The following is a 125,415-nucleotide window of genomic DNA, read 5'->3' on the forward strand; positions in this document are numbered from 1 at the left end:
TTAGAGTGCCGATGGCAAAACCCTAATGGGTTGGACAGAATACATTACTGAGATAAATTTGACAAGCAACAAGGGGACTACTTAAGCAATAAATTATTGAGGGAAAGTTTACTGAAAAAAAAGGTAATTGATTTGAACCAGTAACATTTCCATTTGAGTTTGGGATATCTTATTTTCTGGCTCTAGCTTTGTTGAACTGCTTGTATCTGTCATCTTGTTCTTTGGTTCGAGTCCCTAACACATGTTCCTGAACTCCATGCAACATGGCTGTTATGTCTCCTCAAATTTGTTAGTCATGTTTATATTATGTCATGTCTTGTTTAGTTTCAGGTGTTGGTCCTGTATGTTTTAGTTTAGTCAAGTCACTCATGTCCAGTCCTGTCATGCACTTCCTGTTTTATTTTGAAATGTTTTCCCTCTGTTGTGTCATGTGTTTTACTTTCTGTCTTTGTGTTATGTCTTGTCAAATCTGTTAGTTATGTTTATTTATTATGTCTGTCATTTCATGTTTAAGCAACTATTTATGTCATACCAAGTGAGGTGTTCATGTATTCCCGTCATGTCATGTCTAGTGAAGCCCCTGTGTTTCATGTTATGTCTCGTTTTCCATTTCCTGTTTTATTTTGTACTTACCTTGTTTCTCATTGCAGGCCCTGTTACTTTCTGTCTTTGTGTGTTTTCCCGCCATTGTCAGCATCTGCCCCGCCCCTGATTGTTGTCACCTGTTGCCCTCATGTTTCTGCCTCCCCTCCCCAGCTGTGGCTTGTGTTGTGATTAGTGTCTCAGTATTTAGTCCTGCTTTCCCTTGTGTTCTCTGTCAGTTTGTTATCGTCTTTCATGTGTTCAAGTCAAGTGTTTTTTCATGTCCTGGATTATCGTCTTTCATGCGTTCAAGTGGTGTTTTTTCATGTCCTGGATTATCGTCTTTCATGTGTTCAAGTGTTCTATTTCCCCAAACCCTGACAATGGCAACATGCCAGGGGAAGCCTTCTCAACAGAGGGATGTTTCAGTCAGTGACTTCCCCAATACACCACCCAGAGATTGGATAAAGGTGTGATACTCCAAACTGCTGTTGAGAACATAACTAGGGGATTGTGTGTACCCAAATCCCAACATACCTCTCACGTTAGGCTTTCCTGGAAAATGAAAGAATATAGCCCCTTACTCATTGTATGGGTCTTCAACTGCTGCTGTGCATTACATTGGGGAAAACTTGTTTGTGTGTCAATCTCCTGCAAGAGCTCCAGCTACTTCTTCACCGAGGAAGTGACATTAAGAATCCAACGGTCAGTCTTGCAAAGGGAACACCTGCCTCACAATTTGCATGGCACGACCCAAAAGTGAGCCAACATGGGGACCTTGCACTGTTTTGAGCATGACCAGGACCAGCAACTAAGGTCTCGCCTGCAAGCTCTTCTTAGAGGTCTGTCTGAAGGAGGGGCCCCAGATAAGGACACTCCTTTCTGTTTAGGCCAATAAGGGTTTTGGAATAGCCTTTTCTGGCCTCTCTTTCCTTCTATAAAAATGAGTCTTTGGGTACCCTGCCAGCTTTCTAGCTGTCCCTCACATCATAGCTCATGGGGTCAAACAAACACCTCCACATGAAAATCGGGTAATTTATAAACCGTGGTTCTGTAAAATTCTCCAAAACTGCAGTCCACCTGTCTGTAAAATGTCATGAATTTAGTATTCTGTATTTGTATGTCAAGCTCTCTAGTATTTGAAACACGGTGGCTGCCTTGGTCTTTTATGTCCAAAAGACCAGAGTGTGAACAGTCTCTGAGGTGACAGAAGGGACAGATAAACAGGCCAGAGTGACACCTAATAGTCTTTACGACCCTGAGTTCAGAGATGAGAAGGAGACCTGCTGCGGCCAGAAGTCCTTCTCTCTCAGGCCTGCAGCCCTGACCTCCACAGGGAGCGTGTCATTAGAGCCCATATAAACTTTTGAAGTTGTGAGTCCAAGGAAAGGCCAGGTATGTAAGGCAATAAATTGTGACTTTAAATACAAACACATAAAGTAAAGGAGTGCATGACCCCTGACACAAAGATGAATACTTCTGAGCAGTTATGTCTTCTGTTCTTTCCTCTTGGATGGATACCTGCCAACCGTAACTTATTGCTTCCCACTATAACACTCAATAACAATGAAAACTAAAGGGCTTCTTTGAAGTTATATTTGACTAGAGTCAATAAATCCATACCAATGATTCAAGGAAGCTCAATACAACCACAAACTAATTGTGACATTTAAAATGATAGGGAAGACATTCTGCAAAGTTTCATCATCAGAGCAGGTATCTCAACCATAGCTTAATGTGAGTCATTATGAGATCTGTAACATGCTCAAACCTATTTGGGTGTGAGTTGTTTCTTGAAAAAGCAGATATGTTGTTGTGATTTCTGCAAGGGTGAGTGTGTATGCAAATTGTCATAAACTATTTGGGAGTGCATACCAAGGAAAGCCTGCTGCTAGTCTAAGAGTTTATAGCTCCCTCTCATGTCGAGTGGGTGACTGACAGCAAGAGGCAGGCAGAGGGTGTTTCTCCATTGCATCTGGGCCAGGGACAGCTGACTGGTTGGGATCTAATTGCTCTCAAGTGAGGTCAGCAGGAGGCATTTATCTAAGCAGAGTGCACAGCGACATGGGAAGATGCACAGAGTCAGCCTGCCAGAATCAGACAGACATCCATGGGAATTGGCAGAAGCACCAAGCTCTTGCTTACCTCTACTTCATCACTTTGCTTGGTTTACAACTGAGACGACAGCTTTAGAACTACAGAGGCTTCAAATTAAAACTCTCTCTGAAAGGGAACACATCTCCGACCATTCGTGTCATCACTCAGAGCACATGTAAGTCATTAAACTAAGCTTTGTTTTTATTTTTTACAGGAAAAGCAGCAGATTTTTTTTGTTTGAATGTATGTATGCTGATACAGAAGAAATTGCAGACCATAGACTTAAAAAGTTATCCAAAAACGTTGATGCAATACGTTTGTTCAGGGTCCATGAAAGGACGAAATTTGCCTTTCAACGTACACCTCAGGAATTTTGAGATATTGATAGGAAATGTAAAAAAACATATTTGTATAAAACACTGAATATTGGATAAGAGAGCGTTTATTTGAACTTTGCTATATATTTCAGTTAATCCCCTATTGAATAGTTGTTTTTTATGATTGCTTTAACTAAAAATATTTTAACATGCAAGTGTACCTCCGGGTCAAATTTTTTCCAACTGCGTTAGCTAGAATCAAACCAGTCTACTTTATTTTCACAGCGGCATCCTGCGTAACATTTGCTGAGCTGGATTATGAAGTCTCTTGTCGGACTATGTTCTCAAGAGGATGGAGCAGTCTATGCAAAGCGTTGCTGAGGACTAAAGACAGATATCATCACATAGTACTGTCACCGGTATTGTTCAGAGCACTCTCCAGCTTCAGTCAACCAGCTTCACAAAGTCTCCTCCACAACCACCTCGTCCCAACGTCCTAATAGGAATCACTGCCACAGGAACAGGGACCCGGAGGTCTCAACACGAGTGTTATAGTCCGGGATCAGGGGGTCACTAGGCTGAGGGATAGCGCATAGATCTCTATCTCACATTTAAGTATGTTGTTCATTGACCCCCACTGCATTGTATTATAATGCGCAAATGGATGCTGACATGGAACCTTCAAAATCTGTTCTCGGGACTGTACCTGCATGCTATCTTCTTGTTTGGCAGTGTGTGTGTGGTCTACAGTGACTGCACTCCAGAGCAACTTGCCTCCATCATGAACTGCTCCAAACACGAGCGCCACACCAGGAACTACGACTACATGGAGGGAGGTGATGTGCGCATCCGACAGCTGTTCAGCCGAACGCAGTGGTTCCTAACAATTGATGACAATGGCAACATCAACGGGACTCAAGACCCCACCAATTGCTACAGTAAGGATGACTCTTTTTGTTCAATTATAATACAATTGGTACACTATGAGTTGCAATTATAAGCAATAAAAAAATTAATCCAATTAGCAAGAATATAGTTTCCAAATATTAATTAACTTGAATGCAGGTATTATTCCTAGAGTATGAAATGTTATGGCAAGAGTTTAGTGGGGAGGCGTTTCCTAAAAAAAAACCTTTGGCTTGTCAAGGTGACAGAAGCACGTGGGAGGTGTTATTGTACAGAGTTCTCCAAAGAGTAATCACAGTGTTAATGGGTCATGAGTCTCTGTTAGAGCAGCCAAAGTGACAGAGGTAAAATGAAGCAGGTGGGGGCTTTGGCTTGTTAAACCATAACACCATCTAAACACAGGCTGTAATTAAGTAAACTGAAGGGCCTTGGAGCCTGTTGGGTGCCAAGACCCTGTGACCTCACACTCACACTGCAGCAGACTCACGTTGGTTCTGCTTGATTCACTTTCCCAGAAACTAACACGGTCAGAATGAGCTCTGGAAAAAGAACTGGCATGGATATTAGAAATGGAAAATGTTTTTATATTAACCTTTTGATGAACGTCTCACACAGAGACAGCAACGGTACTGTGTCCAAAATGTGTCAAATATGGCTTGCTATTTCAACACTGACTGACTCATTTTATTTGATAGTCATTGCATTTTAATTAAACACAAATACTGTTTGAATTAGAGCCAATGTTGACCACTGAAGATCTCTGTCACAGTGAGGATGTTTTCAAGTAGTTATCATTTCCTCCTATCTGACAGTGTGACTGTGGCTGGAATGTTGGCTTGGCGGGGAAATGCCTAAAAGTGGATGAAAAAGCTGCTTGTGTAAGAATTGGCAACAAAAGACAGACAAATTGACACAACCATGGCTGACAGTCGCATGCTAAAAGCACACAAAAAATTAACCAACAAGCATTTAAAAAGACCACATATATGTGTTTTAAATCAGTGAGTAATTCTTGTTTGCCCGCAGTGAACTCTAATTCCTGAAAAGCTTATAGCATGAACTGCTTTTTTTTTTTTTTGTTGACAAAAAGAGAAAGCATCAAAGAAGAAACTTGAGAAATTTGGAGCTGCGTTTTTTTTGGCAGCCACATTCCAAAGTGCCTCTACAAATAAAATATAGACTTACTTCCAGTAAACTCATCCCTTGAACGCCACAAGTTTTTCTTTGTTCTTAATCCTATTGCAAAGGGTTTTTGGATACAAAATCATGATGTCTGCAATGGGGATGTTTAACTCCTAAGCTTTTGAAAGTGTAATATTCTCAAACAAACACATGTTAAAATGAAGTAGCAGATACATTTCCAAACACAAACACTATAGTAAATGGTAACTACCAACGTATGTAATTCTGTGTCCAAGTGAAAGGTAATGTGCAAGTTTTGATTGCAAATATGTGTCAATTATGTCAATAAAAAGTTGTGCTAAGCCACAGCAAAGAGAAGATAAACAACTTTGAAATAGGCCATCAACAACTTCCCACCACACAGAACAGCTGGAAAACAAGGAATTTGAAGACTATATGAGAGAGTAGTTTTAGGTTAGTTTAGTTCTCTACTAAATCACTCAGATTGAAACGTAAATCTTTGGATCTTCAACCTGCTACTTGATTCACAGTATTTTGATTGATGACATTCTGAAATACAGGTCATCTGGTAAAGGTATGGAATATTATGTAGTTTCAGTGAAGATAAGGATGTGCCTATGAAGTATGAAGCAGTTAATATTAATCTTAACATTGCAACATCCTTTCCGGGGGATTTCAAAAACGGATTCAAACACAGTTCAGAGAAAACAGGATTAGGGATTACCCAAAAGTCAGTTTACTTAGCCAGAGGCTGGATCAGCAAGTGATGACAAATCTGTTCAAGCTGAGGTTAGTTTATCTGCGTCAGAGCAAAAATGATAACAATATGTGTGCATGTGTGTGGAAATGTGGGCCATCTTTCACAGTATACCAAACAACCAAAAGTGTCACTTGTAGGATTTTGGTAATAGCACTTTTTAAAACAACCATACAACCATTAAGACAAACTAAGCACAAAATACTTCCAGTGAAATCCCTACTTATTACATTTGAATTTGTCACCTAAACGCCATTATAGGAATGTATAGGTTAACTGACTGTGAATGCTCACAAGGGAAGATATAGATCTAACAGTGTGATTTTAAACTTCACCTTTAATCATGATAAATAAAATCAAACAAGGGGATAGAAAAGCAGGGAACACATTTTAAGGGAAGTAATATTAAGTCAAATATCAAGTACAAGCAGAGCACAAACACTGTTTCAAGATGGGGACTCTGACATCTGTTAGTGATCTAGCAAACACTAAAATGCTGCATGCTTAATGTCAGTCTGAAGTGCCTTAATAGAGGTCTCCCCTTTTCTCTTCCTGCCAAGTGAAATCCTTTCTGCAATATGTAACACCAAGGGCTGATTTTAACCTGAATATATATATCATTAATATCAAATGTTTTATGATTTCCCATATTTGTAACAGCAACATCATAGGTTCAATTTACGACTAAGCAAACAACCTATAATAACCTTTACTTTGTAGTACAAGATCCTCTCCTTTTCAGACTTAAACATATTACTCTCTGGTCTGTTTATTTAGGTTTTGCTAGTGTTAAGACATTACATTCATATTGTTTCATTGTAAAGACTAGTTATATTTGATTCAATTAACAATTTCCTAAATTCCTTTGTGTAAACTGTATCATATTTCGAAGAAGTGTAATGAAACACACCAGAAGTTCTGTATCAAAATAAGAAGATATAACAAACCAAAACAATTCAGTGCAAGTTTACTTTCCCACAGAGTTGAGGAGCAGGCCTAAAACGTAGCGTGCAAAGCTCTTTCAAGGAGGTAGTTTCCTCAATCCCAGGAGAAAGAGGCCTAATCTGTCTCCCATATGTGGCATGGCATAGGTTGTGGTTTGTGTAATAGCTACCCAGGCCATTTTACAACGCTTGAATAAGGCCAGAGAGACCACAGGCTGATTAACCACAGGAACTACCGTCTAGCTTGTTAATGAAGATGGATGTTGGGAACAGCATAGAGCAACAGTGAAGTCTATATGTCGATATGTTTTATCTCTCCTGTAATATGTCTAGTTTTCCTAACTGTGTGACTGTCTGGCAGGTATCCTGGAGATCAGGACCGTTTCTGAGGGGGGCATACTGGCTATCAAAGGTGTGAAGAGTCAGTACTACATCACTATGAACAAGGCTGGACAGCTGCAAGGAAAGGTAATATTTCCTCCTGAGAGAAAGGCCACACATTGTTCAAGATAATCCACAATCAGGCAGAAATGAAGCAATTATTGCAGAACATGCCTTTACCGTAATGACATTAACTAAAATATTGTATTCAAGCTGTTGTGTTTGCCTTATCCTTTACAGAGGAACTACAATGAAAACTGCAACTTCAAGGAAGTTTTCCTAGAAAACTACTTCAACGCTTACTCCTCTGCAAAGTGGACTAAAAATGGCAAAGAAATGTTCATAGCTCTGTCTCAGAAGGGCAGGCCGATGCGAGGGAAGAAGACCAGGAGGGAGCATATAGCGTCTCACTTCATCCCTATGAAGTGCAGGGAGGAGGAGAGGAGAGTGGACTGACAAAGCTGATGACTGATAAGTCGCAGATTGTGTATGATTTCAATCACATATTATATATGTTACCGGACACATGTAAACTCATTACCAACATCACACTCCATTCTCTTCTAGATGTAGGCAGTTATGTAATATTGTATCATATGTTCTCGTTTTTCCTAAGTAAGCCAAGAGATATCAGATGAGCACATTAAGCTATTCCAAACGGTCTCAAATAAAATGTTGAAACAAGAAAATATTTTAAACAGCTTTGAATGAAACACAAACTCTAAAACCACTAAAGGCTACTTGTTGTTGTGTTCTTTTGAGTTAAATACTATATTTCCTTATATAACAGTTGAGAGTTTTCTTATAAAAAAGTACAATGTATGATACACAGTCAAGACTGTATCGTTTTCCAAAAATGATCTTCACCCAGCCAGAGGAGGAGATCTCTATGATCAACAGAAAGGCCCACAATGGAGATTTGGCTTGACCAAGAAGTGCTGAAGCAAGCTGGACTTGTCTTTTTTTTTTTTTTTTTTTACTTGTAGTGCTCAGAGCAAACAATACAGAGGCAGAACAAACTACAATAGCATGTTCAGTAGTTAAGAGTGTGTGTATAGGACATCTGTTGTGGATGATCTGTTTTGATGACCAGACTCTGGTCAAGTGCATGGTTGCTGCTCACTGATTCCCTCTTTGTTATCAAGGTGTGATTTTGAAATGCTAAAGTATTCTGCTGCTGCTGATTAAAATATCTAGATTAAAGTACAAAGTGAACAACATGTTAAATGTGTATGCTATGCAGTCTCTTCAAGTTCAAGTTGATAACCCTATACATGTAAAGATTCATAAGGTACATTTATTTTTACCACACATAATCAAAACATTTCAATCTCAAAATATGACTCACTCACATCATTTATGGTTGTAAGTTATTTGTATAAATCATTAAATGATATGTTAAGAGTGTTCCTTTTCCTTAAAATGTGCATTGTTCTACTTGTATTATTCTACTTGGCTTCTACTTGGTTTGCTAGTTGTTGTTTTTTTACCACTAGGGGGTATAAGAGACTCTAAAGCAAAGAACTAGCTTATCAAGTCATTTTTGTCAACAACGTATAGCCTACTTGCACACCCAGTAGCTTTTTGCAATATCCACAAGCACTTCTTCCTGTTTGGGTTTGACCATTTTGCCGAAAACATCTGCACTCATTAACTTGCTTAATGTTCTATCTTTAGTCAGCACTTCATAATTTCACACCAGACAGTATGCACCAAAAATTCACGTGTTTCAAAGTTAATGTGAAAAATATGACACATGAACCATTACTTTATTCTGCCACTTATTAAACTACAGAATAAAGTGCACTGCAATGAGATTAATGGAGAATTGTTTTTGCTGACACACTGAGATACAAATTGAACACACCCTCAAAAAGTCAATCCATTTCAGAAATAAACCCGTTTTTTTTTTCTTTTAGCCATTTGCATGCCGACCATCAAAATAGAAAATGTACCTTGTTTTTCAGCAACTTTCTAAATATCTGTTATTTGTCCTCATTTGGGGTTTATGATAAAACAGAATAATGATGTACAAGTACAACATGTATGATCTGCTGGATTAGTATTCTAACCTAAGTATTTGAATGAGGCTCTACGTTTCATAAATTAAACAACTTGTTTTTTAAACTTAAACATGATTGCAGTCCTCTGGAGTCAATTTCCAAGATTAGCTGGTTTACTGACAGGATAATCAAATCTGTTGATTTACTTTTAAAAAAGATTAAATCAATTGGGAAGAAACATTACGGGAAATGTTAGTGTCCTTGCACAACGCATAATATCCATTAGATGATCACTCAAACTGATAAGGGAGGTTGAGATGTCGTATTACAAGTCCAGGATACTTTTAAAATATGAGGGAAGATACAAATACATCCACATCGGTTCAAATGTTTCTTTAATTCCCTGGGGCTTAAATTGTAAAAGTGGAGTATTGTCAGTGCAGAAAAAACATTGCAGACATTTTGGCAGGCTGTCTGTACCATATATAAACACGTGTGCAGGCACACACACACACACACACACACACACACACACACACACACACACACACACCGCACCACGCCACACAAGCTTTACCTTTTGACTGAGTTCACATCTGGCTTGGAGAACCCCTGTCAGATAGACAGTCAAATTGAGAGAGCAAACCCCTGAAATACGTTCAACCCAAACAACATCTGAGCAAGGTGAAGGCTTCTGCCAAGTCACGCAAAGTTAGTCTTAGCAGATAATTTGTAACATGCTCAAAATGTAAACACATTTCAGGCTCAAGGCTGTGTATTCCCAGCAGGAGAGGCTGAAGCCAAGGAGAATGAGAGAGACTGTCATAGAGATGGAGAAAGAGACTACCAAGAAAAAAGACGCAACACAGGCATGCCAGACACATAAATTATACTTACAAGGTGTTCCAAGACCCAAAGATTTTTGTTTGATAAATTGCTCCTGAAATCACAAATTCTCTCAGTAACTTTTGTTCAAATACTCTTTTTTTAATTTGTACATAATCTGGGATTCCCGAGCATTTTTCTTCATTTGCTCTGCATTAGAGTTATCAAACATAAAAATGATAAAACAGGCTTTTCACCAATGACGTTACTTTACAGTAAAAAGCATGTTGAAATAGTCTTTCTATATTGTTTTATTATTGGTTATTGTTTAACAGATGCAGTCATAATTTAGGGTCACATAGGTAAATTGTAATCCATAATTACTAATATCACATCAATAGCTGTCCATTTAAGCACAACTAAAGTACAATTTTACAAATTATAATATAAGTTTAGAATAATGTTATATTAACATTTCTTCTTAATTTTGCGCAGTTAGATGGACCTCCTGTGATGAATAATGACTTTATATGACAATGATGTACTTTTTCCTGCAATGTTTTAAAACCGCAGTACTATATTTGCATTTTTGTGGAAGCGTGAACAAAGACAACCATATGTCGCATAAAGCAAACAGCATGTGCAGATGAGGGTAATGTGTACGAGCTTAAAGGAAGTCTGACACTGGCTGAATGGCACTGCAGGGAGGGATAGGGTGAGACAAGCAGAGATTGGAGAAAGTGACGAGAGTGAAGATAAACAGGGAGAGAGGCTGGGGAGTCTCGTGCGATGTGGAGAAGTGGTCTTGGGGCAGCGGGAGACAGGGGAGGCCATGAGAGGGAGTGGGAACACGCAGCTGAACTTGATACATTTCAGGGTCATAAACCTTTGTTTCCCGGAGGAAATCTGTGGTTATGCAATGAGGGGAATTCTGTGTTTGCAACCCTTCATACGGAACCCCCTGAAAAACCAGATTGTTGTGGAAGAGGGTCACCTCCGCAACTCAACGCAATATCACATTTTCCCCTGAGTTAAATTTACACGGAGCGATAAGTATTGATTAAATCAATATGTTCATTATCACCGACAACATTATGTCTTGAAAAACTACTTATTCAGTCACCATCTGAAGTAGGAAAAGACAACTGCTGGTTTTTAAAGGCCATTTGAAATTAGGCACATTAGTAAACTATTGTGGCAACCAACAAATACAACAAATGCCTAATTCTAACACAGTAAAAAATGATCAACAACTTAAATTCTATTGGATTTTTGTTGTGCTGAAGAATCACAGATGTCTTTGTTCCATTACAGGCCAACATTGTGTGTCCACACTGAACAAGGATCTGCTACTGTTATGTATAAGAAACAGCACTAAAAAGTCTCTTGAAAGTGGATCTGTTTGTATAATATTAGCTTTATTATATATAATAAGAATAGTGATAAAAAACTTTAGTACTTGTATTTAAACTGTTTGATTCCTGGCTCAGACTAAATTCATTCACAGAAATGCAATACCAAGAAGTTCGCCAGCAGATGTTTCTGTTTTGACAGCATCAACTGCTTTGAAACAGTGAAACATTTTCAACAGTTTCTTCGTTTGCTACCGAAGGCATAACTAATCACTCATCATAATGAGTCATTGTGTCTTCAAATTGTATCTAGTTGACTTCCAGAAGCCACAACTGACAACCTAACTTGTAGATGAAAATATACTGCATACTAATATGCAAGCTCTAAGGCAGGGGTTCTAAACCTAAGGGGTCGGAACTTCCAAGATCATTTCAGGGGACGCCAGATGGTTGTTAGTAAAAAATATAATAACATATTATTACAAAAATAACATAGTTTGGATTCAGGAGTGGCTTTTATTTTACATTGTCTGTATCAGTAATGTATTTTGGAGAAAAACTGTTCTAATGTTTAGCTGCGTTACAGGTTGTACAGAAGTGATCGTCTACCACAGTGATAAGGATTAAGAATAGATGTTATACCTTTTTTAAATAGACGCTAAATGTGCAATGTGCAATGGTTGAAAAATGTGCTTATCCTTCCAAGAAATATATGCCAACTCTACAAGAGTATTAAAGTTGTTTTCGATGTTTGAGGCCCTCTGTCTTTCAGATGCTTAGACAGTTAACTAAAGTACATGGAGTATTGCGGTAATTTCGGGGCCAGGGAGTTTGCATTATTCTTTAAAAGTCAACATCTGAGGAACTTTCGTATCAAAAGAGGAAAGCTGGCATTAGTTAGCAAAACTTTGTAACCCAGTGATTTATTATGGTTACTTGGAACTATATTCTCTAATAGTCCTAATGATAACTTTTGACAGCGGAGTCTGTGGATTATCCAGAGAAACCTTGACATGTTGTTGAAAATACTTGCTGTTCTGTTATGACTGTGTTTGGTGTTTTGATCACCACAAAGGAACTTCTCTTTTTTATCACTTAAAGTACCCTGCTAAATAAAAATGAAGGATGTTTTGCCTCACAAGGCCACTGTATCATTTATCTTGAAAGGTTTTGATTAAGCCAGGCTGTGTTTTCAGTTTGCTTTCACAATGGATGCTTAGCAGGTTTTCAGCTTGGCTAAATGTTCTTTCAGGAAAAAATTCACTGGGTTTCCTGAACAACGACACTAATGTACAAACAACTGCTTTTAGTATGCAGTATTTCCTACGATGTCAGGGTTCTCCCTTAATCTCTAAGCCAACTAAAGGTTATGTTTGGCTTTAGGTTAAGAAAGTTAAGGAAACCAAAAAAACAGCCAGGTTATCCACGGAATGATCTTTTAAATACCATGTTGCGGTCTGGACAAAGTTAAAAGACCATAACTTCAAATATTTGATTTCATTTTGTAATTTCTCTGATGGTATTTTCAGCAACAAAAGATACAAATGAAAAAATAAATCTACCTTTTTAAAAAAAATGTTATTTGGTCTCTTTGATTTGTATCTGTACTATGGTCAACAGTAAAACAAACATTTCTGAAATGCAGCGGTCAGATGGTTGTTATTTTGACACCTTTGAGTTAGACTAAACAAAAAAAACAAAATGAATTTCAATGATAAGGCATGCCGGGAACCGATGATTCCTTCATATTTGATGAAGGCAGGTGGATCCAAACCATGATGTAAAGTCCTGCTATGTGGCAGTTTAAAAGCAATGGCAATACAGAACATAAAGAACAAAATAAAGTGCAAAGCATAATCAAAACATATTGTCTATAGGAACTAACTCTGTGCATTAAACCTTCTATTAGTTTTAAAGATTAGAAACACGTTCAACATGTGTTTAATGAGCAATTTAATGATTTCTGTAAGCATGGCCCCATATTGTAGAGAGAAGACACAAACAGGCTCATAGATCATAGACAACACAGATTGCAGGGATGACAGGTTAGCATCGTTGGACTATTATGACTGTTATTATCACTGTTCACTGCAATTTCTCTAAAAGTACCCTGGCACACAAAACACATCTGGCAGATTTCTGATTGTTTGGAACTAATATAATATATATGGATGGGAATCTCATTCAATACACATCTGTTTGCCATGTAAGTCTGCATGCAATTGTCTGCTTAATAAAAAGTTTGACAGCTCAGGTATCTTTGAAATCTGACATAAAAAGAAATCTGTTTTACATCCCATCAAGCACATCTGGCATGAGACACTTTAAAATAAAATCCTAAACCAGCGTAGTGTAGTTTGTAGGTATTTCATATACAAAGTTCAGAGCATAAGACTTAAATTATACTTACTTAACAGTAGCTCTTGGTACCCATAATTAATTTCTACTTTCCTCTTTCCTAGCAGGTATTGTTAAGTATTGTATATTATATTGTTCAGAAAACTACACTTCAGACAGTATTTATTTGGATTTCACTCTAAAATATTTAACCTCACATTCTGTTCTAGTATTGTATTATATTTACATAGAATCCTGCATTTAGTTGGTCACTTTCAAAATTCTCTGCATCATTGGGCTTATTGTATTGATTTATTTGTCTGACATGCATACTTAACTTCATCTGCACTTCTTAACATAACGTGCACTATTTTATTCTAATGTAGCCTACTCTGTTTCATTTTGCGCTCATGGTTTTTTATATTGTCTTATGTCCTATATTATGTTGCATTGTTGGAGGAGTTTGGGACCTAAGATTTGTACTGCCATACACTGTAGCTACATGTGCATATGATAATAAAACCCTTGAATCTTCTAACGCTGGTTGTAGCCCTGTGATAAAGAGTGGACTATCATCTGGGAAATTTTAATCAAGTTTATGCAATATGACTTTCCAGAGAACCAGCTTCTATTCTACTATATAAGAACGACTGCATCCCATATAGGCTATTTAATTGTAGTATAGTGACAGCAACTTGACTGTAGACCGCATGCCTGCATACTTTAGATATGTTGTGTTTTGTCTGTTTTATGCACTTTTTTAATGTTTGACAAAGAGGGCCCTAATTTCAGAAATTGTGTTTTGGGAATTGTAAAAAATTAGACTACCATGTTCTTCCGGGTACTTCCCGTTTTGCTTTTATTTACCTTTCGTGCTTTCCGTCAACAGGTGGTTCTGAACAGTCTCCGCAAGTCACACGTTCTAATGTTAAGCGACCGGAAAATAACGAAAGTACAATTTCCTTTATACGGTACAGTATTTCCGGTTAGAAGAAGACGCTTATCTCGTAGAACGAAACAAAGCCATGGATGCCTGAAGCTGATATTGGAATGGCCGTAGTGGCCAAACAGTGGTACTACAACTTCGATGACGTCTTTTTGTCCCAGGAATACTTTTCCCCAGTTACATTTGCAAAAGAGACGTCTGACAATCAGCGTATAATTGATTTTAAGAAAAAAAAAAATACCCAGCACAAACCCTTTCAAAAAACCCTTATCTACATCATAAGGGTCTTCGACTACAGCTGATTCCAGCTTTCCCCCTCTCTATTTATTTGACTGAGTCGAGAACGGGAGTTCGGAGGCGGGGCTTAAGAAAAACTCTAGGGCGCATAAGCACAAGGCCCCGGATGATCCGGGTACTTTATGAATCTACAGTCGCTCTATTTTGGCTTCATGCGCTCCTGAGCAACTCTCATAGGAATGAACGATGCCCCGCCTCCGACGCTGTATCCAGTTCTCCATACATCTATGACCCAGGTTAAGCTTGAACCACATGGATAAAATGTTATGGTTCGTATGGTTCTACATCATGCATACCGGTTGACACGTGTTTGTCGAGATTGACTAGTGAGTGGACAACGTATTGCTTACAACTCAATTTAAAAACACAAACGTATGTTTTTACGGCTTTGGTATTAGTGAACCTAACTAACCGCTGTATGATTTGTTTCTGCCTGTAGCACGGAGCTAAACATGCTGAGCCTGCTAACAGAATATAGCTTCACTTGCGTTAACCAGGTAATAACGTGAGTGTACTGCAACGTTAGCTAACCTACGGTATGTAATCCGGGACAGATATACAATACAGTGGTTAGTCTATTGTGAGATGACATAGCTAAAAGGAAGCGATAGAGGCAGAACGTATTCAATGTTAGCTTGTTGTGCTATCGAACTCTCACATGCTTGACAGAGTTGTATACCATTGTTTAGCTACTTGTGTTTGTGGCTTAATAACTTTACACTATTTACTAGCTTTACGATACCGTTTATGCTCTCCATGCATATAATGTTAGGTTGCAACAATCTTTCCTTACTTTTTTCAAGTTGCAAAATTGTTGTAGTGTGGACTAAAGCTATTCTGGTTAAATGCTATGATGCAGAATTCCCCCGTTTTCTTTGCACGCTCTGAGACAAAATCCCTTATCTAGATATTTTGCCTCAATGACGGCTCATAATGCGCCAGTATTTTGAAGGGTTAATGATTAAATATTTAATATAAAGAATATGTAATGTCAGGAAAGGTAATACTTTGTTATTATGATAATTCAGTCTGATAAACAATCAAACAAGTTCAGTACATTGTGTAACTAATACTACTAATACCAATAGAACAAATAATAATAAAGTCTATACCAAAGTAACATAAAACAGTAAACCTCAAGAAGTCCGCATCACTTTTTTATATCAAGTTAATACAAAAGTATTATGATGATTCCTAAACATTACAATATTATTAATATACAAATGTATACAGTCTGCCAACAAAAAAATCAGACTTTTCTGGAAAAACAACTCCAGTGCAAACATTTTAATAGTAATCCCTAGCTTGTTTAATGGTTTTTCCACATTATTGGGCCCATATCATTTAAAGTTCTGTAAATGTTGATTCATTTCTGTCTTCTAATATTGGCTTCATTTGTTTGTCATTATTTTTCCAGCCGTAGGGCCCACATACTTCAACACCGGTCTGTCAACATTTTACGAGCAAGCATGAGCAGCCTGGATCAACACCAGCATCTCCATCCTAGTTGCCCTGACAAAACAACAGTCTCCAGTGGTTCATCAGACACCCATGAGCTAGCCAAGGAGCCTCTTCAAGGTCTAAAATTGGCATCACATGCAGTTCTGGAGAAGGCGAAGGAGAGGGGCAGGTTATTATGCTCTAAATGTGGAGGATCAAGGATGTTCTTCTGCTACACATGCTGCTCATTACTTGGTGTCAGCCATCAAGAAATCCCTGTGATCAAGGTCAGTTAGAGGTCAGAACTATCTTGATTGTTATTTTGAAAGAGTTGCTGTAATAATTGTGTGGATGAACTGTAACTATGTTCTGGAGGCAACTCTAAATATTGTATTTGTCGCTCAGCTTCCTCTGAAGATAGATATCATCAAGCATCCCAATGAGACGGATGGCAAGAGCACTGCAATCCATGCCAAGATTCTTGCACCCAGCGACGTCAACATATACACCTACCCCTGCATACCTGACTATGAAAAGAACAAGGTTAGTTGTTTTACATCCTGAAAAAATGTTGTTTAACACATACACTCTTCTTTTTGTACACATTTGAGTGTCATTGTGAAGCTGCACATTCTGTGGCTGAAAATAACACAAATTTTCATGATCAATTAATCTGCCCATTATTTTTTCCAGATTGTATGGGTACAAGAAATAAGGAAAACTGCTGCTTAATTTCCTTCTTGTACCCATTTGGGAAAATTCCTCTGTACGTGCACCTTTATTTCTCTTTTTAATTAACATTACATTTTTTATCGCAAGCATAATAAATACCATCATTGAACTGTAAATAAAGAAAAAGTGCACAAGCCTTGTGTGCTTATTCTATTTGATAGCTTTCAACTGACATTTCTCAGGTTTTTCAACTGATTTTGCTTCGTTCAACAAAGTTGTCCTGTGCTTCTTAATATTAGTATGTATAAATTGACAACAAATTGAAGAACGAAAGTATCCAGTCTTGGTTCGTATGACGATGCTAGGCTCTGAATCATTGTTATCACTCTGCCTCTCTAGGTGGTGTTGGTGTTCCCGGGTCCAGGGGCTGTCTCAGTTCTTGACATGATCCAGTGTTTGCACGACATGACCGACAGCAGGTCATACCGCTCCTCTGGTGAACCCTGCCTAAAGAGGCTGAAAAGTGAGGAAATAACAGGGGCCACACATACTGCTGACAGCCTGGGGTCAGGGACCCCAGATGAAGCAAAGGGCTTGGAGTCCAGGGTGTATCCCTTACAGAGGGTGGTTTTCATTGACAGCACATGGAACCAGACCAACAAGATCAGCACAGATGAGAGACTGCAAGGTAATCATGACGGATTGCATCTGTGCAGCTTTTTAAAGAGCTCTGGCTGCTGGTGATTATTAGGGGCAAATGTACTTCACCCACAGCGCTATTTAACATGATCTCACTCCGTGTTCGCGTGTTCTCCTCCAGATATCCTCCGGGTGGAGCTGAAGACGAGGAAAACGTGTTTCTGGCGGAGTCAGAGGGGCAAACCAGACACCTACTTAGCTACTATCGAGGCTATTTATTATTTTCTCAAGGACTTCCACAAGCATTGCCTTGCTCAGGAGTACAACGGAGAATATGATAACCTTCTCTTTTTCTACTCCTACCTACACTCAGTTGTCAACAAATCAAAGCAAGAAAAGAAAGATCTGCTGGAAAATGAGAAAGAAGCTGAAGCAGCTAAAAAAGACTTAGGATCTGTAGCTGAAAGGTAGATTTACTTGCAAGCCCTTTTGTGGTTTATTTTATTTATTACTGAGTTATACATTTTTTTGTAAATACTATTTGCTTAGAAATATGCAATAAAACACAAAAGGATTACAATTGCAAAACATGAATGCTGTGTTTGTTATACGAGTAAAACATAACAAATAGCTCTGTCATGTAGATACTACAGTTGCAATAAACTGGATTATAGCAAGCTATAAAATCAACATCATTTAGGGTATTTTTATAAACCACTTGAATCCATCAAATTTATAGTGAGTATGGTGCCCTACTTACATATATAATGTTTTGTGCAAGGAAATTGACATCAGAAATGTTAGAATACTATTTATTTACAAATCAGTACAATTTCATTTGAGTTATTTATGTCCCTTATTTTCTTAAAAATTATCTTATGAATTTGGCTATCTTTGTAATAAAATCACATTTGTTGCAGACCCAATAAAACCATAAATATATATCCTGAAAGCTTATAGTGAAAATCTGTCAACAGGTCTCTGTACTTCATAGTTTCTGTCAATAATGCTAAGCTAATGGGGGGTCTTTAGTAGTAGGCCTCTCTGATCTTTGCTTGCAGGCTGTCACATGTCTTCTTGGCATCTCCCAATAACATTGATGTGTTGGGCTTGTAGAAGATGGGGTTATCTACTGCGGCATAGCCCACACCCAAGGTACGCTTCATCACTATCACCTGGAGTAAAGTGTGAGAGTGGATAAAGTCACTTTCTCATTCACAGAAAAAAATGATGCAGTGATATTGTCGGAGTGCAATACATATCAAAAGTAATTTTATAAAGTGCTGACCAACCTGTTTGGACTTCCACACCTCCAGAACTGGCATTCCAGCAATTATGGAGTTGGGATCTTCTTGTGCTGCAGAGTTCACTGTGTCATTGGCTCCGATGACAAGTGTCAAGTCCGTCTCTGTGGGCCACAGACGTTTACACATTTATACAAAATATGGAAAAAATGCTTGAGTAATGCTCTGCGTTTTTCCTCACTGATGTCATTGGGTTTCCCAGCACCACACTTATCTCCCGCTGTCATAAACAGAACCATGTGTCTCACACTGCATTCCTGGTTGCTAAGAAAACAAGACTGTTGCCCTGATAACACAATGCAACACAAGGCTGCTCCATGTGCAAATGAAATGAGGATGAGATTTTTTCAAGAAAATGAATATCGTAATTTTGTCTGACACCTTCCTGTCAACCATGTGGAGCTCTCTGTAGGGAAATAACTAAAGTGTACCGGGGAAGTCGTCATTGATCTCATCCATCTCCAGCACCACATCGTAGGGAACACCAGCCTCAGCCAAGAGGACGTTCAGCTGGCCTGGCATACGACCGGCTACGGGATGGATACCAAACCTGTCCGAGATGGAAGTTATTACTTCAACACTAATTGATGGAAATTACATTTTTCTCTTATCAATTTTGCTGCTCCAGTAGTGCCACATCGACACATGGACCTGTGTCTTTCTAAACAAGTTCAGATTGTTCTATTAATTCATTAAGATATTTCACGGAAAAAGGTAGCAACATAACACATATGTATTATAATGATTATACTGATGATCCAGAAAGTAAGTAGATTGTTTATCATCAGGTGAAAGGGAATATACCATTGACTACTTTATATCGTTTTAATGAAAACAGATCTGTAGTTGTAAAATAAAGGAAGTGAAAAGTACAATATCTCTCTGAAATTTGGTGGAATATAATAATAAGGTAAAATAATCAAGTCAAATCTGAACATAGCAATAAAGTAGTTGAATAAAAGTGCTTAAAAGGCCACTTCTGTGTCCTTGTCAGTACTGTGTAGTATACTTTAGAAAGTGATTTTCCACTGCAAACAGGACATTTTGCAAATACACATTTCTGGTGTTTGTAAGACCTCTAAAAAGGCACTAAATGGAAGCTTTTGCAGTCATTTTGTATGTAAAAAATATCATGAGTGCAGATTTTCACCTGACACTCTTGCCCTGTTCCTTCAGCATCTTCACCATGTCTGCAATCGGGTACTGGGCTTTTGCTGCACACAGACCCCAACCTAAGAACAGACAGCAAACACACACAGAGAATAAAGATGCAATAGCATACACAATGTCATTTTAATCTGAACTTCAATTAACCTAGTGTCTTAGAGGTTGTTTAAATCCTTCCTTGTTGATGGAGCCTATTATCCAATAGCATTTCTTATTCTGGATTTGCATTTTGTTTATGGCTCCATTGTAATAAATAACCCCTTTTAAAATAAAGAACAGTAGGGGTTCAATAACAATAAACCCTGTGATTCCTCTACGCTTCATTCTTTCCTTTGTCCCCCCTCTCCCTGTCCTCATCTACCACAAGTCTCCTCTCTGTGTTTAATCATAGTGGTTCAATAGTCTGAGACATTTTCTCCTGAAACCATTCTCATGTGTGGTGTGGCTTTTGGTTCCCTGCGTGCAAAGAACTTCTTTCCCTGGGTCTGCCTAACCTTTGTTTAACCCTGGTGGTCCGGTACCTTGTAGAGTTCAGCATTACCCTTAATCAAGTTTTTTGAAGCCAGTGGCCAGTAACCCGTATCTTATAATTCCCCAGACAACCGGAGCCTTCTGTTTCTTCACTGCCGTGCTTTGTTGTTGACAGCGCATGGAGAAATCTTGAGTCTGGAATCAATAGCTATTATGACTTTTCACTGTTTCTGTAATCGAACCAACATGTTGGACCACACATCTGTCTTTGCATTGGTTTGGAGCCACTTGAAAACAACAGCAATTAAAGTATTCAAGTGTTCTTTTTGTGTTTCTTCTTGATGAGGCCACTTGACAACAACTCAGTTGTCAGACAAGTCTTGCATTTTTCGTTCAATAAATGAGGATGTGGTCCCCATCTCACACTAAAAATCAAATGTATCATACTTTACGCTCTGATGATAAACATACACTGACACTCAGGTCCAGGTGGCTGCAGGATCATATGTGGGCCAACTGCTCCCTCGTGTGGTTTCCCCTGCTTCAATATATATATTCTGAGTTTAATTAATTACTGCTGTATCAATTACACAAGATCCTGGAAATGTTCAATAGCCTTGTGATTTCTTCTAGCTTTTCAAGGGGTGGTGCTGCGAAAACAGTTTTGATCCTCATTTTGGCTCAGCACAGTCTTGTTGTCAGATGAAATTAATCAGAGAGTGATGGTTGATGTAATTTATCCAGACAGTCTGAAAAGCTGCAGCTGGAGCGCACAGGAGGATCCACAAGAGAATCTGGTTTTAAAGTCTTAGTCTTTAATCTCAACCCAAATCTTGTTATAAACCTATCTCTCCTAAAGGGCACTGGTCTTTTTCAGGAGTGTCTCCACTCACAGGAGGAGAAGCTTTTGACTCCGTACATTTGAACATTTAATTAAAGTTTAATTATGGGTAATGTCTGTCTCTCTGAAAGCTCTGGTACATCCCCTTTCTTTTGTTTGCCTTGGAGAGACAGGCAGGGATGCCAATAATGCATAAATATTATTTACATTTTCTCAGTTATATCTGGCTCCTATAAAATGTATCCTTAATTTTGGCACATATATTACGTTTTCTGCCCCCCCTTAGCAGGCGAGCTAATATGTAAATATTAGCCACAAAATTCATTATAATCAGCAGTGAACTCACAGATGGCTTGTGTTGCGTGAACTGTGGGTACCTGGTGTGATGATGATGCTGCTGGCTTCTTTGACTATGTCAATGGTCTGGTCCAAGTTGATCTCAGTGTGAGTGCCAACAATCTCCATTGGCTTACCCCCCGCAGTGGAGGTGGTGCCGTACCCACCCAGGATCACATTGGGCAGGGAGCGGTTCATAGCCTTAGGAGAGAAGAGGACACATACTCAGGTAACTGTGCAGGTTCACACATGTGGCTGGATACATGTGCTGCTACTCACCACACACATGATGTAGGAGAGGATGGCACCGGAGGAGCCAATCAGAGCTCCCACGATGGTCATCAGATTGTTGTCCAGCAGGAAGCCTTCAGCGCATAGCGCCCATCCAGAGTAGCTGTTCAACACAGTGATGACCACGGGCATGTCAGCGCCCCCGATGGCTGCCGTCAGGGTGACACCCTAAGGGGGAGATAGTTGTCCAGAATTAAAACAAGTATGTCAGTAAGTCAAAATAAAGCTAATAAAAAACAACTTGTTTCATATGCAACAATATTCAAAGGGGTTAATTGGAATCTGCAACAACAGATGAGCTTTTTTAAGGATTGGTTTCTCCTCCTATCAAGTATTTTATCATCAGAAAATGTTTACCTACACAGAGTCACTGATCAACTACCAACATCTGCTCTTAATACAAATATTATTTAATCCATGTGTTTAAAAGAGAGATTGGATTACATACCAGCATATAAGAAGAGAGAAAAAACATTACTTCATTGGAATAAATGGATGAATGTCTTATTGAAAGAAACTTTGAATAATAATACCACATTTCATTTCTATAGCACACTTTAAAAACAACATTATCTCAAGATGCTTCCCAATGCTTTTCAATACATTAGTTATTTTAATATATTATGGCTTAGTGTAGTATTGAGACTCACCATAATAGTGGAAAGCCCAGACACGCCAACTAGACAGCCCATGCCAGTACCATAGCTGGTACTGAGCATGAAAGGCACTATGCCTCCCATCGACATTGCCATCAGGCCGGCATTCATCATGTGTCGTCCTGGCAACAGCAGGGGGGAGGAGTCCAGGATTCCTATAACCAAAAAACACTTTTAAAAAAAAGCTGGAGGTAATTGCCAAACTTTCGTGAGGCTAAAGGGGAAGATAAAACATGTAAACACACCTTACTCTAAAGCAGGGTGGCGTGTCTTCGAACTCTTCAAACTCTACATCCATGAACCCACTACCCATAGGAAGTTATCCAAAAAGCTCAAGTGTGCCTCTTGATCAGTTACACTGCAATGTAAATTAGTGACCACCCCCCCTCCCCCGGCTCTGGCCAGGATTTACCAGAGGATCTGGGGCTTTAACTAGATGAAAGAGACAATCAGTGCCAGAGGACGCAAAGCTCAGTGTGTTTATCTAGATATTAGTGTGTCTGTGTCAAATAAAGAACAATGATCAGACCTTAAGGACATACTGTACAGACTATATAACAAATGCACAATAGAAGATGTTACAAATGGTTTTTAAGTTTGAACCATTACCTTGAAGCTTGCCGTAGGCCACCAGTGAGCCACTAAAAGTGACGCCTCCAATATATGTGCCCAGATACGCGACTGTCTTGAGTACGCCGGCAGCAGGGTGGGTGTCTAGGTGGGGAAACTCAATCATGTACTCAGCAACGCAGGTGAATACCGCTGCCAGCCCCACAAGGCTGTGGAAGGCTGCCACGAGCTGTGGCAAGTCTGTGATTTCAATACGCTTGGCAATGGTCAGACCTGAGAAATGAAGACCCAACAAACAACGGATATCAGTAAGTTGCGACAGTTTATCTGGCTAAGTCAACAATTGTCATGCACACTGGCTTCAATTGAATACAAAAGATTAAGAAAATATAAAAAATATTAAGAAAAACAAGACATAGTTAAAAAGGTAAACACCTGCTTTCAGTTACTTTACTCTAACAATCAGGGCCTGATCTTTCAAAGCAGCATAGGGTGACTAATTTAACATTAAGTAAACCCTCATGCTCCTCTGCCTGTGTGTGCATGTTGATTAAATCGTCATTTATCATCCTGCTTTCTCTAATAGCTTCTAATGTTTGTTCACACATGATGACAAAATCCACTCATCTTGGTATCTGGACAGGATGATTAATGTTCTGTTATGAATTAGCGAAAATATTCACACTCCTCAAAGACCGGAGCAGTCGCATGCAAAGTTAATAACATCTTACTCATTCATGGTGGTCTTCCAAACAAACTGTTGAACTTCAAAAAGAGCCATGCCTGAGCCTTATTAATGTTGTTTCTTTTGGAGAATAAAACCCACAGAGGCCTCTTTGGTAGTTAACGCCATTACCAATACTTCTTAGCATGCTTTCCTAAGGGCTTTGGATAGTGAATGACAAAAAGATCTGTTCTATGCTGCAACTGAAACAATCAGTGCCAGATTAGGCTTTTTACAGCGTGTATATCAGCATGCGTATTTCAATTGTAGATCCTCTAAACGCAGGACGCTTCCTACCCAGGGTTCCCCCAGTGGCCATGGCCAGAGACATCTGAGACAGCAGCTCTGGTGAGGGCTTCAGGGCACCGAGGGTGGCAGCGATGCCCCCTGCTACTCCCATCATGCCCAGGGTGTTCCCCAAGCGACTGGTGCCCTGGGCAGAGAGGCCAGCAAGCGCTCCGACACAACACAAGCCTGAGCCCAAGTACATCATCTGAGGGAAAAAAAAACAACACATGTTTTACTTCATTGTAGAGTTCTCAGAGGTAGAGCAACCACCCACTGCAGCTCAAGGGCCAGTTCAGTCTGAACCATAGACTATATATTAGGTATATATACAATCTATGATCTCAACCCCTGACAGTTTTTCTGGGCAAAATAGAAAGACATATTTAACAAGTAGAAACTTACAGTTACATTTGTACATCAATTTGTTAACCTATATTATTTGTTTTAACAAATTATTTGTTTTAATTAATGCAACATTCCTACTGTGAACACAACCATATTCATCTTAAGTAGCACTTACTTATGACAAGCAAGTTGTACTAGCTCTGTTATACTTAAAAACGCTACTGTGGCCTTCAGGTAACCTAGCGCCATAAAAGCATTCTTAGTTTCAGCTGATTATAAACCACTGAAATCATAGTCTTGCACATTATATTATATGTCTGCTAATAGACCCCCTAAATGATAAACAATGGACCTTTAATACTGGTTATTTGTATATTAGTTTTGTTGTATTCTTATTATATTCCTGTGACCTGCTCGATGTTGTATCCAGCAGCCACCGAGGCTCCATATCCCCCAACAAACACAGTCCCAGGGAGCAGGTACAGGTAGTTGTACTCAGGAGGATCAGTAGGACGCTTGAACATGTCCAACATCCTCTGTGTGATCAGGAAACCACCTGCATATACGAAGAAAGAAAATGAATTGTACGTTTTCATTTGATTTGGCAGATAATGATTTTTCAGTTTTTATTTTTGTGATTTAGTGCTGAATGTCAAACCGGCCATGTTGATGGAGGAAACAAAGGCAGCTGCTAGAGCCAGACTCTCAGGCACAGAGGAGGGTGTGAGACCCCCACCCATCAGCACCAGACCTCCAACTGCTGTCAGACCTGCCAGAGAGGACAAACAGATCAAAAAATTAATAAAATAGAAACAGATTTAGATTTATCATCAGATAAACATCAATACATTTGGACAAAATCCCATTATTTTGACTCTGACCTGAGATGGCGTTGGTAACAGACATGAGGGGTGAGTGCAGGGCGGAGGTCACGCCCCAAACAGTGTGGTATCCCACAATCCCAGCCAAGCCGAATGTGGTGACCATCTGACTGAAGGCTGCGTTTGGGGAAACTATGCCCAGAGCCAGACAGGTGGAAACACCTGCAGAGAAACAGAGCAGTGTTGTTGTTATGTTTCCATAACGATGCAGTGGAGAAAAATATGCAGTTGTGTTTTTCGCTCTTTTTTCACTATTAAAGCAATGGAACAAGAACCCACTTTTATTTCCATGATAGTTTATGTAAGTGTGATGATTCATAGTTTCTTTAAAACTTCAAAGAGACAAAAAATGTCTTCCAATTATAAACGTAGGGCCTATTTTCAAATGCCATTAAGACTTGGCAATCTCTGTGCTCTGCATAGTACATTTATTTTGGAGAAAGGCTAAAACTTTTCAAATGTGATATTGTTGATGGAAGTATTGCTGCAACTTACAGATAATAAATGTGCATACCTTTTTTCAACAATCTTTTCTTGGCCTTTCTGTTTTAATGGATAGTAAAAGCTTTGATAGAGACATGAAAGGCATAGAGAGAGAGAGAATGGTCTATTCAGTGCCGTTCGTTTGGAATTTGTTCTTGATCAATCGATTCATCTTTTATTCATAAATCATAAAGTTTTGGAAGTTTTTTTCCCATGGCAGCATTCTCAGGTCCATGGGGATGTCTTAAGATTGCTTTTTTTGTATAAAATGTTTGACCGTTTGCTTGAAAGCTTTATTTGGATCTGTCACATACTGGCTAGCAAAATGTAACATCATGGTAAGAATGATAAATAAAAAACGTTGTACCATTTGAGAATTTAGGACATTCCAAGCTAAGTAATACAATGATGTGGACATTTAGCCTGAATATATCTGCTTGTATCTGAGTGTTTGTGTCTAACCTGCAGTGTAGACGCCAGCAGAGGTCATGGTGCGTTTGAAGGGAGAGATCACCGCTGCTTTCTCAGCTTTCAGCTCTGCGACTGTTTTCTGTTTCACTGGGGCTGGGGGGACTGTTTTAGGGAGTGGGGCCGGGAACATGTCTTTCCCTTCCTGGGTACATTGTAAAACACACAAGAGTATCAGTGTGAGAAAACAGAGGATGTCCACAGAGTTTTGCGTGAGAACCAGACATCAAGACTTGGAGTCTTGCATTGTGGGAGATCTGGCCTGGATGGTGGGAGCACTCAAACCCAAACTCACGAACCACAAAGGAGATTACACTGAACAAACAGCAATCATGAACCAGTTAGCAGTGGTTTTGAAATACAAATTCTCTTTTAAGGGGTCTGAATAATGCTCAGTTTAAAAAGAGGTAAACTGATATGTCCTATTGAGGTTGCATGCCTTCTCTGCCATAAACAATTTGTCAAAAGACAAAATTCCTGGAAAAGTATATTTTGAAACCTTTACAACATTCTTGCTGGGATCCAACACGAGCTGTTCCCATCTGGGAGAGGGTTTTTAGTACCAATTTGGAACAGTAAAATAACATGACATGGTCTGATGCAGAGAGGGAGGGAGGCTGCCATTAGACAGTTATATCAAAGGCAAAACCTACCTTCATAACAAGAGTCCCACGGATGACATGGTCAATTGTTCCATAGTCAAATTCATCTTTGGGAACATAGTGGAAGTATTCCTTGTCTGGGCTAATGGCCTTCAGCAGCTTTAGGACGTTGTTTGAATACAATGTGCTGGCCTGTGTTGCCATGCGGCTGGGCAGGTCTGTGTAGCCAATGTGAGTTACTCCCTAGTAAAGGAAAAAAATACATTATTTGTACATTTTTCATAAAGACAGGCTTCCATCAAAGTCTAATGGCTATGCGGAGATCTCACCTTGTAAACGTACAGCTCTCCAGGCTTGGTGGTCTCAATGTTGCCCCCTGCCTCTGAGGCCATATCCACCACCACAGAGCCATCCTTCATCGACTCCACAAACTCTTTCTTGATCAGAATGGGAGCTCGCTTTCCTGCATGGAAACAGGAAACACAGGGACAGCTGTTCATAATATAATTTAATCTAGGGAAAGCGAAGCGGCATGTATATTTTTTCTTTCCCACAAGGGGGCAGAAAAATATTCAGATCTGCATCAAAAAGGGCTTATTTAGTTGTTATAAAAAGTTAAGCACACCGATAGTTGGGTTGTAGGTATCTGAAGGTTCCTCACACTGGTTCATTGTTACTATGCAGCAAATTATGATTCCTTTGCTTTAAACACTTAAAGGTATATAACCATAGGGTGAATGCGACTGACCTGGAATCAGGGCAGTGCTGACGACGATGTCGACTTCTTTACACTGCTTGGCAAAAAGTGCCATCTCGGCTTCAATGAACTCCTTGGACATCTCTTTGGCGTAACCTCCAACCCCATCACCAGACTCTTTCAGGTCTACCTCCAAAGGCTCTGCCCCAAATGATTTGAACTGCTCCAGGGCTGCTGGCCTGACGGTCGACAAACAGTCCGATTATTATCAAAGTCAGGATCATCCTACCCATCATCACACAGTTCGACAATTATTATTAATAGTTATTTTCTAACTGATACCTGGTGTCAAACCCTCTGACTATGGCTCCCATCGACTTGGCTGCACCTGCTGCTGCCAAACCAGCCACTCCACCTCCAATAACCAGGACCTGTGTACAGCAGAAGAAATATTGTGCAAGGTGGGGATCTTTGCAGTCAATCTAAAAGTAAAGGGCCATGTTGACCTGCATAATGTGTCAATTTTATTTTATAGCCCAAAGTATAGGCCAAAAGATAGCCGACACATTTGCTTCAGGGAGGTTTACAATCTGTAAAGCATCTAACACCCTGTTTACCTTTTCAACCCTTGCTTTGCATAAGAATAAAATAAAATCCAAAAACTATCCTTTCAACAAGAGAAAAACAATTAAAGAAACCTCAGGAAATATAATTACCACTCTGAGAGGACAAACATACACACTGCACATATATGAAGCTACCTTAGCAGGGGGGACTTTTCCTGCAGCGGTGATCTGACCAGTAAAGAACCTGCCAAAGTGGTTGGCAGCCAGAACCACAGCCTTGTACCTTAAAAACATTGAAGTCACATTCACTGTAAACAGACATTTCTGAGAAGCTAAAAGCACATGATTCAGTGTGAGTTTCCTTACCCAGCGATGTTAGCCATGGAGCTGAGTGCGTCATAGCCCTGTGCGATGGTGACTCTGGGCACCTGGTCCATGGCCAGCACGTTGCTCTGCCTCTCTGACAGCTTTTGCATCAGCTCTGGGTTCTGTGCTGGATAGATGAAGCTCACCAAGGTAGAGTTAGGCTTCAGGAGGTCTGCCTCAGTCAAACTGGGGGCTCGGACCTACAGAAATGTGATAATATCCTGACTCAAACAAACTACAAACAGAAAGGTGCTTATAAGTTGACCAACTATCAGATATGTTCAAACCTTGAGAACCAAGTCTGAGCCAAGGGCTCCTTTGACATCAGTGATGGTGGCGCCTGCATCCTTGTAATGCTGATCAGAGAACTTGGATTCCTCTCCAGCTCCAGTCTCCACCTGCACATTAAAGCCCTGTTTCACCAGCGCCTCAACCCCTGCAGGAGACAACGCCACGCGGCGTTCGTTCTGTAGGGTTTCCTTAGGAACCCCAACCACCAGGTCCTTGTAGAGCACACCTGAACACACATACAGCTGAAAGTTCAGTCTGCAGAGCATAAAAAGCTCTTTAAAATAAATGTATTGGAAGGTTTATGTACAGAAATCAATATCATTGTATAAAATGATTTTTAAAAAACAGGGTAGCTTTTGGTTTTTTTAATATTTTTGTGCAACAACACAAGAGAGCATGCGTAGAGCGGAGATTGTGTGGCCTGGAACAGTGTCAGGTTACAAATTTTTCCTCCATACACGGCATGGTGACCTCGCCATCATGGAGACATTATTAGCAGGTGATTGGCTCAGAGCCAATACACGCAGAGAGGCCTGCACTCCCACACTGACACATTCACAATTCAAACTAAAAAGCACTCAGTAATAGCAAAACTCTCACACACTCTCGGTGACATGTGCCTGGCAAACAGACTCCAAAATCAATGGTCTGTGAACATAATGCTGGACAGGAGTAAAAGGTTTACGTGTCACCTTTAAATGACCTCTTCCATGGCCTCACATGTTAGCAGCTCTACTCTCAGAGTACAGTAAGCATAGCCTCAGTATCACTTCACTACAGCTCTCCCTATTTATGGAAGATCTCTAGCAACCTGCTGCAAACAGTTCATGATCTGTGGAGTTTTCCACTGTTCTTGCCAGGTGGAGGATATCCTAAAGTGAACTCTCATTCCTAAACTCAGAAACAGAGGAAATCAAAACCAAAAGACAGCATGCAGACCTGAGCTGTCATCTTGAAAACTATTGAGAAGGTTAAGCATCCAAATGTGCATTTCCTACCTTTAGAAGCATTTTGGTCCCTTAACACAGGGTAGATCCTGAAACGCCTGCTTCCAGGAATCCTCTGACGGACCCCTTGCTGAAGCAAAGCTACTGAAGAGCTGGAGATGCAGCGCAGGAGGGACGACATGGCCACAGAGCGTCGGGCCCGAGACTCCCTCTTGCTCTTGAATATGAACACAAACAAGCAGAGGTCAGTAAACACTACTTCTGCTTTTGCTGTCAAATAAAAAAGCACATTATAATCCCCCCAAAAAAAGTAGTTCCTGAGCCCCCAAGTCACACAGTCAGGCCGTCTGTGCTGCGAGGCCTACTGACAGCAAAGTGACATTTCAGCTCTGCAGGACACGAGACGCAAACACACACCAAGGGCCCAGGGTTGATTACACACCACGGGCTTGTTCGCGAGATCTGGAATTATGACGGCACAGGGGGGGAAACTGTGCCAAGTCTGGCCTGGTTGTTGTAAGCAGAAGCAGAGAGAACAGGGCAGAGAAATCAGATAAAATGCAGTGGGGCTAGAGGGGACAGTTCAGGACTCAGACAAACGCCTTCAACTCATCTCTATATAAGCATACTACTGTGAAAAACAAGAGGGGGATTTTTATTTGTACAAGTGGTCTTCACCATTAAAGTACATGACAATCACCATTACATAAATAAAAGTGTAGAAACGTGTAGTACCCTGATTTGTGTTTTTAATTTGTGGGTAGAATTGTTGTTTTCCTTCATTCAAAGAATTACAGACCTTCATCCTCCATCTTAAAGTATTTCATTCAGAAATGGTAGAGTTTGTTGTTTGCTTTATTTAGACTTGCCTTTCAGATTTCCAGAAAGAGCAGGTTAATGGTTCAACCTCCTTCAGCAGCAGCAGGGTCACCTGTGAGACGTCCTACCCAAAATCCCCCTCTTCTGCTCGCAGGACGACCTTCCGCAGTTTCGATATCAGTGAACTATTTATGTATAAATAGCAAGTCATGTGACTTCACACATGTACCACCCCTGAGCAGATAAACTCCCAACAGGCGCTGCCAGACTACCTGCGAATTAAAGGCTGGATTAACATGTTTATCACAAATAGTCCTGGTGGTAACTGTTCTTTTTAATGGTATGCATACATGCACGATCCTGCGATAGTCCCTTTAACCTTTTAAGCAAAAACCAAATGCTTTTGCGGTTACAGACACACATATTAACCGAGTAATATCAATTTCACAGGTGTTTATTTTGTTTTCCTACATCTGCTGCATTTTTATTTTCTTGACGCAGGGTGACGCCAGAGCGCCAGAGACAGTTGTAAAACTTTATTGTTGGACAACTACAACTATTTCCTGCCTTGTTTGTTTCTTTCAAGTATTATACATCTCTTTAAAATTATGATTAATATTGATAAGATTATTATTATTATTATTGTTGTAGTTTTTAATGACTATTCTAATGCATAGATGTTATTTACAACATGGCACATGTTCAAAAAATACAATACAATACAATACAATACATAAATTGTATTTATATATTTGTGCTATTTGACAGTTTCTGTGGTAATGGTTATTTTATATGGTCAATTCAAAAGTTATTTACAAATATTAAGCTTAATTTACGAAGCTGAAACCAGCTTCCACGGTATCACGCAGGGCAACGTTTTTGTTGGCCATCTAGTTTGAAACGCCACATGGGTTTTGTAAACATTGCTCGGTCTGTTGCATGTATGTTTAAAGACAACTGATGTATCAGCAACACCGTTAACGCTGACATCATTTTAGCCATCTTTTCGTAGTACCAAACATTGTCTGGTATGTAACTACCTCACAGTTTTTGTTAAAGATATTTAATCGCAGCTAGCTTAAGAATGAGGTTGTAGCTAACAGCTAGTAGCATGTAGCCTAGCTAAAGTTTACACTGTTGGTGCTAGCTCCAATCTGGCGTGTCACTGTGATGGATAAGTAACGTTTTCTGCTTGCCTTTCTTTTTTTTCCCTGTCAGTGAGGTAACTGTTGGACACGAATGTCTCTGAGGCTCCTGTCAGTGGATCCATCGGACCGGGGCTCTCAGAGATGCAGGCTGGGTCCAGGCTTGATGTCAGCGCTGGGTCTCGGTCTGGGCTCCCCGCTGCTGCTTTCTGTTCCCGGGGGGAGCTGCCTGTGCACCGCCTGGCCCCGGGCTGACCTGGCAGAGGGCTTCCTGCAGATAGACCTCAAATGTTCCTCTCGAAATCTGATCTTTCACCCACCCTCTCATGTCTGCTTGGACCCTGGCCAGCTCACACCTGTGCCCTGCCCCAAACTGAAACATGTGAAGATAACTGTGGTGGTCCAGAGTGTTGACTTTAAGAAACACACACCTCCCCGCCTTGTGCACGAGCTTGTGAAAGACATGCTGAGAGGTGTGTATGTTCACAACAAGCATGTGATAAACCTAATGGATTTTGACACAGAGATTAGATATGTTGTCATTGAAAACATTGATCTGGAGTCTGCCAGTGCTGGATTGATCACCTCCAAAACTGGTGTGGAGATAACTGGCATCCAGACGATCCGGCATTACTTGAGTCAGCTGCAGGGGCCATCATACTGTCCCACTGGGGGGTCTGGACGAGGTCAGCATACGTTGTCTGTGATGACATCATTGTTGTGTTTTCGCTCCTACATATGTTTCGCTGTATTGTAGGTGAGTGCCTCCCTGAGAGAGATGCTGCAGCTGCCCCTGCTCTATCCGGGCACCCTGAGCTCTCTCGGCGTGTCCTGTCCCAGAGGCGTACTCCTCCAGGGGCCTCCGGGTGTGGGTAAGACTCTGCTGGTCCGCAGAGTGGTGGGGGAAGTGGGAGCAAGCCTAGTGGTGGTTAGAGGACCAGAGGTAAAATATACAATAAATGACATTCTTCCATATGCTCTGTGTTTACATTAAATTATCGAAAGGTCTTTTTCTATGAACCAGAAGTCAGTCCTGTGACTGTGAGCCTGCGTATGTTTCAACTCTTCAGTCAATTAATATAAAGGACATTTTTGAGAAAAGTGTGTCATAAAAACAAATGCAGGTCTCTTTTAATGTAAACAGGAAGGCCAACCCACCTCTCCAGTATACATCCAAGAGCTTAAAGCTAGAAAACATTGATTTTATCCTGTGCATAACTCAACACTGCTGTGTTTCTCTCTCTGAACAAAATAATAGGATGATTGACAAATTTGACAATTTGTCTGTCAAAAACTAAATTCTTCTTTTAAAGCAATCCGCTACAGCATTTTCAAACTATTATAATTATCTTGATCTAAAAATACTTAAACCTGAAGCCAAAAATGGCTTATTACAAAGTAGCATTCCTTTAAAAACAAATGATTAGCATGTTACAAGAAGTTGTTCCAGAGATCTGTCGTTGCTGTACATTTTAAATAACAGATGGAAATGAATTAGTAAAATACTTAAGCCGCTTTAATTATAAGGATTCAGATTTAACCAAACCAAGGCCCCGTGATTTTACACTTAAAAAATAAACGCACTTACCTATTCCTATTCTGTAATGCATAAAGAAGCAATATGTCGCATAAATACATTTTCTTTCTTCTTCTAATGTGTTTATCTCATAATGATTGCAGGTGGTAGGAACACATCCGGGTGAGAGTGAGGAGAAGTTGCGTGCTGTTTTTGAGCAGGCTCGTTCTGCAGCTGAAGAGGGTCCGTGTGTTCTGTTTTTGGATGAGTTGGATTCACTGTGTCCAAAGAGGACTGGCTCGTCGGCTCCGGAGAACCGGCTGGTGGCTCAGCTTCTCACGCTGATGGATGGGATGAACCAGTCGGATCGCTTCCTCATTGTCGGAGCCACTAACCGCCCGGACAGCTTGGACCCAGCACTACGCAGGCCTGGAAGATTTGACAGAGAGGTGCAGATGATAAAATAGTCAACCTGATACATAATTATAAATGTAAATTGAGGCTGTGAATTTGTACATCTTTCCCCCAGGTTATCATTGGAGCTCCCACTCTGCAGCAGAGAAAGGACATCTTGTCCGTTCTGTGTGCGAGGATGCCGGTGGGTCCCAATGTGGACATAGCAGAACTCGCTCAGAGAACTACAGGCTACGTAGGAGCAGACCTCAGCGCCATCTGCAGAGAGGCTGCCATGCATGCTATACGAGAAAACTCAAAGGTAATTCTGTGTTTATCTTATCTTTATTTAGTCAGGCAGTCTCAGTGATAATTGAGTTTGCAAGTAAGACCTGAGATCATTTAACTGTTACAAGAATAAAAAACAATAGAACTCCTTGTTTGCAGTTAATGCCATTTCAAAGATGCATGCTTTAGTTTGTACATGTGGGATATCTACAGTTAAGTAGTTACTGTATAGTAGACTGTAGTTCTTATATTTTAATGACAGAGGAGATTCAAGGTGGTTTGAAAGCTTCAACAATAGAGTGTAATAGATTTAATAACTATGATGGTTATTCCTTATTAAGCCCATACAATCTTTAGATACAGAGAATAATGATGCATACAGTATACAGTCTGAAATGTGTCTTGAATGACTTATGATCATATTTTGCTGTTTCACTCATTAGATTTGATATACAGTGGGGCAAAAAAGTATTTAGTCAGCCACCAATTGTGCAAGTTCTCCCATTTAAAAAGATGAGAGAGGCCTGTCATTTTTATCATAGGTATACTTCAACTATGAGAGACAAAATGAGAAAAAAAAATCCAGGAAATCACATTGTAGGATTTTTAATGAATTAATTGGTAAATTCCTCGGTAAAATAAGTATTTGGTCACCCACAAACAAGCAAGATTTCTGGCTCTCACAGACCTGTAACTTCTTCTTTAAGAGGCTCCTCTGTCCTCCACTCGTTACCTGTATTAATGGCACCTTTTTGAACTCGTTATCAGTATAAAAGACACCTGTCCACAACCTCAAACAGTCATACTCCAAACTCCACTATGGCCAAGACCAAAGAGCTGTCAAAGGAGACCAGAGACAAAATTGTAGACCTGCACCAGGCTGGGAAAACTGAATCTGCAATAGGTAAGCAGCTTGGTGTGAAGAAATCAACTGTGGGAGCAATTATTAGAAAATGGAAGACATACAAGACCCCAGCTAATCTCCCTCGATCTGGGGCTCCACGCAAGATCTCACCCCGAGGGGTCAAAATGATCACAAGAACGGTGAGCAAAAATCCCAGAACCACACGGGGGGACCTAGTGAATGACCTGCAGAGAGCTGGGACCAAAGTAACAGAGGCTACCATCAGTAACACACTACGTCGCCAGGGACTTAAATCCTGCAGTTCCAGACGTGTCCCCCTGCTTAAGCCAGTACATGTCCAGGCCCGTCTGAAGTTTGCTAGAGGGCATTTGGATGATCCAGAAGAGGATTGGGAGAATGTCATATGGTCAGATGAAACCAAACTAGAAATTTTTGGTAAAAACTCAACTCGTCGTGTTTGGAGGAGAAAGAATGCAGAGTTGCATCCAAAGAACACCATACCTACTGTGAAGCATGGGGGTGGAAACATCATGCTTTGGGGCTGTTTTTCTGCAAAGGGACCAGGACGACTGATCCGTGTAAAGGAAAGAATGAATGGGGCCATGTATCGTGAGATTTTGAGTGAAAACCTCCTTCCATCAGCAAGGGCACTGAAGATGAAGCGTGGCTGGGTCTTTCAGCATGACAATGATCCCAAACACACCGCCAGGGCAACGAAGGAGTGGCTTCGTAAGAAGCATTTCAAGGTCCTGGAGTGGCCTAGCCAGTCTCCAGATCTCAACCCCATAGAAAATCTTTGGAGGGAGTTGAAAGTCTGTGTTGCCCAGCGACAGCCCCAAAACATCACTGCTTTAGAGGAGATCTGCATGGAGGAATGGACCAAAATGCCAGCAACAGTGTGTGAAAACCTTGTGAAGACTTACAGAAAACGTTTGACCGCTGTCATTGCCAACAAAGGGTATATAACAAAGTATTGAGATGAACTTTTGTTATTGACCAAATACTTATTTTCCACAATAATGTGAAAATAAATTCTTTAAAAATCCTACAATGTGATTTCCTGGATTTTTTTTTCTCATTCTGTCTCTCATAGTTGAGGTATAACTATGATAAAAATTACAGGCCTCTCTCATCTTTTTAAATGGGAGAACCTGCACAATTGGTGGCTGACTAAATACTTTTTTGCCCCACTGTATAAGACTGAACAGGGGAAAATATTGCACACTACAGTGCAAATTGATAAGTTGATTTTAAAGTTGACTTTGACTGAAATATGGTAATGGTACTTTATAGACCTTAAATAGCTTTTGCACAGTTATCCTATCCTACCCAGGACTCTTCTGAGAGTAGAAAGAGAATAAGAAAATAAAACAGCGTTCTCTTACTCTGTACATGGAACAAACTACAGATCTTGCACCAAATTACCTAAATTAAAAGTAAAGTAGAATTGACACTGAGTATAGTGCTTAGAATGGACCCTCTACTGCGTTGAAGTCATGTATGACCTTTCTGAATTGTTTTGCTTTGTTAATATTGTCTGTAGAGTTCAGGAGAGCAGGTGGTTGGTATGCTGCACTTCCAGGAGGCCCTGAAGGCGGTGCGGCCCTCCTGCCTGCGGGGCAGCCTGGGAAGGACGGAGCTGTGTCCGATGTCATGGGATCAGATTGGAGGCCTGGAAGAGGTCAAACTCAAACTAAAACAGGTAAATAAATGCTTAACTTGTTCAACATAAAACACAAAGCATTTTTTGACTTGTAAAGGAGAATATCTGTCATTGGAATTAAACACCCATATCTTCCCTCACCCTCTATTCTCTTGTGTCTGAACATCAAAGAGTATCGAGTGGCCGATGTTATACCCAGAGGCGTTTGTTCGTCTGGGTCTGTGTCGGCCCCGCGGCCTGCTGCTCTACGGACCTCCAGGATGTGCGAAGACCACGCTGGTGAAGGCTGCAGCGGGCTCCACTAACTGTGCCTTCCTGTCAGTCAGTGGTGCTGACCTCTACTCTCCGTATGTGGGAGACTCAGAGAAGGCTTTGGCGCAGGTACTTTCTTTTTCCAGTCTGTAATATCACCAGCTGTGTTTGTATCCTCATGTTCCACCGATTAACACATGCACCTGGCGGCCCACATACAGCTGTTTCGCCAGGCCCGGGCCTGTGCTCCCTGTATCCTGTTCCTTGATGAGATTGACTCTCTGATTGGCTCGCGATCTAGCAGTCAGACACCGAACAGTGTACAGACACGCCTCCTCTCTGTGCTCCTGAATGAGATGGATGGGATTGGGTTGAAGACGCTGGAGAGGAGAGGGACGGAGAAGATCCTCCAGGCGGAGGGGATGGAGGAGAATAGCACGCAGAAACAGGTCAGATTCAGTTCCTGTCAGGTTCTCCCAGTTAGGATTTCTTTATTGATCATAGCTCATTTTTATTTTCACCAACACTGCTTGCCTGCATTTGCTCAGTTTGTATCTCTGATAACTTCAGGTCGACCCATCCAATGGTTACTATAATTAAAACCACCAAATGTGTCCCACTCAAATGCTTCGAAGTGGATAAAAGGTCAAATTATGACAGCTTCTGGCAGACAACCACCAACCTGGTGATCAAAGGGGATACAAAGACAAATACAGGCAATCAGATGAAACAGCCCTTCTACTTGATTAAAATGAGCAATTTCTCTAGATTAGAAACTATAGTTCTGGTGGTTTGTACATTGTTAAAGCAGAAATGGTTCACATTTGACCTTATATTCAGTATGAGGTAATTTAGTCAACACTTTATTCTAAAAGCTGTTTTTGCTCCTTGACAGTTGGAGTGCCAAGAAGTATGCAACAAAGAGGTGATGGTTGTCGCCGCCACAAACAGACCTGACTGCTTAGACAGCGCCCTCCTCAGACCTGGCAGGCTGGACCAGATCATCTTTGTCCCTCCACCTGACCATCAGGTGAGTTATTTGTCTAAACAGGGAATAACTAGTGTTTGGTACAACAGCATAGGAATGTTTTGAGAAGTGATTTTAAATATGATAAACACAACTTTTAGTATTAGCCTTTAATTATTAATCTTCAACTAACCCCACATTGTCTGTCTCCTAGGCTCGTCTGTGCATCCTGAGGGTGTGCACACAGTCAATGCCTGTGGGTGCTGATGTGTGTTTGGAAGAGCTGGCTGCAAAGACAGAGCTTTACTCTGGAGCTGACTTGGAAAATCTGTGTAAAGAGGTAATGTGAACACCTTATTATTCTAAGATACAAAAAGTAATCATGGTCCAAAGTATTAACCCAGATAAACCGATAGAGGAAGAATGCCTGAAAATGTATTTTGTTTTCCCAGGCTGCTCTATTGGCACTACAAGAGGAGAACATGGAGGCTTCTACCATCAAACACACATACTTCCTGCGGTCCCTCAGCCACATGAGGCCCTCTCTCACTGCACAGCAGATTCAGTCATATCAAACACATCCCAGATGACGAACCACCATTTCCTCTGCATTGATACTATGTATTATTAAGAGATGAATATACATTTGCAATAAAATAAGTAAAACTTGACCTTTGGGTCTCTATTTTTTGTGGTGTTTTTTTTTACTGACCAGCCATTGACTTTCAGTTTTCAAATGTGGCCACTAGGGGGTACTGCACACTCATGATGTATTGATCATCAATTCAATCGGTTGACGGATTGGACTCCACTTGTGCATTTCAGAGCAGGAAGCTCTGTCTGTCTACGTGCCTTTCACCTCGTACTACCTCTCATCCAGCCTACATCAGTCGGGCTCACAGAAAGCTGCGCTATAGACATCAGAGACTTCTACGCAACAACAGGTGAGACATTTCACACTGCTTCCTCTTCAATTTATTGAGTTCAATTTACTGAATGGACTCCAAGCTTTATTGTTGAATGGAAATATTATTAATTTCTCTTTTAGGTAATTGAGAAATCAGAAAAAATGGTTGGATTTTTCCAAATGTTGAGAAAGAAAAAGGAGGTGAGATGGTCTCTACTATCTTAAAAGTGATTTTGTATTGTGGATATTGGATTTAGAGTCTGTGTTGTATACTTTATACATTTTGATATTATTGTGCAAATAAAAAAAAACAATCATTTGTTTCCTGTATTTCAGCTGATTCCTCTGATAGGGTTCATGGCTTTTGCTGGAATAGGAGCAACCTCGGCTGCTACCTACTTTCTCTTTACTAAAACTGATGTTATGTGAGTGTCACTTTGATTTTGCAAAATATTATCCACTCGGTATTTTATATATAAATATAATATTAATGGCTTTAAAATGCACTTAATTTTTACATGTGTTTATTCTTATATCATACTTACATATCAGCCTCATATATTCAATACTTAATAATAATGCAGCATTTTCCTTCATGGGTTTTAGTTTGAATAAGACCAGAAATCCAGAACCATGGGAGAAAATTGACCCATCAAAACCCCAAAAGGTAATCTCTCATATTCAGGATATTAAATAGATTGTATAAGTCATATTATATTTTTTGTATATTATTTAAAAAGGTTTGAATGATTTGAGCCCTTATTTATTCTTACTGGCACGTAAGACTAGCAGGATCTTCCAGCATGCATCTACAAACTGCTGAGTCACAGAGGAAGGAATGTTATCAAATTACTACCAGTCTGCTTTTACATCAGATTAAGGTTTATGTTGCCTCACATGTTGTTACACGTTGAAGCTAGTCATGGTATTTGTGGTAAAACTTGCAGTAGGTAAAGCCTGATTATGGTTTCTGAAATTTTGCTGCAGCTCATCACCATCAATCAGCAGTGGAAACCAGTGAAGGAGCTGGAGTATGTGAAGAGCCTGACTAAGTAGAAAAAGAGAATAAAGCATCTTCTAGAAACATCCACGGTCTGACCAGCTGCCTGCACCCCATCAGTCTAACAGAATCCTTTCTGCACAAACTAGGATACTTTAACACTCAGTGTGCGGAAATGCTTCTGCTCCACTGGTGGGGTTTCACCCGGCTCTGTAGTGACCCAGCCCAAGGACATCCATCCACAACAGTAAACAAATATGATAACAAATACTGATATTGCCATTAAATGATAATGTACAAATGTACTTTGGGTTTCTGTGATTGCAGCTAGAGAGCCAAACTAATATTAAATAAGCTGGGGTGTTCAATTGCTTTCAAAGTTGATGTACTATAGTGTATATTTTTGACCCAAATGGTAACGAAGATTGTAATGTTGTACTAATAAGTAGTGTACTGTGTAGTTTCAAAGAGTGTTGCTTTTGATGTTAAACATTCTATAAAAGTATGTATACAGGATCAACATGTCTTTAGCCTTTTCTTAACTTTTTCATTTAATTGAAAACCCTTCACATGCTTTTCACAAGCATCCAGGTCATGTGACCCCATGATTCCCAATCAAGGCAGCATTGTATTACTGCACTGAACAAGTAGGATACACCTCTTTATTATACGATTTGTTTGATTTATATGAATATTCTTAACTGAGTCATGGGAAATGAAAGTTGTACAAAAATAAAATAAGAAATGTAAATAAAAACATAAAACTTTCCATTAGATGGAGGTGGATTTCCATACATAAATCAACTGAAGGTGGACTAAAATAAAATGTGACAGATCTTCCCAATGTCGTGATACAATGCTGCATTGATTTGGAGTCACATTAAATAAAAGCTGTTTAAAAAAACGTATATGATCTTCTATTAAAAATATTATTTACATTTTTGAAGAAAACATTCATGACCCATCAGTAAAGCTAAAAGGTGTGCCACATAAGGCACAAATACTATGCAAGTTTGAGTCAGAAGACCGCATTAAATGTCTGTTTAATATCAAAAGTAAAACTGACGACACCTCAGTCATAATTTCATTCTTGACAAGAAAGCCTACGTAATAGCGCAAGCATGTTTCCTCAAATATTGTTCTATTAAAAGATTTGATTTAGAAACAAATGTGCGTGTGACAGGCTGGGGGAGTCAGAAGGAATTGAGAAATTGACGCAATGACGTTTTTTTCTCTTTCCATGCAATTTGTTGACAGTGAGAATAGTCAATAGTCATATGGTTAATTCCAGCAAAAGGTCATGGTCAGGTCAAAAGGTCTTGTGGCTTCAAATAGGTAGGTTAAATCTTAATATAATAATTTGTTATTACATGTGTAAATGTCATGAAAAGAGAGCAGACTCCTGAAGCTCATGCTATGGTAGACATCTCCAGAACAGCTTCTAAATGGACCTATAGGTTTTATTTATTTTTTGATTGCGTTTATTTGAAGGTCAATCATCAACCAACTATCATAGTACAACTTAATACAACCTTAAAGCCCTATGTCCTCCAAAAATGTGAGATCTGTTTTGCCATCTGCCGCTTACAACAAAAACCTTTGAAACTCGACCTAGTAAAACTTGTTTAACAGTTTAGAATTTTTGTATTACCATATTTACCAGACGCTGGGAGCATTGAATGCTGTTTGCAGACCAGGAAATGGTGAGATGTTGCCCTCTAGGACAGCTGTAAAGTAATAACTGCCATCCATGCGATAGGAAAAGGCACTCATCTGATTAGTTTATGGCTGCGGGGACATTCAACAGTCTCATTGGGTTTTGTAATAAGAGCCAATCCTCTTAATGTCCATCACCTATTTCAGAAGAGAGCCAAAGCTCTCCTAAACAGTGTCTGACTAGACTGCACTCTCTGGCTGACAAAGCTCACTGGACTGATTTTATAAATTATTAAGCTATAAACAGAGGGTGTGACCAGAGAGCGTGGAAAGCCACTTGTATTGTTTCTTGGGCGGTTTGCCCTGCTCTTCTATCAGGAAACACTTGTTCTGTTTGGTTTCACTTACATGTCTTGGTTACAATGTGAAATGATTATGTCATCGAGGGTGTTCCACATTTTCAGACATTTCCTTCCTCTTCAAAGCTACTGTAAAATTCCCTCCCAGTATGTTTTGAATATGACGTTAAATGCTAATCCATAGTCTTGTTTTGGAGCACAATATCAGTGCCCTTGTATCATGTTGTCAAATATACAATAGGGGAAGAGAGAGAGAGGGGGAGATAATTATTTCAGCTATCAAGCTTTGTGCAACTGACAAATTATTTAGGGAAACAATGACCAAAGAGGAAGGATATATTATGCTTGGCTGGAATTTGTGTACGTGACTCAATCGCAGTCATCATAACACCACAGACCATGTGACCAGCAGTAAAGCAGGTTGTGGCTTCCACATAGCATGTGAAGTGAGAGGTGAAAATCTGCTTTGTTATCTAGTGGTGCACGGCAATGCAATGATGATATTCAGAAGAAGGGAACCATGAGGACCTGCACATTGTTTCTTAAACTGGTTCAGACACTAGTGACTGCAGATGCTCATTAAGGCAGTTTATGGGTTTCTCAGGCAAGGCAGGGCAGTCAGGTGGATGCTGTAAATAATTGGCTCTGCTGCAATACAAACAGAAGATTCCCCCGCCTGTGGTTACCTGGAAACTGAGGCACTCCCTGTTAACTTGAGAAGTCAATAACGAACATTTGATATGTTTAATTTAAAATAAAACATTGTTTGGTGTTTAACTCCATAAGCAGCAGTTGATGTTTAATGTTTAAAATATGTGGGAAATTGACCACATTTTTATATACATTTTGAAAATCTAGAAAGGCTTTATTCCTTACCAAAAGTATGCTTGCAGTGTTACACGAATAAAAAAAAAAAGGTTTCAAAGTGGTTTCATCGTGTGAAGAACAAAAACAATGTGTGTGTGTGTGTGTGTGTCTCTCGCTCTCTCGCTCTCACACACACACACACACACACACACACACACACACACACACACACACACACACACACACACACACACACACACACACACACGGTTAAATAGAGTGTGATGCCAACAATGTGTATGCATGTTATCTTATCAAACTGTCAAGAGTTTCTCAGTGTTGTGGGGTAATGTTAGAAGTACTCCACCTAGTGTTCAAAAGCAACACTTCCTGCACACTGTAGTACGCAGCCCGCTGAATCTCAATTACCAATCTTGAATGTCTTTCCAACTTTTAAATTAAGTGTGTTGCTTAATTCACAATAATATTAATATTAAGTACTTGTTTTATTAAATTGAAAAACAACAAACAAATCTGAAACCATGACAGGAAAATAACGATCAAGATTTGAGTAAAGGAATGTGTGTTGATTGTTAAAGTGGATATTTTATGCAATAAATGCATTTCCATTTTCTTAGATGAAGTTGTTAGGAAAAATAGGTATTGAGAGGCAAGCATAGGATTAAATACTTTATTAGAAACATAAAGAGCGATGCAGTTCTTGATTTCCCGCAATGATTAATTTAAAACTAGGAAAAGATTTACAATAAAACCCCAACAGCCTCTCAACACTTGACAATGGAAACACTACAAACATAACCAACAAGTGAACACTGAAAACACAGCCAATAAGAAATACTGAAGGTTCATACATTTGTCTGTTTTATTATACTGTCAGTAAATGGAATTAAAAAAAACTAGTTTGGAGATTGAGACTGAAACTATAACACTGCAGCATTAACCATTTCACAAAGTCAGTCACTCTTTGATTGTCAGTTGTGTGCTCGCCTAAATGTAGACATGCTAACTAAAATGTCAGTGTTGAAAGTGTGGATCAGACCACTTTGATCCTTTCTATGGTTGTTAACTTGGTGTGATGTCTGCTAAAGGGACAAAAAGCTGGTTTGCCAAAGACTTATTATCAAATGATCAGAGATACCTTTTCATTTGCAGACATCCTCAGTGAAAAATAAAATCAAGTCGTCACAACTAGTGACCAAAAGTAAAATGTACATCTGATGATAAAACATCAGTTGAGACAAATCAAACACTAAAATACAAAAAAGTTGAAATAGGCTTCAATGGTGAATTAAGCAAGTTTTTTTTCAATTTTTCTGTAAGCATCCAAACTCTGAAAGCTGAGCAAGCGTACGAGGTCCCCAGAGGCTCGAGTGATCCAATAGTTGGAAATGTGCGTCTGCTTTCTTTTGGCACCAGTATTTTTCTGAGTGCATGTACGTACTGTTTACTGTGTCTTCTTCACAGCAGTGCAACATCCCAGGCCCTCTGTGCACCGTAATCTGCTCTCCTGTTTCTTGAAATGCACCGTTGGAGTGAATGTTTAGAAGAGTCTCTCTCTTTAGGCACTGGGCTGCAGGCAGTGTGTACAAGTGTGCACCAGCCTCAGCCTGTGCGTCTGCACCTGCACTGTGCACCTGCTGAGGCCGTAGGTGTGGAGCAGCAGGTGGCGCGCCTTGGCCTGGACGTCCTCCCAGTTGCTGGCACTAGAGGGCGCTGTGAACACAAATATCAGAATCAGAATACCTTTATTCGTCCCAGAGGGGAAATGTACATTTGTTACAACAAGTAAAGGGCCAAAGATAGCTTAATTATTAATTAATAATTGGAAAGAAGCATGCACAAAAATATGAAAAATAAAAGTAGAAATTACACAATTTACAAAACACACATCCTGTACCATTAACAGTTTTGAGACATAACAGCCAGGTGGAAAAATTAAAGGTGGAAGTATATGGTATATTGCAGTTATTTACAGTATATATATATAAGAAGTATTGCACAACAGGGGCATTATAGTCTAGTCTTTGTTGTTATATGTGTGTGTGGGTATAACAGTGTTAAACAAGTCACAGCCTGTCCAAACAGAACATTTTCCCCACAGATATTTTACCATGTCATGGCAGGAAAGCACAGGAATAATTAATTGAAAGGAATAATGACTGCACCCCTTCTGAGCCAATGTCAGGGCCCTGATGCGGGCCCACTGGGACTCTGAGCCATTGGTAAAGTCATGAGTAAAACCGTAGCGATCTAAATGTGTACCCACATAATTATTCAATAACTATAATACTTTTCTTGGTACATTAACAATTACAATAACACAACACTAGCGCTGACATGACCCTGCAGCTTGAATGTCACAAGAAATCCATGTTTTTTTGGTTTCCTTGCTGTTCACAAAACAACTGAGTTATTTTTGAGTTACTTTTCAGTATACCCTTATAGTAGTGTTCAAACTCTTTTATGGACTACAGCAGTAACTGTTATCAGACATGCTCTCAGTGTAGGCTCTGCCAGATTAGCTGCATGTGTAGAACTGCTCTGATAAAGGTTAAACAGCTCTCTCCTGCATCAATAAATAACACCTTCTATATTGTCGTTTTCACATGTCCTCTGTCAAGGTTCATCCATCATTTTTTCCCCCCCAGCAGCTTGAATTCAAACTGGAAAGACGGTCTTATATAAACCAACAAGGATATAATCTGAAAGCCAAGGGAAGAACTGGCAGTAAGGTTTCTTGAGAAAAGCAACAACTGAGATGAAATGAGAACTGAAGTCCTGAGAGAAATAGAAAATGCTATCTTTGGCAGAAACAAGTCACAGCGCATCATCTATACTTTGATCATACTTTTACTTTAAATAAATACTGAAGCCAAACACAAGCAAGTCCCAGAGCGGACCTAGCTACAGAGGGATAAAGACTTAAGGCAAATATATCTGATCTTACAGGTCACTGACATTGAACATACTGCCAAAGCAACACCCAAAACAACCTAAATCGATGTGATCAAGCCAAAAGCAGCTATTCATGAACACTGACATGTTTATTCTGAGAATCTGTAAATGGATTGGAAAGTAGTTGATCCTGTAGACTTTTTATCTAACGTGACAGAGTATAGAACATCTTGTAAACAAATGAAGATCCAAAATCAGGACAAACCAAGCCAACAGAAACATATGTAGAGAGATTGCAAGATGCATCACTGCCATAGTATTTCTAGTCTTGACTTGGTTTGTTTAAATATTTATGAGTTATCTGTTCACTTTATTAGAGCTGACATAAGAACAATAATCTGCAAGTATTTTGATGATTTGAGTTTGTTATTTTACAAGAAATAGTATCTGTATTAAGGCTGAAACAAACATATGTAATATGTTCTGAAGCCCCTTGCATATGGACATATGTATATCTGCGATTGCAAAACCTACAAAGTAAGAAATGTTTCATGAAGCTTGTTAATAAATAAGTCATAATAAATCACAAAATAAATTAAAACAACCTTTTTTTGAGTGAAAACTAAGGAAGCAAATGTAAACAAAGGATACAATACTTGACTAACGATCCATATAATAATACTTTGTCCTGAGGATATTATGTTTCTCACCGAGCTGCAGATGGGCTATTGCTGCAGTCTTGTCCCCTGTAAGCGCCCAGACGTTCAGCTCATCCACTGACTGGACGTCCTCCAGCTTCAGGAGGTCTTCTTTGATTCTCAGAGTGTCCAGATGCCTGGGAACACCTGAGGATAAAATAGACTCCTTAATGCACCTAGGCCACTTTAAATAGTCAACATTATCTCAAAGCACTGTGGGACCAAAGCCGGAGACTCACCCTCCAGCAAGATGACTATTGTGTCTCGTATGATGCGGAACGTGGTGAAGAGTACCAGGATGGAGAAGATGTAGGTACAGATGGGGTCTGCCAATTTAAAATCCGGCTGTGAAGTCAGAGAGTTACATCAGATCAATTCAAATCAAAGTTGCAAATGAATGCATGCTTAGCCACCCCTAGATTTTATATACATTTAAATCTTAGGAGCATAAATTAGTTTACAGGTGAATTCATGGAAAATAATGTCTATATTATAGTTTGAGAATAAATGTTTTTATATGGTTAAAACTAACATTTGGTTTTACAACATAACGGCCTATGCTGAATGGTTCATATCTTGGGAGTCTTCTGTTTAATAATTGTCAACACTTATTCACCAGCTTTATATCTAAAAACAAACATAATTGCTTGGTTTGTACAAAACAACATTTTTTGACTGGTTCTACATGGTAAAATGATTCTTTAAGAAGGTTGGGTACCTTAAAGCGGACAATGTAAGCCGCTATGAGCACCCCGACACTCTGGACCAGGTCTCCCAGAGCATGGATGAAGGCAGCTCTTACAGCGAGGCTGCCCTGCTGCCCAGACTGGGAACCTGAGGCGGCCGCAGAGCCGTGAGAGTGGCCATGGCCATGAGAGTGACCATGGCCATGTGAGTGACCATGACCGTGGCCGTGAAGGTGACCACCTTGGTTTAACAGGAAACCCATTCTGTAATACACAGAAAAAAGGAAAGAAAAAGGAAGTTATTTAGGTTATCCAATCAGGGTTGACTCACCCTCTAAATATGGTCAAACATTAAACACTGGGGATCATCAACAGGACAATTGACTTAAAAACAGGACTTTGGACCAATTTTATTTGACACTCATAAGCATGATTACAGTGTTGTCATCTCGTGCACAGTAATTATGTCAAGGGACTTTATATGAAAAGAATTTGTACTTACATGAGGTTGACAGCCACGCCAACAGCTGCAGTGATGAGCATGACATCTCCATCTATGTCGAACTCTTGGTGTATTGTCCTTTGAACGGCCTCATAGAGCAGTATGGCCGTCAGGATGTAGATGAGCACCACACTGAGGACTGCCGATACAACCTCTAGGTATGGAGAATAACGGTCAGTTGTACGTAGAAAGCACCTTCTCTATATAATATGACACAGAAGCTTTGAGAAAACCCAGATAACTAGGGGTGAACAATCACAGCTAAGCAATAGTGGCAAAAATGAGGAAACAGTACCAAAACTATCAATAGCTTTGTGTTATTTGTTAGGCAGAATAATTAATTGAATGTTAACAATTTGAAATGTCCAATCAATTAAAATGTAAGAAATGTAAGAATGTATGTTTAGACTTCAGGATTATAAAGATGCTTCTCTGTCTCCACTGTATTTCACATGCTGTCTCTGATCAAATACATTTTCTATTAATGCCTCCCACGAGGATCCAGCTGGAACCTTGTCCTGTTATTCATTTATATAAATCTTAGTGTCTTTCATCTGTGACTGTCAAAATCAACTGAAGTGGACAATATTGTTTCAAGATCTACAGAGAATTTTTAGTTTTGTATCAATTTAGTCCTTAATAAAACAAAACAATATTCATTTTATTCTACACATCAGAGAGATAAGATTACAACAACTAACAAAGTCCTTTTAAACTCACGCATCACTACAGTTAAATACAGTATCACATTGTAAACACTTTTGGTAAACAACATCAGAAGTTGTGATTTGCAGTACAGGTTTAACCTCCCCTCTGACGTGTAGAGAGAGGATGTGAAGCAGTTTATTTTTCAGTGGTGTTATAGAGACGTGGCCTCTGGACTTAAATCATCCTTCTGTCCCTTTCATCACAAGAGGTAGTTTTTATATGACAACATTAATTATCAAGTATTGAGTCATTGACATTCCCTTGGTGGATAGATGCAATCTAGTACCATATAATGGCTGCTCTGATCACCGAGACCATCCATATCTATTTCTGTCACACAGAGGGAGTGATATGAAAGAGGAAGTGTACAGAGGAAGTGTGAATGCTTCCGTGATCATAAACTCACCGAGGCGATGCAAGCCGAAGGTAAATCTCCTTGTGGGTGGTTTGGTGGACAGCCAGAGGGCCAGCAGAGAAAACAAAATGCCCACCACGTCTGTTAGCATGTGCACAGCGTCAGTCATGATGGCTAAGCTGTTTGACAAGTAGCCACCTGAAAGTAGAAGGCAAACAGATTTTAAAATGATATCTGCAGAGATCTATCGAAAATATTTGTGCATGCACAGATGATAAGATAGAAAAATGTGTGCATATTGCACAGCACAATATGTGGTTACAGTCTTGGTACAACGTGACAGATACTCCTTGGTACAAAAAGAAGATGTTATTACATGATTTACTTGGCAAATAATGATTACATTTATTAAAAGTGACAAAATAGTATGCAATATATTTCCTAGAAAATCTCACGATGACCCTGGTGAACTGTCACTTGCAATCATCAAAATGTATTAAGAATGTTCCACTGTCATAGTTTGAAAATAGAAAATAGATTTATAAAGAAAAGCACAAATGTTGAGAGATAATTATGCAATGGCTTTCGAAATGGCCAGTAACACTCAGTGGTTTGTATGGTTGCTTCATGGCTTTCTTTGTGGCAAAGTTATTTTTTTTGGTATAGTTATAATCAACTATTATATTTATTATTATTATTTATAAGCAGATTTGTTCCTGTCTTTTACAATTTCTTGATTTTCATGATGATGTCTTTAAATGTGTTTTTCGGTATTCCCAAAACCAAATGATATTGAGTTAAATAAACAAAATAAAAAAGAAGAAAAGCAGGAAATCCTTATATGTGAGAGACTGAAAACAGAATCTTTGCATGAAAAACTACTTATTCTTTTTCTGAATATATTATATTAATGATTAACCCATTAGTTGACACAATCATTGCTTCTCTCATATATTTTAACTACACAATGTATAAATAATAATATAAAAATAAGACTAAGACTAAAATAAATCAATAGAAGATAATTCAGCATAGACAAGTCAGCAGAACAAGCTTTCAGAGGCGGAAATTCTGGCTGGACATATCATCAATCTTGGAGGCCTCCAGCCGACTGAGAAAAACTGAGGGGTTAATGTTTTATGAGGTTAGCAAAGGCATTCTGTTTCAGACAAGGTAGCCAACCAAACCTGCTTTACAGGAGACATTAAAGTTCATTTTCTCAACAATGTCTCTCTGTTTGCTCATTGTAAGATATTGCCATTGGTTGTGTTCATCTGAACAGCCATGTCCACACAAACTCAAGGCTAAGCACAGGCGTCATTTGTCCCCAGCTGATTTGAAAAGGTTCAATCGACTAATTTCCTCTCACTTATCTCCTGCAGTCATGGATGTAAAACAACGTTTATTTTGATGTTTTATTGTCTTTCACCAGCCTTAGCAAGACTTCCCTAAATTTCCTAAAAGTGGTCCAAAAACTGCTGCGAGCATTTGACCAAGTGCTCCAGAAGGTCTCATGTGACTCCCATTTCGATTCCTTTCCACTGGCTTCCCATCAAATCTATTTAGTTTAGATCCTTGCCTGCCTACATTAAAGAGCACTGCGGCCCTACATCAGGTCTGAAATTCTCTCATCCTGGTTTGTTGGTTGTCCCTCGCTTCAGGCTCAAGACAAAAGGAGAAGGTGCCTTTAAGGTTGTAGCTCCTGAACTTTGGAACACTTATTCATTTTACTTCAGATCTGTGCAGACTTTTGTAGTGTCACAATGCCAATTTGTTCCAACCTGTTTTTATTCCTTTTTATATATGTTGAGCTTGATGTTGGTAGCTCTTGAGTGTCGTTTTGTCTTTCACTTGTTATTTTGTGGGGGGTTTTAGACACAAAATCACTTTTTAAGGTATGCTGCATGAACACATTTGTCATTATTATTATACACTGCCTGGCCAAAAAAAAAGGTCACAAGCCTGTGGGGGCAGTGCTATGATCTGGGGTTGCTGCAGTTGGTCTGGTCTAGGTTCAGCAATGGTATGTGACCAAATAATGAGGTCAGCTGACTACCATATACTGAATGACCAGGTTATTGCATCAATGGATTTTTTCTTCCCTGATGGCACGGGCATGTTCCAAGATGACAATGCCAGGATCCATCGGGCTCAAATTGTGAAAGAGTGGTTCAGGGAGCATGAGACATCATTTTCACACATGGATTGGCCACCACAGAGTCCAGACCTGAACCCAATTGAGAATCTTTGGGATGTGCTGGAGAAGACTTTGCGCAGTGGTCCGAATCTCCCGTCATCAACACAAGATCTTGGCGAAAAATTAATGCAACTCTGGACCAAAATAAATGTTGTGACATTGCAGAAGCTTGTGGAAACGATGCCACAGCGAATGCGTGCCGTAATCAAAGCTAAAGGCGCTCCAACAAATATTACGAGTGTGACTTTTTTTTGGTCGGGCAGTGTATATTTTAAACTCTATTACTATGATCTCCATAGCCAGTTTGTATTCAACATCTCTTTTGTCATAACTGGAATAACTAGCAGTATTTAAAAATGATACGGCTCTGAAAAAGATTAAGAGACCACTCCAAACGTTTCTTAAATCTCAAACTCTACATGTATGGCAGCCATTTAATTCCAGTGTCTGTTGAATTCCAACACAAAGAAATGTTGTCAGTAGTTTATATAATAAAATAAACACATGTTCATTTTAATGGAACACAGACCTATAAAGAGTAAAACCAGAGAAACTGATAATGCTGGATTTGTCTCTTAATTTTTTCCAGAGCTGTATGAAGTTTGAGGTTCACTCTGCACACCTTACCGACAATTTCCCCTGTCATGAAAAGGAAATAGAGCAAAGCTGCCATGACAAGCCTCTTCATCACTCTCTTCTGTTTGATGCTCTCCCTCTTCTTGGTGCAGTTCTCACAGGGGTCCATGTTGACCCCCGGGCTGCCCAGGCTGGAGGAGGAGTCCAGCAGGGAGTCATCATCATCCGCCGACACCACCAGCGTGTTTACTGCCACCCCGTTGGACGTAGCCCCGGAAGAGTAGTCCGACATCTCCCCGGAGACAACCACCTTAAGCTTGTTGAATTTGGGCGTCTCGTCTTCCCCCAGCTCGTTGGAGAAGTCAAAGGGCTCGGTGTCGCTCAGGCCCCAGTCGCTCCTCTCTCTCCTGAAGGCGGAGCGCACCTTGTTGAAGAGCCTCCCTCCAGACATCTTTACTAACAATCAGGTTTATCCAGGCCTCTCTATGTTATCAGTTCCATCGTTATAGGTTCAAGTCTTGCATATCTACTCCAGTTGAGTTCCTAGAGGATAAAAAGAAATGAAACTTTACTACAACTCAGTAATTCACTCCAGATCCTATCAGATTATCAGTATAGAGTTTGTGACTATGTTCCTGCTCATTCCCCTTGTAGTGCTGGTAAACTTTGAGTCATCTTAAAAAATAGCATAGGCTAAAGAGTAACAAGCTAGCTAGTAAACGCAAGCCTTTTTGTCATGACAGTTCGCCACACACGTACTTTCGATGTAGTATGTTGATAAGAAATATAAGCCAGCTTACCTAATAGATGTCTTTTATGGCTGTAAAGTCCCGATTCTTCTTTAAATTGACAACTGTCATCGTAAGACTGGTGTAAACATTACTCGTTGCACTAACCTCTTCCTCCTCTAGTCTGCACTAGCAAGTTTGGTTTCACCCGCATCACGTGATGACGCAAGTGTCACATGACGTTCTTTCCAGACGCAGCAACATATCCAAACATCTCTGCAGTTGTTTCTCTTTCTTGTAAGCGAAATAACGGAACCCATTACACGAAGTTACTGTTGAATAGACAATCAATCAGGTAACTATGTTGTGAATGTTAAGAGTTAGTGTAGTTAATAATGTGTGACGTTATGAAGCTGCTCAGCATGTTAGCTAAATTACTTCCTCTATGGTCAGATACTCGATGTGCTGATAAGCTAACTGATCATTTACATCCCGAAAAATGCGTCTGATTTATTGATGCCTCTTTTCCAAGTTATAAAGCAGCCTGGGTCAACAGAGTCGTTGCATATGGAGGTAGAGGAGATGGAAGAAGAAGGACCTCCACACATTGAAGGTGTGTGTGTGTGTGTGTGTGTGTGTGTGTGTGTGTGTGTGTGTGTGTGTGTGTGTGTGTGTGTGTGTGTGTGTGTGTGTGTGTGTGTGTGTGTGTTTGATCTGTCCCCTGCTGTCTTCACTTTTCTGAAATGAATTTCTGTATAGATTGGTAGGCTATCAGTTTATGCCTTCCATGGGGAAATTCACGCACCCTTATTACATATCTATATGACTGTGTTGTTCCCCAGCTCAATACATTTTTGACACAAAGGGTTTTACTTTCTCTGCTAAGTTTTCTCCCTAGGTAAAGGTTCAAAGTATGATTTCATTCCTCATTTTTTTCAAACCAGCTGCCAATCATGGCCAACTGATGTTATACTGCTTAAAACCTTTGCCCTTAAGTTTGTGTGTATGACATTTTTGTTACTTACCGATACCTCTTACAAGTTGGACCTTGCGAACATAGTAATAACATCACAGTGGGCATCAAAATATGGTTTAAGTTGAAATGAATATATAAAGTGTTGTACTGTCATTGCACAGTTTTTGTTTAACCCCAACACAACCATCTCTGTTATTACATATTGAGGCGTCAGAGGACATGAACACTCACCAGTCCTGAACATGGGTGTCATTTAATCATCTTTGTGTCAACATTGTCCAATATACTTGCACTGTTTTATTTTGGTGAAAATAAATGAATATAGGATGGACTTAACCATGTCTTCAGTACTAAGACCACCTAGAAGGATTGCTACCTGGTTGGTTTATCAAAGAGACCTGTGTGACACAATACTAAATACATTATTTCCTCAATATTTGACAGAGCTCCAGTTGGCACAGCAGGACTCAGAGTGTATGGAGAGCCCAGCCCCTGTAGAGAACGTGTTTGTGGATAAGAAAGCTGTGGACAAACTCACAGAGGGATTACTCTCTCACTACCTACCAGATCTACAGAACTCTAAACGAGCCATGCAAGAGCTCACGTGAGTATTTACCTTGCATGTTTTTAAATTTCACTTCATAAGTACTGCCATCCCTAATACATACAAATGTCACCAGTATTACCTCACCACAATGGTTTTAATAAGCACAGCCTTATCCAAGCTTCTTGTCGATAAATCTTTAAAAGTAGCTGGAGGTTGACAAGATTAGAAACATGTTAATACATTCCATGGTGGAGAAAGTTTATAATGTTTTTCTTCCAACTAAAGATTACAATCAGTGACTTCAGGGATATGTTGTCCCAAACAGGTTTTGTTGTTGGTTCATTCACTTGATTAGTAAGCACCTCAATAAATAAAGATAGTGTGGATAATTTATTTTCAATGTGTCTTTGCTTGCTTCTCTGAAAAAGCACCATGAGATCAAGGAATTATGTAAATAATAAATAATTAAAAATGTGTTTGTCAATTTTCCTTCAATGTTTAGGATGGTCCCATCCAACTCAGAGTTAAAGATTTCAGAAAGGTTGAAATTACTAGTACAGAAAAGCAAAACAGAGTCAGTCAGTATGTGATTCATATAATGAAAGACACCAGTATACAACTCTGTGGCCAAGTTAAACAGAACTGGATGGATGGGTCGTCCTTTTGCAGTAATGCTGGTAGTGCTGAGTTTACCATCAATGCTATCAACATGCTCGTATGTAAAGAATAAAGCCTTCCAAAACAACCTTAACTGTCTTCCACAAACACGAGCGATGTGCATCACTTATAAACATCCAGAAATATATCTAAATGATATTTTCTACATATTTATCCTGATAGAAGTCTGCGCTCCGAGTTTAAGCTGCTTCCTTTGGGCCGGAGGTTCGTTGTCCCAAAGAGCAGAACTAAGCGGTATAAACAGCTTCATCCCAGCAGCTATTGCACAAATTAATAAATCATAGGATCATAGGAGCGTCACACAGATGCCTATTTATTTATTGATTGATGAATTTTGAATGTCCATGCATGTCCATGTTTTTAGATGTTTTTAAATGTTTTGATATTTGACGGAGCAGGGTGTACTTGTACTTTTATATGTCTGTGTTGTTTTTAGAGTGTCAGGATGGATCCCTTGTCTTTCTTGTTGCAAACCAAATCTACCTACGGGTATAAATAAATAACCTGAACCTGAATATTTAGAAGTTGTGGTTTCAATTTAAGAAATGTTTTGATGAAAAAAGGCCTCTTGACTCAATTTCTTCCCCTCCATTTTTATCCGACCAGACAAAATCAGGTGATATTGTTAGACACACTGGACCAAGAGGTCACCAAATTCAGAGATTGTAATGCCTTACTGGACCTCAATTCACTGGTATGTTGGGACTGAATTATAATCTTATTTTTTACACTTTGTTTTCTTTACCAACCAACAGGAATGATTTCTAATCCAATTTGTTGTATCTAGTTTACAGAGGCAAAGGTTTACCACAATAAGCTGGTAAACATAAGGAAAGAGATGATAATGCTACACGAAAAAACAACTAAACTAAAGGTACCTTTCTGTTAAATGTATTTCTAGAAAATGGGTGATGCCTTGCTCAAAAATGGCATCAAATATTTGTGTATTGATGCAAAAAAATAGGTTCAAACACTGTTTGAATGCCGACTTGTGTCTTCTCTCAGAAAAGAGCTTTGAAGCTGCAGCAGCAGAAGCAGAAGGAGGCGCTGGAGAAGGAGCAGCAGCGTGAGAAGGAGCTCGAGAGAGAAAGGCAGCTTATTGCCAAACCTGCGAAAAAGTCTTAGGATCCCCAAGTATGCCTGCTGTATGACTGGACCGTACAGGTGCTTTTGTATGCCTTAGCCTATTTATTACCATCAACTATACTACACATGACTGCTGAACATTTTCCAAAGCAAAAGTATTTAAGACTTTAAAAAAGATAATTTCTGAGCTTTTGGGCTTTTTATTTCACTGGAGACAGGGAGAGGAGAGAGAGGAGGGATTAGATACGGTTTAGTTTCCATCCCAGAATCGACCAGGTACATTGTGATCACATTATATCCATTTGACATCTCTAGGAGACTGACCCCTCAGCATTTTTACATTTCAGAATCTGTTTCACTGCCATCCAGTCATTTTGATACTGTAATAATATCGATTCAAATTGGCTCGATACATGTGATCTATTATAGTTTAGTTATTGTTGTATGGTAATGCAGTTGACAGTGGTCACTAATGTGACATGTTTGCTCTGAATTACTCTACAGTTTTTAAAAGAAAAGTACATACGTCTTTTCATAGCTTTGTCGTTTGAATTCTCAGCAGGTTTTTAAAAGACAGACCATTCAAAGTGTGTTTTTTTGTGTTAGAAATAACACCCCTATGTACTACCTTTTTAGCTACAGAAATACTTTTGTGGGACAGCTTCTGGAGGAAAAATTGAATAAATTGGTTTGAAATGGGGCTGAGATATGGCTTTAAACACTGCGTTTCTTCACATGTATGACGCACACATCTTTATACGTGCACTGAATTAGAGAATTAGATTTGTTTATGTGAAAGTTAAAAAAAAGGATTTATTTTAAGAAATTAATTGAGGAAAATCCATTCCAATTTCTTTAACACAAGTAAAAGTAGGGTGATATGCTTTGGGATATGGTTCACGTAAACAGTACATGTGATTCTTGGTAAGTAGGCTAAAACGTGCAATAAGCATGGTATGGTCCTTTATGATGTTGCCAATATCACCACAAACCAAAGACATGGACTAAATCATCAAATGCTGGTACTTCTCACTGGTGACAAAAACAAACTCGAGCACTTCCCTGAGAGTGGAACAAATCACTCAAAGACACTTGAGCCGCCGTCGGACAATTACCAGGAGGAGAATCAATGTGTTTGCTGTCTTTTGTTAAATATTAAGTGTTAATATAAGTTGTTACATACCCTGTTAGTGTTGAAGTTATATAACAGGTATGTTGTTTAGATAGATCTGCACTAAATATAACTGACTTTATTTCTGGGGTCCAGATGATGAATTTATGAAAATTTGTACAAAACCTTACCCCCGCTATACACAGCAGCTGTTTATAATTTGTTAATGTGTTATTTGTTATTGTTAATTGATCTGTTAGAGCTCTCAAAAAGGCGCTATGCACTACTCATGCCTGGAACTCCACTGTTTATGAAATTAATAATAAAAATAACACTAACTGGCCTGATGTGAAGCGGATCTAATTTTATTAATTAGGTGTGGTTACCTACTGTAAATACCCTGTGCCCTATTGCGCTATCCAGTGCTCACAAACAATATCAAAAATATACAAATGGGCACAACAATGTCTACGCTGTGCACTTCTGTAGTGGTAGTTTTCATTGTTGCACACATTTTATAATGCCAAATTGGTTCTCAAGTGTGTGTTTAATAGATTAACTTCTTTATGCCTACAGCATGGTGTGAAATAGGTCTGCAACTCACAATTATTTTCATTGTCAATTCATTTGCAGACTATTTACAACTCAAAATGGTTTGGCTTGTTTTGGTTTGGTCTACACAACAGTAAAAATGTCATTCCCATTTCTTAGAGCCCAAGGTTTAAATGTGTTAAAAACACCCAAAGATATTCAGTTTGATAAGATAGAAAACAACAACAACAAAGAAACAATGCATTTATGCATTACAAACTTTTAAAGATTCATCAACTATCAAAATAGTGGGCAATTTTTTCAGTCAATCATCTAATCATTACAGGGCCATGTGTACAATAATTTAGTATGAAATAAAACAGGAAAAAGGCAATTTTGCATTAAAAATCACTTGGGCGTTTATCAAAATGGTTGGAGTTTATTTGTTCTGTGGATCAACTAATTGATTAGTCGACTCATTGTTGCTACTCTACTGTAAACACTTGTCTTCAGGCCCACATGTACATAGATTTACCATTGAACTGTATTTAATGTCTTAGTCCACCAGGTGTCAGCAGAGACCAGAATAATCTTCACAGATTTGAAGGCTGATCCAGATATGCTCTAGTGAGTGTGCAGGTTATTTTGCTTGGAACATTTGTGTAAAAGCTGACGTTATTGAGAAGCACAAATACACATTGAGAGTAATATCTGTTGTGAGTTCACCCTGTGTAAACTTACATTTGAATAAAAGAGAAATGTTGTAAACTAGTACCGGTACTTAAAAACCTATACTGTTCTGTTGTTTTATTACTTCAGAGTTAAGCTGCATAGCTTAGATAGATAGGTGAATATATTGCCTGCATTTTAAAACGCGGGTAGAATGGAGCAATGGACTGATGTTGGTTTCCTGACTCTTGCACTACGGTTTCCAATTCAGGCTCAGCTTCACCCACAAAAACCTTTAATTGTCACTGAATTGGTCAACACTAGACCAATGTTTTCAACAAACACTCTCTTTTTTCAAACAGATTTTATACTCTATTATCATGTACAAGGGTATAAACAGGCGTTTGTTGACAAAAAAAAGTAGGTTACATTCCTCTCTGTCCCAACACAACCATGCGTCTGTCCCGCCCCCTCCTACTCACATAAAACTCTAATTTTATACTTACTATTACAGCAGGAAACTCAGTCAAAAACAACATGGCTTGGTTCACTCGTGCCCAGTACTGGTTAGAGCGGAAACTGCACCACAGTGTGGCCATGGAGGGGTTCAAACTCAGGGAGAGGGGCAAAAATATTCCTCACTGATTAATGTGAGGCAGTGCAGAGGAAACCACATTTTGTATATAATTTTTTAGTACTTTGACCCTGGGTTTTGGACATTTTTTATGTGTATGTCCAAATACAGTGGCATCATATCAAAAAGCCTTTCGCAACACCTACTGCGGTTGTTTTTCTCTAACTGGATCAGTGTAATGTGAAGCCAAAAAAAGGAAAAAATCTGCATGTGCCTCATATTAAAAAGTAAGGAGCCCATTTGCAGGTGTAATATCTAAACAGTTGCAATTATCACTCTTTTTTTATATGGCATGCAATATATAATGTTTTATATTTACCACAAACCACCATTAAATGAACAGATGTCATTTTATCACTCTGTTTTCGTTATTTTAGGATTGACAAATATGTGAATGAAGGTTGGGAGCCAATAAAAGTTTGTTCAGGGCTCTATAAATGAGTTTTGAGGCATATTTTGTCTCCAACATGGGGAAAAGCTACAAAAGCAAAACACCTACGTACATACATGTTTTATTACTTGAATAAAAAATTGTCATTGTTTTTTTCCTGTACTTTCAGTCACATATCTGGGCTCTCAGTTCTATTTAGGTTCAATTTAAAATGCCTTTAATTGCAACAAAACCACATTTTCCTAGTTCTTCCTTTGTGTTGTGTGTTCACACTTTGTAAATGTTGCCTAGGATCTGCTGCAAATTAGTCATTATTTTGATTAAATAGGACTCTGTTTTTCCAGGAGGAGGAGGCGTAGAGGCTTCAGACGGCTCAGAGAAGCAGTGGTTTCCGAGGCTGGGCTCTACTTCTCCAAGCATTCGGTTTTAACTTGTCTCTGCTTTTAGAAACTGGGCCGTTGGGGAAAACACGAACCCCATTTTGCCAAAGCCACAAGCGAGTCACAGACATGGAGCAGCAGCAGATGATGATGTTGTATAGCGGACGGCCTTCCTGACTAAGTAAACAGCGATTCAGACGGATGAGGAGTGGGAGGCTGTGGTTTACTTCAGACTGGCAGCACCAGGCCTCACCCAGACCCACCATAACAGGATATGGTCCTCAGGCCCACGCTGATGTGCATCATGTTATTATTTCCCTCAGATTTTACCATTTGGTCCATGTGGTACTTTTCATGCACACTGTGTACCATGAGAAGAGCTGGGCGGAAGGTTCTGGAAAACATATCTCTCTGTGGTGTTTCTGACCAAAGTGACAGTGAATGAGGTGACTTTCCCTTCTCAAGCAAGTCTTATATAACTGTTCTTACGTACGTCTGGATAAGTGGACAAGGAGGACATTAGTAATTATGTTTCTGTGACTCAACAGATGGTACAGAGTGTTTTCAAGCATAAGAGTTTACCACCACATCTTTTAGAAAAACATTTGTTTATGTGTTATATATGGATGGGATGGGAAGTAAATACACTTAATTTTTCATTCATTTTTTCATCATTTTTGGGAACCTGATAATACACAACATAGCTTTAGGTTTAAAACAGTAGTTTAAAAAGCTTCATCTGCACATAGGGCTGTTTTTAAGGATGATTCTAGACACAAGATAAACCTGAAGGGTTCGGGGATAATTCATGTTAGAGAAAAAACGGTTAAACAAAGTCCTGCCACACCTATTGTTTTGAGTACTTCTTATTATCTTTGCTTTTTTGTTTAATATTATCATGTATGATAATTGCAACTCTTTTCTTTTACTCTGAACTGAGAGGGCAAGGTAAATTATTCTTTGGTGAAACTGCAAAATCTAGATCCACTGGTTCCATTTTAAAGGATATATGGCATTTCATAAGCTCAGCCTTTCTGTTTCTTATGTCAAATATTAACCTGGAAAATAAGTATTAACTACAGATGTCCAATAAATGTAATTGATTGAAAAGTACAATGATTTACTTGGCACAACATGGTGAGACACGTGCCAAAACACAGCACTTCAATATTTTTACCTCCCAACCACACAAAACTGAAATATTAAGTCTTGATTTGAGTTTTATTAATGAATATCATGCATTGTTTAAACACATTTACAGATAAACCATCATAAACCAGCTGACACATCCACAGCAGACTGGAGCTTCAAGAGCTTTTTAACCGTATATGCTCATTGAAAATAGTCCCATATTAACCTGTAATCACAAAATATGTACTCTAAACACCTTTAGTACATTGAACTTGTATTGCTTTTTTAACTCTTTAAGGAGAAAAAAAGGCTAAATGCACTGCAACAAACTGAATATGTTTTTGACTGATCAAAATTCCTGTTCGACTACCAATGTGCAGCAGCAGAAACAGCAGTAAAGTGATTACAATTTAAGCATCTAATATGGGTCACAAAGTGTCTTGTTGTGTCTGCACCAGGGCCGTGTCTATCTTTTTGGGGGCACTATCCGACCACGTAGTCTGCATATAGAAAGAATCGGCCCTGGCGTGCTCTGTGGTCAGCCCTGTTGCCCTCGGCGTAAACACAGACAGAGTGAGTGAGAGCACCACAGTAGTTGAAAGGCTGTCTTCACATCAGCCCCACAGTGTTAACAGTGTTAACCCTGCACAGCTCACAGCCATGGCAGCTTTAAGAAGGTCACTTTTTCAAAAACAAGCCCATCCCTAATCGTTACAAAGGGTTTTATTGCACCCACGGCTGGTTTTATGAGCTCCTCTTAGACTGTAGTAAAAGCAGTAAATATAGCAACAAGTTGTAGGCTGAGAAGGAGTTGTGGTGAAGGGAAAGGATGATTTGATTAACTGAATGCGCCCTGTCCTTGTTTTGCTTGGTTGGGTACCAGAAGAAAACAGGAGGAAGTATGTTAAATGATGCATTGCAAAGCTGTGACCCATAAGAGCGAGACAAAAAAACTGTTTTCCGACAAGCGGCCACAGAGTCGCAGTCACCTCTGCCGCCAGCTTGGTTTAGTGGTCGCACGGCCGTGTCCTGTCTGACCTGTGTGAGGAGGAGATGATAATCCAAACCTTAACTGTATGGAGTTAGAGGTCTGAAAGCAGGATTTATGGTGTTGTTTATACGGTCTATTTAAGTCAACCACTGCAGACTGTTGCTTCCTCTGCTTTTTGGATGCACTCTGGAGAGGTGTGTAGGGGGCGAGGGAGCAAGAGACGGGTGCAGCACAGACACACCTACACCCATGCAGACAAAAAGACAGTCAGACACACACACGTGCTCACGTACGCAAACAAGATCAAGTAAGAGCCAATACTGCAACTGTAGTGCCAGTGTGGAGGTCTGTGCGGTTTAGAAAACTGCAGGGTTCATTGTTGTCCCAAGGCACTGCGGCTGTCAGAAGACAGATATCTTCTATCAACACTATACCATTTGCCAAGTACTGTATCTATGGACACTGCATTTACAGTAGTTTCTGCAAGCAATGACCTGCTTTACTATATAAAAAATCTAACGTTTTAGCTCATTATTTTTAGCTTTCACTTCTTGGTATAACAAGAGTGGAGGGCAGTAATGCAGCCATGGTTATTTTTAATGTCAGCAAAAGTCATAGTTATGTAACACCTTGTCCTTCACATACAAGTTTAAACTGACCAGCTCGCGCACATTGTGAAGTAACACATGTATGAAAATTAGCTAGCTACCTATTGAGGAAATTACCACTATCCAAAAATGGAATGGAAGTTAAGTACATTATGAGTTACTGTTCAAACTGACAGAGTCAAACTACCTGACTTAAAAAGATTAATCCAACATAAACAAATGCAAGAAATGGAATAAAGTGTTTTAGTGTTTGTCCTGCTCTAAACTAAACTACACTGCCAGATGTCCCAATCACTATTTTTCCTCTCTCTCCTTTATTGATTTGAATGTCCTAGTTGTCTGAACTACTCAAAATCAATGCATAGAACAACCCATGACCTGAAGTCAAATCTAACTTAAGCTTGAATGGTGGCAAGCTACACATACTCTGGAGTTTGATTATTGTATATATTGTTTACTTTGTGCTTGTGTTTTAGAGCTCATGAATTAGTTTGAAGCCTCTCGTTAGGAGCTGCATGTTCATGCCAGAACATATATGCCTGTTTGGACATAGAGCAGGAATGTTGTAATGTACCAGCAAACACATGTATGAAGTAAATACTGAGGAGCCATTTGAGGGAATAGAAATCCATAAATATAACATTATAACCTCAATTATTAACAGTCGTTAAATAACGGAAGTGCGTAAAAAAAATAAGCTTTTATGACAGATGTTGGCTGTCTGTCTGTGTCTGTGCTGTTGCTGCTGAGATGTGTCAACACCCATGCCATCTGTCTGGAACTATAGAAACCCATAAGCGCTGCTTTGTTCTGGGTGAATAATACAACACATGCTGTCTTGGTCAGACCTCCATTTGCCCTGCATGCAGCATAATATCAACATTTGAGGATTGTTTTATTCCAGAAAGACACAGCAGTGGAAAAACAGTGACTGGGTTAGGTGACTAATATGTAGTTTGTTTTCCCAGCAGGTTGGTTTGGTGACGAGTGTTTCTTAAACAAAGATGAAAAAAAATCATGATGAAAATCATAACTATAAAAGGGTTACACACAACAGCAACGTCCAACTTCATACAACTTAGACCTACTTTCATTCAGGTTTATAGTAAAATTATATAATATGTGCTTTTACAATAGTGAAGAAAGGCCATGCAGATTTAATTTTCCCCTACCTCAGAGGCCTGACTCTTTGGATGCGTAATTTAGATTTAATCAGGTGTATTTTTTTCAATTACATAGAAAACAAATGCGGAATTGAAACATTAGCTTAATATAAAAGGCATGGGCTAAATTCAATATCATTGCATGGCAATATTGCACTAGCTGCTAAAGATTCTTGTTATTTCATCTTAATTAGCTTTTTCTACTTAAAAACGAAAGTGTCTTTAGTTTACAGTATTAAACAGCATAATGCAGAAAAACAAAGTGTGCCTGCAATAGAAAAACCCTGAGCAATTTGAAACAATGGTTTTGCTTATTTATTGCAACTCCAGAGAAGAATCTTTTAATATTATTTTCTTGGAATATGGAGAGGAAAAAAATCAACTTGCTCCAATATGCATTTTTAGAGTATGAAAAAAAAGTCACAACATGCATTATATACTGCATTTGCCTAGCACTTTGGTCCAATATAATCCTGCAATTAAATAAAACCCAAGTAAAGGGACCTTTGATGTAGTTCATCTGGAAGGAAACATTTCCAGGGAAAGTGCGTCTGAATTTAGATAAGGGCTGTTTTTTTTTGTGAAGTCACAAGGTCAACCTTGTGACTTCACTTATCACTCACACCGACTGTTGCCTGAGAGAAAGATAGTGAATGCAGTCTGCTCACAGCGTTTCACTTCATTCACTGTGCTAAAAATTGGGACCATTTGGTTCAATTTAGATCATAAACCCACCATTTACACACATGGGCTTCTCACACTTTTCACAAGTACTCAGTTACATTTTGTCTGGATTCCACATTGTACTACCTTTGTATTAGAGCCGTTCATTTCCCTTTAAATAATTCAGAGAAGCACAAAATTGAAAGGAGGATCATTTATTGACATAAGTGCAATCATCCTCTGAACATACCCATAGGCTTGTGGGAGTAAATGTTGTAACAAAGCAATAAATATGGTTGATATAAAAACATGCCAGCATTTGGTGCCATCAGTTAAACATCTACAAAACAATCGTAGCAGTCAGCTAAATGAGCTGCCAGGTTGAAACTTAAGGCAAGGCGGTGTTCTGCTTGCAGGCTGAGTAAATGCTCCCTTTAGCCGAATGTAAGACCTGTAATACAGAAAGACAATTAGAAACTCACATTTGGATGGAGGTATTTTGGAACAGGAGCCAAGGATGCTTTGTTTACCTTTGTTAGTTAAAAAGAGTTCTGGATATTGTTCAGGATGTCTCCATAGACAAAGTTGAACAATTGTTCCTTTGACTTGGTTCCATCTAGCTGCACTGTAATAACAACCAAGCAATAATGAATAGGAGAAATGTTAATCTTTAAATGTCAAAAATAAGCAAAAATGCACACTTACAGACATCAACATCTGATGACTCCATGATGTTCTTGTGTTTCAAATACATGGGCCAGACGTGGCCCTCGAACAGGCCGGGGGGGTCTGGCACCGCGTAGTTCCTAGAGCTGCAGAGACAACACCAATTACACAAAAGTAACTTAAAAAAACAGTGCTAGACTATAAACACCAGTTAAGCACAGTGTCTGAACACTAAAGCACTTACCACCTCCTCTTTTTGCATTCTTCATGTGGGATGGAAATAAAGAATCGTTGGTTCAGCACGTCGATCAAAGGTCTGCAAGGCAACAGACAAAATTATCATAAAGACTGACAGTTCCAATTGTTTTCTTTTAACAGTGAGAAATAAAACCATCTGTTCTTACCTGTAGGTGTAAAGCAGAAAGCCTTCCACAATGAGGATGTGAGTCTCCTCCTCATCCTCTTTGTGGTCAGCCTTTGGGACGATCTCAGTATCCAGGGTGTTATTGACGCCATGAGACTTCTCAAACTTGATTGGGTTGTCCAGCCATGCATAGATCGTACTCATCATGGCGTCCATGTCCAGGGCAGTAATAACTGAAGTGCAAAGAAGCGCATAGAAAAGTAAGAAATGTATTCAGTGCTAAAGGTTGTCGCATGCATATTACATATAAAACATTTAAGCATGTGCAGCCATGCGACACAAACAAACACAAACACACTCAAATTCTTTCATTAAAGAGCCCGGGCTTACCATCATACTGCTTAAAGCCATCTTCACCAACTTCAATCTGATCTTGGGGCTGAAACATACATTGATAAGATGTACCCAGGTACATACCACTAGAGCTACCACTGCTGTATGGAAGGCTCTGATAGTGTTTTACTTATGAATTTAAACTATATCTAGAAACACAGGCACCAAAGTGTTAACACCCCACCAACTTGTGCTAATCAGAGCCCTCCCCCTTGGTTAACTGTATACAATATTCAAAGAGAGATGCGTGTATGCGGCTCACCTTGAAGAAGTCATCCTGGTGTACCACACAACAGTTGGGCAGGGTTTTGATCAGTCGGTTGGTGAGGGTGGTTTTCCCTCCGTTGGTAACGCTGAAGCAAACAAAGTAATACATTAAATGTTGGACAATGCAATACACTGTACATATAAATGTACAGATTAATAATTTGACTAACGTGAAATATATTGCACCCAGCCTCTAAAGAAGTACTTTAAGAAGGAGGAAAATCTGCGTTTTCTATTAAAGAACTTGATTTTCATTACTTATTATACTTTATTCAGAAAGACATATATCACAGATGGTAAAAAGAAATAAAGCTGTGTACAACCTCTTAAATGCATGACACAAACCACTGAAATTCTCTTTATTTTAATATTAATATTCTAACTCAGAATTGTTCATGTTTCAAGAATTATTTTCTCTTTAGTACTACAACAATATCGTTTTTGACTATTATGAAACATCAATGTCATTGTGACGGTATTCACCATTATTGAGATCAGATATTATGTAAATAAACATGTTATTACCCATTAAAATAGACTTGCACTTATTTCATGAACAAAACAAAACAGTTTAACCTTAAATAGCCACCGTCAGTTTTCAATGATAAGACATATTTTCTACTTTTGTATAAATAGTATTGCTTTAATTGATGTTGTTTGTATTAGTTTGCTTTAAAAAAGGTGTACACGTTTGAATGAAAAGTGTTAAAACAAATTAATTGTACACGATGTACACATTTTATGAATTACTCGAGGCATTGACAACTACTTCATGGCATAATAGGTTGGGTCACCTGTGCATTATGGCGGGTTTACTTATTGTATTACATGCTAGTAAACGTTAGCTTTGTTTATTTACTATCACCAGGATTAACCCCTCTACAAAACTATGAAATCATTACCAATATATTTGGTTTTTTGAACAGCAATACAACAAAGAAGGAAGCTACACTATAGCGGATGTCATGACCGCCCTATCCTCCACGTGTGCCTTGTAAGGCCTAGCAGCTTTGGTTAGCCATCTAGTTTAGCATAGCCTCCGTTCATACATCCGTAGGAACTCACCCGCCGATGCCGATGATGTACTTCATGGTTTTTGGATGGTCAAAGCTTGTAGACAGAAGGGTTCAAAACGTCAATAAACCGATTGAGGATCGCAGTGATCGGACGGGAAGAAAGCTTAAAAAAGAGAAGGTTACAACAGGAAACGTCAACTACTTAATTCCTCCATGGCACTTGAGTTAAGTGAGTTAGAGCGGGGACAAGGTGTTGTCACTCGGACGCGGTCTTCCACCGAGAGAGGGCCGTCAGTCCACTGCTGCTGCTACACATACTGAGGAGAGGCAACCTGATTGGCTATTTAAACACTTCCCCAATGCCCACAAAACCAGCTCAAGCAAATCAGGAGCGAGTTTTACCGCAGCTCCATCCCACTTCCTCTATGCGCCCACCACTTCTGCTACACCTTCTAGGCTACTATGATGTCACCTTCATGTTTAATTGAAGAAAAGAAAAACAAAGTAAAAACAAAAAATAAGAGAACAAGAGACACATAGAGAGAAAGTATGGTTGTGTATCTGCCCTGTGATCTGAGTTCAATTCATTTTTTTGATGTTATACTATATCATGCTTCCAATTAACTATTTTATAGGCAGACTTCATCTGTTGCGTTTACCTTGCAACACATGTGTTTAGTAAAAAGGATGCATTTCTGTTTCAGCCATCCAATATCCAATATTTTCAACGTTATTCAGTTAACTGTTAATTGACAGCAAATGTATATTTCAGTATCTACATACCTCTGTTTAAACAATACAATATACAATAATTCACCTTTTTTCCACTGCACCTCAGAAGGAAATGTGGTTCCTAAATGACCCCTGTTGTAAATTAGCAACATTTTGAATGTAAAACATACATTAAGTTTAAAAAGATTATAGGAAACTATGTATATTCAAGTTTAATCACCAATATGGTATAGATTTACAAGTTAGAATAAAGCTTCACATGAACCAAACTACATTACATTCCTAGTACTTTTAAACGATGTTGGTGCCACCTATACTTGAAAAGCCTAAAAAATAAATGTGTGCTCTCAAGAAATAAACAACAGCAAAGACTAACACATGATACATTTAAACATAAACAGATAAAAAAACCTAAAAGTTAGTTATTTGAAGCTTATTGTTGGCAGTTCTTAAATTATATAACCCATAGGAGGACAGGGCCTCTGGGAACTTAACAGACCCATGTTAATTATAGGGCAACTTTGCATTGTCAGCATGGTGCCAATGACCTGTCAGTGTTTCCCCCACTTATTATTTTCCATGTTAGCCCTACAGTAGGTGCGTTCAGCAGTGTTATCAGCTACTACCCTTAAATACAATACACACATAATATAGCTACAAGATAAAGCTGCCAGTAGGCTTCTGGCAAAAGAAACAGTTTATATTAGTGTCTGAATCAGAGAAATACAAATTAAAGGATTATTGCTGTGGTGTGTATTTCACCAGCATGCAGCTAACCTCTGTCTGATTTGTTGAGAATCATTCCTGACCAAGTGCACAACACAGTTCCCTGAGGTCGTACTAAAATATTACTTGTGTTGGGGTTTACACCCTCGAGAACCTCAGCTATGAAGAGTAAGTCGCCAAGTGAAGTGGAATTCAGTGTCATTTTGTAGGATTTCTATTCATAGTTTGACACAACTTCATTCTGCCATTTTGTAGAAGATCTTCTTGGTTTACAACAATTTGTAGAACAAAAGCTCAGAAATTTAAAGTGATGTAATATGTGGTGGGGGTCAACCTGAGATAATTAAACTAAAAGTATATTGTTAAAAATAGACAAAGCTTGAGCTGGGGTCCATATGCCAGATGAGCATTTTCCACCTAACTCATTATCCTCATTTAGCTTCATCGATAACACGTTCACTTTTAAAATGTGGCTGGGAGGTTCTTGGAAACACAACAAGCATAATCACGTTTTTCATGCTATACTTCGGCAAGGAAGACCTTTTCTAGGAATCCTCATTTTTGTATTGTCTGTTTTATGCTTTCAACTCTTTTACCTCACATCCTAACACAAAATTTCAGTTACAGCATGCATCAAATTAGATGTGTCCTTTGAGTTTGAACAAAGCACTTTCAGATAGCACATTAGCAGCTTAACCATGTCTGATTCTACCAATAACTGAATAAATGAATACCAAAAGACGGTTTTGGACTGCCTATAGCCGCAGCAGTGTCTTAATCAGTGGTGTGAGAGAATCTTGTATCAATAAAAATAGGCAGTATTTGTTGATGAATCACATGCACTAACCAGTGATGATAGAGACACTGAGATCCTTTACTTAGGTGTGCTGAACAAACACCAAGTAAAATGTAACAAAACTTAAGTGTATATACTTCTATATCTTCAAAATCAAATTAAGTATAAGGACTCATTATAATGTGGAATGGCTTTTCTGTCAGTGTTATAATACATTGTTATTATTGGATATTCTACAACTATTATTACTATTATTATTATTATTATTATGAATAGTAGTAGGAGTAGTCGTATTATGACTGGTGCATTACAGTGGACGCAGTATGTAATTGTTGTAATTGAACAAGAATGAGTTAATAATAATTACTTTATAGACTGCTGTTTTTTTTATCACATTTTTATATCCCAGTAATGTGATTTGTAAGGAAAATGTAAATCTGTAAAGTAATATGAAACTGTAGCTGACATGAATTAAGTGCATCAACAGAAATCAAGTGGAGTATAGAAGTATTAGTAAAAACGACATAAGATAGCAGGTAGCATAAAATAGAAATACAAGGTTCAGTGACTGACAAGAAAAAATAATAATTTCACTAAACAATGTAAAAACTCAAATTATATTGTTATTGATGTAATAAATAAAACACAGAACAACGTTATGTCATGCAAGATGGAGCTAAAAGTACTTTGACTTTTGAAACTACAGTACTATTTTTTATTTGGCACTTTTCATTTTCCATGAAACTTACTTTCTGTGGTGCTTTGCCGTGAGTTGAATAAATGTCTCAATTAGTGTTTCACGCACTTTCAGTCATGGGTTTGGAGGTCAGAGCATAAATCAACTTCCTTTTAATAACTTTCAGTTGTTACAGTCCTATACATGAGTATTATTTCCTACAAAATCAATATTGCATTAACCTTTAACTTCTGCTAAAGCAGTAAGTATGATCATTTTTATAGCTTAATGACCAGAACACATGAATTGAGATTCACACTGAGACTAAATTTAAAGTCAGCCGTGACCAATCATTTGTCTATGTGTTTCCTGACAAGAAGGCCTGAGTTACCTGAGACGCTAAAACAGCAGCACGACAAATATCACGCTGTCCCTCACATGAATTTTTCATAAACCTGAGAGATACTGAGGAGTACGTGAACACACTTCTGTCAGTGTACACTGTGTTCTTCTATGCTTTTCCTCTCTCCTCCCCCTCACTGTTTGGCCACCCATTTCACCTCTGATTTCAAGCAGTCACATTTTTGTAATCCTGCTTTCTTCACATTTAATCTGATTTGTGTTTTTATAAATGCTACATTTTCTGCATGACTGCAGTTTATTCACAGATACCGGTAATTCATGACAATCTTTGAAATCCAATGATCCAATCTGGCCATGTGATACTGTTGGTGGATCATGACGCATGTGGTGATATACAACCTTAACTTTAATCAAAGATTGTGTATTTGTGATGTAACTGAGAGAGTTAATATTGTTTAATAGTTTTTGCACATTTTGTTCTGCTTCCATTGTTAACCCTAAAGCATACAAACATGTGACTGCCATCTGCTGGCTGTGTATCGTAAGGCAATTGACACATTCTACAGAATCATATTACTGTTATCTCCAAATATATAAAACATACTCACAAACTTAAAGCATGTCTTTGTATTGTTATCAGACATTGCATCATTTTTCTTTCAATTTTTCATATTTCACACTGCAAAATGTGTCATGCTTAATACTAATGGCATGTGAGAATTCTAAACATGAACAATAGAAATAATGAGTATATTGCGGGAAAAATGTTCAAATGTAAATATACCTTGCTTTAAGGACTGTAACATACTACGAATGTTTGTAGTAACCTTTACCAACATTTGTTTTCTTGTAAGAAAATGATACTGTTGATGTTCACAGTATCGAGTGATCTTCTTTTGATAGTTTAAAGTTCTCTTTGGTTTATGTTCTGTTTCTTCTGTGAATATCATAGTCGTTTTATTCCCATCTGCTTCTTCCATTACTTTTGTTGTCATTGTACAGCACAAGAATTGCACAAGTGAGGGAGAGGAGGAAGACGTCCAGTAAGAGGAGTAACTCTTTTACCTTCAAACAAGCCTTTTTATTGTCCCATGCATTAACAAAGGACAGCATGTGAGAGGAATGACAGTAAAGACATTACTCGGAAATAGCTCAAACCATGCATTGTAGGAAATTACTGCATTACACGCAAGACAAAAAGGTGGTAATAATGTGTTATCTGTTCATGATCCTTGTTAAAGCGTATTAAACACTATACCAGCATATTCTACATTCAAACACAAAGCATTAGTACTCAAAGAGGAAATATTTAAGGTATGTTACATAAATATAAAGTAAAAATGTAATTGTATATAATATATTTTTCTTTAATCTTAAAAAAAAAAATTCTGTTGTTTTCCCCCTCCTGTTAATCCTCATTGCACACTTAGGCCGTTATTGCTTGGTTTCCATAGTTTACACTGTTACAATGAACAAGCATGCTCATAAGGATACACGTTTTCAAGAAACTTGTGCCAACTTTGCATTTTTGACCCCCTATTACAAAAGGGGGTCTTCATTCATTCATCCCCTGACTTGTAGCAGTAGACCCCGTGTTTGTGCTGTGGAGGAGGAAAGCCGAAACTGCGCACCCCTGGCTCGGATGGTCCACAGTTTCTCCGGGGCCTGGTGATGGGATACCGAACACTTCCATCAGCCAGCCAGCCTGCGTCACAGCGGTCCAGCCCTGTGAGTTTCCAGGCGGCGTACAGCTGTCCCACTTTGGCGACTTCTGCTCCGTCCTCCTGACACGTCTGCTGTGCCTCTGTCAGGTTCATCGAGTGAGAGGGCTGCAGATAGTAGACTTTACCTTTGAGGAAGACAGATGTATTGTTTTAACGACCTTTAACGTTAGACAGCAGATGTCCAAGTGTGTCTGAGAGACTGTTAACTTAAAGTAAAGGTCATTCTACTAATTTACCTTAAACTGTCTTGCACATAATGATAATATTCAGGTGAGACACTAGTAATCTAAATTTTAAATCTTTAATTTCCTTTTATTCTGTTTTAAATTCTCAAAAAGAGCTTCCCTGGAATCAAATGTTGAACCTGGGAGATTGTTAGGTTTCACACCATCTCACCCTGGAGTGTAGAGGAGAAGCAAAAGACATCGTAACGATGAAGGTGCAGGTGCCGTCTGCCATAGCTTCTGACACCTGGGGCAAGGCTGTCCCCTCCGCAGGGCACTCTGGGTCGGGTCATGGGGTACTGGACTGTCTCATCAGCCAGCCAGCCTGCATTGCACCAGTTCAGGCCCTCCTTCCAGGACTGGAAGAGCTGGGAGAAGGTGGCCAGTGTGGAGGCCTGTTCCTCACAGGCCTGCTGGGCTCCCATGAAGCTGAGGTGGTAGTGGCCACGAGGGTGCTGGTAGGGGAAAACCACACCTGGGTGGAGGAATTGATTAGATGCCTTCAGTGCTACTCACTATGACACTTTACCTTGTTAATGTTAACATAACACCTGTTTGTCTATGAAAAAATGTCATTCCACCAGAAAAATTCTTCAGCGTCACTTTATAATAGCTACTATTACAAAAGTTGAATATTTTACAGGAAAATTATTATTTTTACTTCATTGTTGGCTCTTACTGTCAACATGGATTACCCATGTCCTCTATTATGTTTGTGTTTTTGCCTTCTACTGTAAACCTAATTTTCCCTGGAGAGACAATAAAGAGATTTAACTGAATCTCTTTGTACAGAAGAATAGAATATATTAATCAAGTGCAAATATTACAACAAGCCTTTCTTCTTCAATACATGAAATATCTGCCCATCTTTTAAAAAATGGTTCTCTGAATAGAATCCAAAAAAGGTGTATCGGAATTGTTGGGACTCTTATAACCTATTGAGAATGGAGGGCAGTGTATCAGTGTAGATGTACATTTACAGTGGGGCAAAAAAGTATTTAGTCAGCCACCAATTGTGCAAGTTCTCCCATTTAAAAAGATGAGAGAGGCCTGTAATTTTCATCATAGGTATACCTCAACTATGAGAGACAGAATGAGAAAAAAAAATCCAGGAAATCACATTGTAGGATTTTTAATGAATTAATTGGTAAATTCCTCGGTAAAATAAGTATTTGGTCACCTACAAACAAGCAAGATTTCTGGCTCTCACAGACCTGTAACTTCTTCTTTAAGAGGCTCCTCTGTCCTCCACTCGTTACCTGTAGTAATGGCACCTTTTTGAACTCGTTATCAGTATAAAAGACACCTGTCCACAACCTCAAACAGTCATACTCCAAACTCCACTATGGCCAAGACCAAAGAGCTGTCAAAGGAGACCAGAGACAAAATTGTAGACCTGCACCAGGCTGGGAAAACTGAATCTGGAATAGGTAAGCAGCTTGGTGTGAAGAAATCAACTGTGGGAGCAATTATTAGAAAATGGAAGACATACAAGACCACTGCTAATCTCCCTCCATCTGGGGCTCCACGCAAGATCTCACCCCGTGGGGTCAAAATGATCACAAGAACGGTGAGCAAAAATCCCAGAACCACACGGGGGGACCTAGTGAATGACCTGCAGAGAGCTGGGACCAAAGTAACAGAGGCTACCATCAGTAACACACTACGCCGCCAGGGACTTAAATCCTGCAGTTCCAGACGTGTCCCCCTGCTTAAGCCAGTACATGTCCAGGCCCTTCTGAAGTTTGCTAGAGGGCATTTGGATGATCCAGAAGAGGATTGGGAGAATGTCATATGGTCAGATGAAACCAAAATAGAACTTTTTGGTAAAAACTCAACTCGTCATGTTTGGAGGAGAAAGAATGCAGAGTTGCATCCAAAGAACAGCATACCTACTGTGAAGCATGGGGGTGGAAACATCATGCTTTGGGGCTGTTTTTCTGCAAAGGGACCAGGACGACTGATCCGTGTAAAGGAAAAAATGAATGGGGCCATGTATCGTGAGATTTTGAGTGAAAACCTCCTTCCATCAGCAAGGGCACTGAAGATGAAGCGTGGCTGGGTCTTTCAGCATGACAATGATCCCAAACACACCGCCAGGGCAACGAAGGAGTGGCTTCGTAAGAAGCATTTCAAGGTCCTGGAGTGGCCTAGCCAGTCTCCAGATCTCAACCCCATAGAAAATCTTTGGAGGGAGTTGAAAGTCCGTGTTGCCCAGCGACAGCCCCAAAACATCACTGCTTTAGAGGAGATCTGCATGGAGGAATGGGCCAAAATACCAGCAACAGTGTGTGAAAACCTTGTGAAGACTTACAGAAAATGTTTGACCTCTGTCATTGCCAACAAAGGGTATATAACAAAGTATTGAGATGAACTTTTGTTATTGACCAAATACTTATTTTCCACAATAATTTGAAAATAAATTCATTAAAAATCCTACAATGTGATTTTCTGGATTTTTTTTTCTCATTCTGTCTCTCATAGTTGAGGTATACCTATGATAAAAATTACAGGCCTCTCTCATCTTTTTCAATGGGAGAACTTGCACAATTGGTGGCTGACTATATACTTTTTTGCCCCACTGTACCTCGTAAGTCCAAATAAACTGAAATGCTCTCGTCCTCCAGTCCATCCACGACCTCACAGTGGTAACGGCCTGTATCATTCAACATTAGGTTGGTCATCACAAGTGCAGCATCTCCTGGGAAATCTTGTCTGATCTGCACACGACCCCTGACCAAGACACATACTGTGAGTTAAAAGAAAGAAAACAAGATCATACAGTCACTAATAACTGAACAATATATAATCATTAATTCCTTATTCATTCTTTTAACAACCTGAAGTCCCAAAAACTTCGACTTCTGGAGCCGATAGCCACCAGCACGTCGGTCTCATGTCCCCCGCCTGCAGGCTGCCAGGACCACTTGACCCGGGGTTCCCTTGGTGAGCTCAACTCAGGCTCATACCAAAACCTGCACGGTAGGGTGACATTATCCCCTGTGACTGCAAACACTGAAGGCTGAGGAGAGTCCACATGGAGCTTCACACCACTGAAGTGAACTATAGAAAAATAAAGACATTACATCCAAGTATTCAACAATTATTAAAAAATAACATGTAGTTCATTGATTGTGTGCATACTTTCTTTTTTTCCATTTCCTTTGCGAAAGTCATGGTAGAAGAAGTTGTTGGGGATTGAAAGAGCCAGCTGAGCACCCAACAACAGCAGGGTTTGGATGCAGCAGATTATCTGCATCTGTGGGGACAGCATGGACAGACACATCCTGATATTAGTGGTCTCTGTGCAACCCTAGCAGAGAGGAATCTGGCTTGGCTTGTTAGTCCCATAAAGCACAGTGGAATAATTATGTTTGCATTGTTTTTCAATTTACACACAGCCTTCTGTTTTTGTATCCTTGGGTGCTTCTACAAGAGAGTGTCAGTAGAGGGCAGCACTACACCTTGTTAGTGAGCTCTGACTATTTTCTATGAAAATGTAATTTGGCGAATTCGACAACTTTTGTGCACTTTAATAGTGAAAAGAATGCTTCTGCATTGTGGCACCACAATATACTGCATCCAATAACTGATTCATATGATATCAAAGTAAAAAATTAAATGATAGTTTTTTAGGTATTTTGAGAGGCTACACAAATGTCAGTAAAGTGCAGCTTTGAGTCATGTGACCAAGTGTATTCAAATCAATACAACATGATAAACTAAACAGATAGGACACTTCTGTTTGGGGGATTTGGTGTTCCCAGGTCAGATGTCATGGAAGGTAAAAGATTAGACTTTTGAATAACAAACTGCTGAAATCAAATGTCAAATGTCCATACTAATATCTTTATAATAAAGAAGGTGGACTAGAAAACCTAAATCTTAAAAGGGATGTCTCTCATTTGGCCTCTGTAGTAACAATACTCTGTGTGGAGTTGGAGTCACTTGGCCACATGATATATATATTTTTTTCTATTTTCAGAAAAGATAGTTATATAAACAGAAGCTGGATTCAAATCTAATAAAAATAGTAGTGAATGCTGAATTGATTTGGAGTTACCGGGCCACAAAGCTACTGAAAGTCAATACTTTTAAATTAAATAAGCTCATTTTATTAACAACTTTCATATAAAATAGAAGGTGGACTAAAATCCAACATACAAAAACCTTTAAACACAACTCTCTCCAAAATGAACAAGCAAGTTGGGAATATTTCAAATAACGCTGGGTTTGTGTCATTAAAACGGGAATTGTTAATGTTTTCGGGTGTGAGCTCCTCTGACTGCAGTCTGTAACCGATAAAGAACACATCACCGGACAGCCACCTCACCGCCGTCATAATCGGTGTATTTAGTTGTAGGCTAAAGCTTGTTCGACAAATCAATCATCATGAGCCTAAAACGATTACGTAGCCTAACACAGGCTATTTGACACACAGTCACATCGTTTATTTTTTTATTTATCCTGACTTACCGTAAAGAACCCAAGCACCTTGATATTTTGCTTGCGAGGTGTCAATCCTTGTCGAAAGGAAAGCTTTGATGCTGTGGAACAAAAGTCAGAAGACTGCTGGGAACAAGTGAGTTTCTCAAAGATGTCGCAGAAAGTCTGATGTGCAAAATGGGTTTGTGGTCAAAGAACAAAGGGCATAAATTAGCCTTCTTCTAGTTTGTGTCGAATAAAAATAATGTGTAGGTTTAGTCAATGAATGATAAGAGTATTCTAACTGTGACGTAGCAGTAGTGCTGCTCTGTCGCTGTCAGGCTGTAGGACTGGAAACTTACCTGTGTGCGTTTTTCCAACCTGTGAATGAGGGAGGACAACTCCTCCTTCATCAGTGTTTAAAATGTATAGTTTTAGACTAATCTTAATTAAGAATAAAAACAAATCTTGCCTTTAGCTTTATATTTAACAGTCTAAAATGTGTTGTTAAAATGTGACTTATTATCTGCAAAAATAGCAACATTCAAACAATAAAAAAATTTAAATTATTTAATTGAAAAACTGATCGATTTCCAATCTCAAACTGAACACTATCTGGTTCTTCCAAACATTTAGTTTTTAGGCACACAGTTACATTTGCTATATTTTCATGAAAGTGTTTTCAAAAGTGTTATCAAAAGTGATAACATTGTACACTACAAAACAGATTAATAAGTGCACTACGTGATTGACTTTCCTCAAGTGTATGAATTATGTTGTTCCTGCTCCCACACACGTAACTGAGAGAATCACTTTTGTTTTTATTATAGTATAACCATCCTTAATAAATAGCCTCATGTTTTGCAACTGTGTGTGTAGGAATATCTTTGGAGAAAACTCCATAGCTTCCCTTTTAAACTTTCTGAAACAGATGTGTAGAGAGGGTCCCTATATCATTCCAGCTGTTGGCTGACTTTTTTTTACCTCGAAGCACTGGGATCTTTTATAGGAAACCCTGCTATGTTACATAAATACACTCCCACGTATATAAGGAATAGACATAAAGAGTGTAGACAGATGTGTTTGAAATGCTCCGTCCTCCACCTCATTTATATCATAGACTTTGCCAGGGGCCAAACATACCAGGACTGTTAACTTAGCAGGGAGACGAGCATCTAACAGGGTGTAATTACTCTAGTAAACTGCAGGCCAAAGCCCAGTAGTCCAACATGGAGAAAACTCACAACGGCTTAGTGTGGTTTGGTCAGATTGTGAGGGAAAGCAGAATGCGACTGATACCAAGTTATTTCCTCAAAATATTTGCTTTTAATTCTGCTTAAGGAATGAAATATCCTACTGTACCTTCCTTTCATGTTAGCTTTGGGCAATGATAGGACACAAGAGAGGTCTTTTTGATGATATCAACATCTGAACAATGCAGAGACGCTTCCTAAATGCTCCTTTTGTGTCCTCTGTGGCCTCACTGACCAGTCTGTTCATGCAGAAATCTGCCATTAACACCCACTCTGACATTGTTAGACCAACGGGACTTTTATTGCGAGCAGTGGGAAATAAACGTTTATGTAACCGGTGACATTCAGGATATCAGCTCATATAAGACAAAGAATGTTGTGTCTTTCTGGAATGAAAAGAAAAACAATTATTTTTATTTAATACATGGTATCATTTAAAGACCAACAATGCATAATATTAATTTAAAAAACAATGTAAAACAATGTATATTTTTTATACAAATTTCTACACATTTCCCACTGTTGTAAACATGCTTAAATTAGAACGAAATTATTTGTAAGAATGAGGCAGAAAACCTGCTAAAAAGTGAAAAAGAAATGATGTCATTATGTTGGACAGATCAGGGTACTGAAGTTCGATATTTAAAAAGGTTTTTATCATCTCTTTCAGGACGGTTGAAAATGCCATGTATAATCTATATTGCACAGGCCCTGTGTCATTATAGTTGCTATTCTGCTACAACAGTTGGCCAAAGTGAGATGCAGTGGGTGTGCTAGAGAGTATATTTGTTATCTGCCCTCTGCAGACTGTTAAAACTAAAAAGGTACTGTTGGACTGCAAAAGAAGGATAGAAAAAATGGTAAAAGCTGTACAGCTGGATGAGGTGAAGAGCCCTATTATCATGTCTACAGGCTTAAAATAACCTAAGATACATTTAAATTCTTAGAGAAAACAAATAATGAACATTAACAGCTTATTTAGTTTTTTTCCAAAGCTATTACAATTAAACCATTTATACTTTGTAGAAGTTTCTCAGTGAGCAATGTCAAACAATATTATTAAATAAACATAAAAAAGTCACTAGTCAAAAAGTGCTACAAGTGTTACAGTCACAGCAGCCAGCAGGATATCTATCCAGAGAAGCACAAGGGAGTACAGGACAAATGATTGTGTTTGAGATCCATTCCTCTCATTCCTCTGCTGTGGTTTGAGAAATTTGAGCGACCTGATGAGGATGCAGCACTGTTACAGAATAAGTGAGTTTCTAATCATCGCAGCCCAGCAGCTCCATCCGCAGAGTGATGCGCTCATGCCACTCCCAGGGGACCACGCGCACATATCGGGCATAGAACGGAGGCTCAAACAGATTCTTCTTGTGGGTGTTGTTGTCGATGTTGCCTTGGAAAAGCTGCAAATGAATGACAAGCAAAATAAAATTATAATTTTTTGTGTGGATGTTATTACTAGCATGTTCTGTTAAATGTGCTAGGTGATATGAGGATATCAAATGGCAAACTTAGTAAATAAATCCACCAAAAGTCAGGGATAGTTACTCAACCTACAACCTAAAGACCCAGAAAACCCACATCCAGACATTCAGAGGTTTTACACAAAGCCCACAGGGAGTTATTATCTAATAATCCAACTGACTTTATTCAGTAAAAACATTAATGCTTGTTTCAAAGTTTTATAGGATCATCTGGGTCCTGCTATTGTGCCCTAAATATATTTTAGTCCTTGCAAAGAAAGAAGCTCTGGTTCTACTCCTTCAGCAAAAATATATGTTATTATAAAGAAAAAGAGAGGAAAGAAGGGAAGCTGGCATATTGGACTTCTTTTATACAAACGTTAAGGTTTGTGAATGACTTTAGAGACTCTGGTTTAAACAGTTATTCATTGATAAAACACTAATTTACAAAAACATGCCTGTACTGTATCCTGTATGAATACATTTTAGGGACTCACCTTATCATAGCCGGTCTTCTCCTCCTTCACTGTACTCCAAGACTCTCCATCGTTACTGTAAGCTACTTTAAACATTGACACAAACTGCACCACTCCAAAGTCCTTGGCCCCCTGAGTGATGATGCCTGTAAGACGTGTTGTCTTCTCCAGATCGACCTGGAGAAGGAACAAGGACAACAGTTACACGGCTTGCTTTAAAGGACATTCTTAACCAATAATGACATTTAACTACTGAGATTTTCCCTTGCCTGGATCCACTCTGAGCGGTTGTTGTGTGCAGGAGACCAGGCGTTGGTCTTCCCCTGCTTATCCAGTCGGGCAAACTGAGGGTGCCAAGTGAAGGTATCAATGCCCCACGTGCGGTAAGAGCTGGAGGCTGTTAGCTGCCCGTCTGAGATGAGGCGAGACTTCATTCCCAGGGGCTCTGAGCAACCTACCGTGTTTGAATAAACTGTGAATCAAAGGCCGACGGAAAAGACGGAGGGGAGTGGACACCAAAGCGACAGAAAGGGAAAGAGAAAATAAAAATAAATGAATACACCCATAGAAATTAAGTTTACCTTTCAACAGTTGAATTCAATTTGAAAAATTCAGGAGAATAAGACTGATTGAAATCATTTTATACACCCGCGAATGACCAAGAAGAAGAGGAATATAAAGATGCGAAGAAAGTAATGCATGCAATAAAAGCGCATGCAATAAAGCACATAAAGGTTGTGTACACTGTTTCTCTGTAAATGTTTTACCTGTTACGTTCAAAGCAGAAGAATGGAGGTGGAGAAAACAGAAATGTGTTTTTCTCTCTATGCAAGTCAACATGGCATTGCGTCTTTTGTTGTTGCACATGTTATCCACACAATACTGTCTGTCATTAAAATTTCAAATACGCCAGGCCTAGCTTGAACCATCAGCTCTTTTTCTTTAACCTCACATTTGTTTTTTCCATCTCCATTGTTATCTGCAAGTTTCGAACTTGATGTGTTGCATGAGAATTGTAAAGGGCATATTTATGTGTGTTTACCATTGAGCTCACAGCCCACCAGCTCCATGCGCAGCGTGCAGGCCCTGCGGCACACCACGGGGATGATGCGGATGTACTGGGCTACGATAGGAGGATCAAAGAGGTTGGTCTTTGTGCTGTCGTTATCTGCGTTTCCAATGAAAACCTATAGCACACACACAAAGAAAATGGGTTGGCTAAAGAAAGAGACGTTTTTAGCTGGTAACATTATACATAAGTAACCTGTTTATCACAAGAGAAGGCCTTTGACCTTGTCTCTCCGTTGGCCATCAGCTCTGTGAGTGACATAAAGGTTCCCATCAAAGCTGCTTGCCACCTTGAATGCCTTGATGTACTCTGATGTGCCCATGCGACTGGCACCCTGAGTGATGATGCCGGTCAGACGCATCTTCGTCTGCATATTAATCTGTTGTCAACAAGTTAGCAAGTCAGCTGCACAGCTTTCATTCAAAAGCCTCATGTTTCAAAGTGTTCACTTATCCCACCTCTATCCAGGGGTTCCTGTCATGGGCAGCTGACGTCCAGGCGTTGACGATGCCTTGGTTGTTGAGTCGAGCCAGATCTGGGCCCCATCGCTGAAGACCCATGATGCCGTAGTGCACAGACGAGGCGGAAATCTGTGACTCAACGATTGCTCCGCCCTCCATCCCGAGCAACGAAATGCAACCTGGGACAGAGCCATTAAAACATGACCAAGGCTCTAAGCAAGTAACTAAAATCACTTTACAGTATTTTGAAATTGTGGTGCATAACTTTTTGTATATTTCTATTCCACAGAACAAAACATGTTTTAAATTAAGTAGTTATACATTTAATTCATTGATATTGCCAATCAATGAAACACAGTCTATGATTATTTTGAATTCAAAACATGTTTTTAAAGACAAGCGACATGAGGATACAGGCATCTGATAAAGGAGTTTGAAATGATGTGGTAGTTTTTGAACATACGTAGCTGGCACTGCTTTCCTACATACGGCGATGGGCACTGGCAGGTGTAGTCTCCATCAAGATCTCGACATTTCCCTCCATTCTTACAGGGCAGGTTTGCACAGTCGTTGACATCTAAAAAAACAAAAAACAATTATTATTATTATTTTCAACTCCTCAAATTAAATGTATCTTTACCAAAAAAGTAAATTGTGAGAGATGTGAAGCACACCTGCTCACAAAGAGACTGAGAAAGACAGAACATAGGGAGGCTGAGGCAGGTGGAGGGCCACAATAGCCTTACTGTGTCTCTAACATGCAGTTGGTGACAGAAACGCCCCTGAGGGCAACACTGAGGAGATGGGACAATCTTGGAAACAGGGTTTAAAGACCACAGCCGTTCAGGGGTGGAAGGTCATTGTTATGTTTTCGTGGTCATGACTCAATGAATGTGAACAGACAGAGGAGATTTTAAGGTTGTATTCAGTTAATCCACAAAAATAATGTAATACATAAATGTATATATATTTATTTATTTATTAATTGATGTTCTTCAGTTTATTATTGTTTTTGCTTAAAAATCTATAATTACTATTACTATGTTCCTTATTCAAATGTATATCCAGATAAAGGGAACTTGAAATGTATAAATGGAGCTGTTGATCCCTGTATGCCCTGAAACAAGACTCTGAACAACAACAAAACTCACTGTATGTTGTGGCCACTGAATAAGATGTGAACTCTGATATCCATGAAAGACAAACCCACAAACACAGCTTGTGAAAATATATGTTGTGTATCATCATCTGGGAAAATAATAAATAAATCATGTGTCAGTATTTTTTTACTCCAATACAACCATTGCAACAAAACATGTGGTCCATCCATCCATCGCACCATAATTCTCAAAAACCTCCACAAGGCGGCATGCTTGCTCAGTTGTCCACATGGTGTATTTAGCTAAGTAGGATAAATGCATACCTTCATCAGGACAGACAATTTTCTGATTATATTTAGGAAAACGAAATCCTTTGATAATGATAGTCTTCTCATATAAATCATGGTCCGGTTAAAAACCATGGTTCTCTTAGGGAATTATTTGTTTGGAGTTTCATTCAGGATGTCGTCACTGCGAGCAAGTCAGAGTATGCAGCTCCACACCCTGTTGCTCACTCTGAGCTCATCCACTCAAAACCACTTCTAAACACAGTAAAACACATACAATACAAAAGGTTCTTCAGCATTCCCTTTTGAGAAAAGCCCTTACTTCAGCTTCTCAGTTTCCAGTCATTTGTAATGTAATGCAGTGCCATGCTTTAATTTCATGACGCTAAAGAACCACCTGTAAAACAAGAGTTATCATGCTATTGCCAATGCACTGAATGTGTCCTACACTGAGTATTTAACTTAAGCCTCCACATCTCTGTGCTTTCTTTCACACATTTATCTGTTCATATTTTGGTGCATTTGTATCATTAAAAATCATGTTGCTTTGGCTACTAGCAGTACACTTTGTTTTGTACATGCAACAATCTCCTGGATGACTTTTGACGACTGAAGACAACATCTGAATCTGACGATTATGAGCCAGGACCTGATTAGTTTAATACTTGGTAGAAATTTTAAAATAAGTATCCACATGAAAATGAAACATTAAATGTAACTTGTATCCAGCCTAATGTCTCCTAATTTACTCTCATTAAGGATCTCTACCAGACTTCAGACCTGAAGTAGATGAGAGGTTGACATAAAGTCACATGGGTCAGTTTAATTCTGTTTCCTGTAACCGCTAAGAGGATTGGTCCTCAAACTCCTGTATTGCAAAACTTGCAGCTTATAAAACGGTCAAAGAAAGGACGAGAAATAACCTTGCCAATTTGAACTACGATTACTTTCAATGTTTTGGCAACACTGTTGACATCCACGTCAGACTTGCAATTGTTCTGATGTTTCTAGTGTTTCTTGCAAAAAAATGAAAATATTTCCATTTTCAAATTAACTTTGCCTTTTTAACCTTTGAAATATGTTTTAATCATACATTCATTTACTATGAATGTATGTTTGTGCATTTCCTTTACATGGTTTATGGGACAGGTTCCACCCCTTTCCAACCCAAGCCAGTGACGTCTGACAGAAACAAAATTAGAAATCGTTTGGGAGTCGACTGCCAGGCTGCAGGAAGACTACAATTGGTGGTCACATTATGGGCTGGGAGGTGAAGTGTTCATTCACCAAAAAATGCCTTTTCAGTAACAGCATGAACTCAAGTGCTGAAAGTTTTATTCCGAGCATAACTACTTTTTATTCTATGTGCTTTTCTTTCAGCAGTCAAAGCTTAGAGTTGTTTTTAATTCCAAGTCTTGGCCAGAGTTCAGATAATCACATTAACGCATGGAGGAAATAATCCTCTGTTTCCTTTCTTTTCTTTTCCACAATTCACTCTTTCAATAATGACCCTAAACTTCCACTATCATTCTAAGTCATTTTATTAAGAGGATGTGATGGGAATCACTGTTATCATGTTCTTTGGTCCAGCTTAAGCACAAACAGATGAGGTTGAACCCGTGTGGAAGGTGTCTGCATGCTAAGAGACTTGAGTGGCCTTTTACTATTTAGCCGAACCAAATGACCACACAACCCTCTGAATGAGGCCCTTTCATGGGACTGCTGAACTGACAACAAGTCTTTCACTACTGACACTATGACAGGATGGAAAATCGTCATGCGCTCAAACTTTAAGAAAAATCTGCTGAACGTGGAGCTTACACAGCTATACTATCATCTACTTTCCCTTGTTTGCTTTCTTTTTCTTTATAAGTAATATTATTTTTTGTATGTAGATGCAATGCTTTTTTATTTGAACCTTACAAACTTCACTGAACAATAAACCCTTAATGGTTAAAAAAAAAAAAGCTTCCCAAATTCATTGAATAAATACAAATGAGAAACTTGCAACTCACAGAGCAATTGAAATGTATTTATGAATAGTTGTTTACAAGTGCACAGGGTTAGCAGCTCAGACTCAATAATCTGATCAGATGTAACTTACTGATCTGGCAGTGCGCTCCCTCGAAGGCCGGCTGGCACTTGCAGACATACTCGTTAAAAACATCTCCTCGTCTTGTGGGAGTGATTATCTCGCACGACCCATCATTCTTACAGGGGTTTGGACTGCAGGGTCCTGAGAAAAGGAGGAGATCATTAGTTCTAGTGTAAAGTGTCTGAATGACCATTGTTTTTTAGTTTTTTTTTTTTGACAGATTCAAGTTTGCCGTACCTGTCTCTGTCAGGTTGCAGGTGTCTCCAGCAAAGCCATCGTCACAGATGCAGATGAATGGATCCTCTCCTATCCCTGTCACGCATGTTCCGCCATTAAGACAAACATTCACCTCACAGAAGTCACCTGAGGTAATGAGAAAAACAGGGAGTTACATTTAAAATAAAATCTATCCTACAACAGCTACTGCTTTTGCTATTCACATTTGGAGTAGTGTATTTAAATAGTGCCTTGGACACCAGAAACAAACACATTTCTGCCAGGAGCTACAATAAAGCAGACGTTTGAGCTGCTGCAACATGTTGTTGTTTTGATTCACACTTTTAGCCTCCTGATCCTGTTATGCTATCTCTGTTACCTTTTAAACCCACAGGTTTAAATCAGAGCTGAAAGAAAAGCTCAAACTCCTATTTGCAGGTTGTCACAAGTCATGTTTTATTTTTATTTTTAAAACATGCCCCCTAGGGATTTAATGTTGAACTGGCATAACGTTGGGGGGACTTACAAAGAGATAGATTTAAATGATTATATGAGCTACATTTCTTTTTTTTTCAAATTGTTGTCGTAGTACAAGATAAACAATCTTTGTAGTAAATGTTTCTAAGTGATTCAATCTGTATAAATAATAAGTACTCATTGTTTTTCATTGCCTTTGATCATTTTTATTTGAAACATCATTGATATTTGCATGCTAGGCCTAATTGCTCAAGTTTATTTTAATTAGATTGTTTTCATTTAGACTGAAGCAGCAGAGCCTCAAATATCCTAACTTTAAGTCCCAAGTGTATACTATATGTCTAGATTCCAAAACACAGAATCCAATTGGTTAGGTGCTTCTAATAATATTAGTTACAATGTAAAAAAATAAATGTCGATGGATAATTGTCCCATTGTCAGATGACAGGCTGAGAGTTTTACCATCAGAATCTGTACTGGGAAGGGAAAAAGAGGATGTGTTTCCTCTGTCTGGCTGAGCGTCTGTAACAACACAGCTGCTGCAGCTTCAGCAGTCAGCCCAACGTGCTGAGTCACAGATCCTGGCCGGATTAGGAAAATTATGGCATTGACCTCCAGTGGGAGTGGTAAGGCAGAGGTTTATGAGTCACACTGGAGCTCTCAAAATTACCAAGCCTTAACTAATCGGTGTGTGCATTTTTTTAACCAGCACGTTGAGTCAGTAGATGCCACGGAGAGTCAGCAATGGCAGATGGAACTTTCTCTGCCATCTTTGGGGGAAACCTGAAGGAAATGTGTAAATCCTGCAGACCTTCTCATCTACTCCTCAGCAATAGAGTATATGACATTGAGTCAGTTTGAAAGTATTTTGTTAGTCTTTTTCAGATATTTTTTTAAAGAATGGTGTCTTTATGAGATCAGTAAATGTTTTTTTATTGCATATATAGTTTAAATAATTTTGACAACTGACAACAAAACATGCATATCCATGTGCAGGATTAAGAGCTTGCAGGATTAGTTGTACTGTTGTTTGCTGCTCTGAGAGTTACACAACATGACAGTCCAGCAGCTCGCAGGTGGCTTAGGACACACACCTGACTGACATGCGTGTAATGAGAGAGGCAAATAAAACTGAATGTACACTAACTGTGAGTTTACTCTGATGCAATATTTAATGAAAATGTAACAAAAACTAAATATGTGCATAACTATTGTTTACAGTTGGGAAACCTGGAGATGCAATTTAATTAAGTACTGATTACCATCCTCGGAAAGTCCTGTATTTACAAACTACCTTGATTAAAAGCATGCAAGTAATTTATATGCTACATTTAGATATGCACATTAACTGTGCACTAAAATGAAACATGAGCAAAGTTTGACAATTTTATATTTTTTGGATTAATCTTATTCCTGCATTAATGTGCATGTTGCATTTGGCATTTGCTGCTGTGTATGTTTATTGTTGTGATAAGTGTAAACTATATAAGATGTTGGGTAGTTTAAACTACTGCAAGGAATAATATTCTATAAGACAAGCATATGTTTGAAGCATTGCCCTGTTTACAGCTTTGTGATAATGCATATCCAGCTGAACAGAACAGTTGTTTTTAATGGCTTTTTCACCTTTTTCAAGAAGTACAAGAATTGTCTCAACCTGAAAAGGAACAAGTCATCCTATAGTAAGATGGCATGAAAGACTTACAACTTAAATATTGACTGCTTTCCCCTGCATCTTTTTTAAACACCTGAGGACATTTCATATGTAATTTTTGGTAATTGAAAATAATACATTATATTATTGTATATATGATTACGAAAAAGCTGTTAAATTAAAAGACATGTGGCAGACAAGAGCTCCAACAGTGTGTAACTGAGAAAAGGGCAACGTGTTGCACAGCTCCCCTTTTATCATTCAGTCAAGCCCCCCCACTTTTCCCATCACAAGGAGCCCTTAACGAACAGTAGGAGAAAAAAACACTGGAGCTTCAGGAGTCCCTTAAAGTAGACTCAACGACATATTAACTGAGGAATGGTAGACATCAACATTGAAAATAGAAAGAAGATATGATTTAAGAGTAGTTGGCATAGTTCTGTAACAGAATTCTCTTAATGACCTAACCATAAACAACAGGAGTTGTGTATGAATGCGATTAAAACTGATTTATGTCGGCGGTTTACAAACGACTTACCTCTGACTGAACACAGGCAAAGTAGAAGAGTAAATGTTGTCAAAGTCTTTGTCATAACATGTCCGAGACGTTTCATATTTGTTTACTCTCGCTTTGTTTGTTTCGCAGGATCGTCTGTTCGGGGCGACGCTGCCTTAAAGTGCTGTAGGAAAAATAAGAATCGCGACTGGAATATAAAGGAAGGACGAAGTGATGAACCGGGGAGCCGGGATTTTTCGATAATGCCCGAGTGAAGGACATGTGACGCTAAATGGGCGGAGAGTTCAGAGCCAGGACAGTAAACAGATAACAGACAGGAATATTAATGAATGCTTAGCCTATATTTAACATTAGTGATTTTTTTTTAACTTTTGTTTGACGAGCTTGGCCTTGTTGCTCATTCTTCCAACACACAAAATGTGTGTAATCTCAATTCAGCCTACGTATTATTATGTATAGCTATACTATTACCACACCTTATGCAACTATGCAATAACTTTGGCTACATGGCCAAATATATGTGTGAAATATGTGAAAGAGCATTACAGTCCCACAAGTGATTACATGTAGCCTATAATAAAGCTTTAGAGGTAGATATCCATATTGTTTCCAATTAGAGTAAGTAACTCTCATCTTGCATTTTTCGGCAGAAAGGTTTCTAAAAGGTTTACATAGGCACATTTAAGTCACGTAGTCGAATATTTTAACCTCATGGCCTTTAATTGTTCTATTCATAACATTATTAATAGGACATTTGCATTAGAATTTGAAATCTTTTTCTGTTTTTAATGGCAACCTAAGCATTACTAAGCGTTATTTTGCCATTACACGAATTGCAAATCACTGGGGTTAAAACGTCATAAAATAATGTGTTAAAGTCTGTCGCCATCAGGTGGATGTTATGTTGTAATTGCAACAGGGAGCCTTCTGGAGTTTGTACTGGTAAAACAATACAGTCTGTGGCTAGAAATGTACTGCTAGAGACGTGGATTCCTAACATATCTTATTCAACAGTATAATACAGAAAACATGTAATAATGTCAATTTAATTGTACTATCTTCTTGTGAATCTGTAGTACTGTCCTGTGTTTCACTCTCACTCTGTTGCTGCTTTAAACTCCTGAATTTCCCCACGGGGATAAATAAAGGTCCGTCTCGTCTTATCTTATCTTAAAAAGAAAATGGACCATTTACCATGAAGTGGATAGGCTTTCTAGGACAAAAAGTTGTACATTTGCATTGTTGTGTTTGCTGATTTAGCTCAACCATAACCAAAAGGCACTCATGTATGCCTCTACATGTAGATACATGTGGTAGACATGTTATGTAACATGTTTCAGCACGTTCCAGTCACGTTCGGGAAAGGTTTTGGTTAAAATTAAATAAATAGTGTGCGACCTGCTGTAATAAATTTGTCTCTAGGTAACTGTCATAACAAAGGAAAACATATATTATCATTTACCACACTGCTGTATAATACTTATAACAAATAAATGTGAAAAATGGCATTGAAATGTTTCATAGATAAGGGGCGTTGACAATGAGCTCAGGTGCCGCGTCATCTTTCCTTTTGACCAATGAGATAGCAGGTTTTGTCAGAGCTGCTGTTGGTTCTTCAGCTAGTGTGGCTAGCTTCAGCTACATGAATTGGAGTGCGTACTACACATCCATCAGCTATGGTTTAACGTTAGAGGCTCACAAACCAACACAAACCAACAAAATGCCACGAATATAAAATAGGACTGTAGCGTTCGAGCAGCAAGGAGCTGATTCCTTTCTTCTAAGCCGAGGTAAGTGAGCTAAATATGCTGCTGAGTTACTGGTTTGGTATCAGCAGAGATGCTACCTCATCAACCGCAGACATATGACCATTAAGACTGTCCGTTACTCTAGATGGGCTCAACAACACCAATATTAAGATGGACAAAGGGCCACATGTGCTGCCTTTTGTCGGGACATGGGTGACATTTGGGCTTACTTCGCTAAATATCCACGCTGGACTGTTAGCTCGTCAAAGAGACAACATGGTTTTTATTATCTGGTCCAGCAGGGCGAACGTAGATGCAGTGGGGCTTATTGGCCTACTCCCGGATAAACATAACACAGATGCGCAGCTCCTTTATTTGCGTCCAGAAATGTTCCTATTTATAACACATTTTCTCGCTATGTAAGCTAACTAACCTCGGCATGTGTGCCCTTGTGTCTGTTAACTCATCTCTGGCTTGTTGTGAATCGTGACAAAGAAGGAAAAGCAAATGTTAGCAGCTGCTCTGATGTCCTGGTGGATAGTTTATAACGTGACATAGTGTTGCTTATAATAAACACACGTTAGCTAAGAACAACTGCCACATTTACTTACTCTCTGGATCTGTTTACAGTGGATGCCACCATTGTCTCTGTGGAGGTGGGGATGTGTTACTAATAAAGAAAAGGTTATGCAGCTGGGGATAAATCTGGCACCATGTTTGTTTGCACCTGAGTGGTCTTTACAGGTGGTGTGTGTAAATCTGCAACATTAAAAGAGTTAGGCTAAAGCTATTTTGTAGATGATAATCTTAAATTAATGTTTTATAGAAGTGCTGTTAAATACCAATTTTAAATTAAAAGAGCAGGATATATATCATTTTTACATAGACAGTTTTTTAAATAAATGATTGCTTACAGTAACAAGAGCATGTGGGAAGATAAATATACTTTCCCCTGATAATCCCTTGAGGTGGTATGAGGGCAGATACACTGTTTAATGGTAAAACATTCATTCATTCATGGACTGAATGTTTTGGTGTTTTAGGGATTAAACAATTTTCTCCAAATTATTCAAAGGCGAATAGCAGTAATGAAGAAACTACACATGACCTTTGAATAGTGAACAGTTAATACAATATCAATATTCATAACAATAATTTGAGCCCTACATTACTGTGATGACATCATGCTTTGCAGTGCAACATATCCAGAGGTTTTTGGCAAGACAATGGACCATTGTAGAATCAAGTGGACTTGTATAAGACCTTCAACGTAATTTAAGGACACATTGAAAATATTACAGGTTAATTCAATTAGTAAGCGCTAATGCATTTTCTGTGTTTGTCTCTAGGTTTGACCACATCACTGTGAATTCGCATATTCAGACTTTTAGAGCTGTAATTGGAGGCAGACTTGAACATAAATTGTGAGTAAATAACACTTTTAACTTTGCAATTTATATGCTGGTAATATGTATCTTTATGCGATTAGAATTAGCAAAATGCTGTCTATTTATGGACATTTTTCACAACAATGGAAACACTGTCATTACATTTTTTAAAATTCTGTTCCATAACTTCCTCATTTTTTTTGGTGACATGGGGTAATCACTCTGTGATCTTTACAGTTCCTGTTTTTGCCTTTGTAGTTTCCCAGTTCAGCTGACTTTGTTTAAGGCATTAAACAACAATATTATATTGTATTATTATATATATATTATTATAACATAATTCAATATGTTAAGGCATCTCTGTTGGTTCATCATGTTAGAAGTGATGTGTGCCGTGTGTTTGCTTTATTAAAAGTAATGAAAGCATCTCTATCTTCTATCTTCTATGTAACAACACTTCCTATTGGCACCTCGTCGGCTGTAATGTAATTAAGAAGAGTGCATTAAATAAGTGCTTTATCTGACTAAATTGCTCCCGCTCTATATTCCAACAGATCTGTCACTGCAGCACTTTGAGCGCCAACAGGAACATTCAGGTCAGTCAGACAACATCAGGTTTGTCTCCTCTCTATATTTGTGCTTTATTCCATCCATGACTTACACAGTCAACCACTAACTCAAGAAAATGAAAATATGATGTACAAAAATCAGTTTTACACTGAAAAAAGTAGGTTTAATTTTAAAAGAAGCTCTTCATTCATTTGCTTTGCATTTGTAAATAGACTTGTTAGCGAAATAGGCAACAGAAAGCACTGAAACAAGTATGGGCCACTGTTTTCGTTTCAGAATCATCATGAACACCCAGAATACAGACGTGCACACCATCTCTCCAGAGCTGCCAGCAATGTTTGACGGCATGAAGCTGGCGGCGGTGGCCACGGTGCTCTACATCATCGTTCGCTGCTTAAACCTTAAGAGCCCTACTGCACCCCCGGACCTCACCTACCAGGACACACCTCTCAACCGCTTTCTTCTCAAGTCCTGTCCTCAGCTGACCAAAGAGTGAGTAACTCAGTCTGTAGCTCAGGGTGTTCCCATGAATATGGCACTGCTCTTTATCTATCTGGGGCTGAGTGAAGGTAGCAGTTTGCCTGGCAGTGGTCCCATCTGTCATCAGTGTTCCTGAGTGTTTGTACCAGAGATATCTGGCTATGCCCTAAGCTCTGGCATGAATTAAACACTAGGCTGTTTTTTGGGATAATCCCAAAGGTAGACTGTTTGTCTGACTTGCATTACAAATATAGTGTTGTTCTTCGCCGGTCAAACACATTTGCATTTATGACGCTGCAGGTCTCCCCTTCTGGGAAATTCTGATATCTTCTTTAATTTGAATCTCTGGGTTTATAATGACTGATGAAAACTACTGGTTGTTGCAGAGCTGTGGAAGTCAAGGCTTTCTTTTTTATAAAGGCTAAACCAGGTTATCCGCTTGGCTCTAACAATGTGCTGTAGTTTCTGGGAAACCCTTTACCTGTGCTAAAACCAAGTACACTTTATAATTGTTCCTGGACGAGCATCACTGTCTATGTCTTGTGGTATGCTGGTGTTGCAATAATTTCAGCTCTGTAGGGTGCATCTCATCATGAGTGACTGCTTATATAACCAATTGTTACGGAGCCCTTTGCCTTTCAGCTGCAATGTCACTGATGTTTCCAGTTGTGCTTTGCTTGTTACTCTTCCCTCCTGAACTGCCATATTTTGCTCTCAGGAATACTTGCCTCCCTGTGTGGTTGAACTGAGATAATCAAAGTTCTTCAACCTGTCTGCATTGTTCATGTTGGCGTGTGCATCATCCGTGTTGTTTCTCTGTGTTGTTTAGAAATCACGTTTGTAACCCTGCAGTGTTGTATAACAAAGATCAATTACTCAGTGGAAAGCAAAGGAGGGGTTTTGTGAGGTTAACAGAGTCAACATCATTTGGTTTGGGAACATGCACACTCTGGCTAACAGAGAGGACTAGTGATATTAAATGAGCTACTGTGATATTTAAAGTGCATATGTCAAGCTAGCAGCAGATTAGACTGACCAATACCAGACATAATATTGACAGAACAGTTAAATAGACAAGAGACCACTTGAAATTTCGTAAGTTGTCGGGACAAGCCATTTTGTCTAAATATTAACAAATTGTAGTTTTTGGTATTTCCCCATTTTGCAACGATCAAAGGCCTTTGATTTTACTTCTGGACTTAAGCTCTTTGCGTCATCAAACCACAATGACACGTCTGTTTCCTTTCCCCCTTACCAAATAGCTATGAGGAACTACAGCACACATCGCTGGGTTTATCTTGCTAAATAAAACAAACTTCGAGATTAAAACAAAAGGCTGTCACTCCCAATATATTTCAGTACAGAAGTAAAGAGTTATATGTAATCATTTCCATTATAATTATAATTTGAAGAACACAAAATTACTGTCTTTCTCAAGAGGTTAAACTCCTCAGTGTGCTGCAATGTCATTTGAAGTGGCAAAAGGGTATTTATTGGGCCTAAGAATAGGGTTTTTCAGAGAGTGGGATGGAATGGTAAAATTACAGTTATAGATAATATAAATATTATTTGTTTTAGGTTGTCTGTTTTCTCTTTCAGTTGACTTGAACTAATCTGCCAACTAACTTATGTCCACAGTACAGCTATGAGTTTATCCTCTTCCTGTAGTCATGCAGATTAAGCCTGCCTAGTACCTTCTAGAAACCTGTGTTAAGCTTCAACCTTCAGTGCCTACTGGAAGTGATTACATTATCTCCAGATGCTTTGTGATTGACAGCTCTCTTATGTAAGAGTGTGTTTTCTAGGTGCAGTAATTGTTGGGTCTCACAGGAAGAGATGAACAAACACAAGGTTGAAGTGCTCGTGCAACTATTGAAATAGCTGAGTCCTTTGCTCTCTCTAAAATTAGTTTACGGTCAAGTTGTGAAGTCTGGAAATAAGATGGTGATTTACAATAATTCTTAACAGAAGGCTCAATATTTCAAAGAAATATTACGTAAGAGTTGACTCCTACAGCTCACTCCTGCAGAGGTGTAGCTCGCATTCAAGTTCACACGCTCCAGCGTGACTTATGATAACACAGCAACAGACCGACGTTAACAATGAGGTCTGTAGGGAGCCTGTCTTTCCAAAGCTCCCACCCAATGTGATTTTGTATGCAAACTATGAGCCAGAATGTTCATGTCTGTCATCATAAACCACCAATGTAAATGTATTTGCTTAGGAAAAAATGGTGTAAATGTTCATTTTGGGCACCAGCTTGTGTTTTTACTGAGTGCATTAGTGAAATGAACTCCTGATTGTAGGTCAATTTAATGTATTTTTTGTGTTTTCCAGGTACATTCCTCCCTTACTCTGGGGTAAAAGTGGTCATCTCCAGACGGCGCTGTATGGTAAACTTGGTCGGGTAAGCTCTCCTCACCCCAGTGGAGTCAGAAAGTACTTACCCATGCAGGACGGGGCCACTGCGACCTTTGACCTCTTTGAACCAGTGGGTGACCATCGAACAGGAGGTGATGCGTTTGATCAACTCCACTTCCTCTTTCACAACCATTTGTTTTCATTGGTTGATGGTCGATACCTGAATAGTAACAGGTTGATTGGCTCTTCATACCAAACACAAAACGCTTTTAGTTTGTAGTTATTTGTTGTATATTTCACTTCATTGTATTTGTTATTGTAATTCTACTACTGCTATTTTTGACAGTTAATGCAACCTTTTCTCATTTACTGGGAGAGCTACTGGGAGAAAGTGAGGGTCAGGGACAGAGGTTGTTGTGGGACTTGAGCTAAATAAATATAGTTGAATCCACACGTATAAAAATAGACATATAAAGTAAATTCACTTCTGGCATTATCTCCATCTTTGATCATTCAAGTGTTCCAATTCAGCTTATGGTAATACAATTGACTCACGATATAAGTGGCTTATTTTTTATTAATTGAAACGTTGAACCCTCTAAAACCTCTAAAAACGTAAGAATTGCAAGACATTTAATTTAATTCAAAATAAGTAACTTTGATTCTGAAAACCCAATCCTTTATTTTAGATTTGCTGCAGTGCTTTGCCTTACTTCCTTTTAATCCTTTAATTTGCTGTTTAGGAGAGTAACATACTGTGCTTTCATATTTCTCACTGGCTAATAAATCTTTTAACCCATCTGCCTGTTTCACCAGATGACATCACCATGGTGATATGCCCTGGCATTGGTAACCATAGTGAGAAGCATTACATTCGAACCTTTGTGGATTACGCCCAGAAGGACGGTTATCGTTGCGCTGTGCTGAACCACCTCGGAGCTCTTCCCAACATCGAGCTCACCTCTCCGCGCATGTTTACCTATGGTGAGGCCAAAGAGCTGCCTTCAGCTTTTCTCTCCTGTCACCTTAGAAACACCTTTTCATATTAGAATTATCTAGGGTGTGACAACTTAATTTATAAATGTAAATGAGGCTTTGATTTGATAAAATGGTCGGTAATACTGTATCATCATTTTTGGATCAACTGCTGCTCTCATCCAATTATCTGGTTGAGGCGTGTTATATCCATTGGTGACACATTAACTTCAATTGATTTTGTTTTGTAATATCACAGTTTGCATTCATTAGGACAAATCTCCATTCAACATATTATCAAGGTAAAAGCTAAAAGGCTTTATGAGCTGGTGTGTGAATCTAAAGCCCCCAGAATCAGAGATAATAAGGGATTCCAGTCGTTGGATCCTTTTTAAAGGTCTCGAGAGACACAAACGTCAAGCCCTGAGCTAAAGGCACCTTCAGTTGAAACTGCTGAGCGTAGAGAAACAGTCCATCCACAGAGGTGTTATTACATATTGATTTTTATCTTGCCTTACAGGGTGCACATGGGAGTTTGCGGCCATGGTGGGCTACATTAAGCGGACGTATCCTCAGACGCAGCTGATGGTGGTGGGCTTCAGTCTTGGTGGAAACATCGTCTGTAAGTTCCTGGGCGAGAACAGGACGAACCAGGAGCGAGTGCTGTGTTGCGTCAGCGTCTGTCAGGGGTACAGCGCGCTCAGGTGGGTTGTTGTCCTCTCAGCTCTTAATTCAAATGCATCCTATCATCAAAGCCACCACTAGCACCTGATGTGCACACATTTCTAAATATCAATGAAGCGCAGCATAATGCCACCAAATGATTAGTGCTTGCTTTTTACAATCACATGTTTTGTCACAGAAAGTATCTCTCTTTGTGCAAGTTTTTTAATCATGCGTCTGTTTTGTTTGCTTAACTTTTTCTTTAATCTTAACTGATAGGAGACTCTCTTTTGCCACATTTAAAAAAACAACAACTCCTAATCAGCCGCAGGGTAATTGTTAATGCTCTGCGACGATTCATCCAGTGTTAGTTTTTTTTACAGTTTGCTTTTACTTTGTAGTCTAGCTGGTCTCTTTGTCTTCAGGCTTTGTCTTTTTTGCTTTGCATATTTGCCACAATCTATTTCAGTTGATCAGTTGGGTATAAAGAGCAGCAGGGTTTGTCTCTACAATGAAACACACTGAACTAGCTCTCTGACAATATGGGTAGAATGAGAATTCTGTGTACATAGCATCACATTTGTGAATCATGCAGGGCAAACAAATGTTGTACAATGGTGTTGTAAAACTGATCTTACATGTGGGTGTTGGAGCAGACTCTCTGGTCTGTGCTCTTGTTGGACCGATCCACACCTTCTGTGCTTTAAATTCAGCTAGCATCTCGTGGCAGAGATGAGAGCCTGGCTCTGTTAAAGTTTGGATGAAAGCAGTGTGTTTTAGAGCATGACCTTTTTAGAAATAGGATTTGAAATTGTCCTCTCGTATGTATTCCTCATGAGCTGTGGCTACCCTCTTTCCACTAATAATGAGTATTGATTGATATATGTATTGACCTTTCATGTTGTTGAAATGCCAAAAGGAAAACCATTGTGTCCAATGGTCAGTTATTTGGAAAATAGCTTCAGTTGTTGTGTTGGTTTGGCCTGTCCCTGTCAGTGAGCTGCATGCTAAAGCCTGACACCATCGCTGCTCTCTGCCAGCATGACTCTTTGTCCAGTGGATTACACAGGACATTTAGTGTGTTGTTTGGAATGCAGACAGGCTGCATAAAGCTCACTTCCTGTGTGTTTGTCTTTATCTCTCAGGGCACAGGAAACATTCCTGCAGTGGGACCAATTCAGACGCTTCTACAATTTTCTCATGGCTGACAACATGAAGAAAATCATCCTTTCACACAGGTATCATTGATGTGCCCCAAGAACCGTAGTCCAACTTCAGACTGCATACAATTATACCATAACACAAGGACTGGCCAATCATTTTCATACAACCCTTTCTTCATTGCACTAGAGTTTGCTTAATTTACTAATTTTACACGTTTTATGAATCATTTGTAGGTTTATTAACCAATGTATATTTGCTGTTACAGGCACAGTCTGTTTGGGGGAAGCCCAGTAAAAAGGATAGATCTGGATATTGGCCGACTGTACACAGCGACGTCTCTCATGCAGATCGACGACAGCATCATGAGGTTTGTTAAGAAATGCCTTATTTTTGGTGTTGTAGATTATATGGTTTTACCTTACATTATTTATATTCATATTATTTGTTGATGACTAGTTAATGACATCTATAAAAAAAAAAATGTTTCAACAGAAAATTCCACGGCCACAGCTCTCTCAAAGAGTACTATGAGAAGGAAAGCTGTGTTCATTATATCCACAATGTAAGGACTGCCTTTTTGCACAATTCATCATGCCATATTAAGTTTCTCTTTTTGGCGTGTTTGTGCATTTGTCTGATGTTTGGAATCTGATTGGTTTGTTTCAGGTAAACGTGCCACTGCTGCTCGTAAACTCTGCAGACGACCCTCTGGTTCATGACTCACTGCTCACCATCCCTCGCACACTAGCAGGTAACTGACCACATGCACCGTCACAGACACAGCATTTTTAGTTGCATGAGAACTCAGAATGTGCTTTTACTACTAAAACGAGAAGGACAAAGCGTCTCAGAGTTACTAATCGAATAAAAGTGACATAATTGTACACTTCAATGGGTGTTTTTATGATTTGGTATTGGAAAACACTGTGTGAACAAATAATAGTACTCAATTACACTCGATATTTAATACTGCAGAGATTTCCATCAAAAGAAGAATTGCTATAATAATGCACTGTGTATACTTGGCTCCATACAGTGCAGTATTGTACTCGAGTTTGATAAGTAGAAGATGTACCTGCCGACAGATGTGGTACATATTTTCAGATACATATTTCACCAATTTTTTTTTAATCAAAAGCTTGTCTGAAGATTGACAGTTTACACCCCAGGTTTGGATCTTAGAAAACACCAGTGCTTTTTCAAAAGGACCTGTGTTGAGTTTGCTGGAGCAGCACAGGGTGTGGCACTGAGAGCAGGTCTATGTGTAATGTTTTACAGCAGCTGTAATACTCACTCAGATATAGCTGAGTGTGCCTCTTTATGTTTAAAGTTCATTTAAAAACAGGGACTGTGTTTGAACCTCAGTTTACAACAACAGAAGGCAACCTTCTCCTCAGCCTGTGCTAAATTTAAACTTACTGACCACTTTTGGAAAAGTCGAATTGTGTGTGTGTGTGGGTGGGTGGGTGGGTGGGTGTGGGGTCAAGTCATGACTGGAAGTACATGTGACTAGAGACCAACACTTACTGAAATGAGAATCAGCTGCCCTTTGCTCTAAAATGTGATACTGTGACTCAGAGACAAGGGACTCAACAGATCAAAACTGGCTGTGTTGGAGCTGTAATAAAATTAGATTAAATATGTCTGATGATAAGAGCTTAGAGTTTACTATTTAGTTTTGTATGTCAAGGTGGAAGTGTTATATTTGATGTAGAAATGCACTCAAGCCGTAACTCTATTTCTTCTACTTCTTCATTGCGTAAATGTACTGAATGTGGCTGTGTTTCAAAGTAAGAAAATATAGAATATACATGTCTGAAATGTATTTTCTTTTAAAGAAACAAAGTAAAAGCTTAACAATAACAATTATTTATCACAGTGATGTACGTGTGTGTTTGTCTTCAAGGCTTAAAAGTCTATTTGTAGCACGATCTCCAGACCCTTCTGTTCCCACCTGTCACTCGGCGCACAGTGAGGCAGAAGATCGGGGTCTAGACAAGCACTCACTGGTCCCAGCAGCTGTCACAAATAGTGCACGGCTGTAAAAGCCCCGTGGGATCTTAATCACAAGTCAACCGCAACAGGCTACCCCACTAACCCAGATAAGAGCAGGGCAATAAGGAGTTTTAGGCAGAAGCTGGTTGGTCGCAGTCGGAGGGTGACTTGATTAAAGGTTGTTTTGTTGTTGGTAATATTTATCTTAAAGCTGAAGGGCTTGGGGTATTGGCTCAGTTGCATGGGTAAAAAAACCCATTTTTTTATGGACCATGTTTTGTACACAAAGGCATGGATGCACACACATGTTTAAGAGTTATGGAAAACATTCACTGATTTTGTAATTCAATACAGAAATGTAGTACTTTTTTATTCACTTCTACTTAGTTGTTATTTTACTGGCCACTTATGTGCATCTTAAACATAGCTGCCAGAAGTTGAGTCATGTTTTATCTGTTGAACCATGCAAACAAACTCTAGCTACGTGTAACCGTCATAAATGGATCCCTGGTAAACCCATATTTCCACATGTGTCTGTGCAGCGTGCCGAAACCTAATTACTGTGCGCTTCTTTGTCGTCTTTTAGCAAAGAAGCCCAACGTGATCTTTTCCCTGACGTTACACGGAGGCCACCTGGGCTTCTTCGAGGGCGCCGTGCTCTTCCCCCAGCCGCTCACCTGGATGGACAAAGTGATTGTGGGCTATGCCAACGCCATGTGCCAGTGGGAGAAACAAAAACCACCGTGCCAAAGTGTCCCCTTGAGTGAGAGCTCCTGCGCAGAGGAAAAATCCTAAACTTCTACCCTCTGTATTTCTCTGATTGTCTCTCTGCCCTCTCACTTCTCACCCTCTCCCACTGTTCCAGCACTGAGGAGACACCTGAACTAAACCTTAAACTGCTCTCTCTTGTCTGCCTTCTCTTCTGGTGCTACTCACCGCTCCCATCCCAAACACGTCTACACGACCTCACTAAAGTCCCCCTGTGTAATCACTAGCTACTCGCGGTATTGAGGGAACAAAGAACTAACTGCCTTTGTTGCTTGTTTCCGTTGTGAAGACTTTGAAAATCAGAGCAGGAACATTTTTGTTCTCTTTATCTACACAACAATGACCCTTAGCTATTGGAGGCGCAGACCAAATATGACAAGAGATGAAGTCATGCTGGCATTAAAAAGTGAAGTGAGAGCACCACTTGAGAGTAGCCCAGTGAAACATCAAGAGCACACGAGAAGCCTCCTTAAGCTTTTAAGGACTGTGCTGAAGTCGGTGCCCATTTACTGAACCTGTAAGAAGCTCACTGCTTATCACCGCCAAGGCTGTATAGCCTAGTCTGCTGTCTTAACCAACACAGCGTCTTTTAGTGTGTATGACTGTTTGTATCTGACTCACAGATGTGTGTATGTAAGTGTGTGTGCGCCTGTGTTGACCCGAGAGTTAGAGACCCGTGACAGAGCATGTGATCTTTGTGTTTGGTAGGTGTGATCCAAGTTCCCTGTTCATGGTCTAATGGCCCTTTATAATATCTGTTTCTTTGGTTGAACCTGTTGCTCTGTTGTTTGTAGAAAATGTAAAGTAGAAAAAGGTAAGAATTACGGTGGAATTTTAAACTTTATTTCCAGCTAATAACACCCTCTTGGCACTTGCGTTTGGCACTTGAAATTATTGTTCCGTTTGTGCTCGCATACATGACCAGGGATCAAGCTCAAAAGGGATCCGTGCATATTCCCACGGTCGCATTTTATCACTTTGGTTCAGTGCACTTTACCTCCTGTATGACACAATCTTTTTCCACTTTTTCCCCCTAATTAGTCAAAGCGCAGGCATGGAGATTATTGTCAGTTTAGCTCTTCTTTTGACTGAGAGGAATAACTGGGAGGAGCGAGGATGATAACAAAAAGTTAGATGACTCAAATGTTCCCTGTGTTATTTGTCTCTAAGCCCTCTTACTTTTTCATTTGCCTTTGATCAGCTGCAGGTCCAGCTGAGACTCTGATATCTTTCTCTTACTGCACAGACATCTCTGTAAACTTTAGCCTTTTCTAGCAGATGTTGGTTGATGTTGAAGATGCAACAGGCTGATTGGCCAATGCCACACTGTTAAAGGGAAAGTTCAGCAGATTTTCTTTTATAATCTGAGCTGTGAGGTGTGATGAGTAGGAGGGCTGAGGATACCGACTCTTAACCAAATGTTTATTTCAGTGGATTGTTTGTACTACTTGTAATTATATTGGTGATTGTTAATTTAGATGGTGAACACTGCACGCAAGACATATGAGAACTTTTTTGATTCCATTGAAAAGCTTCTCTTATTTTCTTCACTGGGCTGAGCTTTGAAGCTCTTGAAATCGTATCTGAAATGTGTGTTGATTAAAACAAACAGCAATAATGGGACCTGTGGACTTTTCAAAACTCGAATTTAATTGAGAACTTGTTGTAAGGGCTTATTGAGCTTATTCCAAGGAAAAATCAAGTATTCTGAACACTGTGAAGAGACAGGCGGGTGGTGCTTGACAGCAGACCGCTGGTTTATTTGTGTCTTAATAAACCTGGGTTTCATGGTATTTGCAAAGAGTGCACTGAAAAAACTGAATCGCAGACTTAAATTAAAAATATTATGTCAACAGATTTCACATAACTGAGTTAGGTTAGTTTAAATCAATAATATTAAATTTGACCTATTTAAACTTCATATCATTGCTTTCAACTAACCTAATACAGTTACTGGAAATCTTAATACTTAATACATTTAATTAAAGTCAACTTTTCCATTTTTTCAGTGAAGCTTTTGTTTAAGTTTCAGGAAGTGTAGCATGTCGGTACAATTTATATTTAATTTTTATGTCAGCTACCAAATTAATAATTATCCTGAGCTCAGAGTTCCTTCTTGACTCCTGAAATATTACTTTGGTTTAATACAATAACCATCAATCGACCACCAGGAATCAAATCAGTTGTTATTTGCTTCAAGTACAATGTTACAAAGATAGTTTATGGGTTCTTTTGAGATGTAATTGGCGTAAATGTAATCTCCTTTGTTGGAGATTATTCAGTGCAAATACTATGAAATCCAGGTATTAATCTCACCAATGCTGGCCTGACTAATATAGAAAACAGGGATAAAGGGATTTACCAATCTAACTTAATCCCTCTCAACTCAGGGTATCTGCCAATACTGAGCATCAATCCAATACCAATGGCCTTCTTTTCCCACTTTTGTATACCTCACTGAGTGTAACTCAATCATTCCTATGTACTGTATGATAAGAGGAGACCATGGACAATAGAAACATTATATGTTATAAAGGCAACGACTGATCTGTATTTAGTGTGGATCGGTGACTTTATGGCAGATACCCGATTGACTTGAAGGTTATGGATCCCCAATTGTAGATGTGTCTGAGCCGCCCCCTTCCTTCTTTACAATCATCACTGTTCATGGTTGCCATCTGTTGTTAGAGAGACCAAACTACAACTGCAAACATCCACTCATTCCTCTCGCAGTGACATTATATTCCTGCTTCATTCTGTCCACAGCTCTCATTGCAAGAAAAACCAGCTGTAGTTTGGATTTTTCTGTGTCTCGTTAGAAAATAATCTGGATATTAATGACACCAGCACAAACCCAGTCTCAGCAGTAAGAGCCATTTGTGTTCAATTCAAGAGTGTTGCCTCCCGCCAGCTTTGCACAAAAATGCAGGTTTGGATGTACTTTTTTGTTGTGACTTATTTGTTTTGATTTTTGATTGTTTTTTGTATTTTGTATTGTTTTTATGACTTCTTGTGTTATTGGCTTGTGTAAATGCGTCAGAGCGTGAGTGATGATGGAACTAAAACCAAAGCTTCTTCACTTTAACAATGAAAAGGCTAAAGAAATATATAAATATAGTATATTTAAGGGAACAGTAAGGAAAAATAAGGCAATAAACAACCAGGAGGGATTTATCTAAGTGACAGGGAAACGTGTCAAAGTTTGTTAGAGCAAAAGATGTCATGTACATTTCCATGTGAAGGATCTGAAGTGTTCTTCTACTGTTTTGATATGAGAACGTGCTCCTGTGTATTGACTCAACCCCAAAACTTCAAGCATCTTGGGTTTTTTTAGGTTGTGGGCTCATGTTTAATTGCTTGAAACCGAAGAAATCAAATATTTAAAAATCTCGAGTAACTGTAAATGTGAATGAATCCAACAGATGACCATGGCTCAGTATTTTTTATTTGAAATCTATTTCAGCCCTAGTAAGTGTATAGGAGCCCACAGTACATTAACCTACAGTAACCATTTTATAGCTTTAACTTATTATTAAAACATGTTGATGCTTACTAGAAGATGGTGAAGGGATGTGACGACAACTAGAAGTCGGGGAAAACATGGTTGAACTACATGATGTACTCTGATATTGAACACTGGGTCTTTTTGTTGAAAAAAAAACAGTGGTGTGTGTGTGTGGTCTGCTTATGTGAGGAAATATGGTTATGTGTTCCAAAATAAATTATTTTCTCAAAAGAAAAAAAAGTGTTTATTTTTACTTGCCAGTTCAATGTTTTCATAAAATATGAGCACAAATGTTGTAGAAGAATCTGGCCAAATTTAGAGCTAACATGGCGAAACATTTTATTTGGGGATTAAATAATGGCCTTTGAGGATATGGATCTCAGTTTTATGTTGCGGTTGAGCGCACTTTCTTCGGTGATTAGATAGTTGTAAATTTAAAAAAAGGCAAGTCCTATATTTAAAGTAAAAGTTCAGAAGTTTTATCAGCAAACTACTTCGAATATCAAAATAATAGTACCCGTTTCATCTCAGTGAAGGAGATTTCACTTCAATACAGTTAAGAGGGAAATAAACCATATATATATACACTTGATGAATACTCAAGTAAAGTACTAGTATCTCAAAACATTAGTTAAATTCAAAACTTGCATTGATTTTTTTCTTACATTTATTTAGTCTTATCTTCTTAAATTAGGTGAAATTGGAAAGAAAATAAATCATAAAAAAGGACATTTATAATTACAGACACAAACAAAAAAGCATTTTAATTGATCATTTCCCAATCCAGTTCAAAATGCAGAATGGATTTTCTGTGGTACATCAGGCCTCTGACAGTCACTGCTGAAACAAGGCTGTTGTTTCCAAGGCACTGCATCAGGAGGCTCCTGCTCCTAATGCAATAATCAAATGGAGGCAAATACATTATCAGTTTTCTTTCTTCCTATCTTTCTAAACCCCTGAGACTGAGACACTTCTGTACTCATTTATGGTCAGAGGTACAAGGCTGCTCTGTTTGATGTGAAGTTACTTTTTAAGTCGAGCAACCCCAAACCAAACTAACTCTATCAACTCATTTTCCTTCTTCTCTTCCAGTAACAACGAATGTCAGTGCTCTATAGTTACAAACATTAAACATCTGTTATACTCTGAGTAATATCTAAACATCCTTTTTCTTCCCGTTCGTCATGTATTTGTTTGTTTGCAAAAAATCCCCTGCTCCTAACTCTAAAAACATATTTTTTGTGCTTGAATAATAATATAAAATATCAACCTAGCTTCAAAAAAGAACTCAGTCTGAAAGATCTAAAAGAAGCATCTAGGGTGAAGGACGCTATAACTCTTGGGTTTGAAAAGGGCTGTTCTTTCAGAGAGCCGTGTCTTCAGAGCCAAAAAGCTTGGTGGCGATTGCCTGGCAGTCTGTCACAGAGGCTTTCCCATCAAAATCTGCCGGCAGGATGTCCGCGTCAAATTCTTTGAAGTAGTTGACCAGTTCGTCGCCATGAACAAAGACCTGAGGGGAATAAGTTAATTTATTCAGAGGAAAAGACTGATGGAAAATAGATATGGCTTAATGTCTGCTTTAGATTAAAGGGTTAATTATCCTCCATCCATACCCTCTCCAGCAGCTTGCTCTTCATGAAGGGTTTGACCACGTTGTATGTGGTGGTGAAGTACCAGGGCTGGTGAGTGACGTGCACCGCCTTGAAACGGGCAGGGAAAGAGTCCTGCAATAAAAAACACATGATATTCAGAAAAACACATCTCTGAAGTTGCACATCAAGAAATTATCAGCTTTTTGAGTCTGTTCTGACCTGCAGCATGTCCACCATCTTCTTGAGCTCAGCAGGCTTTATTCCTGACGCGTGCTGCATGGTGAAGCCCTTGAAATTCTCAATCAGGACAAAGCCATTGATCTGGGTTTCTTCATTCTCCAGCAGCTTCTCCAGGATCACACAGTACGCTCTTAAGATCTGTGACACAAACACTTGTTTTTAATTAGTGCAGTGCCTCTTTGGCCAATTGCTCGGCCTCCGGTATTGCTGCTCACAGCTTTCTCAATAAACACTCATCCAAGCAACATCCCACTTGACATTGAACTTTCTACATTCCACCAATACACCTTCGCAAGTGTGATGTCATGCAAATAAACGGTTTTCAGGAAACTCAAATGAAAAACACTTAATAGTACTTTGCTCAGCTGTGCTCTGTGAGGTTGTTCACCTCATCGAATGTGATCTCCTCCAGGTCCCAGTTCTCGATGTTGAAGAGCAGGACCGCTCGGCCATACTTGTCCCTGCTGGGGAGAACCACAGGGTAACCCGCCTCGATGGTGCTGCGGACCGCCTCCGGGGTCAGGTTCTCAAACAGCTCGGGATAGTCCTTCCTGAAGCGCACGTAACCTAAAAGACCCACAAAGCATACACACACACACACACACACACACACACACACACACACACACACACACACACACACACACACACACACACACACACACACACACACACACACACACACATCAGCATTATTTAATCATGGTTCACAACTCCTTTGTGTACCGTATGAACGTGCAGTGCAGGTTGTTGATGTGACAAAAACAATGACAGCACTGTGCATCTACAGAGCATCTCCAAGCCTTTTCATACCGAGGCACCAATTAACTCAGAGTGTGAGTGTGTGTGTGTGTGTGTGTGTGTGTGTGTGTGTGTGTGTGTGTGTTCACCTAACCTTGTTAAGAAAGTTCACAGTCCCATTACATTCCCCTCTCTCACCAACAAGTTCTGATTATTCATAAATGTCTGCTTGTGTTTCTGTTTTTTTTCTTCCAAGATCATATTCTTTCAGGATTAGCACAGAGCATAAGGAAATCCAAATAAAACTGTGTGTATGGACCTGACTAATGACTTGTGGGTGGTTACAGTTATTTGTTGAGTATGCATTAAGTATCACAGTTTTGAGTATAATTCTTTAGTTAGTTTTCAAATTTTAATGTGATGGGAGCTTTACATTTTTCATTTGTTTTGCGTTTGGAAGAGTGCAGGTTTGACAACATTGTTGGGTTTGTGTCTGTACAATTACAAACACAATTAGACATTGCCTGTCCAAGCAGATTCACAAACAAATAAGCATGTAATGAATATGCTATCTTTTCACTGCTATTTAATCTCATCTCCTCTGACACAAGCAGCACATGCGCTGTGAAGTTCCCAGGAGAACACTGCTGGTTCACAAGTAAAGTAAACATGATGTCCTATTTGAACACAAAGGAGGGCTTTGTCAGGGGAAACTCAGAAGCACCTCAAAGCCCCCAATTAATGAACACATTCCTCTCCGTCTCAGTGATGGGCACGATTCATGCTAACCAGGGGCACAAAGAAGGTCTCACCCTCAATTACTGGAGCTATTGTACAATGTCTGCAGAAACGGAAACAAGCACATGGAGGCCAAGAAGATTCACTCTTGATAGCTCAGTTTGTCTTTCTACAAATTAGATAGTTACTACTAACCCTTCATGAGCTCTTGGGCTCTGGCAACATCAAACTTGCGAGCCCTGAGGAAGCGCAGAAGCAGGGAGTCCGGTTTGTCCCCGAAGTGCTCCAGCACCAGTTTGGCCAGGTCGTCTCCCTCAGCCACTCTGTCCTTCATCATGGCCCGAAGGTCCTTCAGCGAGGATGCCCGCCTCTCATCTGTCTCACCCAGCTCATCCTTCGCCTGGAGGAAAAAGAAAAACAGCCAGACGAGAAATCAGACACATTTTGGGGAATAAAGTGTTACTACAATGAGGACTTGGCTTCAATACTCTAATTTGAACTCCTGCATATCCAGTTATTCTTTTTTTTACCTTTTGCACAGTGTGTCCAGGCAGTTTTTGGCATGGCCCAAACACCGGCCCATGATCCTTCACTGTCAAATGCTCCAGCTTAGACCTCATGGCCTGCTCCTCCTCTGACACCATGCGGAAAGATCCAGTCTGCTTAAAAGAAGGACAGTTTCAAAATATGATATCAGTGCATACAAGTTATTATAAATCATTCAATTGTGATCAAAGTTCTCTGGCCATAGCGCCATACAATAACAAACCACTTTGGTTGAAATCCACCTTTATGTGCCGTTTTAACATCACAAGTTTTTACCTGCTTTACCGCTTGAATACTTCAATGGCTGCTCATAACAATGATTTTTAAGTTGTGTCAGCAGCAGCAGACCACAGACGATGCCCACCAGTAAGCGAATGGCTGCTTAATCTGCTTCACATGATTACAGAAAGGACTGCTAAAGCCACTTCTTAAAAACAGCTTAAGAGTCCATCCCAGAGCAAGCATCTACTGGCACAATAACAGCATTAAGCAGCATCATGCGCTGACAGTCCAACCTTCAGCCGCTGATGCTTTTAACCCAGTGAAGTGAGGCCAGACACAGACACACTGGCTCAAATAGAGACAAAGGGACACTCAAGTGCTCTCTCTTGATTTGTTGCAAAGAAGTTAGACTTACAGCAGCCATGGTTGCAGCGTCTCGCAGTGTTTCACTAACACTGTGAAGAAAGAAGAATTGGCACAAACATCAGCATTCAACTTTCTTTCAGCACTGGGCAGACATTTAGTTCATCTTTTTAAAGAGAGGTCATCTGATTAGAAATGTATTTATTTACAAAATCTATAAAATAATCTACACATGCAGGTGATGCAATTGGGATAAATAAATGCGTGCAAATATTGAAGGTGAACAATGTTTTCTTTGTTAATTGGCAGAGCTGACATCCCTCCCTAAAAGGAGCCTGACCCAACGGCAGATATACACTTTCCACTACTCTCCCATAACACTGGATTACCTGATCAACGGTGAGTAATTCCTGGTGTTTTAAGAACGTTATTAGTGTTTAGCATAGCTATATTCTGAAGGTATTTTCCTGAAAGACTCTCATAACGACCTGGATTTGAATCTGTTTGCAGCATATGATAAGAAAAGGGAACATTTTCCAACCCATTTCTTAAGTTGTGACATATAATGCAAATATGCAAGAAATCAATTTTTTAATTTAATACAAAAATATAAAATGTTAATGCATGTTGTAAAAAGGACTGATTCAGACTACATATCAGCAGCATAGCTTTTAATGTAAAAAAACTACATTTTTGAAAATGTATACTATATTCCAATATAAAGAACCGTTTTAAAAATAAAGGAGATTGGGAAGGCTAAAAGCCAAATGTCGTTCCTTAACAGCAACAATGTTTGAGTGTGTTATTTCACCACAAAGGCTGTAAGATTTGTAACCAGTCACACATTACTTTTGTGTGGGTGTAATTCAAATACAGAACATCCATCAGTTCAGTGAACAAAACATACAATTACTTTATGACACATTCATTCATTATTCTGTATAATCTGACATGTTCCCATCCAACGAAAACAGTATTGTTTTCACACCAGGTTAACAAACTATTTTTAATGATGACACTAAACTTTAGACATAGAGTACTCATATTTTAAAGCTGTGTTTTAACTAAGGAGCAGAGCAGCCTTACCTTTAAGCAGACGGGATGAGAGGAGTAGACGGAGTGGCAGCGGAGACACCGAGAGGAGAGAGGATCAGGAGGGGAGGAGTTGTGAGAATGTCACTCAAACTAGGATTATAATGACACAGTGGATTACAACAAAGGGTACTCTAAGTAATGCAAAGGGCGAGCTGAGGAGGAGAGTTGTGCTGGACCATCACTCTTGAGGACCAATACATTAAAACAATAGAAAATACAACGATATGTCACTAAATGCTTTCATTTAGAGCACTAATTTCTCAGAAATTATTAACAAAACTGAAAGAGAAAAGAAAAAGTAAAGTAAATGATTAAAAAACAAGATAAAAGAGAAGCAAACACTATCACTAAAAGCATTTTATGCATGTTTCTGTAGTGTTGTTGTGTTTTGTGCTAATCTCGATTGATGGACACTGTCATCACACATAACTTAAAACATTTTAAAAGAAAAAGATGAATCCAAAAAACAAACAAAAAAAACTTAACCTAGAAGAAGATACATCATTATTAGATGTCCATGTTTTTAAAGATTTTTCTGTGACGCTTATGTTTTTTATCTAGATTCACACACAGTATGTGAGCAACCTCTTCAACATCACATCCTATTTTCTATTTAACCCAGCACATGTGACATGAAAGGTGGGATTGGAGCATTCTCTTGCCCGTAGAAAATGTCACGAGAGACGACCACCTGTGAACTTTGTGCTACACATTCCTATCTGCACATTCTTTGAAATCTTCATCAGAGGGAACCGCTTGTTTTTGGGACCCATATTATTGTTGACTTATACGTGATTGCACAACATCAGGAGACTTGCCTCACTCTCAGTCATGTATGACAGTGATACAGTAATCAACTTAGATTTGTTAATTTTCTGTTTTTGAGATTGATAAAAGTTTGTCAGCTATCAATTTTTACCTCCATGGCCTCCATATGTGTTACTTACAGCAAGTATTAGTTGGGATGTCATTTTCCAACTTTTTATTTAACTGAACCGGTTTTAAACTTTCAAGCATGCAGTATGTAGCCGGCATCAACTTGACATTGAGCACCTGAATATAAAACATGCAATGAGAAAGCAGTGCTTGTCTAAGTTTAGGCTGTTATCTGCCTGATGTCGGAGGGAGCTGATAGAAGAGGTTAATGAGCAGCGTCTCTCTGCTCCACACACTGAGGCCTCTGTGATGCAGAACTGGCAGACCTACTGTACTCCGCTGTTGTTCCTCCAGCAGTACCTCTCATTAGTGCACACTCATGAATAACCTCCTATTCCCTCGCAAAAACAAACAGGGGTTAACAAAGCCTATCTCATCAGTCGGGCTATACCCTTCGCTGGTGTACAGTTAGGTCCTTTGATGTGATGAATTCATGCCAGTTATGTCACCCTTATACAAATGCAAGTATAGTTTCCTCCACATTCTCAAACATACAATATTTGGATGTATGCCATATTCAGATGAACTGTAATTTGAATGTTTCAGAGGGCCCAGTTCAGGCCAGTAAATCTAGCAACTCCCTTGCCTGAGAAGGAGTTCAATTGAATTCAGGCAAGTAAAAAAAACAAATCACTGGATGAGTTTTTCCATTTGTGGCTAACTATTTTAAAGGATAGAGACTGACAGAGACTTCAAATGACTGGAATGTATTTTGATTTAACATTTGAAGGCTGCATGGGAACCCTTTTTGACCATATTTTGAATTTGTAACATTATGAAAAGCACAGGTATAAGTGATTAAGATAATGACGCCCAAACCACACTATCATGGCTCACTCGGACGACTTGAGGCATCGTTAATGTATTTAGTAACACATGCGCTTTCTCCACTAAGAAGGTTAATTGGTTTGCTGTGATACAGAAGAATCAGAATCTGATTCTGCGCAGGTGTTACTAATTACATTAACGATGCCTCAAGGTGTCCGAGTGAGCCATGACAGTGTGGTTTGGGTGCCTTTATAGGTTAAATCAAAATCGTATTTTCTATTATCCAATCAAATATGTATATTACTAAAACACGGTAGTGCAAGGTAATTAAGTACATTTACTGAAGTACTGCACTTTTTTACAATTCCGAGTTACTTGCACTGATGGAGAGTATTTCCATTTAATGCTACTTTGTACTTTTAGCCCACTACATTTTTTTTAGTACCTTTAGTTACTTTACAGATTTGGATTAATGATGTGAAATACAAACAACTGTTAAACAGACTTTAGTTACACCTGGAGTAACATTCAGGATACAGAGTGATAAAAACTAGCTGCAACTTTACCAGCTTTGATATCACTTTAATGCATCAATAATTGTAATCAAAACATATCATATGTGTTATTTGGAAATTGGCCAATCTGCATAATGACTACTTTGACTTTTGGTACTTTAAGTACATTCTGATGTGATTACTTTTGTACTTTAATTTGAATAACATTTTGAATGCAGGACTTTTAATGTAACAGAGTATTCCTACACTCTGGTACTTTTACTTAAGTACAATATCTGAGTAATTCTCCTACCTCTGCCACAACGTATACTGGAGTCATCTAATCCTGCATCTCTGGATTACTTCACTAATTATGGGAGGATCCACACTGCCACCTTCTGGCACCAGTATTTTGCTGGCACGTTAACCCATATGGCATGAAATCCCCCACAAATCAGAGGGTTTCAGTTCAAACTGCAATTCACCATTTCTCTGGGTTAGAAGTAGAAGAAGATCTGCAAAGTATGGCTTCAAACTGCATCGGACAGAGGGTGACACGATCAATATACATTATATATAAAATTCCTCTTTTCTCTGGTCAAGTTTATACAACATTTCATGTGTCTCTCTCGTGAGACTATCATTCATAAGAGAAACTAATTTAACAAGTTGAAAAACGACATACAAACAATATTTTTACTTACTAGAAAAGCATCAGGTGTTATTCTGAAAAACTGTAAGTCCACAATTGTAGTGGAAACTGTCTCATATAAGTTTAAGTCCTTATCAGATGACTTTTAATGAAATAAACATACATTTGCAATATGCCACATTGGAATCGACATTAACACAATTTTGTATTTTTTGCTGTACAAGTAGTTTTTTTGACAACTAGTCCAAACCTTCCAACTTCCTGCTATTCGTTCTGCCATCTGCTGTCACATGACAAACTAAAGAGGAATAGCAACTAAACAGGGACCGTTTAAAACTGACTTCATACATGGCCCTGACATACTGTTTGGTTTTCAGTGTAGGCAGGCTGATGCACACACACTAGTGTTTTAATTGTGTTTTTTGTACTGATTTTCACCACTACTACTTTCCATGTTAAAGCAACTTCTCATGTGTGGACCATGAATAATACCGATTTTTACCCAAGGTGCTGTGACTTTGGTGTCCTGCTTGGTTTGATTTTGTTTTGTGACATATTCACAAGTTTGTGCACATTTAAAAGTATCAGTTTGCAGAATGTATCTGCACTTCTCTTTGTCTTTGTATTTTTCCACAATAAAAATAGAGAACCAAATGTCCTAAGAAGATTAATGTTTGCATTTACATACAACAGGGAACAGCTTGTTCAAACTGTTGGTTATTCAAAAACAATTTGATTGTAGCCTTGCTATGTGTGCAGATGATCACCGATTCTTTATTGGGAAAGTGCACAAAAGACATCCCACATATTTTCTCATCATTTCCACTTTTTGGCATACAACTTAAGGCATGAGGAATTCAGTTTACATTTACATTAGCTTACTGGAAAAATGTATGAAATGTTAATACTACAGTTCACTATGCTGGAACTTACAACTTAAAGCATTGCACTTAAATGCGAGTATTTGCCAAATGACTCTGGGTCACAACATTCATAACATGTTACAAGTGCCAACATCCAGCATAGAGTGAAGGACCGACCCAATGAAATAGTTACAGAAAAGGCACCATTAGCGCTGTTTGAAAAGAATAAGCTTCCCATGAGTTAGTTTCAAAGAAATATACTAACATGATTAAATAATGTCTAGGGTTTCAACATGGCCTCTTTGTTTCCAGCGGTTTCCTCGGTAGGGTCAAAGGTGAGAAGCTCTGGCCTTGTTTGCAGGTCCAAAGCATGATTCAAAACAGGGCCAGTGATATATGGGTGCACTCTGTTCCACCTTGTTCCCCTGTGATTCTCTCAGTCATTCATCAAACATAGTGGTTTATCTTTACTTAAAACCCTCATAAAGGAAATTGTTTATTTACACTGTCGACAGGACTCATCTTTTGTGAATTAAAAAGTTAAAAGATATAAAACCTCAACATCTATAGTCATTATCCCTTTGACATTAAAAACAGTAGAGTTGTGTGGAACCGTGCGCAGTAAACATACTTCTTCTCTGATGAGGGCAGTTTGTTTTCCTGTATAAAGTGTGTGTGAGCTGCAGTCCCCCTTACAGCTGCAGACTGGGATCAGCCTATGAACGTCAGAGCGGCCATGATGCTGAAGCCCAGCAGGATGAAGAGCACCTTAAGAAGCTGCTTCCCGGGGGAGTTGAGCTCATGGGGGAGGATCTCCAGAAAGGTGATGTAGATGAACGTCCCAGCAGCGAGGCCCTCCAGGACGGCCTGAATCAGAGCTCCAGCCGCCAGCTGAGCCTCCATAACACTGATACCGATGGCGATGCCTATAGGCGACATCATGGCAAACACGCTGATGTAAGCAACCACCCATAGCGGACGGACTGAGCTCTGTACGAGCTTCACCGACAGGCTGAACACGATGATGGTCTTGTGGACAAGTATCGCTATGCAGATCTCTAATACCTGGAGAAGAAAACAAAGAAGTTTTGTGATTCTTTTTTTACCTCCTTTAACACCTTTTAAAATAAACACAAACAATAGTAGAGGATGAGAATATTGTGTAAAAAGGCTTGTTTGAATTTTAGTGGTTAAATATGAACGATCATCAAATCAATGAAGTGCATTGAACATATCTGTTATAGTAAAAATACTACATTTTTTATATATTACAATTATGGATTTTTCCAGATAACGCACTTCCAGTAATTTAACTGTTTTGGAATAAATCAATCATTACAAAAAGTCAATTTTACTGATTAGCAACTTCCTCAGCTTTGTCAACTAACTGATAGGCTGATGTTGATTTAATTTACATTCAATGGTGATGCAAGTGTTACCCAAAACACTGATACTTCATTAGCAAAATGAGAAAAGCCATAATCCATAAATTACTGGATAAACTGACTCCTCTTTTATAAGGAGAAGCAAGTTCACTAAATGGACATTTGTCCTGCATTTGATCCAAAACATAGAACACTTGAGGCTTTTAAAATCCGGGGTTTCATAATGCACTTGTTTAAACTGTGAATTCTTCCTTAGCACTAACAAAGATTGCTTTTTGGTTTTATATTTTCAACTACATAATTAAAAATAACATGTAAATGTTGATGACATTTGAAAGTGAGATCGGTCAAAAAAAGGTCTTTGGTTTTGTTTTTCTAGGACATTGCCTGGAGAACAAGAACATAAAACCAGCATGAAGATACAAAGTCCTGAGGGACATTGTTAGTACGCTCCGACTGTGAGGCTGTCTTATGACCAATGGAAACAGATTGGTTTCTCATGACAGCGAGATTTACTTTTGTTCCTGAAGCCACAAACAGAAACTGTTATCTTCTGGCATTTTGCTGAGTACTTGATTCCAACTTGATTTGAGTAGCATTTTTCCAAGATAAGGCTTCATTGCATGTCATGCAAAGAGCATGGTGGGTCCCTGTTTTGTTGAGGATGCACTCTAAAAAAACTCGAAAATCAGGTGTAGTGCTTTGGGTGTTTACCTTTGAGTCTGTGCTCTGTAGGCCAATAGCAAGACCTTCAAAAATTGAGTGGAGGGAGAGGGAGAGGAAGAGCATGAAGGAGCGAAAGGGGGAGTGAGCCTGAAAGTCAACATGGACATGTTGGCCGCTGCCCTCCAGATCATGATTTGTTCCATGGCCATGGCCATGTCCATTTCTGTTGTCCGCCATCAGGGGTGCCCTCTCCTCCTGAGATGCTACCATCTCTCGACAGTTTAGGACAATCCTCTCCAGTATGAGGACCATGAAGAATCCAGCAGCCATGATGAACTCGGCAAGGGGGAAACTGGTCTGTTTGAGAGAGAGATTAATGAGTGTGCAGGCCGTCTGATAACGTCAACATTAGGAAACACAGATTGTAAACAGTACATTATTTCTGTGAAGACCCTCAGTCATACAGGATAGGATATCTTAAATTGCTGTCAAACGCAAATGAAACAGATGATTTATTTTTGAACCCAAATGTTCTTTACAGTGTTATTTTTCTCTCTTCAGGTAATACGGCTAAAAAATGAATTGAATGAATTTTGAAAATCAATTAATCATCATTTGAGTATAATATCAACCAAAACAAATGATCTGCTTCCAGAACATCCATCTGTTTATCTTTTTAAGAGGTCAATTTGTTCTCTGTAAGTTGAAATATACATTTTATATCAATTTGTGACAAAGAAATTGGCGGCATTAATTCATACGTGGCCGTACCTCCACCTTCCGAACATCCAGCTCTGCGCTGATGTCCGACAGATAATCTGGAATGATGTCCAGCAGACATGCTGCCAGAAAAACCCCGCCAGCAAAACAGCTGATCAGACTCAGAAATGTGCGGTGCGTTTCTGCAGGAAGGATAGAAGATAAAAACATTACTTATGTTTTAACATACAGTGATAACAGTTAAAGCATTGTCTAAATTAGCCACAGTTTTGTGCGTGACTCTGCTGTTGTGTATTTCAGAAACTTTGATAGCAAATCATGATTCTATATGTGACTGAATGGGGCATTAATATTTTATCACATGTTTTCATCAATTGGTTAATGTGTATTGAATATTATATTATGTAACTAAGCTCGTGTATAGCTGAAATATTTATGGTAATTATTGAAGACTGATTAAATCCCTGACTTTCCGTCCTAAACTGGAACAGTTGTTTGAACATCATGTGACACATGATCATGAAAAGAACATAAGTCCATATTCCTCCGTAAACCACTCAAACACAAGCGGATATTATGGAGAGAATTTAAAATTTCAGTTCCATCTAAGAAAGCCAAAGTTCATGCTTAGATCCTTGTTCTGCCTGTTATGAGCTATTAAATGTGTTTTTAGGCGTTTAGGCTCAAGCCTGTCAGGTGACTGCAGGGGTGAGAGGAGGATTTATTCATGTTAGCGGATAACTTACACATTTAAGTTGAAACAAACTAAAATAACAACATAATGGAGTACTACGTAATTAACATCTCTCATGCCCACAATGGATATGTTCAAGGGAAATAAAACATTCTCGAAATAAACATTAGTTTCTGCTTTTTGTGGTGGTGGGTTGTGTTTGAATATCAGTGGTTAAAACTAAGATTAAACTCTTTATCACTACTCCCTTATCACTACGTTAATATTTTCTAAGTCACAGTTGATAAAATCAATAGCCGTTAATTGACTCTACAACACTACAGCGTGTGATTCAGTTGAGCTGGTAAACCACTATCCTTCCGGACCGTAACACCATACTGCATTCAAAGCACGGGACATTTACAGTTGGTTTCTTTATATGCAAATGACTAAAAATCGTACAACAGAGATCTCAACTGCACATTAATCAGCAAATTTCTGATTTAAATTCGGCATCGATGTTACAAAGTTTTTAAAAATCCAAGTCAGGTAAAACGTTCGATGTTTGCATTAATCCACGTTGTGGAATTTAGCTTGTGTATTATTTTACATGTGAAAGTGAACGAAATAAAGACGGTTTTATTAACGTGCTAGTGTTAAATAACCTTACGTTATATTGTTATAATAAAACGAACGGTTACCGACCTGTCCCGTTTGTGTCTCTGAACCATTTGATTCGAGCAGGGATGAATCCAACGAGAAGAGTTAAGAGCAATAACCCGACCAGAGCACCTATCTTCACTTCGAGTAGGTAATCCATGTTGTAGTATAAAACTGTCTTTTCAAATGTGTGGTTGACAACCTAACTATATCATCGTGTCTCTGGCTGCGGGGAAACCTGGATCTTCCTAACCGCTGTGAAGATAAGTGTTTCCCTGAGACCAACAGTCACAAGTGTTGTCATTTGGGATCTGTGGTACGGTGGTCGTAAAGGGTCAAATATAATCTATCGCGAAAACAACTAACCAGCCGCCCCACAGGTCTACCTTTCACTAGCCTTGCCTGCGTACATGTACTATTCCTCTATTGTAACGTACAATTCTGAGAGACTTGTTCTTTAGTAAATAATTTAAATTTCCTGCAACTTTATACTTTTAGTACACACCATTACAGTTATTGTGCTCTTTAATCAACTACGTTTTCATTTAGTAAATGGTGAGCACACTTCTACTGCTCAAATTAGGTGCAATATAATGAATGTATAATAATAAACAAACTTACTTCAGTAAATAACAAATACATATTTTTTTCTCCCGTTGAATGGTGGATCTTTGTTAAATGACCAGCAGATGGTGCTCTGGTACAACATTTCAAGAGCTTCTTGCGCGTATCACACACTTGATTGATGACGACATTCTCATGCGCCGGATATGTCGACCAGGATCAGCAGAAGATACAAATGCTGATGTGTTACAAGAAATCACACCGCAGGGAATCTTGTGAGTTTTTCCTTTGATGCGCAGATAACATAATAAGCAGAGAAGCGGGTCCCAGGTCGATGTCAAAGAAGACGCAGAGCAAGAAATCTTCAGAGAGCGAATGGCGGTGAGAAACACAGAAACACTGACTGACTCACTTTGCATTTACACACAATTGGTATGGGCATCAGAATGAAAAGTACTTCTGTCATCGTTTACAAAACAAGTGGTCAAAAGGCTTAACAGTGTTGTCAATATAACAGTGTCCTACTGTATTTTCTGATGTAAACTATGGCTATAGACAATGATTGAATGTGCACAAGGTTGCAATTGTTTTATCTTGTTTGTATTAAATTCAACAGTACAAAGTAACAAAACACTGCATGTGGGAGATGAATTCAATAGATTGGACAAATATTTACATGTACGCCTTCATGGTTTAACTATGATTTGTAACCTTGCCATTGCTATTCAGACAAGAGCAATACTGTTTACACCACTGCATAACACAAGGGCAAAATATAGAATGGGAACACCTGAAGTATTTTAGAGAACTGGTTGATCATTGTTGATCATGTAGTCTTTCACACAGTTATAACCCTTCATTAGTGAAAGTCAACATTAATTTAGGACTCAAGAATATATACGATATGCTTAACAGATTATGACATTGTGCATGTAGTATGCAATATACTCATGCCTTGATGTTTTGGGGAATAAGAATATTTAAAAGAGAAGCAGTGCAATAAATATTAACCAACATTTCATAAACTGTAAACAGTTTTCAATAGCTGATGTTGCTGTGCTAAGTCATTCAGATACAGGGAGACCACCAAAGAATGCAGAATAAGGTAACAAAAATATATGTAAGTTAGTTTTCTCCTCCAAATACTGAGCATTTGATTTTCAGTATTCACAGTTAAGAATCACATTTAAGATATGCCAAAAATGGTTTGTATGATAATCCAAAGTGTATTCACTTCACAAGACTAGAGTTGAAACAATTCTCTAAAGGAAGGTCAATTTAGAGAAAAATAATTTAGCTATTGTGTTAATCTACAATCTGTGGAGAATATTTACTGCTTCTCTTTTTTTAATAACATTGCTATCTAGATATTTTTAGATGTTTACAATTTTGGTCAAACAAATGAAGACATTTGAAAACTCTGTCAAGTTGAGCTGACCTTTTTGGACTGTTCCTTTGCATTTAAAATATAAAAAGATTATTAAATCATTGAGAAAATGATCTGCATTATACGGGATGAAACATATCTGTAGTTACAGCCTTAACTAGATTATTAGTTCACATTTCGTAAACGCACTATGCAGCCCACTCATAGGTTTTGTTTCATCATAACGTAATCAAAGTTCTGACTTTGTATTTAAATATAACTTAGCAAGGGTGTTCACAATAAAAAACACAAAAAGCTGTCTAAAACATATACACTGAGATGATTTTCTTTTAGGAATGTAATCAAATAAAGAAAAGATGACATATAAAATGTATAATCAAAAATGTAATAAATCAAAGACTTAGAAAACATCACGCCAACTATTTCCAGTGTGCATAGAGGAGCAAAACAGCTGCAAAGATGTTAATAATTACATTTAATAAAAGGACATCCCTATGTGTGAAAGTAAATAAGGGGAATGTAAAAACACCTTTGTTGTTTTCTTCTGTAATCGTATTGCTACCAGAAGGCTCCAAGGTACATCTTTACCAATCATTAAGCTTTATATCAAGGTTACAAAAACGCCTTGTTATTATTTAGGGTTGATCTCTGATTAGCTATGATCCTTTATTTATAAATCATAAGGTATGACACTTAACATTCACACATCTAAATCAACGTTTGCAGATTAAGTGTTATTAATTAGAATCTGTAGGATAAACGTCAGATATTAAGTTGCATTTACTGCCTTCAGAAAGCAGAAAGTCTGACAAACCATGCCTTAAGAGCTGTTTTGCATTTGTTTTAACTTAATATGAATTAATTGGTTAATCATTCAGAATCTGCTCTGTGTTTGCAGCCTAAAGGGAAAGTCGGCACAAAGGGGAAGAAGCAGATCTATGAAGAGAACGAGGAGACACTGAGGTTCTACAATAGAGTCATCCTAGGAGCTAACGTAAGAACCTCAATGCTTGTGTCAGGAGAAATGTTTTGTCACTGCAAGTAACAAACTTACACTTATTTTCGTTCTTCTGAGAATTTCTCCCCCATTAATTAGGGAATTGTTCGGGTTCTGAAGTGTAGCTATCTGAGGTCACAGCATTGAATCTCCATGTTTTTTAAGCTATTCAAAACAAAAAAAAACGCAAATCACACCACATTTAATAAGTTGAAGCATAATGTTTGAAATTATTGCTTTAAAGATAGCTGAAATTATGATTTCTAAATATCAAATTACTATTAAATTAAATGTCAGACTGCTAATCGGTTATTGAACTAATAAGCAGTTTCGTTATACTGATATGTTATCCAGCCTTCTTACAGATATACCACTCCTCCTTGTCCAGCAGTGGCTCAGTCAGTAGGGGTTTGGACTGGGAATCGTAGGGTTGGCAGTTCAAGTCCCCAAACAGACTTGAAATATGGAAGGTGGACTGCTACTTGGAGAGGTCCCAGTTCACCTCCTAGGGCCTGCTGTGGTGTCCTTGAGCAAGGCACCGGACACCTCCAATCCCCCCTCCCCATTGCTCCCCGGGCGCTGCATAATAGCTGCCCACTGCTAGGATGGGTTAAATGCAGAGGATAAATTTCACTGTGTGTGCTCTGCTGTGTGCTATGTGTGTGTATCTATCTATCTATCTATCTATCTATCTATCTATCTATCTATCTTTTACAGGCAATATATGCTGCAGTAAATCTTGTGGCTTTCTCCTCTTCTTTTGGGACATGGGTGAGTTGATTCATCTTGTAGTTTATAAGTATAGTTAATCAATAAAAGGTTTTTATCTGAATATTCCAAATCCTCCCTAAACCATTGTGTTCGTCCTGTAGCTGCTGCTTGGGTTCGCACTAGCAGTGTATTTGGGGAGTTACCGCTCAATGTACTCCATGGCCAGACCTACGTTTAGTGAGGATGGAGGTCTCCTGGACGGGGGGATCGACTTAAACATGGAGCAGGGGATGGCAGAGTAAGTATCCTAATTTACTCTACATACGCGATGAAATGAACATTAACATTTCTGCTCAGCCGCTGCGTAAAGGATTGAATTTATTTCTTTGTTTCCAGGTGACAATGTTATGTTTAAAATTAGAATGAAAAAAATGCTCCAATTGATCATCAGTCAACAGTATGAAGGACAGGGATATTTACCTGTCAATCACAGAGTTTGTTTATTTATAAGAAAAGAAGCTCTGGTGCAAAGTTTGTAAATGAAACATGTATCATCTTTTTAAATGGTATTGTTCTTTAGTTAGTCCTTTTACCCCTTAAACTAAACGTGGTAACTTGCAGAAACATGTCAGTGAGAATTAATTGTGTGTGTTGTTTTAGACACCTGAAGGACGTCATCCTGCTCACAGCCATAGTACAGGTGCTCAGTACGCTCTCCTCGTACTTCTGGTATCTCTGGCTGCTGGTAAGAATATCATTCTTGGCACTTCCCCTCTGATAAATCCTGTGACATGGCTGTTATTTTCTTTATCCTTTTATTTGGATTTCCTTGTTTCTTATGGTTGATGTTGTCTTCTGCGCTTGTCTCAGGCCCCAGCCCGAGCCGCCCACCTGCTCTGGGTGAACTTTTTGGGCCCCTGGTTTATGGCAGAGAACCCGTCGGCACCAGAGGAAGTGAACGAGAAGAAGCAGAGAAGACAAGAGCGCAGACAGATGAAGCGATTCTGAGGCTACAGGGCAGACAGAGCAGTATTTTTATACACAGAATCTCATATACAGATAACGAGGAACTCATAAGTTATTCAGGAACACATTTCGTTATTAAGTTAAACTTAATCTGAATCCGATACTGTGGAATCTTGTTTTCCATGTTTGTTTGTTTTTTCTGATTTCTCTGGAAATCTAATTTTCTCCCTCAACTATTAAATGAAATGTTCTGTATTTAGATGATGTCACGGTCTAAATTTCATTAATCCTAATGCAGAGATTTAAGAGTTTTGACCAAGGCACAATCCTTTCTTACTGCCTCCTGCAGATTCCCGTCAAAGGTTCAACTCACACCATGCAGAAAGATAAATCGGGTCAAAAAACTGACCTGATTCTGTTTGTGAGCTATTAAGTCATAAAAATGAACACAATGGATAGAAGTCAAGTTTTAATAGAAAAGATCGTTTTGCAATAAAAATCTCCTTCCAGTCGGTGGAGTTGATGCTCTCTTGTGTTTATATTCTCTTTAAGTGTGGTTTGTTAACAATATACCTTCAGTCTTGAGTTAGAGTACTGAGCTCTTTTTTTTCTCCACTTAGGCTAAACATAACTTGAGGTGGCCTAATATAAATCATTACAGCATAAAAAGCAATTCAATTAAATTGCTCTGTCGTCTAGAGGGTTCTCTAACAAATTGTAAGGTGTTATTATGTTTGCAGTGAAATGTGGAAATCCATTCTCCTGAATCAAAACACGGAATTTTGTGAGAAGCTGTAACATTCACATGGTCTTCCACTTGGAGCATACTTTTGGCAAAATTATATTTTCTTTAGTCTGTCTATTTGTTTTAAAGTATCCTAATAGAAGTGTAACTTATCATAAGTGAAAAAACTCTATTGGGCCCTTTCTTTGGTATGGCAGCATAATATATAATATGACTTAAAAGATGATAATATCAAGTCCTTAATCATATTTGTGCTGCTGCAAATAATTATTTCTTATACATTTGATGTTTATCATTGTTTAAGGTTAATCAGTTTCATGTTGATAATGAGATGTCATCAAATTTGGATAAAAAAGGTGATCAAGTTGACCACCACTGTCAAAATCCCAAAATATTTTGCCTGATGATAGAAAGGTTATTCCAAATGATGTCAATTATTGTTTCAGTTCCTCGAATACTGAAGAAATGCCGACCACGTTTTGTGTTTCCATCCGGTGAATTACACCGTGTCCTCAGGAGAAAAAATGTGTTTATTATCAAGTCTACTTAGTGACGTCACTTGTTCTATCCAGTGTTGACAAAGTGTATTTACTGATTAGGATCATGCTCAGACTCCAAACACAGTGAGTGGGCTGGTATAACCCAGATCTGCTCCCAATATAATTACAGGTTTCTCATTAATGGTACATCAATGCTCACCCAACTCAACGAGCCACAACCTGCTGAGTTCTAAAGAGGAATGACCGCCATGGTGTGAATCCTGTTGAAAAGAAACAACTAAGCAACAAGGCATTAACAACATGTGTCTTAATTTAAGAAACATAAGAATTCAAACCTCTTTACCTAACCCTAACCCTTCCTAAAGTCTTTTTCAAAATTACTGCTTTTACTTTGCCTGTGTCCTGCCCTGTGGTCCTATACTGTCTCTATTATAGGGTTATAAACAAAGTAACCAAAATTAAAGCAGCCCGGCATCCAGTTGTCAGGGCCAATCCCAGATGTGGGCTTTGAGAGGGACCATGTTGCAGTGTAATTTAGCACTAACCCCACCCCCTCAAAATTCAAAAATGCACTTTCTATTCTCTTTCTGTTTTGTTTTCAGTCGGAAGATGGACAGTAATTGGGATTTCACATGTTTATCTTTAAGTTCTCCTTTTTCCTTCACTTCCTCCCTACTTGTTATGCTCTAACTATGCTACACAAAACAGGGTGTATTCTCACAAAATAACTTGCTGCATGTGAGAGTCCATGTCTTGGCTGTTGTTTTAAATGCAGAGAGAAAAGAAGAGTGGGAGAGAGGTTTTTGTTTACTATGGCTGTAAAAAAGGGTTCATCCTGACAAGATGAAATAAGAGAGTTGAAGCTGCATACCATTTTCCAGGCTTTGCGTGTGAAAAGAAAAAACATCAACTCAAAGCCATTACAACAGTGAGAGAAACACGCAGCATCTGACCAAAGATAGTAAGCGTGGTAGGAATCAGTTTAAGTGGAGCCTTTAGTCTCATTGGCTCCAGCCTTCACATTTTAGATTCTTTTACACTCACAGAGCCAGACAAAACAGGAAATTTGGGGGCATTTGGGCAACAGTCAAGCCTTTGACCCTTGAACTTCAGCGCTCCCTGTGGCTTTGAAGTGAAGAGAGAGAATCACAAGCAATTACATGCAATGCAGAGTGTTCCCTTGAACGTTTAGCCTCCACTGTGTAAACAGAATCAGAGGAGTGTGTTTGGCCGAGCGCTGGGTGTAGTCTGCTTCAAGTTTATAATCTCTGCTCAGTTTCCACCTTGTTTTGACTCAAACTAAACTGACCAAAACACTTTTCATAGTCTGAGGGGGCCTGTAGTAGTACAAGAAGCATTTTCATTTATCATCTACGTGCTGACCATTGCTAATAACAAATAAGATTTCCAGCATCATTCTTCAGCAGAAATCATGAGTGGTAATTCAAATGTATTGTTTTGCACTTTGAGCAGAATAACATATAGTTTCATTATATTCAAGGTAAAGAAAAACCTCTCTACTGACGATATCTCCAACACTTGGAAACTCACACCGAAGCAAGATTGAATAATAGCTGTACAGGTAAGACGAAAAATATGTATGTTTGATTTTGGGGTGAACTGATCCTTTAAAGATGACACTGGCTTGGCTACTTGCAAAGCTCTTTTCGCAGCCTTAAAAAGGTATGGATAAAGCCTTTTGAGGCTCAAAAGCGAGCTCGGTCGAATCCGATGAACTGCCTCATGACCCATGTGTGTGTCTCTTGAGTCAGTATCGGTTTGGGCAGAAGTCTACAAGTCTGAGGGTGAAATGTATTAGTTGTGTTTGAGTGGGAATGAAGTGACTTCAGCAGCCCGCCTCTCATGGGGACGTTAGAGGTGTATTTTGGGAAATGTGGGGAAGAGTCTTGGCATGACGTTTAATTGTTGGTTAACTGCTTTAATATCCTTTAAACCAATGTAATGAATGGGTTGGACGTTTTTTATACCCTAGAATTGAGCATTACAAAAGTAATCTGACCTTTAATTAAAAGCAGAAAAATGGTTTACAATAATATTTTAACGAAATATCAGGTTTTAAAAATAAATAAATGTGACTACATTTCTAGAATAAGGGCAATTTAAAAGCTTTAAACTACTTTTCTAGAAAACTTCAGAGCAGTACAAAACTGGAAGCTTAATTATTGATACATAAATGATGAAACTGCAAATGTCCTGCCTTTGTAGCAAGTCATTGCTCTCCTTCAAAGTCTTATTTCTCTTGGTCTACTATCAAATCAATCAAATGTAAAAAAGATTTATAGGACCACTTTAAAAACAAAGGCAGTGCCAGCAGACCTGATATTAAGAGCTCTGTCATCATCAGTACAGAAAATATCACGTCTTCATTTAAACCAGGGGTGTCCAAACTACGGCCTGGGGGCCAAATGCGGCCCGTTGTCCATTTTTAATCGGCCCTCAGCTGGTTCTAAAAGTATAATGGAGTATGACCCACAGCTGAAACTTGTGCTTTTCTTGTATTGTAGTTCTTAATATATACACTACATGTAAACAGGTATTCATGTGTTAATAAGCCCACTTTTCAAATAAATTCAGTCAATTAGAACTTTTTCTAACAAATCTTAGTTGATAAAAAAAAAGCCCAATAACTTATTTACATAACAAGCTTGGAGTACACCCTTCATTTTTACTCTTATTATAAGCAATATGAGACTTCTGTTGTAAGGAATGAGCTGCCAACACTTTTTGTAACAAAATAAATGACACCCTACTGAGAGCTGTGATGTAGGCTGTTTGTTTTTCTTAAAGCATATTCAGGTTTCAAGCGAAATTTACCCTCATTTGATTGATTTTGCTAACTTATAACTTAACCTATAAGGCAATATACCTCAGTTCTAGTGAGGGGCCCAACCCTTGGTATATTTTTTCGGTAAAGTTTGGACACCCCTGATTTAAACCATGATCCTGAAAATCATACAGAAACATCCTGCGGATCAGTCATTAATCTCGGTCCAGCTTTGTTAGGACGTTTATATTAAGTTACTCAGCGTTATCTTCCAAATCTCAATTGGAAGGTTATGAACCCGAAGGCATAAATGTTGTGTTTTGTCCATTTAAATTTGCTGGCTCAAAACAAACATTCTGCTGCCATCTCATGATCAAATACTCCACTGTCAGAAACTGTCTGGATTAGATTCACGTTATTCTTGATTTAGAGAAAAATCAACTACATCAAGTGCTTCATTTGTGGATACATGTGTTTAAGGGCTATTAAAGGACATATGAACAAATCAGAAGATGGGCAGAAATGTCAAGTTAATGATGAATGTTCTGCAAGCTAAATGGATCATAAATAATCTTGAAAAATGATTTTACACACTTTGAGCTTAACTTGCACCAACTGTCAAAATGCTCTCCAAACTAAGTCTTGTGACACTTCACATTCCAGTAATGGTTATTCTAGCAAATGTCTTGAAGAGCCATGCGTCTAATGTGGTTGCCTTATGCCTTGCTTTTTCTGAGCTTTAACTTGTTTTAATATATGTAATCTCCTGTCTCATTAAAAAGTGTTACCTTAACCCTAAAGCAAATTTACATTGTCATCAGTCCTCACGGTTAAAGAGAACCCCGCTTA

The 125,415-nt window shown here is 39.0% G+C and overlaps 14 protein-coding genes and 1 long non-coding RNA gene across 25 annotated transcripts; 7 read left to right on the forward strand and 8 right to left on the reverse strand.

The window, feature by feature from the left end:
- Window positions 1-2,595: 2,595 nt before the first annotated feature.
- fgf7 (fibroblast growth factor 7) lies at window positions 2,596-8,942 on the forward strand. Its single transcript, XM_063880548.1, has 4 exons — window positions 2,596-2,854; window positions 3,282-3,934; window positions 7,108-7,214; window positions 7,368-8,942. Exons 2-4 carry the CDS (start codon window positions 3,649-3,651, stop codon window positions 7,581-7,583), a joined length of 609 nt encoding a protein of 202 aa, XP_063736618.1. The 5' UTR covers window positions 2,596-2,854; window positions 3,282-3,648; the 3' UTR covers window positions 7,584-8,942.
- A 6,063-nt stretch (window positions 8,943-15,005) lies between these two features.
- On the forward strand, window positions 15,006-18,798 carry dtwd1 (DTW domain containing 1). 6 transcript variants are annotated; one of them, XM_063881393.1, is made up of 6 exons: window positions 15,111-15,213; window positions 15,327-15,423; window positions 16,305-16,614; window positions 16,733-16,870; window positions 17,399-17,687; window positions 17,820-18,795. In XM_063881393.1, exons 3-6 carry the CDS (start codon window positions 16,357-16,359, stop codon window positions 18,107-18,109), a joined length of 975 nt encoding a protein of 324 aa, XP_063737463.1. In that variant the 5' UTR covers window positions 15,111-15,213; window positions 15,327-15,423; window positions 16,305-16,356; the 3' UTR covers window positions 18,110-18,795. The 6 variants fall into 6 exon arrangements, with proteins under 6 accessions (XP_063737464.1, XP_063737460.1, XP_063737461.1 ...); XM_063881394.1 differs by lacking the exon at window positions 15,327-15,423 and having other exon boundaries at window positions 15,006-15,123; XM_063881390.1 differs by lacking the exon at window positions 15,327-15,423 and having other exon boundaries at window positions 15,014-15,156; window positions 17,820-18,796.
- LOC134863112 (NAD(P) transhydrogenase, mitochondrial-like) lies at window positions 18,437-30,984 on the reverse strand. 2 transcript variants are annotated; one of them, XM_063881388.1, is made up of 22 exons: window positions 30,802-30,984; window positions 29,984-30,149; window positions 28,982-29,211; window positions 28,695-28,894; window positions 28,524-28,611; window positions 28,105-28,193; window positions 27,814-28,001; window positions 27,395-27,528; window positions 27,117-27,308; window positions 26,458-26,608; window positions 25,513-25,674; window positions 25,290-25,400; window positions 25,042-25,187; window positions 24,296-24,491; window positions 23,314-23,547; window positions 22,699-22,859; window positions 22,037-22,216; window positions 21,799-21,958; window positions 20,093-20,174; window positions 19,374-19,492; window positions 18,931-19,046; window positions 18,437-18,813 (listed from the first exon to the last, which is right to left on the reverse strand). In XM_063881388.1, exons 2-22 carry the CDS (start codon window positions 30,111-30,113, stop codon window positions 18,667-18,669), a joined length of 3,216 nt encoding a protein of 1,071 aa, XP_063737458.1. In that variant the 5' UTR covers window positions 30,114-30,149; window positions 30,802-30,984; the 3' UTR covers window positions 18,437-18,666. The 2 variants fall into 2 exon arrangements, with proteins under 2 accessions (XP_063737458.1, XP_063737457.1); XM_063881387.1 differs by lacking the exon at window positions 30,802-30,984 and having other exon boundaries at window positions 29,984-30,330.
- A 656-nt stretch (window positions 30,985-31,640) lies between these two features.
- afg2b (AFG2 AAA ATPase homolog B) lies at window positions 31,641-38,511 on the forward strand. Its single transcript, XM_063881651.1, is given in 12 exon segments — window positions 31,641-31,779; window positions 31,970-32,545; window positions 32,547-32,582; window positions 32,654-32,839; window positions 33,577-33,861; window positions 33,942-34,127; window positions 36,502-36,660; window positions 36,793-37,002; window positions 37,095-37,322; window positions 37,769-37,903; window positions 38,055-38,180; window positions 38,293-38,511. Coding segments are annotated over 11 exon segments (2,244 nt in total). The 5' UTR covers window positions 31,641-31,779; window positions 31,970-31,990; the 3' UTR covers window positions 38,431-38,511.
- On the reverse strand, window positions 36,158-41,714 carry LOC134863249 (uncharacterized). Its single transcript, XR_010165639.1, has 4 exons — window positions 41,399-41,714; window positions 38,034-38,168; window positions 36,763-37,916; window positions 36,158-36,630 (listed from the first exon to the last, which is right to left on the reverse strand). It is a non-coding gene; the product is annotated as an uncharacterized LOC134863249 (long non-coding RNA).
- c4h15orf48 (chromosome 4 C15orf48 homolog) lies at window positions 38,641-40,263 on the forward strand. The gene is made up of 5 exons (XM_063881656.1): window positions 38,641-38,784; window positions 38,889-38,948; window positions 39,084-39,172; window positions 39,354-39,414; window positions 39,735-40,263. The coding sequence occupies exons 2-5, from the start codon at window positions 38,910-38,912 to the stop codon at window positions 39,801-39,803; spliced, it is 258 nt and encodes an 85-aa protein (XP_063737726.1). The 5' UTR covers window positions 38,641-38,784; window positions 38,889-38,909; the 3' UTR covers window positions 39,804-40,263.
- Window positions 41,715-43,246: 1,532 nt separating the features above from the next.
- On the reverse strand, window positions 43,247-52,175 carry slc30a4 (solute carrier family 30 member 4). The gene is made up of 8 exons (XM_063881652.1): window positions 52,008-52,175; window positions 51,259-51,750; window positions 48,486-48,632; window positions 47,372-47,525; window positions 46,902-47,133; window positions 46,423-46,528; window positions 46,196-46,330; window positions 43,247-44,303 (listed from the first exon to the last, which is right to left on the reverse strand). Exons 2-8 carry the CDS (start codon window positions 51,656-51,658, stop codon window positions 44,149-44,151), a joined length of 1,329 nt encoding a protein of 442 aa, XP_063737722.1. The 5' UTR covers window positions 51,659-51,750; window positions 52,008-52,175; the 3' UTR covers window positions 43,247-44,148.
- bloc1s6 (biogenesis of lysosomal organelles complex-1, subunit 6, pallidin) lies at window positions 52,119-56,676 on the forward strand. 2 transcript variants are annotated; one of them, XM_063881654.1, is made up of 6 exons: window positions 52,119-52,232; window positions 52,468-52,548; window positions 53,356-53,515; window positions 54,743-54,830; window positions 54,924-55,010; window positions 55,142-56,676. In XM_063881654.1, exons 1-6 carry the CDS (start codon window positions 52,172-52,174, stop codon window positions 55,259-55,261), a joined length of 597 nt encoding a protein of 198 aa, XP_063737724.1. In that variant the 5' UTR covers window positions 52,119-52,171; the 3' UTR covers window positions 55,262-56,676. The 2 variants fall into 2 exon arrangements, with proteins under 2 accessions (XP_063737724.1, XP_063737725.1); XM_063881655.1 differs by having other exon boundaries at window positions 52,132-52,290.
- Window positions 56,677-63,693: 7,017 nt separating this feature from the next.
- Window positions 63,694-66,509, reverse strand: mibp2 (muscle-specific beta 1 integrin binding protein 2). Of its 2 annotated transcripts, XM_063881937.1 has the most exons (8): window positions 66,250-66,509; window positions 65,180-65,270; window positions 64,915-64,963; window positions 64,565-64,757; window positions 64,405-64,476; window positions 64,200-64,306; window positions 64,025-64,119; window positions 63,694-63,945 (listed from the first exon to the last, which is right to left on the reverse strand). In XM_063881937.1, exons 1-7 carry the CDS (start codon window positions 66,273-66,275, stop codon window positions 64,034-64,036), a joined length of 624 nt encoding a protein of 207 aa, XP_063738007.1. In that variant the 5' UTR covers window positions 66,276-66,509; the 3' UTR covers window positions 63,694-63,945; window positions 64,025-64,033. The 2 variants fall into 2 exon arrangements, with proteins under 2 accessions (XP_063738007.1, XP_063738008.1); XM_063881938.1 differs by lacking the exon at window positions 64,915-64,963 and having other exon boundaries at window positions 66,250-66,398.
- Window positions 66,510-70,213: 3,704 nt separating this feature from the next.
- LOC134863397 (hyaluronan and proteoglycan link protein 3-like) lies at window positions 70,214-76,197 on the reverse strand. Its single transcript, XM_063881894.1, has 6 exons — window positions 75,918-76,197; window positions 74,586-74,700; window positions 74,282-74,504; window positions 74,029-74,174; window positions 71,614-71,916; window positions 70,214-71,342 (listed from the first exon to the last, which is right to left on the reverse strand). Exons 2-6 carry the CDS (start codon window positions 74,698-74,700, stop codon window positions 71,053-71,055), a joined length of 1,077 nt encoding a protein of 358 aa, XP_063737964.1. The 5' UTR covers window positions 75,918-76,197; the 3' UTR covers window positions 70,214-71,052.
- Window positions 76,198-77,393: 1,196 nt separating this feature from the next.
- On the reverse strand, window positions 77,394-87,205 carry LOC134862602 (EGF-like repeat and discoidin I-like domain-containing protein 3). 2 transcript variants are annotated; one of them, XM_063880603.1, is made up of 10 exons: window positions 86,962-87,205; window positions 84,314-84,439; window positions 84,086-84,217; window positions 81,058-81,171; window positions 80,592-80,773; window positions 80,357-80,512; window positions 80,107-80,251; window positions 79,334-79,518; window positions 79,086-79,241; window positions 77,394-78,528 (listed from the first exon to the last, which is right to left on the reverse strand). In XM_063880603.1, exons 1-10 carry the CDS (start codon window positions 87,035-87,037, stop codon window positions 78,385-78,387), a joined length of 1,416 nt encoding a protein of 471 aa, XP_063736673.1. In that variant the 5' UTR covers window positions 87,038-87,205; the 3' UTR covers window positions 77,394-78,384. The 2 variants fall into 2 exon arrangements, with proteins under 2 accessions (XP_063736673.1, XP_063736672.1); XM_063880602.1 differs by having other exon boundaries at window positions 79,334-79,536.
- A 1,331-nt stretch (window positions 87,206-88,536) lies between these two features.
- LOC134862603 (monoacylglycerol lipase ABHD2) lies at window positions 88,537-102,798 on the forward strand. 2 transcript variants are annotated; one of them, XM_063880606.1, is made up of 12 exons: window positions 88,537-88,730; window positions 90,038-90,112; window positions 90,631-90,691; window positions 90,923-91,138; window positions 93,464-93,639; window positions 94,304-94,471; window positions 94,983-95,166; window positions 96,271-96,363; window positions 96,555-96,656; window positions 96,782-96,851; window positions 96,956-97,040; window positions 98,871-102,798. In XM_063880606.1, exons 4-12 carry the CDS (start codon window positions 90,930-90,932, stop codon window positions 99,077-99,079), a joined length of 1,296 nt encoding a protein of 431 aa, XP_063736676.1. In that variant the 5' UTR covers window positions 88,537-88,730; window positions 90,038-90,112; window positions 90,631-90,691; window positions 90,923-90,929; the 3' UTR covers window positions 99,080-102,798. The 2 variants fall into 2 exon arrangements, with proteins under 2 accessions (XP_063736676.1, XP_063736675.1); XM_063880605.1 differs by having other exon boundaries at window positions 90,631-90,672.
- A 408-nt stretch (window positions 102,799-103,206) lies between these two features.
- On the reverse strand, window positions 103,207-108,174 carry rlbp1a (retinaldehyde binding protein 1a). Its single transcript, XM_063880607.1, has 8 exons — window positions 108,086-108,174; window positions 107,052-107,091; window positions 106,399-106,527; window positions 106,064-106,268; window positions 104,778-104,956; window positions 104,369-104,527; window positions 104,171-104,281; window positions 103,207-104,067 (listed from the first exon to the last, which is right to left on the reverse strand). Exons 2-8 carry the CDS (start codon window positions 107,058-107,060, stop codon window positions 103,921-103,923), a joined length of 939 nt encoding a protein of 312 aa, XP_063736677.1. The 5' UTR covers window positions 107,061-107,091; window positions 108,086-108,174; the 3' UTR covers window positions 103,207-103,920.
- Window positions 108,175-111,692: 3,518 nt separating this feature from the next.
- On the reverse strand, window positions 111,693-116,219 carry slc39a1 (solute carrier family 39 member 1). Its single transcript, XM_063882374.1, has 4 exons — window positions 115,957-116,219; window positions 114,630-114,760; window positions 113,907-114,215; window positions 111,693-112,872 (listed from the first exon to the last, which is right to left on the reverse strand). The coding sequence occupies exons 1-4, from the start codon at window positions 116,069-116,071 to the stop codon at window positions 112,519-112,521; spliced, it is 909 nt and encodes a 302-aa protein (XP_063738444.1). The 5' UTR covers window positions 116,072-116,219; the 3' UTR covers window positions 111,693-112,518.
- Window positions 116,220-116,641: 422 nt separating this feature from the next.
- Window positions 116,642-121,064, forward strand: tmem208 (transmembrane protein 208). The gene is made up of 6 exons (XM_063880622.1): window positions 116,642-116,856; window positions 118,761-118,856; window positions 119,577-119,630; window positions 119,732-119,868; window positions 120,231-120,315; window positions 120,441-121,064. Exons 1-6 carry the CDS (start codon window positions 116,851-116,853, stop codon window positions 120,576-120,578), a joined length of 516 nt encoding a protein of 171 aa, XP_063736692.1. The 5' UTR covers window positions 116,642-116,850; the 3' UTR covers window positions 120,579-121,064.
- Window positions 121,065-125,415: the final 4,351 nt, after the last annotated feature.

This window comes from Eleginops maclovinus, chromosome 4 (assembly GCF_036324505.1).
Source record: "Eleginops maclovinus isolate JMC-PN-2008 ecotype Puerto Natales chromosome 4, JC_Emac_rtc_rv5, whole genome shotgun sequence".
Classification (NCBI taxonomy): Eukaryota; Metazoa; Chordata; class Actinopteri; order Perciformes; family Eleginopidae; genus Eleginops; species Eleginops maclovinus.

Bases quoted from the DNA above. Each gene is read 5' to 3' on its own strand.
- fgf7 (XM_063880548.1), top strand. From the start codon at position 3,649: ATGCGCAAATGGATGCTGACATGGAACCTTCAAAATCTGTTCTCGGGA. The intron at 3,935-7,107 runs GTAAGGATGACT...ACTGTCTGGCAG, and splicing joins AGACCCCACCAATTGCTACA to GTATCCTGGAGATCAGGACC. The intron at 7,215-7,367 runs GTAATATTTCCT...TATCCTTTACAG, and splicing joins CTGGACAGCTGCAAGGAAAG to AGGAACTACAATGAAAACTG.
- dtwd1 (XM_063881389.1), top strand. From the start codon at position 15,340: ATGCTGAGCCTGCTAACAGAATATAGCTTCACTTGCGTTAACCAGGTA. The intron at 16,615-16,732 runs GTCAGTTAGAGG...TTTGTCGCTCAG, and splicing joins AAGAAATCCCTGTGATCAAG to CTTCCTCTGAAGATAGATAT. The intron at 17,688-17,819 runs GTAATCATGACG...GTTCTCCTCCAG, and splicing joins CACAGATGAGAGACTGCAAG to ATATCCTCCGGGTGGAGCTG.
- LOC134863112 (XM_063881388.1), bottom strand. From the start codon at position 30,113: ATGTCGTCCCTCCTGCGCTGCATCTCCAGCTCTTCAGTAGCTTTGCTT. The intron at 25,675-26,457 runs GTTAGACACAAA...GTTTCTCTGCAG, and splicing joins TGCTGGCGTCTACACTGCAG to GTGTTTCCACCTGTCTGGCT. The intron at 23,548-24,295 runs GTAGGAAGCGTC...TTCATTTCTCAG, and splicing joins GGCCACTGGGGGAACCCTGG to GTCTGACCATTGCCAAGCGT.
- c4h15orf48 (XM_063881656.1), top strand. From the start codon at position 38,910: ATGGTTGGATTTTTCCAAATGTTGAGAAAGAAAAAGGAG. The intron at 39,173-39,353 runs GTGAGTGTCACT...CATGGGTTTTAG, and splicing joins TTTACTAAAACTGATGTTAT to TTTGAATAAGACCAGAAATC. The intron at 39,415-39,734 runs GTAATCTCTCAT...ATTTTGCTGCAG, and splicing joins ACCCATCAAAACCCCAAAAG to CTCATCACCATCAATCAGCA.
- slc30a4 (XM_063881652.1), bottom strand. From the start codon at position 51,658: ATGTCTGGAGGGAGGCTCTTCAACAAGGTGCGCTCCGCCTTCAGGAGA. The intron at 48,633-51,258 runs GTAAGGTGTGCA...TTCTACTTTCAG, and splicing joins CATGACAGGGGAAATTGTCG to GTGGCTACTTGTCAAACAGC. The intron at 44,304-46,195 runs GTGAGAAACATA...TTGTGTTCACAG, and splicing joins AATAGCCCATCTGCAGCTCG to CGCCCTCTAGTGCCAGCAAC.
- bloc1s6 (XM_063881654.1), top strand. From the start codon at position 52,172: ATGACGTTCTTTCCAGACGCAGCAACATATCCAAACATCTCTGCAGTT. The intron at 54,831-54,923 runs GTATGTTGGGAC...TGTTGTATCTAG, and splicing joins TACTGGACCTCAATTCACTG to TTTACAGAGGCAAAGGTTTA. The intron at 55,011-55,141 runs GTACCTTTCTGT...GTCTTCTCTCAG, and splicing joins AAAAAACAACTAAACTAAAG to AAAAGAGCTTTGAAGCTGCA.
- mibp2 (XM_063881937.1), bottom strand. From the start codon at position 66,275: ATGAAGTACATCATCGGCATCGGCGG. The intron at 64,964-65,179 runs GTGAGCCGCATA...TGTATGTTTCAG, and splicing joins ACCAGGATGACTTCTTCAAG to CCCCAAGATCAGATTGAAGT. The intron at 64,120-64,199 runs GTAAGTGTGCAT...TTGTTATTACAG, and splicing joins GTCATCAGATGTTGATGTCT to TGCAGCTAGATGGAACCAAG.
- LOC134863397 (XM_063881894.1), bottom strand. From the start codon at position 74,700: ATGCAGATAATCTGCTGCATCCAAACCCTGCTGTTGTTGGGTGCTCAG. The intron at 74,175-74,281 runs GTTGTTAAAAGA...TGTCTTGGTCAG, and splicing joins CGAAGTTTTTGGGACTTCAG to GGGTCGTGTGCAGATCAGAC. The intron at 71,917-74,028 runs GTACAGTGGGGC...TCCTCCACCCAG, and splicing joins AGTTTATTTGGACTTACGAG to GTGTGGTTTTCCCCTACCAG.
- LOC134862602 (XM_063880602.1), bottom strand. From the start codon at position 87,037: ATGAAACGTCTCGGACATGTTATGACAAAGACTTTGACAACATTTACT. The intron at 84,440-86,961 runs GTAAGTCGTTTG...TCATTACCTCAG, and splicing joins TTGCCTGTGTTCAGTCAGAG to GTGACTTCTGTGAGGTGAAT. The intron at 79,242-79,333 runs GCAAGGGAAAAT...TTCCTTCTCCAG, and splicing joins ACCGCTCAGAGTGGATCCAG to GTCGATCTGGAGAAGACAAC.
- LOC134862603 (XM_063880606.1), top strand. From the start codon at position 90,930: ATGAACACCCAGAATACAGACGTGCACACCATCTCTCCAGAGCTGCCA. The intron at 93,640-94,303 runs GTGATGCGTTTG...CTGTTTCACCAG, and splicing joins GGGTGACCATCGAACAGGAG to ATGACATCACCATGGTGATA. The intron at 97,041-98,870 runs GTAACTGACCAC...GTCGTCTTTTAG, and splicing joins CATCCCTCGCACACTAGCAG to CAAAGAAGCCCAACGTGATC.
- rlbp1a (XM_063880607.1), bottom strand. The intron at 106,269-106,398 runs GTAAAAAAAAGA...TTTTTCCTCCAG, and splicing joins CTGGACACACTGTGCAAAAG to GCGAAGGATGAGCTGGGTGA. The intron at 104,068-104,170 runs GTATGGATGGAG...TATTCCCCTCAG, and splicing joins AGAGCAAGCTGCTGGAGAGG to GTCTTTGTTCATGGCGACGA.
- slc39a1 (XM_063882374.1), bottom strand. From the start codon at position 116,071: ATGGATTACCTACTCGAAGTGAAGATAGGTGCTCTGGTCGGGTTATTG. The intron at 114,761-115,956 runs GTCGGTAACCGT...TCCTTCCTGCAG, and splicing joins CAGAGACACAAACGGGACAG to AAACGCACCGCACATTTCTG. The intron at 114,216-114,629 runs GTACGGCCACGT...TCTCTCAAACAG, and splicing joins TGGATGTTCGGAAGGTGGAG to ACCAGTTTCCCCCTTGCCGA.
- tmem208 (XM_063880622.1), top strand. The intron at 119,869-120,230 runs GTAAGTATCCTA...GTGTTGTTTTAG, and splicing joins ATGGAGCAGGGGATGGCAGA to ACACCTGAAGGACGTCATCC. The intron at 120,316-120,440 runs GTAAGAATATCA...CGCTTGTCTCAG, and splicing joins TCTGGTATCTCTGGCTGCTG to GCCCCAGCCCGAGCCGCCCA.